This window comes from Oncorhynchus masou, chromosome 18, assembly GCF_036934945.1.
Source record: "Oncorhynchus masou masou isolate Uvic2021 chromosome 18, UVic_Omas_1.1, whole genome shotgun sequence".
NCBI lineage: Eukaryota > Metazoa > Chordata > Actinopteri > Salmoniformes > Salmonidae > Oncorhynchus > Oncorhynchus masou.
The window spans coordinates 22,064,617-22,190,515 of record NC_088229.1 but is presented as its reverse complement, the minus strand read 5'-3'; the positions used below and the strand labels follow the sequence as shown (position 1 = coordinate 22,190,515).

At 45.5% G+C, this 125,899-nt stretch overlaps 8 protein-coding genes across 19 annotated transcripts in view; 2 read left to right on the top strand and 6 right to left on the bottom strand.

Annotated features, from left to right (window-relative positions):
* sema3ga (sema domain, immunoglobulin domain (Ig), short basic domain, secreted, (semaphorin) 3Ga) overlaps positions 1–650 on the bottom strand; it is a 15,751-nt gene extending 15,101 nt beyond the window's left edge. Inside the window, exon 1 of one of the 2 annotated variants that reach the window (XM_064922598.1) lies at positions 256–650. The gene's annotated coding sequence lies outside the window, so the exon portion shown is untranslated. The remainder of the gene's footprint in view (positions 1–255) is intronic. The other variant, XM_064922597.1, reaches the window with a different exon arrangement.
* Positions 651–5,641: 4,991 nt separating this feature from the next.
* LOC135504227 (testis-specific Y-encoded-like protein 4) lies at positions 5,642–10,884 on the bottom strand. 3 transcript variants are annotated; one of them, XM_064922594.1, is made up of 8 exons: positions 9,447–10,884; positions 9,270–9,347; positions 9,054–9,165; positions 8,729–8,883; positions 8,450–8,526; positions 8,048–8,223; positions 7,728–7,778; positions 5,642–7,248 (listed from the first exon to the last, which is right to left on the bottom strand). In XM_064922594.1, exons 1-8 carry the CDS (start codon positions 10,425–10,427, stop codon positions 7,082–7,084), a joined length of 1,797 nt encoding a protein of 598 aa, XP_064778666.1. In that variant the 5' UTR covers positions 10,428–10,884; the 3' UTR covers positions 5,642–7,081. The 3 variants fall into 3 exon arrangements, 2 of the variants coding, with proteins under 2 accessions (XP_064778666.1, XP_064778667.1); XR_010450107.1 differs by having other exon boundaries at positions 7,153–7,248; positions 7,728–7,811; XM_064922595.1 differs by lacking the exon at positions 7,728–7,778.
* Positions 10,885–13,455: 2,571 nt separating this feature from the next.
* si:ch211-167b20.8 (uncharacterized) lies at positions 13,456–33,774 on the top strand. Its single transcript, XM_064922593.1, has 4 exons — positions 13,456–14,657; positions 20,682–20,728; positions 20,979–21,064; positions 31,102–33,774. The coding sequence occupies exons 1-4, from the start codon at positions 13,810–13,812 to the stop codon at positions 32,926–32,928; spliced, it is 2,808 nt and encodes a 935-aa protein (XP_064778665.1). The 5' UTR covers positions 13,456–13,809; the 3' UTR covers positions 32,929–33,774.
* A 3,448-nt stretch (positions 33,775–37,222) lies between these two features.
* Positions 37,223–41,019, top strand: LOC135504225 (probable G-protein coupled receptor 173). The gene is made up of 2 exons (XM_064922592.1): positions 37,223–37,449; positions 38,732–41,019. Exon 2 carries the CDS (start codon positions 38,894–38,896, stop codon positions 40,094–40,096), a length of 1,203 nt encoding a protein of 400 aa, XP_064778664.1. The 5' UTR covers positions 37,223–37,449; positions 38,732–38,893; the 3' UTR covers positions 40,097–41,019.
* A 964-nt stretch (positions 41,020–41,983) lies between these two features.
* On the bottom strand, positions 41,984–48,281 carry LOC135504224 (histone-lysine N-methyltransferase SUV39H1-like). Of its 4 annotated transcripts, none has more exons than XM_064922589.1 (7): positions 48,092–48,281; positions 47,526–47,678; positions 46,790–47,122; positions 44,746–45,072; positions 44,411–44,557; positions 44,138–44,267; positions 41,984–43,893 (listed from the first exon to the last, which is right to left on the bottom strand). In XM_064922589.1, the coding sequence occupies exons 2-7, from the start codon at positions 47,622–47,624 to the stop codon at positions 43,529–43,531; spliced, it is 1,401 nt and encodes a 466-aa protein (XP_064778661.1). In that variant the 5' UTR covers positions 47,625–47,678; positions 48,092–48,281; the 3' UTR covers positions 41,984–43,528. The 4 variants fall into 4 exon arrangements, with proteins under 4 accessions (XP_064778661.1, XP_064778659.1, XP_064778663.1 ...); XM_064922587.1 differs by having other exon boundaries at positions 47,491–47,678; positions 48,092–48,279; XM_064922591.1 differs by lacking the exon at positions 47,526–47,678 and having other exon boundaries at positions 48,092–48,121.
* Positions 48,282–48,685: 404 nt separating this feature from the next.
* Positions 48,686–55,765, bottom strand: LOC135504223 (WD repeat-containing protein 13-like). Of its 4 annotated transcripts, none has more exons than XM_064922584.1 (10): positions 55,744–55,765; positions 55,157–55,251; positions 54,578–54,809; positions 54,142–54,251; positions 53,846–53,976; positions 53,441–53,748; positions 53,062–53,242; positions 52,788–52,929; positions 51,672–51,790; positions 48,686–49,559 (listed from the first exon to the last, which is right to left on the bottom strand). In XM_064922584.1, exons 2-10 carry the CDS (start codon positions 55,195–55,197, stop codon positions 49,375–49,377), a joined length of 1,449 nt encoding a protein of 482 aa, XP_064778656.1. In that variant the 5' UTR covers positions 55,198–55,251; positions 55,744–55,765; the 3' UTR covers positions 48,686–49,374. The 4 variants fall into 4 exon arrangements, with proteins under 4 accessions (XP_064778656.1, XP_064778655.1, XP_064778658.1 ...); XM_064922583.1 differs by lacking the exon at positions 55,744–55,765 and adding an exon at positions 55,562–55,737; XM_064922586.1 differs by lacking the exons at positions 54,578–54,809; positions 55,744–55,765 and adding an exon at positions 55,013–55,054 and having other exon boundaries at positions 55,157–55,203.
* Positions 55,766–59,311: 3,546 nt separating this feature from the next.
* LOC135504222 (protein-serine O-palmitoleoyltransferase porcupine-like) lies at positions 59,312–72,040 on the bottom strand. Of its 2 annotated transcripts, none has more exons than XM_064922581.1 (15): positions 71,494–72,040; positions 70,870–71,048; positions 70,476–70,668; positions 70,288–70,331; positions 66,706–66,887; positions 66,471–66,601; positions 66,298–66,318; positions 66,017–66,031; positions 65,324–65,449; positions 63,400–63,500; positions 63,081–63,157; positions 62,944–63,007; positions 62,589–62,674; positions 60,427–60,540; positions 59,312–60,285 (listed from the first exon to the last, which is right to left on the bottom strand). In XM_064922581.1, the coding sequence occupies exons 2-15, from the start codon at positions 71,006–71,008 to the stop codon at positions 60,184–60,186; spliced, it is 1,395 nt and encodes a 464-aa protein (XP_064778653.1). In that variant the 5' UTR covers positions 71,009–71,048; positions 71,494–72,040; the 3' UTR covers positions 59,312–60,183. The 2 variants fall into 2 exon arrangements, with proteins under 2 accessions (XP_064778653.1, XP_064778654.1); XM_064922582.1 differs by having other exon boundaries at positions 71,841–72,040.
* A 2,696-nt stretch (positions 72,041–74,736) lies between these two features.
* LOC135504221 (zinc finger protein 726-like) lies at positions 74,737–78,393 on the bottom strand. 2 transcript variants are annotated; one of them, XM_064922580.1, is made up of 2 exons: positions 78,267–78,393; positions 74,737–77,793 (listed from the first exon to the last, which is right to left on the bottom strand). In XM_064922580.1, the coding sequence occupies exon 2, from the start codon at positions 77,712–77,714 to the stop codon at positions 76,863–76,865; it is 852 nt and encodes a 283-aa protein (XP_064778652.1). In that variant the 5' UTR covers positions 77,715–77,793; positions 78,267–78,393; the 3' UTR covers positions 74,737–76,862. The 2 variants fall into 2 exon arrangements, with proteins under 2 accessions (XP_064778652.1, XP_064778651.1); XM_064922579.1 differs by having other exon boundaries at positions 74,737–77,737.
* Positions 78,394–125,899: the final 47,506 nt, after the last annotated feature.

Below are 125,899 nucleotides of genomic sequence, written 5' to 3'. Positions count from 1 at the left end.
AAATGTTTGAGGGGAAAAAATATAAACAGTCGACTGCGCATATTATGCAGGAATGCATTTCATGACCATGACGATCACTGGCTCCTGATAACATCGCAGTTACCTGTGAACTCACATGAAAAGACAGCGAGTAGACGCTCTCTCCATATGTAGGCTACCCCTCGTTCTTGGTAATTACTTTGGTCCCTCAACACACTGACTAAAAAAACAAACAAATACTTGTGATGTTAAGAAATAGTGTATGGAGATACTTGCCAAAGTAGCCTACCTTCTTTTTCCCCCTCTTTTAACCCGCTGGTGTAGGAGACCCGTAACTCACATAATAAGATGTTATCGCTACATTCCTTAGATGAAAAGTCCCACACGAAAACAACGAAAATGCGTTTGGAAAAGTATTTAATGCTTAAACGTCCAATAAATTATACCTCTGTATATCATAGAGAGACACCGTTTCTAACGTCTCTCTCGATTTATTTACAAAACAACATGAAAAATATAACATAGATTTCCGATCAAGGATTATAAAATGATCATCCTAACAAATGTTGTCTTACTCCCATAGCCCTCATCCACCCGAAAAGAAGTAAATAGCTTAATGTAGGTCCATATGTCCTCTCCTCGTGAGGGTCCTGTGCTGTGAAGGTCTGTGACTGCAGGTGTTTGGAGGGCTGCCCCCTCTCCTCCTCACCCTCCTCCTCCTGCTCCCTCCCTCCTACTTCTGTCATCATTACAGTACAAGGGTAAAGCTCAAATTGTCCCACTTTAAACCGACTTGATGTTGGTAGGGGAAAAAAACTTTTGTCCAATGTATATTAGGCTAAAGTAAACAGGGAATTGAAATGAACTTCAATTCTAAATTATGAAAATACATTTAATTCTAAAATGTCATTACATGGACAAAATACATTAGTGATTTAGAAATGAAAATGCCATGTCAGTCTATTATTTCAAATGGTATATTGCCCCCATAGACTTTAACTAGGCTCTTGTATTCTATACCTTGGTTGTGCATATACAGTAGGTTACATGAATACTGTAGTCATTCCGATGTCACAGTAAATTGAGGCCCCATGCTGTGTCGTGAAAGATATCTTCAGTGCTGTTCAGCTCCACATGAGAGCCAGGAGAGTCCTAAAGATTACTCAAATTCCTGATGGACCGACTCCTGGGCTCACGACAACGGTCACAAAGTAACCAGTAGGGGGCAATTTAAATAAGACATTCACTCTTTCAAACCAGCTCAAAGCCTGAAATTACTAAGCACCATTCTCTCCTCTCCACCATTGATTTTGTGGAAAGCTCTGACTGACACATCAGGCACACAGAAGATGAAAAGGCACAGGGATGTATCAAAATAAGAAAGGCTAGGATTTAACCGTTTCAGATAGTGGCATCTCTGCACTACACATTCAGAGGTGCATTTGATTTGCACATTGTTGTGTTTCACATGGAAAGAGTTGACACTTGATTTAGAAATTGACAGATCCTGTGCCAAATAGTGTGCCAAGTAACTTCTCAGCCAGGTTCCCCGTCAGTACAGTACTGAACAGGGCTGTGTTTCATTCCAGGAATATATTCCCTCCCATCTGCCCTCGTTCCCTCCCTAGGTCTGCAGTTGGATGCTGAATTTATTTACACTCTCACTCATACCCATCGTTCTGGTTGGCCTGGCTCATTGGGAAAGCAGTAGATGGAGAACTTTGGATTACTTTAGTTTAGGCTTCGGCCAAACGTTCTCTACACTGGTGTGTCCAGATTACAGTACATCCAGATTGTGAGTGAGCAGTGGGGTCTTTGTGCTATTTTCTGTCTTGCTCTGTGGGAGGCATCCTTCTCTTTCCAGCTGAGGAAATGAGTCATGAGTCAGCGCTGAGCTCAGGTTTTCGTACTACGTTCTCTGTACTCTGAGCAGCCATGGACAACACCACACTGACCGGCTCCCACTGCTTTACAGGGCACCACTAATGTGACTGATATGGTCCTCTCAATGGGTTATCGGCCCCATGCCCACTGAGTAAGATAGTGTAGATGTAGTGTTCACCGCCACCACCCTAATAGTGGGAATGACGTTTTTGCCTTCTGTTAACATCTGTGTATGTGCACAGGAAGAGTATTTTTTTAAATCATATTTTTATTGCTGTGATTTGAAAGGACACTTTTTCAATATGAGTCAAAGAAACAGTACAGTGGAAGAGCAGATGCTGCGTTCATTCATAAAACACATACTGCACAACAATTCCACATCTCAAGTGCGTTAGATAGTCTCCATTTGTAGACATCTCCTTCAAAAGGAAGAGTACACCTGCAAACATAACACATGCAATGGACATGGACGCCTGTAGTCTGTCTGTGTCTCTGGACCTCGCTATCTGACCCTCAGGTAATGTGCCATGTGATTACTGTGGAATTGAAAACCTTGTAAGACAGACAGCCCACAGAGCTTCAAACAGCACCTCTGACCCTGAGAAGAGGCAGAGACACATCAATCAAAATAACATGGACAAAACCAAAGACCTGAGAGAAAATAAAACCTATTATTATACTGATGGATGGTCTGAAAATAGATCTGATTTATTTTCTGAAGGACAATATTTTATTCACATTTTATCATTCAGGACTATCCTCATACCAACAGGAACTTTTGCTTAAAAAAAATAAAGTCAAGTGATAATAGACGATAGTGGAAGAGGTGATGTAAGTGACATGCATAAGCTTCATGCTTAAATGAAGTTGTGAAAACCTATTTGACAGGAACAGTGCATACGTGGCGCTCATACATTCCAGTCAGCACTTGTACAGTATTGGAACTGGAAGCCAGGTTATTGCAGGTTTTTACAGTGAAGGAAGGCGGTAGTTTCCCTCTGAAGCTCTGTCTGTCTGCATGTGTATGGCCAGTGGTATGCCACATGTTCACGAAGCCATAGCCAGCTATTCAGTCACCATCTGCACAGAAGACAAGACTGGCACTCTCCCTCTCTATAAAATGCAGCTGGGAAAATAGACAGCTGTTTAAGAATAATTATTTTTTTTTAAGAGAAGAAAGAAACAAGGGGTTGAAAAAATGAAGGATAGTGAAAAATGCTTGTAGGGATGAGTAAAAGTACAGTGCATCTGTCTTGGGAGTTAAATCTGTCACATTGGTGGAGGCAGAATGGATAAGCAGCTAATGCTCCCAATGCTCATTAAAGATAGATTCTCCATGGCAGGATTTGGGGGAAATAAGGGTCCAAAGGAACTGTTATTTTTCAACATGCATTAAGACCTCCACTTCATCTTACTGGTGCCACAATCCCCTCCCATTTTTACCTGTGTCTTCTACCTTACGGAGATCCACTTTGAGAAGTCAAGCTGTTGAAGTGAGAATAGCACTCACTGCATGCACTGAGCAACTCTCACTCTCCAATGTTGGTCACACCAGCGACAAGGAATATTGAGCGGTGGGTCCACATAAGCATATTCTATTTCAATCAGCTCTCTTTTCCTCTACTTCAATCTAAATGAAAATCATCAAATTATTCCTGGTAACATCTCTCTTTCTTTCTCTCTCTCCAATCATCCATCCCCAGGTGTGTTTCTTTGTTATGGGGAGACAATAGTGCCTGCATTGTAATTTATGTCTGCTCACACTGTGTGTAAACTCATTGTCTTCTAACATAAATCAGTCAGGGCAAACTAATGGAGACAGAGGATGCTTCTCTCTGTATACAACAGCCTGTGGAGTGCACAGCATATAATATACTGTAGGAGTGTGTTAAGCTTGTGTTAAGCCTGTGTGTGCACATGCATGCATGTGTGTGCAAGTGTGTGTGTGTGCACAAATGTGTCTGTGTATGTGTGCGAGAGAGAGAGAGAGCGTGTGCAAGCGTGTGAGATCATGCATCTCTCTGTGACTGGGCAGAGCAGTCATCATGCTTTCTGTGATCTCTCAGATAACAGTCATCCATCTGCTGTGCATATCTGTCAGGGCCTGGGAGGGCAGGCTGAGGCTAATCACTCCAATCATCTATCTCCCACCGCACAGTGTCTCCCACGCTCCTTCTTGCTCTCCAATCTCACTCCCTCGCTCTTCCTGTCCACACTTTCTTTTGCTCAGTTGAACTTCCCATAACTTACTTACCACAAATGAAGCATAGTACATACTATGACGGGTGGTGAAAACACACATGCCACACATGCATACACATTCTAAAGTATCTGGCATTTTTGGTTCACCATGTTGTACTAAAATGCAAAGATGACTTATGTGCCATGGATGAGCATATCCCGTCATACATCATTTTATGGTCCTCTTCAGACAAGGATCCTATAAGTGCCTGATGAGTCAGTAAAATTCCTGATGAAACCAGAGAAGTTAGACATCAAACTTACATAACAGGGAGATGTTCAGTCACATTGACTTGACACCAGTGGGAATCTAACAGAGGGTTGTCTTCGGTCTGCCACCCGTTATAAAACAAATCCGTAACACGTGCTGCTCCAACCACAAACAAGCTCCAGTCTCTGGATTACCTTGTTTTCTCTGCAATCTATGAGTCTGTTTGCCATAATTAATACTGTGGAAACCACCTCAATTAATTCACACATAAAAGCATTTGTGGTTTTGCACTAATGCCCATGAGGTGCTACAGTAATCCCCTGGGCTGAATAGAAGTGGGATGAGAGATTAAACAAGATGAGGCAGAGATATTGGGTTTGTCATTGTGTTATCATTTGATGGTGTGCGTATGCTGTATCTTCTCCCCATTGCTTTTATTAATAGTAAGTGCCCCTCCTAGTCTGCATGCCTCAGTGTGCTCTGGATCTAACAGCAGGACAGGTTTTTGCTAGTGGCACATTTATAGCTGTGCATTAAAACTGGAATCAAAGGTTTAAGTGAACCATTGCAACATTGCCGCTGTTCCTTTGTCCGGGCCTGTCCAAAAATGCCCCGCCTGAGGCTATTTGCAGAGCCAAGAGCTAACGTGAATCCGAATACTGCGTTTAGGCAGCCCAATACCATAATATTTTCCACTAATTGCTATTTTAACCAATCACATCAGATATTTTCACATCTTATCTTTTTCAGAGCTGAACTCAAAAGACCAATTAGTGAAAGCAATAACAGAATTGGGCTACCTGTATAAACACAGCCTTAAAAGTGTTATCACATTCTGACCTGTGTCATGTCAAAGCTGTGACACTGGTTGACATCCTCCATAAATGATACACTGATATTGTTGGTGTCTTCAAAGCCCTTTGCCTGTTCCTATAAGAATAGGCCAACCTAAACATAATTTACAAACAACAGTATGTCTTCACTGTCATAATATCAAAGTCAGTTGTCATCTTGAGTATAAAGCTTTCATACTGATATTCACAGTATTATACATACTATCTGGCTGACTCATCAATGGACGCAGGGATTGTTACGTTCGATACACATTAGGCCTATATTCCTGATTTAGAATACTATTTGTTATTTTCTATTTTCTTAATTGTACATCACTTTGGTTACAAAAGCAGTTTTGTGATTTTGTGAGTTTTGTGATACCATGTATCCTTGCAGTTGTATACTGCCATCTTCTGGTTTGGCAATATATTCAGTACAGGTTGTATTTACCGAACTACTAAAACTCAGACAACAAAAACCAGAAAGCAAAAATAAATAACTTGCTATTTAATTAAATTGGATTCAAAATGCAGACATTATATCTTAAAAAACAAAACACGTTTTCTTCAGAACTATAGCATACTATAAAATAATTCAGCACACAAAATATTACTTTTTGTTAATACACCTTATTTGTCAAATTCCAGATGGCTACAGGTAATGATTTAAGCTTAACAGATCCAAACTCTGCACACAAAGTTAAGTTTAAATATGTACATGCCAATGCCATCAGTCTGTGTGGAAAAGAAACAACATAAAACCACTAGCTAGCATTGTTACAGTACTTTAAGAGCTGCCCTGGGCTACAGTTCTGTTACTTTGTCGGACCACACTCGTCAATGCCTTTGAGGCAACAGTCACTGCAAATATTTGCTCTATACAGAATCTTTCAAACTGTTAAAGGTCATCATTCTGACTTTGATAGACACTTATTTATTAAAAAAACACTGATGTGACGATAACAGTTTCTAAAAGTTACACAAAAGCAAAAAATGTTGAATGCATGGATGCAACAAGCTCAAAATATTACAATTCATGTTACAAAAATGTGGGATTCCACCCAAATAACTCAATGAATGTTAAAATATACTTAAAGAATTGAAAAACATAAACATGTGTGAATATTAATTAATATGGGTGCACAGCTACACACTAAGTTTATGATAGGAAAGGCGTGAAAACACAGGAAATATTACCTATATTTACCTTATTAAAATAACACAAACTACTGTAGAGTAAACTTATTTTACACAGATACACCCAAACAATGGCAGGAGTGTGAGAAAACATTATATAGTATACGGTTTCCTTCCATGAAAACACTCACGACTAGGTCATCCCTGAGAACAAGATTTGGTTCAGTAGGAAGTGCATCCGAGATGTGTTGGGAATAATATTACAACCTCTCCAAAAATCTCCCTTTTACCTCGTCAAAGATAAGATTTACAATAGGAAAAGTCCAAGATAAATTGAGTTGAAGACGTGATCACTGATACCTGTCAGTAAAATATCTAGTATTGTTTTATTGGACCATTTGCAACAAGAGATTCTACCAAATCTTGGCAGTATTAACAACATTCAATCAGGGGTCTCAAATCTCGTAGAATATTATTGTACTGGTATTATTTTCGTTTTGTGTTGAGTAGCCCTAACAATAAGAGTAAACTGAATGAATGAGTCAAGATCTAATGCATGATTAAGTTACAATCCTTCGAATTTGAGACCCCAGTAATAAAGAATCTTTACCAAAAAAACTTTTTTTTTCTTTAAATCCAACAAAGATTACAGTAAAATATACAGTCAAAACATGGTATCCTGGATTTGTTTTATTTACCCTGATTTTAAAATGCAGTCAAGCATTTAGAAATTATTAACAATAATTGATATTTTGTGCATAATAAGAAAAAAGGAAATTGGAAAGAACAAACGATCTTAGCTCTCATCCTCTTCTTCGTCCACCTCAACATCCTCCTCTTTATCTTGGTCTCTGACCTCGCGACCTCGTGATTCATCCACGTCTTCCACGTCCACCTCTTCATCCTTCTCTCCGTATGATGAGTCCTCATCCTCTCTGGCATCCTGGTCACTGTCATCAGAGCCTGGGGAATGGAGATGATCAGACCTTTTATAATGGGCTTCCCACTCTGAGCCAATGGGTTGATTAGTATGGGATATAAACAGAGGGGCTTAACACTGGATTATGGTGAAAGCCCAGGAGTAGGAATATAATTCTGTTGTGCAATTTTGTGTGAATGGTGAAAACAGTAAGTGGTGGATTGAAGTATCAGGTAACCAAAATGGATACACAAATAGACAAAGCACCCCTTAATCCAATCATCTTCCAAAATATAACTTCCAATGATTGTACAAAACAGCTCTTGCATTTAAAGTAAAAACAGTCCTTGAATTTTTTGCAGAATAGGCTGCTGAGTTGGCATTTCAAAATCAGTCTTCCTGAACCATTGAAATAAATAGACTTTCATCTAAACAATGACTTCATGTTCTGAACTGAGCTGCAAAGCCGAGCAACAGATCCAACCCTCCATAATAACATTTCTGCTCGTGGATAATGTCTTACCGTCTATTGCAACCTCTCCGTCATCATCCTCCTCTGGGCTTTCATCTGATTCTGAGGACATATTCGCTGTCTATTCAGTTTCACCTGGATTACTCATACAAGGACATCTTACTACACACGTATACACATTTCTCAGGAAGCAGAGGTAAACCAGCACACTGTGGCCCTAAAGGACTGGAATCATAGCATATGTTGTGTACATCTGTGTTGGAGCATAAAACCTGACTCATCACATTGTCTTTTCTGTAAACCAGCAGACAGTGTAGCCCTAACGGACTGGAATCATGGGCTTCTAAAGCTCTATTACAGTACTGACTAACCTGCATCTCGGCCCCCATGCTCCTCGTCCTCATCCTCATTCTCCTCTTCCCTGCTAAGACCTCGTCCAGACTTAGCCTGCTCTTCTTCATCATCATCATCCTCATCATCATCCGAGTCAGAGATCACCACACAATCCTCCCTGTTGCTGTTGTCAGCTGGCTTGGGCCCACTGGTGCTGTTGGAACCGTATGTTGTGATAGTTAGAACAATCAAAAGACCTTCCATTTCTTTTTTTTTTACACAAAATGCTTAATAATAAAGGGTTATAAAAGTGTTTGGCAGTGTTTTAGGCTACATTACAGCACATAATAAAGTGGTAATAAAATGGTAATAGTATCATGAAGATGGATAGTCCTTATTGAGCTAAGTTCCACAACAATAGGTTTTGTTGGGCTGCTTACCTGCCATTCTGCCTGGGTTCCCACAGTGGAGTCAAATAGTATCTGAGTGGGTTTCTGAAAAGGTCATCTTTCAGAATCTATAGATTCACACGGAACAAAGAGAGAAGAAGAGTGTGTTGGAATAGTGCAGTAACCGTAAATGTTATATACAGAGCCTAAAATAAAGTCAGTTGTGTGATCACCAGTGGATCTGTGCAATGCGTCTTTGCTGGATTACTCCATGCATGTTAGACTGTGCACCAGCTCTCAACCTATGCCTGGCAGTGAGCATGCCGTTACCTGTGCTATGTCGTCCCGGCCAGGACTGGCGTGGTCGCTGAACCAGCTGAAGAAGGTCTGATAGATGCCGCGTCCCGACCTCCTGGGCTCACTGTGAAGCGTCAGGTTCTGCCCGCGGTGCCACAGGATGGGGTTGGAGAAAGACACTGGAGATCCTGTGAGAGGACATATAACAGGGGAAGGATTTCATCATTATTGGCCTCATTTACACTCGATACCTGATTGCACCTCTGCATCTACACCTGTCAAAGATGTAGGGACACCTGGCCCATGTAAAATGTGGCATCCTAGCAAGATAGATATGACAACTGGATCTGTCCCTCACCTGTCATTCCAAGGTGGAGCTCCTTCACGATGATGTTGTTCTGGAAGTAAGGATTCCGTTTGAAGTGGAACCCGATTCTGTAACCAAGCTTGTTGGTCTTGAAGGATTCAATCTAAGGAGGAGACAAGAATACATTTTCATTTCAGGGGAGCAATAGAACATTTATTCAGAAGACTTTAAAGAATCATTACATTTTCGCTGTGATTATTTACTTACTTCAAGGTTGGTCATGTAACTGAGAGCGCCTTCATCTGTTTTGTCAATGTGAGCAGAGAGATGAGGGTGGTTCAATAACTGTTGAGCTTTGAGCCAAGGGAAAAATAAATGTGACATACCAACACACGGACAATCAACAACATACGTGTGTGTGTGTAGGAGTATTCAAAAGGATACTGCCGTGACCCAGAAGCCAGGGATGGCCTGTATGATGGAGCTACGCTGGTCCACGTGCGGACGGCGCTGGCGGCTCAGTTTCAGCTCTAGCCGCTGGTGGAGCCGCGCACCTTTCTTCTCCAGAGCGTCCAGCCTCATCTGTACCTGCGCCAGAAGGGCCACTGACTGTCGGATCTCCGGGGCCATCTTCACTGACACTATAGCGCACTCTCCGTCATCATCATCATTATCTGAAGGGAAAGAGGAACTCGGTGTGGATGAAGATCCGGGTATTGAGTCATCTTCCTCATCCGCATCGGGCATCTCCTCGGCATCCTCCCTGTCAACTCCACGCAGTGAGGTAGAGCTGTCTGCCGCTGCTGCCTGTGTGTGAAGACCCCTTTCAGGTTTTGATCGTTCCTTTGAGGACTCCTGGTCACCACGCTTACCTTTGTGTCCCATTCTCTCATAATGTCCAACTTTTTTTGAGGAAAATGACTTTTGTTTAACCTCTTCACCCGTAGCTGCTCCTGTGAGACTAGCAAGTGCTTCGGCGGCTGCTATAGCGGCCGAATCAGACTGGTCCAGTGAAGTTGAGGGTCGGCAATCTCCAGCACCAGCACTTCCCAGGTTTTTTACTTCCTTTGCATCGCTAGAGACTGGTGCACCCGATACAGGAGCACAGTTGACGGCGCTGACATGTGCATCAGCGCTGGATGGGTTATTGGCAGTGACAGCTGCACAAACCCCCCCCCCGGGTCCCTTTTTCAGATCTAGTCCACTCTCCTCATTTCCATTCTTCTCTTCTATGGCTGGTACTTTATCGCCATCTTCCCCATTTTTGTTTCCATGAGAATTCGATGGTAATTCACTGGACACCTCGCCGTCCACTTTGGCTAACTTACTTGGAAGAGGGGACTGGCCAGCCTGCTCGTCGGACTGACATCGTTTCTTCGGTGCGGAGTCTGCAGACTTTTTGCTGTACCTCGTTTTTTCGCTCATTTTTGCCAATTAGTCTGCTGCGCTAGCTAACGCAATAGCCTACAATTTAGTTAACTAGCCTAGAGGGTAACGTTAGTGGAAGTGTTTAAATAGCTAGATACAACTAGCTACCTTGTTCGTTGCACAAATTACTAGCTAGCTACTACGAGCGGATTTTCTATAAACAATTAGCAAGTTCCTTTTCCGCGTAAATTTAGCTAGAGGCCTACAGTACTGTAGCGCGAGCGAGCTGGCTAGCTAGCTTACCTTGCGTGTGTTATTCGTGTTACAACTAGGTCCCGTTCTCTTAAAAGCAATATATTTATTTAGCACTAATTGTGCATTATTCTATTTTTTTAAGTATTATATTGAATAATATCCTGGTTTATAATTCCATAGAGTCCTGAAATGTTTTACATTTCTCCTTTCCCTCACTATTTCTCCTGCCGCGATGTTTATTACGTTACGAGATAGGAAAACAATCCGCTGATTGGTTACAGTACGCCGCGCTGAAACATATCCACCAATCATACAAAGGAGGTATGTTTGAGTGAGTCAGCTTTACCAACAGAAGCTGCGCTGCATATTTACAGTACTAGGGAGCGCGCACGTACACGTACACTAACATTGTATGCAGTACCCCGACACTCGATCTATTTTGATAGGATGATTTTTTTTCTGGCCTACAATGTAGCCTTACCTTGATATGTGAATTGAAAAATACGTTGGGTTAGGAATCATTTTGCACTTCATTGTAGGCCTACCAGCAATTGAAACTTGCTCATTATTACCGATTATTAAAATATAGTATATGGAGAAACAATGTCAAGTTGAATGTGCTGCCTGCTCGAAAGATGAGAGGCTGATTTTCGAGGACAGAGAAAGGAAAGCAATATCAATTTCAACATCAATTTAGATCACCGGCTTCCCCTTATCATGCAAAATGCTTGCACATGGCACCTGACAAGGGAGTATAGTTACATCAATGTCATGACAACAATGTTATCACTGTAGTAACTTAGGTGTTATAACACAGGTATCGAGCAACTTGGCCCTATTTTTGTTCCAGTCCAAGTTATGGTCTCTGGTAATATTGAATATGACCAAGTTGATAGAGTCTTGTACCAATGATGTTCTCTTTAATTACATTATTGCATAGCCAACCTACTAGCTTTCCATTCATGTAGTCAGCACAACATTTGAAATAGGCCTATTATTTCTGTCTGACGATTCAACCTGAATTGCATTCAGTTGCTCAGGTGGCAGAGCAATGTGGATGGATAGCCAGGCAACTATTATTGGATCATAACAGAGACACAAAGGTAAATGGCAGCATTACTTATGCCACCTAGTGGATCAGATGGAGTAATGATCCAAAACAAGGAGTCTATGGAGTATGAGAATGATATTCATTCATTTACCATCAATAACTGAGCACAAGACAGTATATTATTTTGTACTAGGAAGGTCTACAATATGCTTGATTATCCACATAGGCCTAGCTATGATTATTTAGATCAAACATGTCATACAACCTACACACACCGGCGCTTTTATCAGGTACACCATCCCATTCACGAAAATGGTTTGCTCCCACAGTGAGTCATGTGGCCATGGCTCTATAAAGCAGGCAGACAGGCATTGAGGCATTCAGTTACTATTCGATTGAATGTTAGAAGGGGCAAAACGAGTGGCCTAAGTGACATTGAGCGTGGTATGATCGTCAGTGTCAGGCGCCGGATCCAGTATCTCAGAAATGGCAGCCCTCCTGGCCTTTCACACAAGACAGTGTCGAGGGTTTACTGAGAATGGTTTGACAAACAAGAAACATCCAGTCAACGGCAGTCCTGTGGACGAAAACAGCTCGTTGATGAAAGAGGTGGAAGGAGAATGGCAAGAATGGTGCAAGCTAACAGGTGGGCCAACAACAGACAAATGACGGCGCAGTACAACAGTGATGTGCAGAACGGCATCTTGGAACTCATCGATCCTTGTCCTGAATGGGCTATTGCAGCAGACAACTAGAAGAATCAGCTACAGTGGGAACGCGATCAACAACACTGGACAATTGAGAAGTGGAAAAACATTGCCTAGTCTGTCGAATCTCGGTTCCTGTTGTGTCCTGCTGATGGCAGTCAGGATTTGGCGTAAGCAGCATGAGTCCATGGACCCCTCCTGCCTGGTACAGGCTGGTGGCGGTGGTGTACTGGTGAAGGGAATCTTAATTGGACCTATATTGTCACAGCAAAATAATCCTGCTGTAACAGAATTTGAACGTTTAGTCCATAATGTTACTTGATCGGTGGTTAGGCTATTAGCTGGCCAAAAGTAGGCTACATGAAAAATGCAATACGTTATAACCATGTGTTAGCATGGGTTTTCAGTGAATTTATGTCAATCACAAAGCTCATCTGTATTTCAAGAAAATTCTCAGCAACAAAAGAATGATCAAATAAAAATTCCTGTAGAATTATGAAATTAAAATTCCCTACATATTATATTGTAACCTATAGCCTACCGTAGGTTATGTGCTTATTGTCGTATGTTTAAATACAACGATGTAATGGAAAATATGGCTATTTGAGGAAGCATCACATTATGATAGGCATTCCAAGAGCCCTTTAAATACACTGTAGCCCATTGTGACACAATGTGACGTTACATAATAAAAAAGAACATGATGTGACATCATGGGAATATTCCATTCACAGAGAGTAAAGGACTGAAAAATCATAATACAACAACAAAAAACATCCTGAGGTTCGATCAGAAGGGAAACCCTTCAGGTAATGTAAAGGAACTTAAAAACAAATCTAACATTGATGTACAATACTGTTGTAATTTGTAATGGCATATTACATAGCCCAATAATAAGAATAATACAGAAAAAAACATAGGATTGACCATAATATCCTTTTGCGCTGTTTAGGCGTGGTTGATTTCCGTCTAATATGATTTATGTATATTAAAGCATGTTTCCGAACAGAGTGTAGTAGCCTGGAGGTGGGCGTGTACGGTCTCGGCAAACCAAAACAGAGGGTGGAGTCGCCAGTCCAGGGTTGTACCAACTTCAATAGCAAATTTGGAGCAGGCAATACACAGCTAAAATTAGACGGTTATTCCTCTGGGAATTAGTCCTAACTAAAGTTCCAGCTAAGGTCTTCTAAACAAGGAGGACTACCCTGTACGAGCCACAAATGTTGGTATTATAGAGACTAGCACATGCTCCTCAGTGCTCCATTGCCGTCATGCTGTACAACACGTTCTGAAACTCAGGATAAGTGTCAGTTCTGTTCGTAACGCTGGGTTAAAGCTGTACAAACCCATACCACTTGATTCCATTGGATTCTATCCTCTGACCGGTGCTGTTTACAGTCGACTCGAAGGGTGAATAGCCGAGAAAATGTCTTTTTTAACCATACCATCCCAGGAGGGTCTTTTCACCAAGGTGAAGAAAGAGGGGTCATCCGGAGAAGGAGGGTGTTATGACGAAGGCCAGTGTAATTCGGATGAAGAATACGAAGACAGCGAGGAGACGAACGTGCGTCTCATCCCTAGGTGCTCTCCTATCCCAAGGAAACGCGGACGGTCCATCTATGATGAGACCGCAGAGTATCTGAAAATCAAAGATGCAATTCCCAGCAGGAGAGTGTCGTTTGCCGATACAACAGGTAGAGACCTAACCGATGTTAAGGAATTCGTCCAATTTGATTCGGATGATGAGGATGATGCCAGGTGGGAAGAAGAGGAGGCAAAATACCGACCGAAAATCCGTGAACCGACCTACCGCATAAACCCGGAGTGGACCATTCCCACTGCGGCTGCCCTGACGAAAGCAGTGCACACTAATAAAGTAGAGGTGGAGAGTGTGTCACCTATTGAAGACGAGCCCTTGGCATTTATCGTGTTTATCCGAGTGCTTAATATTTCATTTAACAAAACTGTGTCCATTCGATCAACTATGGACAGCTGGAGCACCTACTTTGATTGTCCAGCAGATTATGTCCAGGGCGACGGTGAGACTGATAAATTTTCCTTCAAGCTCTCCTTCTGCCCACCGTATCTTCACCATGGGGCTCGCATTGAGTTTGTTGTCCGTTACGAAACTCCAGATGGCGATTACTGGGCGAACAACTCGCACATGAATTACGCGGTAACTCTTCTCGTGTCCTACGAAGACGATGTAGCACAAGCTAGCCCTTTTGATATGCCAGACCTTACAAGTATCCTGAAAACTGAAAGCAGTTACAGGTAAATTCCCTTGATCATCATCCAAGCATCCTATCAATCTGTTGACGTCAAACAAAATAGACATAGGCCTACTTACTGTAGGCTATGTACAGTAGGCCTATAGCCTAAGCCTAAGGAATGCAAACATGGAAAGGAATGGAAGATAATAGCAAGCCTATAATAAGATGATAATACAATCTGCTATTACACTCACATGAATCACATTTGATAATAGTTTTGAGGGACTACTGTGGTTGCTACTACAGTGAGGGAAGTTGTCTAAGGGGTTGTGAGGAAGTCAGGGTGAATGGTCTCAGGACCACTTGTTCTAGTGCACTGTAAAAATAGAAATACTCAAAACACCATGATTGTGTGATGAAACCATGAAAAGAAGTGCATCTTTCCTGAGAGCTGTTGTTTGGAGGGTGTTTGAATGTAAACCCACCAAAGTGTACGTAAAGAGATTCTCCAGTACTTTTGTGTACTTTTTAGCCAGTAGGTCTGAAAGTACTGCTCACGAGCCAAAAGTGGCCCCGAGAATTGCGTACTACGTCACATATGAACAGATATGTGCACCACGTCACTGCTCTCTCGCTCACTCTGCTGTGTATGCATCTTGCTAGCTGTCACTGAAATGGCGAACGGCTGAAGCTCATTGGCTAGAACTTCAATTGCTAGGGGTCTGGCGCACGTGAGAGAAAATGGCGAAGAACAGCTTCCAGAAAAAACATAGCTTCCAAACTAATTGAGGTACACAGTGATTCTGCTCAGAGATTGTGCATGTATGAACTACACATTGACACATCCAGCCCAAAGCGGGAGGTTAGAAAAATATTATTTATCGCCAAAGTTCCGGAGCATGTCTTTAATAATAATTAATTCAACTAATTTCAATGATTTCTTAATTTCATTTTACCAAATAAATCATCCAACTTAATATCTTTCTCAAAATGTAAGTAGATTTATTTATGAGGATAAACGAAGATAGAGAACATTTAAGTGATTGAACTAATTAGACGTCTGGTTTTAATCTCCTTGCATTTCCTATCTTGCCAAATCTTGGATTGTGAGTAATATTTTTTATTTTTTTAACTTTATGATTATTTTACACAATGTTGTATGCACGTTTGAAGAAAGAAAAGTATACTTATATATTAGTATTAAGCAGCTTTTTTTGTCATGTGGTGTAATGGATCATGATTAAATGATATCAAAACCATCAGGCAAAATGATGATCAATAATGAGACATCCCATTCCCACATTTCCAACTTTTAATGGTAGAGGCAAATACAGTATCCTGCAATCCTTGCTTTAAAACTTCCAGCTACTGCTGGTGGATTGAGCACTGTGCTCAGCAGTGCCTGCAAAAATGGGATAAACTGGCAAATGATCAGATACATTCATCAGCTAAAATGCTCCCGAAGAAGGTATCTAATTCTGCGCTAGACAGGATGTGAAACATCATAATATTGTTTTGAAGCTTTAGAGAGAGGAATTTGAATTTGAGAGGAACAGAATTTGAAATACCAACACAGTGTTTTCAACCTTTTCTGGTAGTGCTCCCGGTCCTGGCAAGGTGTTGCACAACACTTGATTAAGTGAAGTTACAACACATCCCATGTCATGTTGCAAAACATCTCAGGATGATGTGTCTCAATACACCTGCAAAGGTGAAGGGATACTTCGGGATTTTGTCAATAAAGCCCTTCATCTACAATACTACAGAGGTAGTTTTGTGAGTCAATGCTAACTAGCATTAGACGCATTGACTGGAAGTCTATGTGTGTACTAGCATGCTAGCAGTTACTATAGACCTCCAGTCATTGCGCTAATGCTAGTTTACAATTGCACTAACGCTGCATGCAGAGACAAAAATGGTATCCACAAACTCATCTGACTGTGGGAAAGTAGATAAAGGGCTTCATTGCCAGAATCCTGAAGTATCCCTTTAAGCTTTGTCCTCCTTTGAGTGAGTGGTTGCTCAGTTATCACTAGTTTGGGGGTTACAAAGCACCTCATTTTAACAGAGTGGTTGGTTGCAGACAGTGACTTACATTGCAATATAATTGGCCTACCCAACCAGTGCAGTTACGCAAAATCAGATTGGTTTGCATCAGTGGTTTTTGTGGGACAATCTCATAATATTTCAACCAGGTTATATTTTGTGATCCAGTCTCCAGTACATTGAAGGGGGGCGGAGATGGCAGACACATGCACACACACTCTCAGAATGCCAGCAATCCAGGGGTGTATGAGCTGTGAGGGGGATCAAAATAGCTTGTACAAGGCAGGTGTCACTTTCAGCCCCGCCGTTCTATGACACTTACCCCTGACCTTTCAATGGAAAACCACAGTTGACATCAACCCAATCCGGTTTCAATGGAGTAGGTCATCTCTGATGCTCTACCTGACCCCTCCCCTTATTGCTCTTTTTGGCCTTATTCCTCCAAAGCAATCTGATCGTCTGCAGGGCTCTCCTTTTCATTGACAGGATCGTTTCATTCACAGTGTAGCCTGATAGATAGGCTAGATGGATAGATAGGAAGTGCCCTTCTCTCATAAATGACCAATTGTCTAATTCACACCTCTATTCTTAAAATGATGGTTGTCGCACTCGTATTTGGCAGTCAATTGTGCATCACAGTGTGTGCATCAACTGCCACCATGTGATCAATGGAAAACATCACCCCATCATTAAACCCCAAGGCATAATATAAAAACAGTGTATCTAGATTAGTTTTCCACTGCCTCTCAACACTTGGCATCTGTCTGCAATGGCGGTTTGCCATTGAGAAGGATGGGAACATAGGCTACTGAGTTATTGTTTGGCATCTCACACTCACAAGCATGGAACACATGATGAAACTTGTGATCCTACGTGTGAGTAGTCAGGGGTTTGGGGGTCATCTCCCCCTGAAAACCCTTAAAAAGACTGGATTCCTGGGATATTGGACATAGATGGATCCAGTCACATGGGTCTTCATTACTACTGTATGCAGCCTTGAGAGGAGAAAAGGTGGGACAAAGAAGTGGGGCATCGAAAAAGGTGTTTGGTGGGGGGCACGGAAAGCCCCCCTATTAAAAAATAGGTTCTGTAGTTAACTAAACGGAAACATTTTGAGTGAAATCTGCCATCCTATGCGGGATGTTAGGGAAGTAAGTAAGTAGCCTTGTCTGAGCAACAGCTATAGGGCAGGATTCTATCTCCTATTTCTGTAGCTTTAGGCAGCTTGATAGACAAGTACACCCCCTGGACAGGACGCTAGTCATGAAGAGAATCTCCAAAATAGCTTGCTTTATCAAGGTCATTAGGCCACAGCATCAGTTACCAATACACTTGTGGCTGTTATTTTCCACTGCCTCTGCCAGTTGTTTTGTCACAATTTGTTATATGCGATATCTTATTTCACTACCCCCTGACACTGGAGACCCTTGCTAATATCAGGTTTTCTGCCAATGTCTCTCAATTGATTTTGACTAAATGATGAAGCTAATTTCAGAAGTGACTTTTCGGGGGCCTCCCGAGTAGCACAGTGGTCTAAGGCCCTCCATCGCAGTGCTAGCTGTGCCACTACAGATTCTGGATAAGAGTCCAGGCTCTGTCGTATCCGGCCGTGACCGGGAAACCCATGGGACGGCGCACAATTGGCCGAGTGTCGTCCGGGTTAAGGGTAGGGTTTGTCCGGCAGGGATGTCCTTCTCCCATCGCGCACTAGCGACTCCTGTGGTGGGCCGGGCGCAGTGCATGCTAACACAGTCGCACGGTGTACAGTGTTTCCTCCGACACATTGGTGCTGCTGGCTTCCGGGTTAAGTGGGCATTGTGTCAAGAAGCTGTGTGGCTTGGTTGGTTTGTTTTTCGGAGGACGCACGGCTCTCGACCTTCGCCTCTCCCGAGTCCGTACGGCAGTTGCAGCGATGAGACGAGATTGTAACTACCAATTGGATACCACGAAACTGGGGAGAAAAAGGGGTAGCAGGTTAGGAGAATTTACCTGGCAGGTTAGGAGAATTTACCTGGCAGGTTTGGAGAATTAGGTTAAGATTAAGAAAATAGTTAGTTAGGGTTAACAAAAATGTAAAATTTCTCCCAGAAGCAACTTTTGACGTCACTTTGACATGAACTGCATCCCTTCTAGCCGCGATCCTCTAACTCATGTCAAACTCATTCCACAGAGGGCCAAGTGTCTGTGAGTTTTCGCTTCATCTTTGTACTTGATTGATCAATTAAAGTCCCTAATTAGTAAGGAACTCCCTTCACCTGGTTGTCTAGGTCTTTATTAACACCCCAAACTCTTCAGAGAAATGACAAGTGAATGGTAGGTCAAGGGAAAACACGAAGATCAGGAGGAAGGCGTATCCACTCGCATTTCCAAGAGTGATCATGAGGTATACGTCTTGTGCTATAGTACAAGATTATCTTGGCTTCCATCTTGTAGGCTATTACTCAACAAGTAGTGACCAACACTCCACTTCACTAATGTGTGAGATGTGAGAGTAAGGCTCTGTGAGATCCATGCTTTCTGTAGGCCTACAGTGCATTCGGAAAATATTAAGACATTTTTCCACATTTTGTTACGTTTCAGCCTTATTCTTAAATTGATTCAATTGTTTTTTCCCTCATCAATCTACATACAATACCCAATTATGACAAAGCAAAAACATTTTTTTAGACATTTTTACAAATGCATAAATAAATAAAAAATTCACATTTACGTAAGTATTCAGACCCTTTACTCAGTACTTTGTTGAAGCACCATTGGCAGTGATTATAGCCTCAAATCTTCTTGGGTAAGACGCTACAAGCTTGGCACACATGTATTGTGGGAGTTTCTCCCATTCTTCTCTGCAGATCATCTCAAGCTCTGTCAGGTTGGATGGGGATCGTTGCTGTACAGCTATTTTCAGGTCTCTCCAGAGATGTGCGATCAGGTACAAGTCCAGGCTCTGGCTGGGCCACTCAAGGACATTCAGGGACTTGTCCCAAAGCCACCCCTGCATTGTCCTGTTGGAAGATGAGGTTTTCATCAAGGATTTCTCTGTACTTTGCTCTGTTCATCTTTCCTTCAATCCTGACTAGTCTCCCAGTCCTTGCCACTGAAAAACAGCCCCACGGAATGATGCTGCCACGACCATGCTTCACCGTAGGGATGGTGCCAGGTTTCCTCCAGACGTGACACTTGGCCTTCAGGCCAAAGAGTTCAATCTTGGTTTCATCAGACCAGAGAATCTTGTTTCTCATGGTCTGAGAGTAAATTTTGGCAAACTCCAAGTTTGTCATATGGCTGTCATATGCCTTTTACTGAGGAGTGACTTCCGTCTGGCCACTCCACCGTAAAGTTCTGATTGTTGGGAGTGCTGCAGAGATGATTGTCCTTCTAGAATGTTCTCCTATCTCCACAGAAGAACGCTGGAACCCTGGCAGAGTGACCATCAGGTTCTTGGTCACCTCCATGACCAAGGCCCTTCTTCCAAACTTCTTCCATTTAAGAATTATGAAGGCCACTGTGTTCTTGGGGACCTTCAATGCTGCAGACATTTTTTGGTAGCCTCCCCAGATCTGTGACTTGATACAATCCTTTCTCGGAGCTCTACAGACAATTCCGACCTCATGGCTTGGTTTCTGCTCTGACATGCACTGTCAACTGTGGGACCTTATATAGACAGGTGTGTGCCTTTCCAAATAATGTCCAATCAATTGAATCTACTACAGGTGGACTCCAATCAAGTTGTAGAAACATCTCAAGGATGATCAATGGAAACAGGGTGCACCTCTTTATTGTTGACACATTTGCAAAAAGTTTAAAAAAAACTTTGTCATTATGGGGCATTGTGTGTAGATTGAAGAGGAAAAATAAGTCTGTAACGTATCAAAATGTTGATTAAGGGAAGGGGTCTGAACACTTTCCGAATGCACTGTATGTCTCGTGTTCTAAAAAACAGTAACATAAGATCATGCTGATCAAATGTATATTTACAATAGGATCATGAGTGTCTTCATTGCAGTGCCATTGGTTAACAGTCATGTTATGTCTTTGCTTTCAGTATGGAAGATTCTGACTACTTTGCACAGTTCCCAGAGAAGGGTGAAGGTAAAGCAGGAGTGCTGCATATGAGTATCACACAGAGTTATTACAAAGTTGTAAAAGGATGAAACAAAAGAGAGAGAGTAAGGAGACATTTTTCTATCCTTATTTTGACTCTCGCTATATTTACTGTTTCAATCATACTGTTTCCTCTCAGGCCAGTCCAATGCATACAATGTACGTACAGAGTTTTACATGAAAGTGTACATTTAGAATAATGGGTAGTGTGATTAACTGTTGACCTTTGTTTTTGAAGATGAACCGGTGACAGTGACAGTGCCAGACATGTTGAAGCCCAGTCCTCAGTGTCCAGTCATTCTTCAACCAGAGCTTGACATAGAGGTAACGGTAGAATAACTCATCAGTATTTCTTACCAGTTATCTTTGAACTTGTATTCATATATTTATACTACATTCTCTATGTTGTACATTTAATCTTGGTACATTTAGGGATGACACACTCTCGGGTTGTGAAAGTGTAGAGGAGCACTTTGTGTACAGTTAAAGGAATTCAGTTTTCTTGAACTGTTCAGTCAATTCAGCACCTGGAAAAGTTCCATTGGATATGTACATCTTAGGCCTCATATGTGTTTGGAACAGTTTGTCATCGTCAGGATGAGGATTTAATGGGGCACACACCATCAGAGGCATTGTTGTGATAACATGTTAGTACAATGTTGATACTAGTATAATAACAGGGTTACCGTACAGTTACAACTTAATATGAAGTGTAAACCGGTAGATACAGTATAACAGAACTGCTGAAATGATTTGTAAGAATGGTCATAAATATGTGCATGCCTATTTCATCAGCTAATTGAATAGAATGGCAATATGGAAATGAATGAATGTGGCACATAGCGAGCAGAGCCATAGATGTATGAATCTGTGGTTAATGCCTTCCCCTCAGCAGATCGGCTGAAATCATAAACTTCACTGTAATTTCTATGCATTCAATCTCATGTTTGGCTATCTCATTATTGAATCCCAGAGTGTGTTGGTTAGTGTTACAGTTTAAGGTTTCAGGTTAAATAACTAGACTATGTTATTTTATTCAATTATGGCTGAATCGTAACTTGAGAACTGTACTTCCAGCTAAAACTTTCACATAAATCTCCTATTGACATCAATGCATGATTTTCAGCGAAACTGCAAATTCATTAGATCTTTGGTTTCAGCCCATATTAGATTTTTCGTTCATTAGGGCATAAAATAATTATTTTAGAATTGTTCTTAATTTTACATGCGACAACAAGTAGTGGCAAATATGTTATGTTCCTAAATATGGGTGAATTGACTAATAAAGTGCAATAATTTTCAAACTAATATTTTTTTTCTCCAATGACAATTCATTTCACAGCTCATTGAAGCTTCAGCCACAATTTAGGTAACGTGCACGCTTGATGGCCACTAACTGCATGAGCTGTTTTTACTACTTGTATCCTGTGTCTTTCAGTTCTTATTAGGGTTGAATAGTGGTAACCCAGTTACCAGATTTACTGGAATTTACCACTCAAAACCACTCCCTTTTCCCAGGATAAATAACTGTGAGAAACTCTGTAAATTATAATCAAATCAAATCAAATTGTATTTGTCACATGCGCCAAATACAACAGTTGTAGATCTTACAGTGAAATGCTTACTTACAAGCCCTTAACCAACAATGCAGTCTGGGTAGCCATTTGATTAGCTGTTCAGGAGTCGTAAGGCTTGGGGGTAGTGCTTGCCATGCTGTAGCAGAGAGAACCGTCTATGTGTAGGCTGGCTGTAGTCTCTGACATTTTTTTAGGGCCTTCCTCTGACACTGCCTGGTATAGAGGTCCTGGATGGTAGGAAGCTTGGCCCCGGTGATGTACTGGGCTGTTCGCACTACCCTCTGTAGTGCCTTTCGGTCGGAGGCCGAGCAGTTGCCATACCAGGCAGTGATGCAACCCGTCCGGATGCTCTCGATGGTGCAGCTGTAAAACCATTTGAGGATCTGAGGACCCATGCCAAATCTTTTCAGTCTCCTGTGTGGGAATAGGTTTTGTCATGCCCTCTTCACGACTTTCTTGGTGTGCTTGGACCATGTTAGTTTGTTGTTGATGTAGACGCCAAGGAACTTGAAGCTCTCAACCTGTTCCACTACAGCCCCATCGATATGAATGGCGGCGTGCTCGGGCCTCCTTTTCCAGTAGTCCACAATCATCTCCTTTGTCTTGATCACATTGAGGGAGAGGTTGTTGTCCTTGCAACACACTGTCAGGTCTCTCACCTCCTCCCTATCGTTGTCAGTGATCAGGCCTACCACTGTTGTGTCATCAGCAAACTTGATGATGGTGTTGGAGTCGTGCCTGGCCGTGCAGTCATGAGTGAACAGAGAGTACAGGAGGGGACTGAGCACGCACCCCTGAGGGTCCCCGTGTTGAGGATCAGCGTGGCTGATGTGTTATTACCTACCCTTACCACCTGGGGGCGGCCCGTCAGGAAGTCCAGGATCCAGTTGCAGAGAGAGGTGTTTAGTCCCAGGGTCCTTAGCTTAGTGATGAACTTTGAGGGGACTATGGTGTTGAATGCTGAGCTGTAGTCAATGAATAGCATTCTCACATAGGTGTTCCTTTTGTCCAGGTGGGAATGGGCAGTGTGGAGTGCAATAGAGATTGCATCGTCTGTGGATCTGTTGGTGCGGTATGCAAATTGGAGTGGGTCTAGAGTTTCGGGAATAATGGTGTTGATGTGAGCCATGACCAGCCTTTCAAAGCGTTTCATGGCTACAGATGTGCTACTGGTCAGTAGTCATTTAGGCAGGTTACCTTAGTGTTCTTGGGCACAGGGACTATGGTGGTCTGCTTGAAACATGTTGGTATTACAGACAAATTATAAGAATGTATTTATAGCAACAACATGGTGTGAAATGGAACTGTTAAATGATATGCAATGCCTAAATCTGGCTACGGCCTCTGCATGATGAATCAACGTTCAGGGTCAACTCATCTTGGTAACTTTATTTATTGTGGTAGGTATGCCTACATTTGCTGCAGTATAGCCTATTTTACACTAATATAAAGACAGAATCCGTGTCTAATTTACCCATCTACATCTGGCATTGTTTTTTAATTGTAAAGATGATTATGTTTTTAATTGCAGCTCCAGAATTTAAAACAGCCTTTCACTTGAATTTTGTTGCTTTAAATCAGTGCACGAGAGAGCAGTCTCTCGCAGTCTTTCTCGCTCTCCATCAACTCCATTCATATTGCATCCAAATAGATAATTATGTTCTATATTGATATATACCCTATATATAGATTTCCTAGCCTACCTCTTTAGGTAACACATTCAATGCAGTATTTGCATTATATTTAGTTAACTAATGATGGGTTATTCATGAGAAGCGTCTAACTTATAGCCTCTGTCTCTGCGCAATATGCAAGCACCTGTGCCTTGCTGGCCTTTCCTTAAAAAACGCTCCTCAGCTCTTGGAGTCCAATGCAGGAAAAGCTAGACTAGAATAGCTTGTTGGACATACAGTGTCACGAAACAGTATGTGAACCTTTTGGAATTATCTGGATTGCTGCATAAATTGGTTATAAAATTAGATTGGATCTTCATCTAACTCACAACAACAGACAAACACATTCTGCTTAAACTAATAACACACAAATAACTGTATTTTTCTTGTCTATATTGAATACATAGTTTAAACATTCACAGTGTAGGTTGGAAAAAGTATGTAAACCCCTAGGCTAATGACTTCTCTAAAAGCTAATTGGAGTCAGGAGTCAGCCAACCTGGAGTACAATCATTGAGACGAGATTGGAGATGTTGGTTAGAGGTGCCCTGCCCTATAAAAAACACTCACAAAAATTGAGTTTGCTATTCACAAGAAGCATTGCCTGATGTGAACCATGCCTCAACAAAAGAGATCTCAGAAGACCCAAGATTAAAAATGGTTGACTTGCATAAAGCTGGAAAGGGTTACCAAAGTATCTCTAAAAGCCTTGATGTTCATCAGTCCACGGTAAGACAAATTGTCTATAAATGGAGAGTTCAGCACTGTTGCTACTCTCCCTAGAAGAGTGGCCGTCCTGCAAAGATGACTGCAAGAGCACAGTGCAGAATACTCAATGAGGTTAAGACGAATCCTAGAGTGTCAGCTAAAGACTTTAAGAAATCTCTGGAACACAATAACATCTCTGTTGACGAGTCTACGATTCGTAAAACACTAAACCAGAATGGTGCTCATGGGAGGACACCACAGAAGAATTATTGTAAAGTGGCTGTTCCACTGGATGTCAGAAGGTGAATTCACCAATTTGTAAGTCACTCTGGATAAGAGCGTCTGCTAAATGACTTAAATGTTATGTTAATGTTAAGAAGCCACTGCTGTCCAAAAAAAACATTGCTGCACATCTGAAGTTCGCAAAAGAGCATCTGGATGTTCCACAGCGCTACTGGCAAAATATTCTGTGGACAGATGAAACTACAGCTGAGTTGTTTGGAAGGAACACAACACTATGTGTGGAGAAAAAACACACAGCACACCAACATCAAAACATCATTCCAACTGTAAAGTATGGTGGAGGGAGCATCATGGTTTGAGGCTGCTTTTTTGCCTCAGGGCCTGGACAGCTTGCTATCATCCTCTGAAAAATTAATTCCCAAGTTTATCAAGACATTTTGCAGAAGAATGCAAGGATTTCTGTCCGCTAATTGGAGCTCAACAGAAGTTGGGTGATGCAACAGGACAACAACCCAAAACACAGAAGACGTTTGGTTGAGGTTATTGTTGCCAAAGTAGGGTCAACCAGTTATTAAAACCAAGGGTTCACATACTTTCCCCACCCTGCACTGTGAATGTTTACACGGTGTGTTCAATAAAGACATGGAAATGTATAATTGTTTGTGTGTTATTAAGCAGACTGTGTTTGTCTATTGTTGTGACTTAGATGAAGATCAAATGTTATGACCAATTCATGCAGAAGTCCAGGTAATTCCAAAGGGTTCACATACTGTTTCTTGCCACTACATTTGTTTTTGCATTTCTTATACCAATAGACTATTCCAAGAGGGACTCAAGCTCTTTTTTGCTGAACGTTAAATACAGCAGCCAATAGAACGGGTAGTTTGAAAGAAGAGCGAACGTGTGATGGCGGAAGGCTATGTCAATTATTTATTCAGACCCATAACCATTCAATCTTCGTGAAGAGAAGTGAAAGCCTTCTGCATCTAATTCTAGTCCTATATTTTTCAAGGATGTCATTAGAATTATGAAAATAAGGACAACGAAATGTATTAAATGTAACTGTTGAAAGTGAGGAAGGAATGAAGCAACAATAGAGAGAAAAATGAGGTAGGCTAATAACATTAGGGGGAATGCTATGAACGGTATATATATATGTCAGCTTACTAATGATACAAATAGGCCCTATTATATTTCTAAATTAAAATCAAATTCGCTAGTCTATACTTCTAACTTTGTAGGCCGAATATGCTCCACCAGAATCACATGTTGTCTTCTGCTTTAGCATGGTTTGAACGATGTGCGTAATTCCAGTCCATATAATACAGTATAATACAGTACAGTAATGCAGTTCACACTCAAAAAGACTAGCCTACTGGAGCTAGTTTAATTTATTTACCCAAGAGCCTATATAGCCAGCTACATCTATGGGCTTTTATGTTTTTCTGTCGCAGGTAATGTGCAGTAGCCAATATCATATATGTATTGGATAATGGCACAATTATTTGGGATATTTTGGGCTCGGGCTCATTAAATGTCGTTAATATCGGGCTCATTAAATGTCATTAATGTCGGGCTCATTAAATGTCGTTAATGTCGGGCTCATTAAATGTATTTAATATATGGCTCATCAGGGTCAGGTAGCATCAGGTTTTAATTTTCAAAGCTGATGAAAGCTCTAATCAAATCCAGACATATTTACAGTTGAAGTCGGAAGTTGACATACACCTTAGCCAAATACATTCAAACTCAGTTTTTCACAATTCCTGACATTTAATCCAAGTAAAAATTCCCCGTTTTAGGTCAGTTAGGAGCACCACTTTATTTTAAGATTGTGAAATGTCAGAATAATAGTAGAGATAATTATTTATTTCAGCTTTTATTTCTTTCATCACATTCCCAGTTGGTCAGAAGTTTACATACACTCAATTAGTGTTTGGTAGCATTGCTTTTAAATTGTTTAACTTGAGTCAAACGTTTTGGGTAGCCTACCACAAGCTTCCCACAATAAATTGGGTGAATTTTGGCCCATTCCTCCTGACAGAGCTGGTGTAACTGAGTCAGGTTTGTAGGCCTCCTTGCTCACACACGCTTTTTCAGTTCTGCCCACAAATTTTCTATAGGATTGAGGTCAGGGCTTTGTGATGGCCACTCCAATACCTTGACTTTGTTGTCCTTAAGCCATTTTGCCACAACTTTGGAAGTATGATTGGGGTCCTTGTCCATTTGGAAGACCCATTTGTGACCAAGCTTTAACTTCCTGACTGATGTCTTTTGATGTTGCTTCAATATATCCACATCATTTTCCATCTTCATGAGGCCATATATTTTGTGAAGTGCACCAGTCCCTCCTGCAGCAAAGCACCCCCACATTATGATGCTGCCACCCCCGTGCTTCATGGTTGGGATAGTGTTCTTCGACTTGCAAGCCTCCCCCTTTTTCCTACAAACACAACAATGGTCATTATGGCCAAACAGTTCCATTTTTGTTTCATCAGACCAGAGGACATTTCTCCAAAAGTACAATTTTTGTCCCCATGTGCAGTTGCAAACTGTAGTCTGGCTTTTTCTATGGCTGTTTTGGACCAGTGTCTTCTTCCTTGCTGAGCTGCCTTTCAGGTTATGTCAATATAGGACTCGTTTTACTGTGGATATAGATACTTTTGTTTCCTCCAGCATCTTCACAAGGTCCTTTGCTGTTGTTCTGGGATTAATTTGCACTTTTCGCACCAAAGTATGTTCATCTCTAGGAGACAGAACCCGTCTCCTTCCTGAGCGGTATGACAGCTGCATGGTCCCATGGTGTTTATACTTGTGTACTATTGTTTGTACAGATGAACGTAGTACCTTCCGGCGTTTGGAAATTGCTCCCAAGGATGAACCAGACTTGTGGAGGTCTACAATTGTTCTTTTGAGGTCTTGGCTGATTTCTTTTGATTTTCCCATGATGTCAAGCAAAGAGGCACTGAGTTTGAAGGTAGGCCTTGAAATACATCCACAGGTACACCTCCAATTGACTCAAATGATGTCAATTTGCCTATCAGTAGCTTCAAACGCCATGACATCATTTTCTGGAATTTTCCAAGCTGTTTAAAGGCACAGTCAACTTAGTGTATGTAACCTTCTGACCCACTGGAATTTTGATACAGTGAATTATAAGTGAAATAATCTGTCTGTAAACAATTGTTGGAAAAATGACTAGATGTCCTAACCGACTTGCCAAAACTATAGTTTGTTAACAAGAAATGTGTGGAGTGGTTGAAAAACTAGTTTTAATGACTCCAATGTAAATGTATTTAAACTTCCGACTTCAACTATATATGCTTTATAATGCTTTTAATGACACTTCCAGATTTGGTGGGAAATACCAGGTTACCTGGGAGAAAAGTGATTTATTCTCGGGATGGAACATTTGTAAAATACCGGGAAATTTTTCAACCCTAGTTCTTATTCACCATGTGTGCATGATTGTGCATCAGTTTGAGTGTTTGATCATTTGCCACCTATTTCTCAATAACACAAATGGCTCAGTCATGACAGACAATCTTTCTGTAGCAGTAGCCATTCCATTGTAGTATAACAGTAGCCTACCAGTGGAGGCTGCTGAGTGGATGATAATAATGGCTGGAATGGTATCAAACACATTGCTTTTATGTGTTTGATATCATTCCATTCACTCCATTCCGGCCAAGAGACTCTGTTCCAATGTCCGTCCTCCCCTCAGCAGCCTCCACCGTAGCCTACATACAATATATTTACTGATATTCTTCTAAAGAATATACATCTAAGGGTATCATGCCTTAGAAATTTGAATTTGCAAATGATCCATCGTCTTGGTATGGATGTTTCAACAAGTGTCATGTAAGTGTTTACTCAATCTAAAACATATGACGTCCATATGGTTTTATCTATACAGCCTGTATATGTGTGTGTTTGTGTTTCTTTAGAAGCCATATACAGTGCCTTGCGAAAGTATTCGGCCCCCTTGAACTTTGCGACCTTTTGCCACATTTCAGGCTTCAAACATAAAGATATAAAACTGTATTTTTTTTGTGAAGAATCAACAACAAGTGGGACACAATCATGAAGTGGAACAACATTTATTGGATAAGTCAAACTTTTTTAACAAATCAAAAAGTGAAAAATTGGGCGTGCAAAATTATTCAGCCCCCTTAAGTTAATACTTTGTAGCGCTACCTTTTGCTGCGATTACAGCTGTAAGTCGCTTGGGGTATGTCTCTATCAGTTTTGCACATCGAGAGACTGAATTTTTTTCCCATTCCTCCTTGCAAAACAGCTCAAGCTCAGTGAGGTTGGATGGAGAGCATTCGTGAACAGCAGTTTTCAGTTCTTTCCACAGATTCTCGATTGGATTCAGGTCTGGACTTTGACTTGGCCATTCTAACACCTGGATATGTTTATTTTTGAACCATTCCATTGTAGATTTTGCTTTATGTTTTGGATCATTGTCTTGTTGAAGACAAATCTCCGTCCCAGTCTCAGGTCTTTTGCAGACTTCATCAGGTTTTCTTCCAGAATGGTCCTGTATTTGGCTCCATCCATCTTCCCATCAATTTTAACCATCTTCCCTGTCCCTGCTGAAGAAAAGCAGGCCCAAACCATGATGCTTCCACCACCATGTTTGACAGTGGGTATGGTGTGTTCAGGGTGATGAGCTGCGTTGCTTTTACACCAAACATAACGTTTTGCATTGTTGCCAAAAAGTTCAATTTTGGTTTCATCTGACCAGAGCACCTTCTTCCACATGTTTGGTGCGTCTCCCAGGTGGCTTGTGGCAAACTTTAAACAACACTTTTTATGGATATCTTTAAGAAATGGCTTTCTTCTTGCCACTCTTCCATAAAGGCCAGATTTGTGCAATATACGACTGATTGTTGTCCCATGGACAGAGTCTCCCACCTCAGCTGTAGATCTCTGCAGTTCATCCAGAGTGATCATGGGCCTCTTGACTGCATCTCTGATCAGTCTTCTCCTTGTATGAGCTGAAAGTTTAGAGGGACGGCCAGGTCTTGGTAGATTTGCAGTGGTCTGATACTCCTTCCATTTCAATATTATCACTTGCACAGTGCTCCTTGGGATGTTTAAAGCTTGGGAAATCTTTTTGTATCCAAATCCGGCTTTAAACTTCTTCACAGCAGTATCTCGGACCTGCCTGGTGTGTTCCTTGTTCTTCATGATGCTCTCTGCGCTTTTAACGGACCTCTGAGACTATCACAGTGCAGGTGCATTTATAGGGAGACTTGATTACACACAGGTGGATTGTATTTATCATCATTAGTCATTTAGGTCAACATTGGATCATTCAGAGATCCTCACTGAACTTCTGGAGAGAGTTTGCTGCACTGAAAGTAAAGGGGCTGAATAATTTTGCACGCCCAATTTTTCAGTTTTGATTTGTTAAAAAAGTTTGAAATATCCAATAAATGTCGTTCCACTTCATGATTGTGTCCCACTTGTTGTTGATTCTTCACAAAAAAATACAGTTTTATATCTTTATGTTTGAAGCCTGAAATGTGGCAAAAGGTCGCAAAGTTCAAGGGGGCCGAATACTTTCGCAAGGTACTGTATGTAATGTTTCATCCTTATCATCCACTGTCCTTCTAATGAACAATTGCCATATTTTAATGTCTTTAAGATCATTAGTAGTTTTTTTTTGGGGGGAGAGTTGCACAGTCTTCCATTGAGGGTAAGTGTGATTGTTCATTTGGTACCATTTATCTTGGATGAACAGATAAACACAATTATTTTGGATTTAAGATTGATCGATAATTATTGGTTGTTGATTGCTGTCAGTGTATTTTGTCTCCTACATAAATGCATGGGTCATGTAAACATACATTTGACCTTTTATGATATGTCCTCCACAATGTTTTATAACATCAGCATGGATTCCAACCTTTCAGTATGCATTGAGTTGCTTTTCCTCTGTGGTGATATTAGTGTTCAACACAATTTGTGACTCGTCCCTGTGCCTCAAAGCTAGCCTGGTACCAGATCTACAGTATTTGTGCTGTATAGCTAACTCTTAGATTCTTTGTCATGTCAAACAACGACCTTAGCAGTTGGCTGTACAGAACAAACAGATCTGCAACCATTCTACCCAAAAGCTCATTTCTTTATTTTTGTGTTATTCCTACAGAATGCCGATGACATACCCAGTTCTCCTCTCCCAGCCAACCTAGACCTTCCATTAGCAGATGGAACACTGTCCAGTGCCACTGTATCCCTGGGTAAACAATCACCTCATGTGTTTTCCACATCCACAACACAATCCAATGAAGTAATATCCAAACCTGTAGCATCTGAAGCCAACCAACTGACCACTGAACCAGAGCCTTCACAGGAACTGGACTGTGAATTACTAAAACTGGATTGTGAAATACCCAAACTGGACTCTGAATTAGAAGAACATGTTCCACCACCACTCCACATCAGCATTGCTGAAGCATCAGATGGCAAGAAGGAGGAAAAGGGAGGAACCTTCCAGGTGGAGCCCAAAGATAGTAGTCACCCCACACCTATGCATGTTCCTTCACCTTTCCCCAGCAATATGGATGAAGTCTTAGATGGTGAGAAAGAGAAGGAGGAGGATAGTAGTCCCTCTACACACCTGCACATTCTAACACCACCCCATGTCAGCATTGCTGAAGCATCAGATGACAAGAATGAGGAAAAGGGAGGAGGAACATCCCAGGAAGAGCCCAAAGATAGTAGTTCTTCCACACCTCGGAGCTCGTCTCCAACACCTCTCCACAGCAGCATGACTGAAGCCTCAGATGTTGATGAGGAGGAAAAAGAGGAGGAGGAGGGAGGAGCCTTCACTCTGGAACACACAGAACCACACTCCGAACTTGACCCACCTCACATGGAGATCCAAGCCAACATGCCTTCTTCACTGGAAGATGTTTTATATCAGAGTGTGCTTTCTGCAACACCAAATATAGTGATGGGGAAGTTGGTGGAGGAGGAGGAGGATGTTGAGGAGGTGGAGTTCGAGGTGCCGGAGCATGGGTCAAAGGTGGAGGAGGATCCAAGGCAGGAAGCAGAGAAAGATGCCGAGGAGGAAAACGAGAAGTCCTTCAGAATTCAGGAGACAAGCACCAGCTCCTCAAGTCGCCTAGAACATCCCTCAGATTCCACCCACTGTAAGCTCAGCAGAGCTGAAGAGGGTAGCAAATCTGAGGCCTCCCCATCTCTCCCTGAAGAGTCTGATGATAAGCAGCTGACATCAATGGATGACGGCATGGCCAGAGAAGATGGAGTCCTGATGCTAGAGGCTGTTGGGCCCAAGCTAGAGAGCTTCCAGGCAGGTGGCGAAGTAGGTGTAGTTGTAGATGTAGTAGCCATCTGTCCGTGGCACCCTCCCATGGTGACCGTGACACACCTTGGGCCCACAGGAGAGGACAGAATGACCCAGAATCTGGCCAGCCACACTGCTGAGCTGCCCAATGACATCTCACAGACATCCCACCCTGTGTCTCACCAGCGCTTCAAGCGAGGGGTGGCAGCCGGCCTGAGCGAGCTGGCAGCTGTGCTCTCTGAGGACTCAGGCAACTCTAAGCAGCAGGATGACATCACTGCTAGGGAACACACCACTCCTGGGTTGGAGAGCCAGACACCTCTGGGAGTTCAGCGCAAAACAGTATCTTTTGCAGTCACAGAGAACATCTCAGAATCATCCATGACCATGACCCAAGATGGTACTAGCAGTTCAAATGAGGAAGACGCTACTTCAGCTGACGAAGAGGATGAGACTTTCCAGGTTTCCTCAGAAACAGGTCTACCAAGCAGATCATCAGAGGCTCAGATCACCAAGCCCCTAAGCCCCCAGGCTGAACCGACCCTGGACAGGACACTGATCCCATCCATCATATTCCTGAGTGTGGCCATTGGTCTCGTCGTCGGGCTTCATGAACCCAGCACCTTCCTCTTCATGGGACTATTCCTTGTCTCCCTCTGTTTCTGAGGTGTTTTGAGGGGTTCCTCCTTTTAAAACGTGTGACGTGACTTAACCCCTTTTTAAGTGCCTTTTCATGTTACCAAACAATGTTGTATTATGTGCACAATTGGTTCCTGGTGTTTTATTTTAAATGTGTGCCTGTGGAAGTGTGTATATTTGTGTTTGTTTTCACAAAAGAGAAGGGATCTTGTTTGTTAAAAGTAGCGAGAAGTTAATTGGATTTCCAGTGTTCCATGCCAAGAGTTAGTCAAAAAACTGTTTGAGTTCGTTAAAACATAGCCATGCAAAACTAAGGCCTAATTTTGTTCTTAAAGGGTTTGAGTATGATTTTGTGTATAAAACATGGAAATCCAAAGAATTGTTGAGAAGTGTGACTGTCGGCTGTTTGGAATCGGAATGTATGTTCTAGATTGGGCTGGGAGACTGAAACTGGTGAAGCAGTAGATTGTAAGGTAAACACAGGTTCCTTGGGTAAGGACAGTAGCTACAAGATAAAGTATGTTCATATGACTGCCTAATGCAAAATGTTGTCATTTGTGCTTTGAGAAGTGCCAGTCCTCACATTTTAGAATAGTGGTGTGCTGTGGTAATCCTTTTACAGTAGTCTACTGTTGCTGCTATCAGATGGTAGCTCATGCAAGTTAAAGCCTACACAGTTTCACAATTTATCTAGCCACAAATCTAGATAGACAGAAATTAGACTGACTGAGTTTTAACAACTCTTCACTGTGATGATACCTGAAAGGATGTTTGAAGTGATTTATGTGTTTGCGGTGTGTGTATGTCTGGGTATGGCGCGTTATGGTTCCCATAAAATCAGATGAATAAACTATGTGCTGGTCTTTATTTCTATCTTATCTCTTTCTTTTCTTCTTTCTTTCTTTCGCTCTGTTCTAATTAATATGATTCTAAATACTGACACACAACATCACACCTGTACTCATTTTGAGGTAAGCCATTTTCATCCACAGTCACAAGACAAATTACTAACTGATAAAAATCTACCACGCATAAAGTTGTGATACACGTTAAATACACTTTTTGATGTAGTATAAGACTATAGTTTAACAATAGTATGTTTTATCAGCCTCTAGCTCAGGGATCATGATCTAGATTCAGCCATGGGCTGATTTGTCTTGAACGGATGGTTAGGGGGCCGGAACATAATTACAAATCATTTGTAGACTGCAAATTGACTGCAATTGAAGCCCAAATAGATAGACAATTTGACTAATTCATAATCATTTAGGAAATCCAAGTGATTTTAATTGAGGAAAACTGTTCCCAAGTATTTCCACGCATGAGATCATATACAAATGTAAGCAAGGTTTGAAATTATTATGTCTTGTGTCCAACAATGAAAATTCACAAGAAAAATATATGAATATAATGTTTTGCTCAGAATAATTGGGGAACAAATTAAAATCACCAGCGGACAAAATTGAGTTGGGGATTAGCTGATTGGCCAGCTAGAACAGAGGGGAATCATAAAGTGTCTCAGGCCTGGATCAAATGGAAATATCCCCAGGCAACATGAGCTACTGATATTACTGAAAAGGTCATGCATTGCAGTGAAGTCACGGTGTCATGCTACAGAGGCCAGAGCCGCCATTATAAACTGAGATCAGTCTTTAAAGGTCGATAATTTGCCAGGGTAGCCCCCCAGCGAATGTTGTTGACTACACAGACAAAAGTGATGGCAGTCTTGTCCCTTTTTGGCTTGTTAACATACAGTATTTTTGTATAGCTATAAAATATCTAACCTTTAAGATATTTTACTCTTATAGAGGTGTTTTATAATCACTGTTGGGCTTTGTAACAGTTTCTATAACACATAGGTTGTTCAGAATTGATTATGGTCACAATTTATTTCCACTCCGAAGTCCTGATGTTTGATCTTTAACACATACTGTGCCTTCGAAAAGTACTCAGACCCCTTGACTATTTCAACATTTTTGTTACATTAAAGCCTTATTCTAAAATGTATTAAATAGTTTTTCCCCCTCATCAATCTACACACAATACCCCATAATGACAAAGAAAAAACTTATTCTTAAAAAAAAATGTTTGCACATTTATAAAATATCAAAAACTGAAATATCATATTTACATAAATATTCAGACCCTTTACTCAGTACTTTGTTGAAGCATGTTTGGCAGCGAATACAGCCAGTTAGTCTTCTTGGGTATGATGCCACAAGCTTGGCACACCTGTATTTGGGGAGTTTCTCCCATTCTTCTCTGCAGATCCTCTCAACCTCTGTCAGGTTGGATGGGGAGTGTTGCTGCACAGCTATTTTCAGATCTCTCCAGAGATGTTCAATCAGGTTCAAGTCCGGGCTCTGGCTGGGCTACTCAAGGACATTCAGAGACTTATACTGAAGCCACTCCTGCACTGTCTTGGCTGTGTGCTTGGGGTCGTTGTCCTGTTGGAAGGTGAACCTTCGGCCCAGTCTGAGGTTCTGGAGCAGGTTTTCATCAAGAATCTCTCTATAATTTGCTCCATTCATCTTTGCCTCGATCCTGACCAGTCTCCCAGTCGCAGCCGCTGAAAAACATCCCCACAGCATGATGCTGCCACCTATGCTTCATCGTAGGGATGGTGCCAGGTTTCCTCCAGATGTGACGCTTGGCATTCACGCCAAAGAGTTCAATCTTGGTTTCATCAGACCTGATTATCTTGTTTCTCATAGTCTGAGAGTCTTTAGGTGCCTTTTGGCAAACTCCAAAAAGTGGCTTCCGTCTTGCCACCCATAAATGCCTAATTGGTGGAGTGCTGCAGAGATGGTTGGCCTTCTGGAAGGTTCTCCCATCTCCACAGAGGAACTCTAGAGCTCTGTCAGAGTGACCATCGGGTTCTTGGTCCCCTCCCTGACCAAGGCCTTTTCCCCCCGATTTCTCAGTTTGCTGGGCTGCAGAAATGTTTTGGTAGCCTTCCCCAGATCTGTGCCTCAACTCAATCCTGTCTCTGAGCTCTACAGACAATTCCTTCGACGTCATGACTTTGTTTTTACTCTAACATGCACTGTCACTGTGGGACCTTATTTAGACAGGTGTAAGCCTTTCCAAATCATGTCCAATCAATTGAATTTCCCACAGGTGGACTCCAATCATGTTGTAGAAACATCTCAAGGATGATCAATGGGAACAGGATGAACCTGAGCTCAATTTCAAGTCTCGTAGCAGAGGGTCTGAATACTTATGTAAATAAGGTATTAATGTTTTGTACTTTTAATACATTTGCAAAAATGTCTAAAAAGCTCAATTTCGAGCCTCATAGCAAAAGGTCTGATTTCTTATGAAAATAATGTATTGCTGTTTTTTGTTTGTAATACATTTGCAAAAATTCCCCAAAAAATGTTTTTGCAATGTCATTATGCTGAATTGTGTGTAGATTACTAAGGATATTGTTTTATTTAATCCATTTTAGAATAAGGCTGTAACATAACAAAAATGTGGAAAAAGTCAATGGGTCTGAATACTTTCCGAAGGCACCATACAAGGGAAAATCATGAGTTGATAGGGATTAGCCCCCCATCCAAGAAATACCAAACATGCGTTAATCACTTTTTTTTCAGGTGTTTATTTAAATGATGTTGAATTTATCGCGTTGTATTTCATAGGTTTAGTTATGACCCTGACGCTCTCTCTCTCTCTCTCTCTCTCTCTCTCTCTCTCTCTCTCTCTCTCTCTCTCTCTCTCTCTCTCTCTCTCTCTCTCTCTCTCTCTCTCTCTCCTACGAATAGAACCGACGAACTCCGCGAATAGGCGAGCAGCATCCACACAAGCAGCCATTTAATTAATTGGATTACTTTAAAATCATTCATTTAAATACTCAACCTTTTTTAGTTTGACCGTAATGCGATAGGAATTCCAATAATTATAATTTTCAATATGCCAAATCAAATGCGGTCCGCTAGAATTAGGCAGACAAATGCAATGTGGACCTTCACCTGACAAAAAAAAAAAAAACAAAAACAGACTGGCTACAAATGACGGGGTTAATAAATGCACAGCGTTCACTTCTAAATAATAAAAATAGAGATTCATCGAGGTTACTTTGAAGACGGATGGATGGAAATGCATAAACAAGGAGCGTCAAGACGTTCGTCAAGGGAAACTCGATATTTCACCGCTATGAAAATCTTAGATCTGACGATATAGAGGAAGATAGGTTGTATTGCAGGCTACATAGAAGCTAGCCGCCTACGTGCTGCAACCTTTCCTAAATTGTCTTTAGACTATATATTTACCTCGACGTGACAATACATCCGAAGATCGTACAAATTACATGGAATGATGGACACGAAAATTGGACACAACCTTTGTCTGTGTGAAACTTATGTTTAAGAGGCTCAGTGAACATTAGGCTACCTGTGGCCGAATCGTATCATCGCTCAGAGGACAAACATAGCCTATCTTGAGTGTGGTCGTTTCAATATTGACTGAAGAATGTGTTAATATCAGTGTCAGTGCCGCCTCTCTGACTGAGGTTTCCCGCATCTTTACAAACCCCAGAAATCGAAGGTAAGTTATTTTTGTATATGAATCAAATTACCAAATGGAACATAATGATCCACCTGTTTATATCTCTTTCTCATGCTGGATGCTCACGGGGCATTACTTAAAACATATAAAAAGTATTGATTAAGTGATTTGAGTTAATGCAGAAATATGTTTCTAATCAAAGCTAGTCATTAGTAGCAAGGCCTATGATTAAGATTGCATAAATCCACAGTCTTATTTGGGATGAAAGCAGTATTGCAATAATCTTCCATTTATTTAGGCCTCCCTGCAGACCCAGCTCCAACAACAGGTGCGTCCTTATCGTTATATGAGTTGCCTGGGCGCGACGCTGTTCAGTGGCAGTGGTGCTGATAAACCTGCGATCAGTCCTTTGTTTTAATTCCCGCTGGTGTGGTGCTGTCCATGGTGCTAAATGTTTGAGTGCTGGCCACAACAATGAATTCCCGAAGGTCCGTTAGTTAGATTTCTTTATTGTACCTGCGGCTTCTAGAATTAAGTTACAACATGTTTGGGTTATGGTATTCTAATGTGCAAAAATATTATCTAGTTTCCTCTTCAATGTCCTGCATGCAATGTAAACATTTCCTTGCTATATTGGTATTACGTTTAGGCCTACATTGTTCATGGCCTATGTATTCAAATATTAGGGAATCGTTTATATTCTATGAAGTCAACAGGTTAATCAATCACTCTCAGATATACTCATAGAGCCACATCTGCTTCCCAACTCCTTTTGTTCAGCTGTAGGCCCAAATGGTAACTTTATTTCCATTTTACAGTGTCTTTTTAATCACATACAATCAATTTTAAGTACCCTTTTTTGGCACACACAATTTTCACATTTAGAATGTGAATTAGTTGCTCTATTGTGGTCTGTCTTATTGTACCTGATTGATTGTCCTCTGCTCCATCCCCTATACACCGCCATGCATGCACTCAAACACCTACACTCCTGAACAAAGTATGTGAGCGGTTGTATCTTAGCAACAGGCAAGGTAATTATTGAGAGCGCCAAGGAGCGGGCATGCTGGAGAACTGCTGATTTGATCCCAGCAATAGAAAGACAGGAAGGTGGAGATATCCTCACTGTTGCCCAACACACGTTTCTGGAAGCCATGTTTTAGTTTTCTTTGTTGTTTTTATGGATCCGAATCGGTCTGACAAAGGTATGAGCCAAGGCTGCCTGTTTTACAGATGATTGCTCTGGTAAATGTATAAATATGTTAGCTATGTCCTCCTGGAGTTAGTGTCAATGCACTGTCTTCTGTTTCTTTGTTCACAGGTGCTAAATGTAATGGAGACAAATGAGCCTGTTATGTAGAATGGATCCTCACATATCCCTGTAAGAGAAGGGACAAAGGAAGAAAACCCAGGACGGACGATAGGAGGGCTGCCGTGCCATAGGCGGAAGAGTGGCGACCCCTAGAATCATAGAGTTGAAGGCATGTCTAACCAGACCCAGATCTTTGGCATAGATGGCCCAGGGAGCCTGCTGGCAGTGTTGGCCTCACAGAGGGCCAGTAGTATTAGCAGCACCAGCAGTGAAGGAATCTCAGCTGCGGCCGTGTCCACCTATGTCAAGTTGGTGTTCCTGGGCCTGATCCTCTGTGTCAGCCTAGCAGGCAACCTGCTGGTGTCTCTGCTGGTCCTCCGAGACCGGGCCCTTCACAAGGCCCCCTATTTCTTCCTGCTGGACCTTTGCCTAGCTGATGTCATCCGTTCTGCTGCCTGCTTCCCCTTCGTGCTGGTGTCTGTCCACAACAGCTCAGCATGGACCTACAGTGCCTTCAGCTGTAAGCTGGTGGCCTTCCTAGCTGTGCTCTTCTGTTTTCACGCTGCCTTCATGCTGTTCTGTGTGGCTGTGACCCGCTACCTGGCCATCGCCCACCACCGCTTCTACGCCAAACGCATGACGGTCTGGACCTGCGCTGCCATCATCTGCATGGTCTGGACTTTGGCCATTGCCATGGCGTCTCCGCCTGTCTTTGACGTGGGGACGTACAAGTTCATTCAAGACGAAGACCAGTGCATTTTTGAGCATCGCTACCTTAAGACCAATGACACTCTGGGTTTCATGCTCATGCTGGCCATTGTGGTCCTGGCCACTCATGGTTTCTACACCAAACTCCTGCTGTTTGAATACAAGCACCGCAAGATGAAGCCTGTCCAGCTAATTCCAGCCATCAGCCAGAACTGGACCTTCCACGGCCCGGGTGCCACAGGTCAGGCAGCAGCCAACTGGATAGCAGGCTTTGGCCGAGGCCCAATGCCCCCCACCCTGCTGGGCATCAGGCAGACTTTGCACAACCAGCAGCAGCAACGCCTGCTGGGCATGGAGGAGGTCAGATCTGAGAGGAGGCTAGGCAGGATGTTCTACATCATCACTCTGCTCTTCCTGGTGCTCTGGGCTCCCTACATAGTGGCCTGTTTCTGGAGGGTGTTTGTCAAGTCCTGCTCCATCCCTCATAGGTACCTCTCCATCACAGTGTGGATGAGCTTCGCCCAAGCAGGAGTCAACCCTATCTTCTGCCTCCTGCTCAATGAGGACTTGAGGAAAGTGCTGAGGGCCCATCTGCCCACCTACAGCAGGACTAGACAACACCAACAGCTGCACCGCCATGAGCTGTTTGTGTTCACCATCACATGATACTACTGTATCGTGTGATGGGATGGGGGTGTTTTGTTTGTATCATACAGAAATGCCTATCTGACCTTTTTTTGTAAAGAGAATGTTTATCAGACGCTACTATTTTTGCAAATGTATTACGACTTTGTTTCATTTGTAATGTGCAGATGATGTGTGTGTGGAGACATGTAGTATGAGAAGCAGGTTTGTAGTAATACTAGTAATGAACATTCTCAGTAGATTATCTCATTAACATGTTAAAACGGATTTTCTTTAGTTCAATAGAGGGGATTGCAACGTCACCATAAATAGCAGGATATACTGTGTACAAAACTTTTGAGTTGCACTCCCCCATATTACCCTCAGAACAGTTTCAATTCGTCAGGGCATGGACTCTACAAGGTGTCGAAAGTGTTCCACCGGTATACTGGCCAATGTTGACTCCAATCCTTTCCACAGTTGTGTCAAGTTGGCTGGATGTCCTTCGGGTGGTGGACCATTCTTGATACACACGGGAATCTGTTGACCATTAAAAAAAACAGCAGCATTGCAGTTCTTGACACATACAAACTGGTGTGCCTGGCACTTACTACCATACCCCGTTCAAAAGGCACTTCAATTGTTTTTTCTTTTACTACCATACCCCTCAATGGCACACATACACAATCGAGGTCTCAATTGTCTCAAGGCTTAAAAATCCTTCTTTAACCTGTCTCCTCCACTTCATCTACCTTGATTGAAGCGGATTTAACAAGTGATATCAATAAGGGATCATTGCTTTCACATGTATTCAACCGGTCAGTCTAGGAAAACCTGCTCTTTCCATGATATGTTTTGTACACTCAGTGTAGGTTATGATCAACTGCAGTCTAGACTGGAAATAATCTCATGTGCATTGGAACAAGATCCATTTGATTTTGTAGTTTATTTTACCATCAGGGAATGTTTGAAATTCAGTGTTAATTATTTCTGACTTGAAACCTCTACAGGATCGGCGGGTCCCCCGCGGGACGGTTGAGCTAACGTAGGCTAATGCAATTACCATAAGGTTGTAAGTAACAAGATTATTTCCCAGGACATAGACATATCTGATATTGGCAGAAAGCTTAAATTATTGTTAATCTAACGGCACTGTGTAATTTACAGTAGCTATTACAGTGAAATAATACCATGCTATTGTTTGAGGAGAGAGCACAGTTATGAACTTGAAAATGTATTAATAAACCAATTAGGCACATTTGGGCAGTCTTGATACAAAAGTTTGAAAATAAATGCAATGGTTCATTGGATCAGTCTAGAACTTTGCACGCACACACAAATCTAAATTGCAGCTGGAATAATACATTAAGGCCTTTCTCTTGTATTTCAAAAGCCATGGTGCAAACAAAATACAAAATAAGCATGTTTTTTTCTTCATATTATCTATTACCAGATCTAATGTGTTATAGTCTCCTACATTCATTTCACATTTCCACAAACATCAAAGTGTTTCCTTTCAAAAAGTATCAAGAATATGCATATCCTTGCTTCAGGTCCTGAGCTACAGGCAGTTAGATTTGGGTATGTCATTTTAGGCAAAAAAAAAAACTAAAACTGAGAAGTGAACTGGGGTTGAAGATTAGGGGCCTGGCATTCTTTTGTAATATATTCTCTTGTAGAGCATTTGAAGTGGCAGTTGTTTTTCCACTCACCAATAAAGTCTACTTTTGATGCATTTTGATCTGGCTTCTGAGTGCTGACTTCAAGTTTCAATAGGACCCATATCCTTAGCAATTAAAGAAAGAAAAACAACTTGAGCTCAACATTCAGTGGGTATAATAAAATATTAATTTAGCTAGTTTTACTCTTAAAAATAAAAAGGAAATTTATTTACAGAAAGATCTGGACCAAGATGAGTAGCATGCTCAATATACAGTGTAGCTTTGGCAACTGAATGACATCCTTTATGGAATGTCTGGTCAAATTACATGACTGGAACGCACACTGGGAAGAGTTCCCGACAATTGGAATGTGGCCTTTGTAACATATTGCAACCTCAATGAAAAAAAAGTTTGGGGTTACTTAGAAATATCCTTGTTTTTGAAAGAAATGCACATTTCGTCCATTAAAATAACATCAAATGGATCAGAAATACAGTGTAGACATGATTAATGTTGTAATTGACTATTATAACTGGAAATGGCTGATTTTTTATGGAATATCTACATAGGTGTACACAGGCCCATTATCAGCAACCATAATCTTGTATTCCAATGACACGTTGTGTTTGCTAATCCAAGTTATCATTTTGAAAGACTAATTGATCATTAGAAAACCCTTTCTCAATTATGTTAGCACAGCTGAAAACAGTTGGGCTGATTAAAGAAGCAATAAAACTGGCCTTCTTTAGACTAGTAGAGTATCTGGAGCATCAGCATTTGTGGGTTCAATTACAGGCTCAAAATGGCCAGAAACAAAGGACTTTCTTCTGAAACTAGTCTATTCTTGTTCTGAGAAATGAAGGCTATTCCATGCTAGAAATTGCCAAGAAACTTAAGATCTCGTATAACACTGTGTACGACTCCCTTCATAATCTTAATCTTTTCTTCTTATTGGCCAGTCTGAGATGTCTTTTTGTTTGCAACTATGCCTAGAAGGCCAGCATCTCAGAGTCGCCTCTTCACTGTTGACATTGATACTGGTGTTTTGCAGGTACTATTTGGTGAAGCTGCCAGTTGAGGACTTGTGAGGCATCTGTTTCTCAAACTAGACACTAATGTGCTTATCTTCTTGCTCAGTTGTGCACCGGGGCCTCCCACTTCTATTCTGGTTAGAGTCCGTTTGCGCTGTTCTGTGAAGGGAGTAGTACACAGCGCTGTACGAGAGCTCCAGTTTCTTGGCAATTTCTCGCATGGAATAGCCTTAATTTCTCAGCACAAGAATGAACTGACGAGTTTCAGAAGAAAGTCCTTTGTTTCTGGCCATTTTGAGCCTGTAATCAAACCCACAAATGCTGATGCTCCAGATACTCTACTAGTCTAAAGGAGGCCAGTTGTATGGCTTCTTTAATCAGACCAACCGCTTTCAGCTGTGCTAACATAATTGAGAAAGGGTTTTCTAATGATCAATTAGTGGACAAAAGTGATTTTCTTTCAAAAACAAGAACATTTCTAAGTGACCCCAAACTTTTGAAAGGTAGTGTACATTCAATGAGATCGGATAGCAAACAATTTAGATTTGAGTGTTATATACTAAAACCACATCTTTTTTTTTTTTTTTTTTTTTTTTTTTTTTTTTTAAACATGTAAGAAACAAATAAATGATGCCCCAAACACTAATGAATAGTTTATGATCAAATAGGGCAAAATATTCACAGACATCATAGTATACATTTAAAATGTCAGAAATAAATTTGAATTGTCATGATGACAATCCTGGAAAAGTCAAATGTATAAATGTGTCCTTGCTGCAACCCTAAAACAAGTACCCCCTGCAATTGTCTGTCCCACACTTGCACTCCATGCGCGCTCGTTTTTTGGGTGATCCAGCCATGAGAGGATCCTTTTTGGGTGATCCAATCGTGAGAGGATCCTTTTTGGGTGATCCAATCGTGAGAGGATCCTTTTTGGGTGATCCAATCGTGAGAGGATCCTTTTTGGGTGATCCAATCATGAGAGGATCCTTTTTGGGTGATCCAATCATGAGAGGATCCTTTTTGGGTGATCCAATCATGAGAGGATCCTTTTTGGGTGATCCAGTCACGAGAGAAGCCTTTTTGGGTGAAATAGTCATGCTGAAATTGGAGTCCATCTTTGTACTCTCCACATCTATTGGATCAACTAGAAAAAGAACAGAAGACAGACCAAATTATAGATTGTGTTATCTTGAAACAGGTTGCTCTATGACCTAAATGGGTGGTCCTTAGTCTTACCCTGAGTCCTTTCCATCTGCTCTATATCAGGCATATGAATTCCTACTCCATTTTGTATCCTCTCAAAAATGCAGTTCTTCACTGTATTTCCATATCTTTAATTTCAGTGATCTTAGGATCTGTGGAGATATGATATATCAGATGAAACCTACTCTGCATATTGTAGTCGAAGGTGAGCTCTTCCCCAGCGCTGATAGCACGGTTTGAGAAGAAAGCCAGACGTGGCAGTCGCTCATCCAGGTTGTCTATGAATACGTTATACACCTGCAGGTTAGGGTTGCACTGTGGGATAGAGGTAGGAAAGGTGAAGATGATTTTTTATCTATTTTTAGGACACTCAAACATAGGCTAGATTGGAATTTCTCTGTGATAAGGCTATGTACTTGTGCCTACAAACGGCAATAAATGGAACTTGAACTACTCACACTGTGGTTGATGAAGTGGGATACATTTCCATAGTGAGCAGCATCAATAGTGTACTCATCCTCCACATAGTCCAGATCAAACAGGTACGTTGCTCCCTGTCTGTCATAGACCTGACCCCGCCTCTCTGCCTCCTCTGTAGTGATGATCTGGATGGGACACAGAACAGCCAATCACAAGAGAGAACCACCCTACACTATAACACAGCCAGGATACACCAAGTCCTGAATGAGATGAAGTCTACGAGTTAGTATGTTGATGTTCGCTTGTCAAATGTTACTGATAATAGAAACCGAGCACCAAATATGTGGTCTCTATAATCAGTTGTCTTATTTACCTCTCCAACATACTCCATGACAAAGGAATGCTTTCTGATACGCTCAGAGGTCCGTACTCCCCACCCCCGCCCGTTGTCTGTTTTGAAGATGCAGAGGATATGTTGGATACCTCTCTGTACCACTCTGTTGGGGCAGTTTGGTCCACAGCGACACATATTGTTGCACTCATAGATGGGCTCCCCAGGCTTAACCTTCACCTGCCCACACTCGTTGTAGGCAAAGCCATGTCCCGACACTCCTGGGCAGCAACCACCCACAGGGTTCTCCAAACAGTTGGTGCACTCACACCCCACTGCCATCGTCATCATCGAAATGCCCTCACCCACCTAGGAAAAAAGCTTTGATTTCTATATACACTACCGGGCAAAAGTTTTAGAACACCTACTCATTCAAGGGTTTTTCTTTATTTAAAACTTTTTTCTACATTATAGAATAATAGTAAAGATATTTAAACTATAAAATAACACATATGGAATCATGGAGTAACCATAAAGTGTAAAAAAAAAATCAAAATTTATTTTAGATTCTTCAAATAGCCATCCTTTGCCTTGGTGACAGCTTTGCACACTCTTGGCATTCTCTCAACAAGCTTCACCTGGAATGCATTTCCAATAGTCTTGAAGGAGTTCCCACATATGCGGAGCACTTGTTGGCTGAATTTCCTGCACTCTGCGGTCCAACTAATCCCAAACCATCTCAGTTTGGTTCAGGACGGGGGATTGTGGAGGCCAGGTCATCTGATACAGCATGCCATCACTTTCCTTCTTGGTCAAATAGCCCTTACACAGCCCAGAGGTGTGTTGCGTCATTGTCCTGTTGAAAAACAAACGATAGTGGGACTAAGTGCAAACCAGATGGAATTGCGTATCGCTGCAGAACGCTGTGGTAGTCATGCTGGTTAAGAGTGCCTTGAATTATAAATAAATCATACAGTGTCACCAGCAAAGCACCCCCACACAATCACACCTTCTCCTCCATGCTTCATGGTGGGAACTACGCATGCGGAGATCAGTTCACCCATACGCATGCGGAGATCTGTTCACCCATACCGTGTCTCACAAAGACAAGGCAGTTGGAACAAAAAAACTCAAATTTGGACTCCAGACCAAAGAACAACATTTCCACCAGTCTAATGTCCATTGCTCATGTTTGTTGGCCCAAGCAAGTCTCTTCTTATTATTGGTGTTCTTTAGTAGTGGTGGTTTCTTTGCAGCAATTTGACCATGAAGGCCTGATTCACACAGTCTCCTCTGAACAGTAGATGTTGGATGTGTCTGTTACTTGAAATCTGTGAAGCATTTATTTGAACTGCAATTTCAGAGGCTGGTAACTAATGAACTTATCCTCTGCAGCAGAGGTAACTCTGGGTCTTCCATTCCTGTGGTGATCCTCATGAGAGCCAGTTTCATCACAGTGCTTGATGGTTTTTGTAACTGCACATGAAACGTTCAAAGTTCTTGACATTTTCCAGATTACTTTAAGACATGAATGTCAGTCAATGATGGACTGTCGTTTCTCTTTGCTTATTTGAGCTGTTCTTGTCATAATATGGACTTGGTCTTTAACCAAAAAGGGCTGTATACACCCCCTACCTTATCACAACACAACTGATTGGCTCAAACACATTAAGAAGGAAAGAAAATTTACAAATTAACTTTTAAGAAAGCACACCTGTTAATTGAAATCCATTCCACGTGACTACCTGATGAAGCTGGTTAAGAGAATGCCAAGAGTGTGCAAAGCTGTCATCAAGGCAAAGGGGGGCTATTTAAATAATCTCAAATAAACACTATTTTGGTTACTACACGATTCCATATGTGTTATTGCATAGTTTTGATGTCCTCACTATTATTCTACAATGTAGAAAATAGTAAAAAATAAATTAAAACCCTTGAATGAGTAGGTGTTCTAAAACTTTTGACCGGTAGCGTATATTTGTACTCTATTGCTGATGCATAATACCGCAGGCATAAAGAGGGCAACATCACTAGTTGAAACATGTCATTGATACAAAGTACTGGTGATATACAAGCCCTTGCACACCTTGTAGTTGTTGATGTAGGTGAAGTTATTCGGAGGGCCCTCCAAGTCCACACGGTTGCGGACCAGGATGCGTTTGGTGAGGCCTCCAACACTGTTGATCTGGGCCTCCCACCTCTGCAGGCTCTGCCTATGCCTGGCCCTCTGCTCCAGGTAAGAGGACAGCTCTGTTTCAAACCGGTTGGGGACTACAGTCTTTTTCTGTCTCTGCAGCTCCAGGAAGACATCGTCCCAGAACTGACGTAGAAGCTCCACACACCGCAGGTTTTTCCTCGGCTCCCAGGTGTTCATGTGATCTGGTTGACCCTTCCATTTAACCAAGTAGAACTCTTGCTCCTAGGAAGAAAAACAGCAGTTGAAAGGAGTCATACTGAACTCAGGCGCCCCTATGACAAGGTAGACAAAGATCACTTTAGACGTCCAATTGTACACAAGGCCAACAGAAATGTGACTTCCGGCTTTATCCCAACCCCTCCGAAAGACACACATACACATACAGGTTGGAGGTTGGAGCAGGGGAGCAGTTCTCTCTCTCTCTCAAGTACAGATGGATGCTTTCAGTGACAGCACCACATCAGTTAAGAACTGAAAAGAACAAGTTCATGTTGCCTGTGATGTCCGTCAGAGTATAGCACTGCAAGCTGGATCAATTGAATATCTAGCTACCAAAATCAATCCAAAGTTTAGCTAGAACTTGTTCTAACCTTTGGTACTCCTGTGGCATTGGCTGTCTTCCTACCAGGAACAAGTGTCCTCTTGTAGTCACATAGGTACTCCACTTCGAAGTTGTGCATTTGTTTCCTGTTGACCCCCAGATCCAAGCACACAATCCCTTCATGACGACAGAGTGCCTGCAAATGGCTCGTTGTCACTTTACATACAACTTGGCACCCTGCAGTGAGTGACAAGCCAGTTAATTAACGTTAGCTAATGTTACACAAAGAACACAACTGTGGTCGCTTCGATCAACAACTATCATAACTCCATTTAGTTATCAACATGTTCAACATTATGTGCATAACGTTAAGTAGCAAGGTTGCTAACTATTTAAAATGTGATAGCAGATATAGTCACTATTGTTTATCAATGAAAATCAAACAATCAGCATGGCATAGCTACGACCATTGATTGCGAAATAGCCACAGTAGCTGGCTAAATTCGACAAATATCTCAAACTGTGGTGCATCATCATTTCGCTAATCAACTCCGCGTTATATGGTATTTCTTTTTAAAGCATGATTGTCGTATAACCGCTATTGTTACGGAAGGAAAGTAAGCAAAATCCAACATTTTCCCTAGAATTACCTTTTAAATCTTCCTCCATGTTTACTCCACCGCCAAAATCCCAGGAAGTCTAACTAGCCAATGGTTGGATCCGATTATAGAATGACAGGCAGCTCAAATGACCAATAGACTTCTAGCGCACGTGTGGAAAAACATAAACATTTAAACTTTGCGACAGAGCAATAGTAATGGCGTCTTTTTTGTAGGCACAAACTCTGCCATGGTTCTTTGGACAAAGCCTATAGGAAAATGTAGTTTTTGTAGGGTTTTAGGATAAACGCGGAAAATAAGGTCTATGGTAAAAACAGGCGTAGAGCGCTTTAACGTGTTGTTCCATGAGATCATTTTAATCAGCGAACGTATTTTTTTGTGAATTTTGAAGCATTTATGTAATCAGAAAAAGCACAAAGGCTTCATAATGGTCAAGTTACCTGATATCTAATAGAGCAAAACGTGTAAGTGCTCCTAAACCTGTCTTAACCTCACACCTTATTTTCGTTCTTCCCAAAACCCTATTCTTTCCCCCTTTGTAATGGTTGTATGATCCAGAGGTAACACATTTCCTTTTTAACTACAAGCTGGCTAGCTCTATTGTAACACTAACACTCAACTCTGTGAGATGTACAGTGGCTACTTTATTCAGTATGTGCATATCATAAATATATTATATTTCTTTGCAACCATGACATTAAAATGACACCACAGGCACATACAAACACACAAATTCTCAAACACACAAGGTGTTCTTTGAGTTTCCATCAAGTTTTTGTTGTTGTTGGGTTAAATATATACACACACAGTAGTTATTCCAATACACACACAGTAGTTATTCCAACATGTCAGTACTGATTTCTATGATGGGTTCTTGATAGAAAGCCATGCACATCAGTAGAACAATAAACATGGGAATGATTGAAGGAAAATGGGCAACTTTAAAGGAAGGCTGTCATTTAATACTACTGTATTGCATTTTGCTATATTAATGCTTTACAATAAGTAGTTAGCACTATTACAGGTCCTACTTGACACATGCAAACCTCCCAAGACCCTCAGTGAGGAGCAGTGCTCCCTTTTACGTTGAAAACCTAGACAGGGATTCAATTAGATCGCACTTAGTTGACTATATTTAAAAAGGCTATTTTTCTGCGTTCGCGGGGACCACACTCACAGTAACCACTAAATCCCAGCCTTAAAAACACATTTATCCTTTCCCTGCCCCTTGTATTTAGCATTCTAGTGATTGGATGGTTCAAAGTGGTAGTTGCTTTTTTTGTAGTGCATGGAAGGAAGCTTTTGGTGGTTGGTCACTTCTGCTCCCGCCTCCAGATGATAACCATGCCAGTGGAGTCTGCAGAAGCCAGCAAGCTCTCGTCACAGTTGAAGCTGACATCCAGTACTGGGCCACCGTGACCCTGCAGCTTGTTGACTATGGCCTTAGTGTTGCGTTCCACATCGAAGAAGTAGACACAGGCATCCTCACTGCCAGTCACTGGGATACAGAGTGGAGAAAAGGTGTGGAAAGGAAGAGAAAAATAGGGAAGAGAGAGAATACTTGTGAAAATCAATCTTATAAACAAAGTTTCCTCTAAACTGCACGCCGGGTAGGCAAACTGTTGTGAATTTTAAACCATGTCATGTGTCTGAAGGTACAAACTCTGCCTTCCAGGTGGGCCCAGAGAGCAAATCAAGTGCACTATAGGCCTACCGCTGGGCAATCGGATGGTTCAGATTACCATGTCTGCAGTAACGTAGCAGACATAAAAGAAAGCTACAGCAAAGTTGATTCTGTGAGATTTCAAAACGTTAAAAGAGATGATTAGTGAGATACGGTCAACAAATACAGCAAAGAGCTCCTGTTTTTGTTTGTGAGTTAATTTTGAAGTTTGGCTTATAAAAGTGTTGAATACATAAAAGTATACGTTCTTCCCATTTCCACTCAGTGCTACAACAAGCAGTCCAGCAGTAACACTGGGCCAATTGTGCGTCTCCCAATTGCGGCCGGTTGTGATACAGCCTGGAGTCGTCTGTATCACCTTAAACCACTGGGCCACTCGGGAGCCCATCTTCCAAAGAATGAGTAGGAAAACGTATCTATAGGCTTGCCTTGATATTATTAGCGGCTTGGGTCTTTATTAATATAGAAGAACATTTCACTTTCTCTGTTCATGGAGTAACATGAATTTGTGCATGAGGCAGAAATAATGCAGTGCGACTCGAGTTTCCACATCAGCTGGAAGACGGTGTGCCTTTTTGGTCAATGTCAGTGGAGGAAAGGGAGAGAGGAGGGATGTTGAGAGGTGGACCCGCAGTCTGCTGCTCTCTCCCTCCACTGAGACAGACCATCAGATGCAGGCACCATCAGCCAAGTCAAATTAAAATAAAAAGCAAATTATTTAAATGTATGCTCACTCAGCTGTGCCTCACAAGTAACACAACAGCAGATCTACTTTCGGAGTGATCATATAGCCTAGCTAAAAATATGGAAATATAATTTACAAAAATGTCCCGAACAACAATGCATAAGCCACTTTCAATGCAACACATTTTATTGTAGGAATAATGCATTGGGGTAGGACTCTATTGCACTGACACGCACTACTCAGCCTGAACGGCATAAACAACTAGAGCTGCAGTAGGCCTATATGCAAATAAACCATTGCCATATATGGATCTGTGCCATTTACTTTGAACTGAACTGTGTTTATAGCATGAGCGGTCATGAGTAGATGCACTTGCTTAGAGATCAAAGCAAGAGGTGCATGGAGCCCTGTGTTCACATTTTGTTCATGTCCTTTGCTAGTTAGTGAATTATTAGCCCAGTTATAGATCATTTGTAGTCAGCAAAAGTGGAGTGATTGCTTCAAGAGAGCAGAAAACATCTTTGAAAAGCCAGTCCGGTAAAGTGGCAGTGTTGTATTTTGAGACAGGGTTGAACAAGCTAAGTAGCCAATATGCAGAGGGTAGTATAATTTGTTTGATTCTCTGTAAAAATGGTATGGGAATAATAATGCATTTTATTTTGTAAAGTGGTTTCTTGCATAAAAGAAAACATTTTCAGTCAGCTCCTTGTCTGAAGGACAAGTGGATTAACAGGTTACTGTCAAGCCCTGCATGTTTTTTCCAAGTCTCATGGAATGTAGGCCTACATTGAACACCACACAGTGGCTGCTACTGTAGTCTGAATGATAAAACAGCTATTTCCATGTTAAAATGTTATGGGATGCTTTTCCCCATAGTTTTGATGGTATACATTATGATCAAATAGCCACAGAAACCTGCATGGCCACTATTCAAACTGTAACTTAAAGTGGGAACAGCCTCAATGTTCACAGTAAACGCATGCTGGAAATTGCACAGAATTCAGCAGACCTGAAATTTGCTCAGTGCCGAAACAAATTAGAGGGAACATTGCTTTTAACTGATTGTTATGACCTGCTATAACTGAGTGAAGATGGTTACATATAGTAACTACACTATGGCTTCAGTGAATTGATGTACCGGCAACCAGTACACAATCAATGTTCTTAAGTGTGGTGCACTTTCATTTATCCCATTTATAGCAGATAGAGTGAAAGTCAGAGTAAGGCTGAAGGGCTCATACCAACACAGGCGCCCTGTCTGAAGGACATGAGAGGGCAGAAGATGCTGTGAAGGGGCTGAGAGCCATGCTTGATGGGGAAGCTCCTCTTAAGCTGCAGAGTGCCTTCATTATCCACCACTCTATAAAGACGAGAGGAACAGAGAACCAGTCAAACTCAACTCAGCATGCAATGTGCAGAGTGGATCATGCTCTCCTTGTTCAAATCAACAGCACACAGTACATGAATGATATAACATACACACATTCCAGGGCACGACACAGTTAATCAAGCTATACTGACCAAAAATATAAACGTAACATGTAAATTGTTGGTCACATGTTTTATGAACTGAAATCAAATATCCCAGAAATGTTCCATATGCACAGAAAGCTTATTACTCTCAAATGTTGTGAAGAAATTTGTTTAAATCCCTGTTAGTGAGCATGTCTTTGCCAAGATATTCACAGGCGTGGCATATCAAGAAGCTAATTAAACAGCATGATTATAAAAGTGCACCTTGTGCTGGGGACAATAAAAGGCCACTCTAAAATGTGCAGTTTTGTCACACAACACAAAGCCACAGGTGTCTCAAGTTGAGGGAGCATGCAATTGGCATGCTGACCGCAGTAATTTCCAACAGAGCTGTTGTCAGAGAATTTAATATTAATTTCTCTACCATAAGCGTCTCCAACTTCGTTTTAGAGAATTTTGCAGTACATCCAACCAGCCTCACAACCTCAAACCACGTGTAACCATGCCTGCCCAGGACCTCCACATCCGTCTTTTTCACCTGCGGGATCGTCTGATCAGCTACCCGGACTGCTGATGAAACTGAGGATTTTTATTTATATATATATTCATTCTGATTGTCTGGGCCTTGCTCCCCAGTGGGTGAGCCTATGCACTCACAGGCCCATTCATGGCTTTGCCCCTGCCCACTCATGTGAAATCTATAGATTGGGACCTAATTAAATAATTTCAATTGACTGATTTCCTTATATGAACTGTTACTCAGTAAGGTCGTTGAAATTGTTGCATGTGGCATTTATATATTTTTTGTTCAGTATATGTATACTGAACAAAAGCATTAAGGAGCTAATGGAGCACGAGTAGTTCTCTGGCTCTCTCTGACAGACCTGTAGAGTAGCAGTTTGTTGACACAGGCATTTATCAGCAGGGAGGGGTCTCGAGCCTCTCTACTGATCCAGGAGCGGGCAGATATGCTGCAGATTGGGCTGCCCTCACTCACCACAAGCCGCTTGGCTTTGGTCAGCTTCCCTATGAGTTGAAATTCAGAGTTGTCACACACACAACACTTGTCTGTCCCATACTTGTGGCCTAGCACTTTGGGTTTCATTAATACAATTATTATGAATGAATCAAAAGTAGGCATGTTTTTCCTCAGTATACCTGTGGCCATGTCAAACAGGAAGGAGAAGACGCTGCCCCTGTCGTCCCCGGCCCAAAGGATCCTCCCAGGGGCATCAAAGGACATAGACAGTACCCGTCCCGTCAGCTTACTGGAACCCCCCTTCACCTTCTTCCCAGTGGAGATGTTCACCACCTGCAGGAGGTGCTTACTGTTCCCTACCTGAACAGAAGTCAGAGTGAGCATTGGTAAAGGTCAGGAAAGCCATAAGGAAGAGAGTTTGGTCATTGTAGGGACAGCTAGCATACCACTAAGAATAAAGCAATGTATTGGCCTTGGCCATGTATTCTAAGTGATATGCTAGTGTGGATATTGTGTGGGTATGAGTTAAACTTTGTCTGAGCTTCTACTATGACTCACCACTGTGAGGTTGTTATTCATGGGCTGGAAGGTGCAGCAAAGCAGTTCGCTAGCTTCCGGGTCTCTGACCTCACGGATACACCTCCCATCCTCCGTGTTCCAAATACGCAGTGTTCCATCCTTTGATGTTGACACGATGACGTCGTTGCTAAGGGACCAAGCAAAGTCGGTGACGGGACCTGCATGACCCTTCAGGACGACCTTCACACTGGGCGGGGACGGGGACAGGATCATGATGGACAGGGTGCCGTCCAATGAGCAGCAGGCTAGGAGGTGCTTGTCATCATTAGCAAACTGCAGCCGTGGAACTAGAAAGGAGGGAACCCAACACAGTCTGAGAATAAGACACAGAAATACTCTCTCCATGCACTGATCTTGCCATCACATACTGTACTTTCCACTCACCTGCAGAGTCCACATGTTGGTCGAATATGTGGTGCATGCCAGCAAAAGCATAGTTCTCGCTCAGAGTGGTGTCCCCAGCCATGGCACGGCTAGCTTCCGCCACAGAGGTTGGCACCAAGGCACCTGGGGTCCTGCACACCCACATTATCAATCAGGGAGAATAATTTATTACAAATCGGACCATCACTCAAGGAAATTCTGTGCTAATAAAGATAAAAAACAATGCAGTGTTTCAAAAGCAGAAACTAAAATATGAATGGGGTCAGTAGGGTTGAGCAAGAGGTTCCTGGGGTTACCTCTCATCATAGACTGCCCTGTTCATCTGGGCCTGAAGCTGGTAGGAGCCTCTGCTCACAGATCGACGGTGACCACGAGCCCCCTGAGCACGGGGGTCCTCCTCAAAATCCTGTCAAGAAAGAGGGAAGTAGAGAAGGAGAAATAGGTAGATAGAAAACCATAAGTAGTGAGTGAGGAACTTGCTGTCCATATAAAAAACAAATAATCTTAGCCAGAGACAAAAGTAGGCCTATATGAACTCACCAACTCTTTGAAATCCATCTATTCCTCCCAACTAAAGTGGTCAGTTTAGTGTGCCTACTACGCATCCTTATTAGTGTCAGTTACGCCATCTGTCTGCCTCCAACCATCTCAACTGACCTAATGTGTATTGACAATAGCCTATTGTCTTTGTCTGCCTCTCTCTTTCCCTCTGCTCCTTGCTCTCAGTCTAACCTCCATGCGGTCCAGTGTGGTGCGGGAGCTGCGCACACTGCTGGCCCTGAAGCTGCTCTGCTCAGACAGGGGCCCGTAGCGCAGGGCTAGCAGCTGGCTGCGCAGCCTCAGGTAATGCCTGCGCAGCCCCGGCTCAAAGCCACACTTGGCATTTTCCCTGAGTAGCTGGCTGCGCCGCCGGATGTATTGCGTGCGGAACTGTGGGAACGTAGGCGTGCGGTATGCATTGTACCTGTGAAAGGGATCGGGGGAAGTGAGAGAGACAAACAATTCCTTAGATTATTTTTTGCCTGGACAGCAGACTGCTGTATAAGCTCTACATAACATGGAGTCATTCATTATTCAAGTATCACTTTTTACTAATACAAACAGCAGTTAAATTACAATCAAGGTGCTTGGCAAGCCTGGTTTAACCAGACTGACTTCTGCACTCACCATTGTTTCAGCAGCGGTCAGTCTGATTTATCCAGGCTAGCCCTAGACAGCAATCAACGCAAGATGTGTATCAGTAAACGTATTTGTATCAGTACTGAGGCCACCAGGCAATGCCATGCCACCAGTTTATTGAATGAGTCTTACCTTGCGTCCACTGCCAACACCTGCTGCCAAACTGCAGCCATTCCGCAAACAGTCAAGGTAGAGGGGAAGCCACGGCCAGGGCAGATGTCAGCTATCTATAAACACATAAACATCATACCTATATAAATGGTAGGGGAGTAGGCTACACGATGGCTAATAATTTTCGCCTCCAGAGTCCAGACGGTCGAGTTATTGGCTGGTACAGAACACTGCCAGCTAGATCAACATTAATCAAGCGATAAATGTCTCAAAGACAGTGACAAAGAAAGCCTGCATTGGGCAGTGTAGTGTGTTCAGAGGGTCGCTAGTTACTAAGTCATAGTCAGCTAGCTAGCAACAGACGCCATCATCAGATGGAGCCTGCTAGCTTTGACAGTGAGAAAGAAAACGGCGTTAACTAGCTACCTTGCTAGCCATGTCTTTGAGACATAATTGGACGCCCAGCTCTCAAATGTTACTTAGCAAACTGATTTTGTTTAATTCTCTAAATGCAATTCAAACCACATCATTTTCCATTACGTGTGTAAATAAAGACGTCGAATAAAACGTCAGCAACAGCTTATCTACCCACCAACCGACCAACCTACCTTCCTATCTTCCTTCCTTAGCTTCTTGCCATCGATGTCATTGGTCAAACTGTTGAATCATATGACACTATTGATCCCGCCCACGTGTGCAGCTACGCTGACTTGGTACAACATGTTTGATGCAGCTTTATGTTTAAACCTAATCAATATGATTTACAAATCAAATAATATGTACGTGCACCAAAGATGTACGCAGAGTTTGTACAGTCTTTGATGAGCCAGGAAACTATGGCAACTATGGCGTATTCCTAAAGAAATACACTGTCCCTAATAATGATAAACAACGACAATGAACTGTTGCAATGTAATGACGCTCTGTTGGAAACAATCTTGCCAATGTTCACTCATATTAATAATTTAACGAAACACGGTTGAGGACATCAACTGCCTGGTTTGAATGTAGTTGCAACATTTAGAAACTTTTAGAAATCACATTTGGAAATAAAACAATATATCAAGGCAATCATCAGCTTTGAAAACGTCTTGCAAGATAGGCAAGAGAGATTATGCCAACTCATACCTTACACAACTCACACACGCGCACATGCACATGTACGCGCGTATCCACACACACATATAGTCTATGATGAAAACTCTTTATTGTTGTTGTACTTGAGAACAATTAGATCTACAGCGCATTGTCCATACAATGATGGGATTATGAGTTTGGGTCGCACGTTCAGACGTTTCGCCTGCGCTCATCAAAGGCCAGAAGGACCGTGTCCCTCTCGCGCAGCTGACGGGGCTCTTTGACTGTTCACCGCGCTTTTCCCGGAAAGGGCTCTGGTGACTGGACCATTCAGGAGCCGGAGCAATAAATGAGCGCGTTGGACGCCTCATAAACACTGAGTTTTGTAAAAAAAGACACAGACTATGGAGCGCAGCCAAAATGCCAGGAACAAAAGGTATTATTTGTAAAGTTAAATTTTATGATTTGGTTAGCCTATATATTTTTTTATTATAGCCTATTTTTATATATAAAATAAATATCATATATAAATGCTTTTCTCGGGGTAGTGTATAATGTAGTGAATTCATGCCTATGCTATATTGTGTGTCTTTTTATTCTATTCAGTTAAAAGCTGAATATGGGACTATCCATCTAGTTGGGCTAAGACAATGTATCTCAGTGCAAGAGGTGCCACTACAGTACCTGGTTCAAATCCAGGCTGCATCACATCTGGCTGTGATTGGGAAGCCCATAGGGTGGTGCACCCTAAGCATTTGTTCTTAACTGACTTGCCTAGTTAAATAAAGGTAAAATAGTGTGTTATTTGTACCCAGTCTCCTCTACAGTCATACATTGACTATAATATTGACTATATGAACATTACAGTGGAGGCTGAGGGGAATCTGTTTGTTGTATTTAATGCCATTACCACGAGCCCATCCTCCCCAGTTAAGGTGGAAAATAAAATGCACCATCCCTTTTCCTGGATCATGGGGAGTTATTTTTAAAGACTAATACATCAACATTCTTTCATCGTTTGTAGGCAACAAATCTGACAAGAAATCATCTACCAAGGTAAGAACAAGAACTTCTCATTCATTGTAGATTAAAACATTCAAGTTTGAGTTTGTCTAAGTTATTTCCCCCCAATGAATCTCCTCAGCAACCTCAGAGTCCTAAGGAGCAACCAAAGAAAGTTGATCAGAAACGAGATAACAACAAGCAAGGAGGTAAGCATTAGAGTAATCGAGGATTGAGGTTAGGAGGATGATGGTCTAAAACAGCCTCATGTATATGAGTTGTCATTTTCTAAGTTTAAGTCAACTCAATCCAGTCCTTGCTCTCCAAATGATTGAGAGCTGGACCAAGTCAATTACAGTCAGCCATTTCTTCCCACCCAATGCTACAGTATGTGATAAGCAGGGTCTCGTCTACTTTGCATGTTGTGTGTCTGCAATGAAGGTATCTTTCGGTGTTCCATCCCCTCTTAGGACAGCCGAAGGGAGAGAAGCAATCATTTCCAGGTATTTGTAAGATGGCTCTGGAGACTCTGCTGGGATTCTGCCATCACAAGCATGGGGGTCCTCGGGGTAGACAAGGCTGAAGAACCTCCCTTGGACCTGCAGACAGGCCATCGCTACACAACTTTTTATTTTCCCTTATTTTACTAGGCAAGTTAGTTAAGAACAAATTCTTATTTTCAATGACGGCCTAGGAACAGTGGGTTACCTGCCTGTTCAGGGGCAGAATGACAGATTTGTACCTTGTCAGCTCTGAACTCTGGTTATTCCAATGCTCCAACCACTAGGCTACCCTGCCACCCACCTCTTCTCACAAGGGCAGAAAGTGACCCACATTTCCTTCCATCAGTGGTCCACTGGGTAACCCTGGATTGTAGGAAGCTTTGAAATGGATGGTCGCAAGGTCAAACTCAGCCAATGATCTGAGCTTCCTGAGAAACTGAGACCTTCATCTACCCAATTGTTCCCTCTCTTCCCACCCAAAGTTCCTTATTTTGATCAACTGTAATAGTCCAAACCATGCTTGTAAATAAGCAAATAAACTATTATTTTCTAAAACAGTCCAGAAGTTTGTTGTTACACGTTCACACAAGATATGTTTTTGAATGCTACGTAAGAACATGTCTGCTTGGCAGAAATTGTTTACTCAAGGTAGCTTCCTTTAACAGTACTTCACATAAACTTGAGCCAAAGATAAATAGTGATTCAGGTTTGATAGAAAATGTATTAAAAAGTATCACATATCTCCCTCAGTAGCTTCACACATATTGTAGGTAAAAGTTTGACAAAAACCCTTGAGATTAATATTTCACTGGGACAGTGGTGAAAGGTGGTGTGCTAAGGCTGTGCACTTGTGCCACAGATAGAACAATGAGACAGATATTTCACCAGATGTATAAAGGTGAAGCATCAGTTAGCAGTTTCCACTCACTACCAAATATGGTAGTGAGAGGAAGCCCAGCGGCCAGCAGTGGGAGAAGATGGAAGGAAATGGCCATTCTGCAAATTAAAAACATTTGATCTCAATACAGTTCTGCTACAAAAACTATAAATCAGTTGTGAACAAAGTGGACTAAGTTTTGTAGACTTTCCCATTTATCAAAGTAAAATACAATAAAATTGCTTTGTTTAGGTGTGCAAAGGCGAATTGAGTTATTGCACACTTCAGAGTACGCATTCCCTAACCGAAAGGTGCAGATGCATGCTAGAACAGGCCAATAGGATTTTGCTAGTTCGTGCTTGGCTCTGCCAACCTCCTTGCTTGCTCTGCCCACTATGACTAAATTTGTTCACATTGGAAATAGGCTGTGGTCTATCTTGGTTTAGCTATAAAAATATTTTCTTGTGCATTGCAATGCAAATGAGTTGAACCTTATATTCTACAGGAAAGCCTACTAAATTATAGTATATGTAATATCTCGTGGACAGATCTACGTAAACATAACAGATACTGTAGAATCTGTCGGTAAGGAATGGGATGTGTGGGATAACCAGCAGCAGCACGATTCAGTTTATGTGCAGTATGTTCAGGAGCAGTATGCATTCCATTAGAAATATTACATTTCCTTAAAAGCATGTTTTTAAAAAAAGAGCAGGGTATAGAAAATGACCAAAGCCTTTAGTTACTGATGCAACAAACGTCATCTTAATTTTGCATCGAAAACAGGAAGTTATGCATTTTCATAATCCGCTTTACAGCAACATGAAGAACTCTGAATGACCAAGTAAAGACTTTAGTATTCTTTCTTGACTGAACTACAATAATTTGTAAAATATATCACAGTTATAGTTATTAACAGGACAATGGAAAAACTGGCTAAAATTTGGCACCAACTGACATGATTATTTCCATAAATAAAATAAAAACTTATATTTCTACTAAAATCCACAAAAGGAAAGTTGCTGCCTAATAATTCTGTTTTGTGCTGTCATACAAACAGAAACTTTCTTCATCTCCAACCTGGGTATTATTTACATACTCTACAGATGTAATAACTAATTAGGTTGCAATAGAAAAATATATAGCATTCTAATATAGAGAAACAGGAAAACAATACTTAAAATGGCATATTCTGGAATCACTTCTGAAAACTAGTTCTGAGCAGTCCATAAAAGAGTGAATGAATGACCACTGCCATGCTGACAGGATGGGTATTGATTGAGACTCACAGTGAGATGTCAGATAGCAGATCCTGATCAGTCTTTCCAAAAGGGATGAATGCAGCAGCTCAAACAAAATGTGATTAAAAACAAAATTAATCGATTAAGGAAGAGTGGGGCATTATATTAAGAGTATCAAAAATAATTTGTCACCAGCAGGTTACAGTAAGTAGATAGCCCAATCTCTTAGGCGGTGTCCTGAGCACTGCATGTTGGTCTTGAGTAAAATAGTTTATATACTGTACAAAGGGGTGGTTCATTTCTCTCCACGTCTCTATCCCCAGCTCGCTCTCTCTCACAGACACACATTTAGAGGATGATGCGGTAGAGCACCCAGCAGCCAAACGTCACCCAGTGGCTGGCCCAGCTCAGCTCCGACCACTTCTGAATGGTGTGGTTGGCCACGTCACTCTGTAAAGGGAGAGAACGTAGACATGGGTTTGAAATGTCTAACTCAACCATAATGCTTTGTTCTAAAAGATCTGACGATGACTCAGAGTCATGTATGCATTTGAGCATCTTAGAGACTGACACCATTCAGTAAATAGTTACCTCTTCATCATCATCCATGTAGTCAACACTGGAGTTGAACAGAGAGCCCAGGTATGCCAGGTGGAAGACAGCCAGGGTGCTGAAGGCTACGTTAATGACGTACACCCACAGGACCTGTGTGGATGGGAGGAGCAGAAGAGATTGCAAACATTCTTATTGGTGATTTTTTGGCATCGGTTAAAGGAAAGGTTCACCCATTTTGAATGTTATGTTTTGTGCATCTTTGAGTGATGTTCCCTGGGTCATTTTTATTGGTGTTCAAGCAGGCAGAAATCCTTGCTGCATCCTGATAGTCGCTCTCACTACACTGGAAGTCAACAGGAATACAACTTTTAGATTGTGAAAACGTCGATCATACATGTCATATTTCAATACTGGTCGATGTCAGAAAATTGTGCAAGTTGTCCCACTTAAAAAGATGAGGCCTGTCATTTTCATCATAGGTACACTTCAACTATGACAGACAAAATTAGAAGAAAAAAAAATCCAGAAAAACACATTGTAGGATTTTTAATGAATTTGCAAATTATGGTGGAAAATAAGTATTTGGTCAATAACAAAAGTTTCTCAATACTTTGTTATATACCCTTTGTTGGCAATGACAGAGGTCAAATGTTTTTTGTGAGTCTTCACACACTGTTGCTGGTATTTTGGCCCATTCCTCCATGCAGATCTCCTCTAGAGCAGTGATGTTTTGGGGCTGTTGCTGGGCAACACGGACTTTCAACTCCCACCAAAATTTTCTATGGGGCTGAGATCTGGAGACTGGCTAGGCCACTCCAGGACCTTGAAATGCTTCTTACGAAGCCACTCCTCCGTTGCCCAGGCGGTGTGTTTGGGATCATTGTCATGCTGAAAGACTTGAAAAATGCCTTTGCTGATGGAAGGAGGTTTTCACTCAATCTCACGATACATGGCCCCATTCATTCTTTCCTTTACACAGATCAGTCATCCTGGTCCCTTTGCAGAAAAACAGCCCCAAAGCATGATGTTTCCACCCCCATGCTTCACAGTAGGTATAGTGTTCTTTGGATGCAACTCAGCATTCTTTGTCCTCCAAACATGACAAGTTGAGTTTTTACCAAAAAGTTCTATTTTGGTTTCATCTGACCATATGACATTCTCCCAATCTTCTTCTGGATCATCCAAATGCTCTCTAGCAAACTTCAGACTGGCCTGGACATGTACTGGCTTAAGCAGGGGGACACGTCTGGCACTGCAGGATTTGAGTCCCTGGCGGCGTAGTGCGTTACTGATGGTAGGCTTTGTTACTTTGGTCTCAGCTCTCTGCAGGTCATTCACTAGGTCCCCCTCGTGTGGTTCTGGGATTTTTGCTCACTGTTCTTGTGATCATTTTGACCCCACTGGGGGAGATCTTGCGTGGAGCCCCAGATCAAGGGAGATTATCAGTGGTCTTGTATGTCTTCCATTTCCTAATAATTGCTCCCACAGTTGATTTCTTCAAACCAAGCTGATTACCTATTGCAAATTCAGTCTTCCCAGCCTGGTGCAGGTCTACAATTTTGTTTCTGGTGTCCTTTTACAGCTCTTTGGTCTTGGCCATAGTGGAGTTTGGAGTGTGACTGAGGTTGTGGACAGGAAATATTTGTAATGTGTTACTTCTTGTTGACGGAATTTGTGCTAATGTTGGGTTTTGAACTAGCGCCCAATACTCCTATTTACTCGTTGCTGGAGAGAACTCCTCGTCCCAGAATGCACCGCACGGCCCATTGACGTAGCATGGGCAACGTCTCCTCAAAAGTATATCTGCCATTGCAAATGTTAGACTCCACTGTGAGGCACATCGATCTGCAGGTTGAATATGGTGCCAGGCTTTAGAAAGCATTGCCGATTTTGTAGTCGACTTGAGCTGCAACAGATTTCCACAACGATTTTCCATGTTTCTACCAACCTTATTATAACGCCAAAATTAAACATTTGTTGACAAAAAAATATTGTTTTCAGTGTTAAATAACACTGTAAATTACAGGACTGAATGGATTTGGGTATATTTTTCCTTTAAGTATAAGAGATATGTTATATATGAGATATATGTTGTATGGACCATTTGCATGGGGACAATATTGACACATCTTTTAGACTTTACACATGAACATTCCATTATGCATAAATATCACACAAATAAAATATTTAAACCATACCTTATTGTTCTTGTGAGAGCAGTTTGGCTGGCATTTCTTTGACAGAATACACGCATTAAAAATGGCTGCCAATCTCTTCCGCAAAACTGGAACAGAGGAAAATAAAATAAGTCTCCGGCAGATCAAATATAATTCACAATGATTCATCCTGTCATACATACTCAGCATTTGCTGTCTTTTGTGCCACAACGCCAAGTTAATTGATTGTTCATTAGTAATAAATCAACTCTATATATGTCACCAAAGGTTATTCTCCAGATGTAAATAGTGTTATTACTGAAAGGTAACGTGGAACTTAAATACAATTAGCAAAGGGCTATTTTTGAATAGCAGGCCATTTATTTTATAGACTTACCATGCTCAATATACGTGATGAACCCAAGAGACAGTAGCACTGCACCCAGGTGGAAGCTGAGACCCTAAAGGCCAAAGGAGACAACGTTAAGAAAATCTCTTACACACCTGCACTCACACCTGCGTGTGCATACTCACATGTAGAAGTGCACTGGCTGTGTATGTCACTAGGATGGCTGAAAAGGTTCCAAGGTTGCGAGCACTGGTAAAAACATCTGGGTGATCAGACAGAAACAGTTTTATGGGAATCAAGTTTGTATTCCGGTTCAAATGGAGTAATTGAGTTGGGATTTTCACTGCTTTACATTTAAATAGTAGAGAGGCAACTGAAGTTTTTTTAAATTTTTTTTTTAATATAATTAACAGTTATATTAATTTTGTGTATTTGGTTCAAATTAAGGTTTTTATAGGCAGAGAAACAATGCTGTAAATGTGTCCCATTTCACAGAAAGCTTACAGGTGTTGAGCCATTTGGACATGGGCAGATTCCACGAGGTGGCCACTTCCACCATAGACCTGGGAAACTCCACATGCAAGGGCCTGGCAATCGTCATATCCCTGGAGAATAAAACACATGCATTTCAGTTGGGCTGTTTGAAGGGGGAAAGAACTAGGAGGGGGCCAAATAAGGTAATTACAGTGCATTCGGGAAAAATAGAAACCTTATTTACACAAGTATTCAGTCCTTTAGCTATGAGACTCGAAATTGAGTTCAGGTGCATCTAGTTTCCATTGATCATCCTTGAGATGTTTCTACAACTTGAAATTGATTGGATGCAATTTAGAAAGGCACACACACACACACACCTGTCTATATAAGGTCCCATAGTTGACAGTGCATGTCAGAGCAAAAACCAAGCCATGAGGTTGATGGAATTGTCCGTAGAGCTCTAAGATAGGATTGTGTCGAGGCACATTTCTGCAGCATTGAAGGTCCCCAAGAACACAGTGGCCTCCATCATTCTTAAATGGAATAAGTTTGGAACCACCAAGACTCTTCCTAGAGCTGGCCACCCGGCCAAACTGAGCAATCAGGGGAGAAGGGCCATGGTCAGGGTGGTGACCAAGAACCCGATGGTCACTGACAGAGCTCCGAAGTTGCTCTGGGGAGATAGGAGAACCTTCCAGAAGGACAACTATCTCTGCAGCACTCCACCAATCAGGCCTTTACAGTAGAGTGGCCAGACAGAAGCTACTTCTCAGTAAAAAGGCACAAGACAGCCCGCTTGGAGTTTGCCAATAGGCACCTAAAGGACTCTCGGGCCATGAGAAACAAGCTTCTCTGGTCTGCTAAAACCAAGATTGAAGTCTCTGGCCTGAATGCCATGCATCACGTCCGGAGGAAACCTGGCACCATCTCTACGGTGAAGCATGGTGGTGGCAGCATCATGCTGTGGAGATGTTTTCAGCGGCAGGGACTGGGAGACTAGTCAGGATCAAGGCAAAGATGAATGGGGCAGAGTACAGAGATCCTTGAAGAAAACTTGCTCAAGAGCGCTCAGGACCTCACACTGGGGCAAGGTTCACCTTCCAACAGGACAACGACCCTAAGCACACAGCCAAGACAATGAAGGAGTGGCAACATGACAAGTCTCTGAATGTCCTTGAGTGGCCCAGCCATAGCCCAGACTTGAACCCGATCAAACATCTCTGGAGAGACCTGAAAATCTGTGCAGCAACACTCCCCATCCAACCTGACAGAGCTACAGAGGATCTGCAGAGAGAAGAATGGGAGAAACTCCCCAAATATAGGTGTGCCAAGCTTGTTATATAAATTTGCATTTTTTTTCTTCTAAAAACCGGTTTATGCTTAGTCATGTTGGGTCCTGAGAATATGAAATATTCATGTCACTGAGGGAGAGAGGGTAATGTATAACGTTTACATTATATCAGGTATCCTATTGAAATATTGAGTGCCGGGAAGCAATCACATGGCAGGCATTAATAAGGGGGGAGCCATGGATTAGTGATGGGGGGGGGGGTTATGGCCCATATCACTTAGTGTCCTGGCTAGCAGTGATACAATGTTTGTACAGATGTGTAGGAGGAGACTCAGCCTAGGCGGAAGGGTTAAATATCAGTGCTTGTGTGAAAATCTGTTTGGCTAATGCAGCTGTATTAATCCTCTGTGAAGAATAAACTTAGTTAATCTTTCATAGTGTCCGTTGAGTTTTTTTACTCTGAGAATTAGAACCCAAGAGTCATTATGGAGCATTGTGTGTAGATTAATGAGGGGAAAAAACGATTTGATCATTTTGAGAACAAGACTAACGTAACAAAATGTAAAAAAAAGTCAAGGGGTCTGAATACTTTCCAAATGCACTGTAAATCACGGCAAGTCTATGCCAATCCTAGTCACCATGATGCTTTAATGCCCTGACCATTTGAGGTTGTCTTTCTCCTCAGTGAAGCCTGCTCCAGCCAGAGTGGTGGTGGTCTCACTCAGGTAACCCACAAAGTAGTTGCTGAAGTGGAATGAGAGTGCATTCTCATAGGCCAGGAGCCACCTAGGTCAATGGAAGAAGGTTAGAAGACACCTGTCAAAATAAAAGCCTCAAATCACACTTACGGTATTTTCCTGTGCTGTATATGTTTCCACACTGAGGTTGGACTAATACTGTGAAATTGTTTTAAATATTTGATAATGCCCTGTTAGTGTAAGAGCTGTTTGGTGGGATGTAGTTTTGGCCTGCCTGGTGATGTGGTAAATAGACCAATAAGAAAGAGTGTTCCCAACCTTTCTGCCAATAACAGCTAGTTTTCTCCTCCTCACTCAAATGTTTACTTGTTCTCCCACCAGATTCCCCAACCAAACGCAATTGATGTGAGCAGAGGTGCATATGAGCACTTCTTTCCCACCTTCACACTGCACTTTTCCACCTTAAGTCCATTTTTTCTTTCTTGCTTGAGAAATTGCTCTTCGCTAGGTTTCTTTTTGAACATTTAATTGAAAACAACCATAGTAAGGTACTTAATTGTTAAGCAGAAATTATTTAATATTGAGATTAAAACTACTGCATTGGACCTTCCAATAATACAATTCTCCATGGTAATATGAATGCCATTAAACATACCTTGCCACAGAAGCTCTGCGCAGCAAACAATTGAAGGAAAATGTTAATCAGTTATCACCATTTATTTTATTTAATACATATAACTGATACACACTCACTCTTAAGTCTCATGGCATGAGTGGGCAGGACAGAGACGCGGTTGTAGGAATGATGGGGATAAAGAGGTGCAGGTGTCAGGAAGGTGGAAGAGCTGGTGAGTTAGAAATGGACATGCAACATAAAATAAATTACAGAGACAGATGGAGGATGTTGTATCGGCATTAAATCGGATAAATATTTACCTGATCGTCCGTTTTGTTTTGCTGGGGATAGAGCCAAGGCAAGGTAAGAACATTTATTTAAAGGGAGAAAAAGAAACAAATAAGAATGTGCACATTACATCAATGTCTGTGGAATCATTCTATGACCTACAGTAAATCATTAAAAGAGCAGTAAGGTTAGGTCATCCACTTACTTGCGTAGCAGCTTGTCTCCGTAGATGGGGATGAAGTAAGGGAAGAGGTAGGGAGCAACACAATTAGAGGTGATCAGACACAGCTGGCTCTTCACCCAGCTGACACACACTTTCCATATCCAGGAGAAACTCTGAGGAAGACGAGGAGAATATGTAAATACCATCCCTCTCAATATCCTTCATCTATCTTCTTCCATATCCCTCTGCTCTAGACAGGACTTAACATTGAACTTACCAGTTTGCGGCCCTCTATAGCCTCTCTGTAGCTGTTAAAGCTGATCCAGGGCCCAAATATGATAGTCCCAACAAAGTAGATATAGCCCATGAACTCCACAGGAGAAGGCACATTAGCCACCACGCCCCGATCCAGGTCAAAGGCTAGAGAAATGGCCTTCATGGCAACCACCATCTGGGAACCTGCAGATACAGAACTCAGTGAGACTTGAAATATCATTGTTAATGTTTTCATGTACAACACAGCTGTAACCTGTTAATTAATCTTTCACTGGGTTTTGGGAGATGCACAGTACTAGTCAAGTTCAGACACCTAATTCAAGGCGATTTCTTTATTTTTTTTTTTATTATTTTCTACATTGTAGGACAATAGTGAAGACATAAAAACTAAAATAATATAGTTGAAGTCAGAAGTTCACATACACTAATTAAAACTCGTTTTTCAACCACTCCACAAATTTCTTGTTAACAAACAATAGTTTTGGCAAGTCAGTTAGGACATCTACTTTGTGCATCACAAGTAATTTTTCCAACAATTTTTACAGACAGATTATTTCACTTAATCACAATTCCAGTGGGTCAGAAGTTTACATACACTAAGTTGACTGTGCCTTTAAACAGCTTGGAAAATTCCAGAAAATTATGTCATGGCTTTAGAAGCTTCTGATAGGATAATTGACATCATTTGAGTCAATTGGAGGTGTACCTGTGGATGTATTTCAAGGCCTACCTTCAAACTCAGTGCCTCTTTGCTTGACATCATGGGAAAATCAAAAGAAATCAGCCAAGACCACAGAAAAAAATTGTAGACCTCCACAAGTCTGGTTCATCCTTGGGAGCAATTTCCAAACACCGGAAGGTACTACATTCATCTGTACAAACAATAGTACGCAAGTATAAACACCATGGGACCACACAGCCATCATACCGCTCAGGAAGGAGACGCGTTCTGTCTCCTAGAGATGAATTTACTTTGCTGCAAAAATTACTAATCAATCCCAGAACAACAGCAAAGGACCTTGTGAAGATGGAGGAAACAGGTACAAAAGTATCTATATCCACAGTAAAAAGAGTCCTCTCTCGACATAACCTGAAAGGCCACTCAGCAAGGAAGGAGCCACTGTGCCAAAACCATAAAAAAGCCAAACTACCAGATCATTATTTTTTGGAGAAATGTCTTCTGGTCTCAAATAAAATAGAACTGTTTGGCCATAATGACCCTCTATGTTTGGAAGAAAAAGGGGGAAGCTTGCAAGCCGAAGAACATCATCCCTACCGTGAAGCACAGGGTTGGCAGCATCATGTTGTGGGGGTGCTTTCCTGCAGGAGGGACTGGGGCACTTCACAAAATAGATGGGATCAGGAGGATGGAAAATTATGTGGATATATTGAAGCAACATCTCAAGACATCAGTCAGGAAGTTAAAGCTTGGTCGCAAATGGGTCTTCCAAATGGACAATGACCCCAAGCATTCTTCCAAAGTTGTGGCAAAATGGCTTAAGGACAGCAAAGTCAAGGTATTGGAGTGGCCATCTCAAAGCCCTGACCTAAAACCTATAGAAAATTTGTGGACAGAACTGAAAAAGCGTGTGCGAGCAAGGAGGCCTTCAAACCTGACTCAGTTACACCAGCTCTGTCAGGAGGCATGGGCCAAAATGTATTTATTGTGTGAAGCTTGTGGAAGTCTACCCGCAACGTTTGACCCAAGTTAGACAATTTAAAAGGCAATGCTACCAAATACTAATTGAGTGTATGTAAATTTCTGACCCACTGGGCATGTGGTGAATGAAATAAAAGCTGAAATAAATCACTCTACTATTATTCTGACATTTCACATTCTTAAAATAAAAGTTGTTATCCTAACTGACCTAAGACAGGGAATTTTTACTAGGATTAAATGTCAGGAATTGTGAAAAACTGAGTTTAAATGCATTTGGCTAAGGTGTATATAAACTTCTGACTTCACCATTATGGAATATTGCAGTAACCAAAAAAGTGGTAACCAATTTGAAATAAATGTTATATTTGAGATTCTTCAAATTAGCCACCCTCTGCCTTGATGACAGCTTTCCACATTTTTGGCATTCTCTCAGCCAGCTTCACCTGAGGTAGTCATGCATTTCAATTAACAGGTGTGCCTTGTTAAAAGTTAAATTGTGGAATTTCTTTCCTTCTTAATGTGTTTGAGCCAATCAGTTATGTTGTGACACGGTAGGGGTGGAATACAGAAGCTAGCCCTATTTGGTAAAAGACCAAGTCCATATTATGGTAAGAACAGCTCAAATAAGCAAAGAGTAACGACAGTCCATCATTACTTTAAGACATGAAGGTCAGTCAATCTGGAAAATTTCAAGAACTTTGAAAGTTTCTTCAAGTGCAGTCGCAAAAACCATCAAGCGCTATGATGAAACTGGCTCTCATGAGGACCGCCACAGGAACGGAAGACCCAACTTACCTCTGCTGCAGAGGATAAGTTCATTAGAGTTACCAGCCTCAGAAATAGCAGCCTAAATAAATGCTTCACAGAGTTCAAGTAAAAGACATCTCAAAATCAACTGTTCAGAGGAGACTGCGTGGATCAGGCTTTCATGGTCAAATTGCTGCAAAGAAACCCCTACTAAAGGACACCAATAAGAAGAGACTTTCTTGGGCCAAGAAACACGAGCAATGGACATTAGACCTGCGGAAATCTGTTTTTTGGTCTGATGAGTCCAAATGTTTGATTTTTGGTTCCAACCGCCATGTCTTTGTGAGACGCAGGGTAGGTGAACGGATGTACTCTGCATGTGTGGTTCCCACCATGAAGCATGGAGGAGAAAATGTGATGGTGTGCGGGTGCTTTGCTGGTGACACGGTCTGTGATTCATTTAGAATTCAAGACACACTTAACCAGCATGGCTACCACAGCATTCTGCAGCGATACACCATCCCATCTGGTTTGCGCTAAATGGGACTATCATTTGTTTTTCAACAGGACAATGACCCAACACACCTCCAGGCTATATGACCAAGAAGGAGAGTGCTGGAGTGCTGCATCAGATGAACAGGCCTCCACAATCACCCGAAAAGCAGCCAACAAGTACTCAACATATGTGAGAACTCCAAGATGTTTGGAAAAGCATTCCTCATGAAGCTGATTGAAAGAATGCCAAGAGTGTGCAAAGCTATCATCATCAGCAAAGGGTGGCTACTTTGAAGAATATAAAAATATTTTGATTTGTTCAACACATTTTTGGTTACTTCATAGTTTGTCTTCACTATTATTCTACAATGTAGAAAAAAAGTCAAAATAAAGAAAATCCCTTGAATGAGTAGGTGTCCAAATGGTTTGACTGGTACTATATATATATCTATATATCTATATCTAGGGCTTCCTTTGTAAACTCAGCCTTAGATACAACCTTTCCATCAAATATTTTTGCCAAAGGATTAGTTGCAGGTTAATGCGTCATGAGTCTTGTCCTGTAGGCTAACTTTGTTTTTCCCTTAGATATGCCAGCTGCAGTCAAAATTGGCTATATTGTCATAATTTTTTTATAAAAAAAAAATATATATATATATTAATTACAAAGTATGAACCAACCTCTCATTTTGTGCCAGGTGGTGGTGTCCATCATATGTAGCTCTCTGGTTGGATAAGTCAACAATAGACCAATTAGAGGCTGTTTACTCCACTAGGAGCTAAAAGGACTAAGTCAAGTTGTTTATCATCAATCATCTTTGCTTAAAAAGTTGTATGTTGTTGCCTGGTAACAGAGAAGGCCTACCTACCCCATGAGCAGGTAGATGAGGATGGTGATGGAGAGGAAGGTGGCCCGGTTACTGGAGTGTCGACAGAGGAAGAGGATGAGGTAGCACAGTAGACTGAGCAGTACCACCCACACCATGTGGAGCTCAAAGAACAGGTACAGGGTGTAGAACCCTCCTGCCACAGTGCTCAGGTGTTTCACATAGGATGGGAGGCCTGACCAGGCCAACAAAACAACAACACAGAAGAGAAGAAGAGCATGTAGTTGTAGACAGTCATAAAACATGCATGTAGTTCTTCAGTACTATATAATAATTTAAAAAAAATGTAAAACGTAAATGACTCCTAATACTCATCATGTCTGCGACAATGAAATTCCGAAAGTGACGTTTCAAACAAAGGAATGTGAAATCTCACCCAGAATCCAGAGAAGTCTGCATAGAAGGCAGATGACCAGAAGCTGCCAGACCTGCTCCAGGCCCTGCTGAGCGGTGGGCAGAAGACAGCCCTCCACAAGCTCATGGAAGAACTCCTGTCGGCTGAAGGACCCCATCATGCTATTCACAGAACCTTGGAAGGTTCACTCTTCGTGCATGCTGACAAATTAAGCAGAGCAGGGTTACTGGCTAAACTATATTAACTTTTTAAATGTAAGTTCTTTAGCAGATGCTGTTAGCGACTTACAATTAATACATTAATCTTAAAATAGCTAGGGGCACAATCATATCGCAGTCGTTCCTCAGTTTAGTAGTTATCAAGTCTGTGATAGTAGGAAAAGACAAGCACAGTTTCTATTTTTTGTGTGTGTGGGGGGGGGGGGGCATCTGTGCATCAACAAAATGCATATGATATGCAGGCAGCTGTGTGCGTTCATGGACAACTACAGACAGTACCAGGCAAGCTGTTCTGCTATATCAATATATCGTACATTTAATCTATAAGTGGCCCAAATGGTCTTCTACAAACAGGCAGGTTTATGTTGTTTCCCAAGCTACAACACACAACATTAATTTGCATGCTGGTTTACAAGGCACAACTCACAAATAGCTAGCTAGCAGGCTGGCGCCATACAAATCCGTCCTAATCCGCAGTGCAGTTGTCTTCACACTGACGTCAGCTGCGGTTTGCAAAGGTCGTAGCAGTACAGTCTTCCATTATTGTGCTCACTTGATAACGATAGCTATCCGCTATTAATGAAATTCGCTGACCATGCTTTCTCACCAATCATCGACCATGATCAGATAAGAAAATACCTACAAACAGTGGTGTCTGGATTGTCAGCCGAGCTCCACACGCTACACCGCCAGAGGGAGAAAGACGCTTTTTCACGAGACTCAGCATCATTCCAGATTTGCTTATATTTTTGAGAGGAAAATGATGTGTTTTACCTCCAAACCCTTCAGTCAGTGGTTTATTTGTCCGTTTCTTCTATCTGTTTCTTCTACCACTTGACACAATGTTATGAGCTTCATGCACGGCCGGTCCAGATGTAGCGCGACACCAAGCACCAGGTCATAGCAGCAGTTGCTTTAGCAATTTATGCAGCCAGTGCTACAATACAAACGGATTAACCAATCAACTGCGTCGCTTTACATGAATCAGCCAATTATTGGAGTTGGTTGCCCCGATACAGGTAGTTAGCAAATCAACTGCAACTGTTACCAGTGGTGGCGTTGACTGTATGCCCAATCACAAAGGGTACATAAGGTGCAGGTATTATGCGACCAATGGGACATGGATTCGTAAATGCGTTCCAGGGAGCTTAGCTTTGTCTCAGACAAACCATATTGATAGATAATAGATCAATTGATTTGCAAAAAATCTAACAAAGTTGATCAAATGTACAAATTAATTGTGAGTAAAGTAATAACTCTACTGTGGCTTTGGGAGACCAGGGAATATCAAATTAGTGACAATATCTATGGTCTATGTCTATATACAGTGCATTCGGGAAGTATTCAGACCCCTTGACTTTTTACACATTTTGTTAAATTAAAGTTATTCTAAAAATGGATTCAATTCAATTGTTCCCTCAATCTACTCACAATACCCCATAATGACAAAGTGAAAAAAGTTATTTTGATTTTTTTGCAAATCTATTCTTCGGTACAAGTCTCAATGACCATGAGTGGCCCAGCCAGAGCCCAGACTGGAACCCGATCAAACATCTCTGGAGACCTGAAAATAGCTGTGCAGCTTGAGAGGATCTGTAGAGAAGAATGTGACAAGCTTGTACCATCATACCCAAGAAGACTTGAGGTTGTAATCGCTGCCAGAAGATGCTTTAACAAAGTACTGAGTAAAGGGTCTGAATACTTATGTAAATGTGATATCATTTTTTTTTTGTATACATTTGCAAAAATATATATTTTGCTTTTTCATTATGGGGTATGGTGTGTAGATTGGGGGGGGGGGGGTTAATCAATTTTAGAATAAGGCTGTAACGTAACAAAATGTGGAAAGTCAAGGGGTTTGAGTACTTTCTGAATGCACTGTAACTAAGACACTTGGGCATAAAAAAAAAATAAAAAAAATGCTAATTGGTATTTTGACCAATCAGATCAGCTCTTTAAAAGATCTGATGTGAAACGATCTGATGTGATTGGTCAAAAGACCAATTAGTGAAAAAAATATTGGAATTTGTCTGCCTTTGTAAACACAGCCTAGTTTACATTTACCACATGAATAGTACTTCAAACTCAAAATTCAGTTTAACCAATATTTATATGAGAGATAGGAGTCATTAGCTGCTGCCAAGGCAGTATCTACTCTTCCTGGGGTCCAGCAACATTAAGATAGTTATATACGATTTAAATTATTACATGACATTACATTTTATAACACCTTTCACCTCAGCCCACATATCTATGATAAAAAAATCAATGCATGTGTCTGTGTCTCTTCATTGTCCCCGCTGTTCCATAAGGTGTATTTTTATCTTTTAAAATAAAAAAAATAAAATTATACTGCTTGCAACAGTTACCTGATGTAGAATAGTTCCATGTAGCCATGGACTATGTAGTACTGTGTGCCTCCAAGTCTTTTCTGGACTTTGGGATTGTGAAGAGACCTCTGGTGACATGTCTTGTGGGGTATGCATGGGTGTTGGAGCTGTGTGTTTGTAGTAGAAATAGACAGCTAGGTGTCAGTAGTGCATATGCGATAAAACTAGGGCCTGTAGGACCTGCCTTGTTGATAGTGCTGTTAAGGCAGAGAAGAGCTTTATTATGGACAGACTTCTCCCCATCTTAGCAACTGTTGCATGAATATGTTTTGACCATGACAGTTTACAATCCAGGATTACTCCAAGCAGTTTAGTCTCCTCAACTTGCTCAATTTCCACATTATTCATTACAAGATTTGAGGTAGAGGGTTTAGTGAATGATTTGTCCCAAATACAATGCTTTAATTTTTGAAATATTTAGGACTAATTTACTTCTTGCCAGCCATTCTGAAACTGACTGCAGCTCTTTTTTAAGTGTTGCGGGGATTTCACTCACTGTAGTAGCTGACGTACATAGTGTTGAGTCATACATAGACACTCAGAGCCAGTGACAGTTCAGAATACGAATGTCATCTGTTACTAGCAAGTTAATTTTCTGAACCTCGTTTCTTAGACTGTTTATGTTAATGTAGGCTATTTTTCACACTTTTCTGGGATGCTTTATTGTATTTATTGCTTTACTGGGAGGCTTATCAGAAGTAGCTGCACACAGTGGACTTCCTACTAGGGCACACCATAAGAACATAATTACTGTATACAATAGCTGTAGGATCGAGAGGCATTCAGGGGAGTTAAGAGGGACATAAATTAGGTTACTTACATTGTGACTGCTACCGCCCCTGGGATAATGTATATTTGCTGCAGCATTACTACAACTCAGCGACACAATGGTATCGGAGCTGGGCTTGGGTCATTGATAAGTCATTGTCTCAACGCAGCCTTGAAATGCGTGGACAGAGTCCAGGAGCCAAGATGATTTGGATGTACTCTGTCATTCCCGTAGAGCATCTTCTGTTTCCAGGTGTCAAAGTTATCTATAAAAGTTATTCCAACAGAGCTATAGTAAACGTTACTCCGTCCATATCTCTGGACGATATCGAAACAGGGATCTAACTAGAGCTAGTCAAGCTCAGGACCCAGAACTAGATCCATAACAGTTGGTGATGGTAATAACCCACTTCTAGCACTGCTGATGCATATCAAATGTTATGTTTCACATAAGCACAATTTAGTGTTTACATGTTGTTGCAAGACAAGCATGATATAGAGAAGCTAGATGGGTGCCTCTTTAACCTTTTTTTAATACTGAAGATAAGTGATAGACATGTCTGCTGTAATACAGAGACGGATACAAAGTACTTTACAGTATTTATCACACCAGTATTTTATGTTAGCTGAGCCAATATTTCTATGCATGCCTACATTCACTTTAAGAGGAGTCTTGTGACATGATATAAAAAAAAAAAACACTACATGACCAAAAGTATGTGGACACCTGCTCGTCAAACATCCCATTCCAAAATCATGGGCATTAATATGGAGTTGATCCCCCTTTGCTACTATAACAGCCTCCACTCTTCTGGGAAGGCTTTCCACTAGAGGTTGGAACATTGCTGCAGGGACTTGCTTACATTCAGCCACAAGAGCATTAGTGAGGTTGGGCACTAATGTTGGGCGATTAGGCCTGGCTCGCAATCAGCATTCCAATTAATCCCAAAGGTGTTCGATGGGGTTGAGGTCAGGGCTCACCAATAGACAAACCATTTCTGTGTGGACCTCGCTTTGTACACGGGGGCATTGACATGCTGAAACAGGAAAGGGCCAACCCCAAGCTATTGCCACAAAGTTGGAAGCATAGAATCATCTAGAATATAATTGTGTGCTGTAGCGTTAAGATTTCCCCTCACTAGAACTAAAGGGCTTAGCCTGAACCATGAACAGTCCCAGACCATTATTCCTCATCCACCAAACTTTACAGTTGACACTATGCATTGGGGCAGGTAGCGTTCTCCTGGTATCCACCAAATCCAGATTTGTCCGTCTGAACGCAGATGGTGAAGCGCAATTCATCACTCCAGAGAACGCGTTTCCCCTGCTCCAGAGTCCAATGGCGGCAAGCTTAACACCACTCCAGCCGACGCTTTGCATTGCGCATGGTGATCTTATGCTTGTGTACGGTTGCTCAGCCATGTAAACCAATTTCATGAAGCTCCCGATTAACAGTTCTCATGCTGACGTTGCTTCCAGAAGTAGTTTGGAACTTGGTAGTAAGTTTCGTAACCCGAGGACCAACGATTTTATGCTCTTCAGCATGCGGCGGTCCCGTTTTGTGAGTTGTGTGATAGAAAATGTCTAGGAGCAGTTGTCACTCCTAGACATTTTCATTTCACAATAACAGCAGTTACAGTTGACTGGGAAACTCCAGCTGGGCAGAAATTTGATAAACTGACTTGTTGGAAAGGTTGCATCCTATGATGGTGCTATGTTGAAAGCTCTTCAGTAAGGCCATTCTACTGCCAATGTTTGTCTATAGAGATTGCATGGCTGTGTGCTCGATTTTACACGCTTGTCAGCAAAGGGTGTGGCTGAAGTAGCGCGATCCACATCATTCATTTATATATATAGTAAAAAGTGTTAAAAAAAATACACATTTGCAATCTACAGCCTGAGGTAGTTATGCAGAACTCAAATCAGAGACAATATATAATTTCATAGCAGTTTGACAAACTCTGGAACTTTGTTACTCCAATTCAACAGAATTATTCACCTAACACAGACTATAGATATTCCTAATTCATAATCAACAAAAAACTCAAGATTATTTACATGTACATACATTGGCGAGGGCAATTTCTGGACAATTTAATGGTTGAGAACCAGCAAGAAACACTACAGGCCTCTATGATCGTAATCTAAAAAGTGAATGAACATGATTTGTTATAGAAATTAGTTTTGAATGTGTAACAAGAGTAAGATAGTTTAACAGCAAGTCATTTAATAATGTATAGACAGTCTAATTAGCCCTTTCTTCACAATGGATCAAGTATAATTGAATGAATGAATCATAATCCAAAAAATATACATACACTAAAGTAACACCAACAAAAACATGTCACGATCTCAAAGTCAAAACCATAACATTTCAGAGGACTGTTAACCATTTTAAATGCTTGACTAAATATTTTCTAATCATTATCACTGGTGGAGAGAAAGTTCTTATTTTCTCAAACTCAATGAAGGAATAAATATCAAAATCATGATGTGATGCAAAACAAGTGTTGAGGTATAAGTCCTTTTGTGAAACAGTGCATCCACATGGGTGGAGAAGAAACAGAACAATGTTAATCTTAATTAAAAAAAAAAATCATGATCTAACTGATTATCCCATTTGTTTCATCATGCAGAATCAAAGAATAACCTCGATGTCATACGCAACCTTTTGCAATTTTTCTCCTCTAGTTAACAACACAGGCCAAAGTTCCTCTTGAGGCACAGAATGTACTTTCTCTGCTGTGCCTGGATGCTTGACTCTCCTCTTTTTCTTCTTCTTCTTCTTAGAATGATCATGTTTGGTTGAGAGATTATGGCTCTTCTTGTTAAGCTTCCTAATCTGCTTGGGTGTGAGTGTGACCTGAATGGGAGGAGTGGGTTGCATCGTGGGCATGGATTCGAAACCAGGTCGAGGCTCGAGGTCAGGTTGAGGTATGCCATTGGGGTACTCGTGACGCTGGCAGAAGAGTACACCACACTTTCGGCAGCGGTACGCCTCCTCTTTGGCATGGATGGTGTGGTGACGCTTTAGGTTGTGGTGTGTGGTGAACGAGCGCTCACACTGGTCGCAAGGAAAGGGGCGCTCCCCAGTGTGAACCCGCTGGTGCTCAGTGTAGTGGCTGCGGCTCAGGAAACGTTTCCCACACACACCACAGGGAAAGGGCCTTTCTTCGTCGTGGAACTGTTTGTGTCTCACCATCTGAGGAAAAGAGAAGAAGTTCTGGCCGCACACCTCACAGGTAAATCCTCCAACTGGGATGGCATGGTGCGAAGGTGGCAATAGCAGAGTGGGGGGCCGCTTGTATGGTTTTAGGGAAGGTTCTGGTACGATGAAAGGAGTCAACGGGACACTCCGTTTTTGTACTTTCAGGTTACCAGTAGATTCTGTTTGAAGAATAGCCATTGCAGCCTCGCGCACTTTGAAAACTGCAGCACCTGCTGCAGCCCTCTTGCCCAACCCAACGGGCCCAATTTCTTGGTCAGCCATGTCTACCTACTCCGCCAAAAACCCTGGCAAAAAAGATGAGTCCGACAACAAAAAATTAGAGGTAAAAGGACAGAAAAATCTAAAGTACAGTAAAAGAAAAAAAAAAAAGTTTGATGTTAACAATGAAACATGTGCCCATACCATATGACAAATATATGATATATATTTAGCCATTTGTAATACTGCAATGTAGCTAACTAACGGTATTAAGCCATTATTCACCTAGCTAGCTACCCAGTGTATCTTCGTACCTTCAAACAAACTTGCTGTAAACTGAAATGCGTGTCAAGTACAGAAAGACACTGCGACTGGTTGTAACTAACTATCAAGAAAGAGCGTGGATTGTAGCTAACGTTAGCTTCCTAGGATAGCTTGCTAGAATAGCTAATAACATTTGTGTTGGCTCGTTGTAGCTAATCGTTAGTTAGCAAGCAGCTAAAGCGACGAGGCAGATTTTTCAAGAGGGTTGCTGGACCATCAACATTTGCACGTCTCCAATTCATATACACATATGTTATACAAAGAAGTGGTAGTTAATTGAAAAATACTTACAGAAAATAACGTTTAACGCTATAAAGGTTTCAGATGAAATTACACAAACGACAGCAAACTATGCAACTTTCATGGCAGTGTCGAGCGCTTTTTGTATGTTAGGTGCATCACTTACACACTCCCCCAGAAACTTAAGCACCCAATTTGGTCCCCGTGTATGACTGTAATGGTTCCGTTCCTACAGTACGTATGGCTGTACTGGTTCCGTTCCTACAGTACATGCATACGTCTTTAAAAATATCGATGTGGATCTATATAACAAGTTACAATATGATGATATCTATATAACAGGTTTTGCGTAGTTTTGTTTTTACACATTAACACACCTGCAACTAGCCTAAACAGCCGATAGAGGTCATTATTGATCTGTTTCTAGACGGCTCACTATAAAAAATAGAAAATAAACGACAGGTAAATAACGACCACTTGCGCCTGTGCAGGCTAACTTGCAACCTGCTCAATTCTGCTCAGGCGTGAAAGTAAGATGTTTTAAATTACATCTGTGTGTAGACTAATATAATTGAACAAATAATTTAAGAAAAATTTGGTGCTTGATGCAGTTCTTCAAATATTTCGCCAGGTGTCACTGTTGTCTGCACAACAGTGACACCTTGGGAAAATATTTATACTCCCTATCATTTAGGATTACACAAATTGCTTAACTTTTGACCCAAATAGGCCTAGAGGAAGCACACCAATTTTTTTTTAACAAGGCATATCAGTTAAGAACAAATTCTTATTTTCAATGACGGCCTAGGAACAGTGGATTAACTGCCTGTTCAGGGGCAGAACGACAGATTTGTACCTTGTCAGCTCGGGGATTTGCACTTTCGGTTACTCGTCCAACGCTCTAACAACTAGGCCACAATAAAGTGTGTATAAACATAGACATAACCTATCACTGGGTATTTCAGATGGTATAGTCATAACCAGCACTGCACAGCACAAAACATCAGAAGGCAGTACTGTTCACACATTTGTTTGTTTGTTTGTGTGTGTGCATGCCCGAGTGTTTGCTCGAGTGTGTGTGTGTATGAGAGAGAATGATAGGAGTAGTTTAACACCACCCATCTGCACCTATGCCCCTGGGTGAGCTTCACAGTACTGTTCTGGGTGAATGCAACTGGGACTTCTGATAGACTGCACTCCAGACACAAGTGTGAAAATTGATCTATCATGCTGCTTCTGAAAGTTAAATCAATATATGTTTCATTTTATTCTCATTGTCATGCTGGGAGAAACAGCAGACCCCTACTAACACTAGTCTAGAACAAAACGGTGTCTTAAACTACTGTAACATTCTGTGTAATACATTATCTATTGAATGTGTTTGGAGACATAGCTGTGGAGATGCATAGATAATCTGCCTCTTGTAGAGTATGTTGTGTGTGTGTGTAAATATTTATTCAATTGTGTTTACATAACAATCCAAAACAGAATTTGGTTCAGTGGCTCATTCAAAAAAGGACTGTTGCGTCAGCTTGTATCTGAAGAGAAACAACTAGGCAGCATTAACCCCTCCTCCCTCTATCTCAAGGTAACACTCTTCCATCTGCCCCTTCCTCTTCTTGCCAATCTAAAAATTCCATCAATAACCATGACTCTGTTATCCTTATTTTTTGTCCTGTGATTCTATCTCCATCTCTCTATCTATCTCTTCCTTTAAAAAAACCCATCCCCATCTGTCCCTCAATACCTGTTTGGCTCAAGTATCCTGTGTTTTGAGCATGGAAAAATGTTATTTATTGTTGTGGCAAGCAATCATAGCCTAGGTGGGTGGGTGGGTGGGTGGATGGGGGGGGGTGGATGGGTGTGTGGCTGGGTGTGTGTGTTGGTAGGTGGGTGGGGGTGGTGGCTGGGTGTGCGGCTGGGTATGTGTGTGTGGGTGGGCGAGAGTGGTGGCTGTGTGTGGGTGTGGTGGCTGGTTGTGTGTGTGTGTGTGTGTGTGTGTGTGTGTGTGTGTGTGTGTGTGTGTACGAGAGAGAGGTAAAGGTAGACTATTTACATAAACAGGGGTCTGAAAGGTATTTCAAATAACCAATATTTTATCTCCATTTCCCATCTGGCCAGATGGCACCCCGACTCTGTTGTTTTATTGCGGCGTTATTCATGCCATAGTCAAGGTGATTTGCCATCTTTCTTTTCTCTTCCAAGTGTGATCATTCATACATGGTGTTTCCCTCCATTGCTCTCTCCATCTCTCAAAACAGTCTGGTCTCATATACTAAACGTAACATAGTAAATGTAAATTCGGGACACCAAACTAGTATGATATGTTAGGTTTGGTGTGGTGTGGTTACATAACAGAAGGTTACTGAAGGTAAAAAATAATGTAGGGTGGTTGGTTCGGGGTGGATGGATGAGCATATAATGTGATCATGTGAATCTCATCATGGACAACTTTAGCATTTGATCTAATTAGCAACTTTACAACTACTTACTACTTCTTAGCAACTTTACTACTACCGTGCCTTTGGTAAGTGTTCAGACCCCTTGACCTTTTCCACATTTCTGTTACGTTATAGCCTTATTCTAAAATTCATTCAAATTCATTCAATTGTTTTTTTCCCCTCATCAATCTACACTCAATACCGCATAATGACTAAGCAAAAACAGTTTTCCCCCCCCAGAGCTGTGTCTTGACACAATCCTGTCTCGGAGCTCTACTGACAATTCCTTCGACCTCAGTACTTGATTTTTGCTCTGACATGCACTGTCAACTGTGGGAACTTATATAGACAGATGTGTCCCTTTCCAAATCATGTTCAATCAATTTAATTTACTACAGGTGGACTCCAATCAAGTTGTAGAAACATGTCAAGGATGATCAATGGGAACACTGATGAACCTGAGCTCAATTTCAAGTCTCGTAGCAGATGGTTTGAATACTTATGTAAATAAGGTATTCATTTTTGTACTTTTAATACATTTGCAAAAATGTCTAAAAATCTGTTTTCGCATTGTCATTATGGGATATTGTGTGTAGATGGCTGAGGAACTGTTTTTATTTAATCCATTTTAGAATAAGGCTGTAACGTAACATGTGTGGAAAAATTCAAGGGATCTGAATAGTTTCCGAAGGCACTGTACTTAGCACGTTAGCTAACCCTAACATTAACCCTTTAACCTAACTCCTAATGTTAACCTTAACCCTAATTCATAACCTCGTTAGCCTTAGACACCTAGCTAACATTGGCAACAATAAATAGGATTTCATAACATATTGTACGTTTGCAAATTCGTAACATATTATTGTCACACCCTGATCTGTTTCACCGGCCTTTGTGATCATCTCCACCCCCTCCAGGTGTCACTTATTATCCTCGGTGTATATATCCCAGTGTTTCCTATCTCACTGTGCCAGTTCGTCTTGTTTGCCAAGTCAACCAGCGTCTATCCTTGCTCCTATTGTTTCCCCATTCTCTTTTGTTTCTAGTCCTCCTGGTTTCGACTCTTGCCTGTCCTTACTCCGAACCCACCAGCCTGACCACTCTGCCTGTTCTGTCTTCAAGCCTGCCTATTTTTTTTTTTTTACCTTTATTTAACCAGGCAAGTCAGTTAAGAACAAATTCTTATTTTCAATGACGGCCTAGGAACAGTGGGTTAACTGCCTGTTCAGGGGCAGAACGACAGATTTGTACCTTGTCAGCTCGGGGGTTTGAACTTGCAACCTTCCGGTTACTAGTCCAACGCTAGGCTACCCTGCCGCCTCCCTATTTTCTTGTATTGTTTGGATTCGGATCTGGTTACTGAACCCCTGCCTGGCCTGACCTCAAGACTGCTGGACTCAAAACAGAGTTGATGAACTCTTGCCTGTCCCTGACCTACCTTTTGCCTAACCCTTGGATTAATAAATATCGGAGTTCAATGACTATTATAGCTGGAAACTGCTGATTTTTAATGGAATATCTAAATCAGTGTACAGAGGCCCATTAGCAGCAACCATCACTCCCGTGTTCCAATGACACGTTCTGTTAGCTAACCCAAGTTTATCATTTTAAAAGGCTAATTGATCATTAGAAAACCCTTTTGCAATTATGTTAGCACAACTGGCGAATTCATTAAATAGTCCCCGCAAAAACAAGTCACAACACTAACAGTGAAGAGGCGACTCAGGGATGCTGGCCTTCTAGGCAGAGTTGAAAAAAAAGCCATATATCAGACTGGCCATAATAAAAAGAAAAGATTAAGATGGGCAAAATAACACAGACACTAGACAGAGGATCTCTGCTTAGAAGGCCAGTATCCCAGTGTCACCTCTTCACTGTTGATGTTGAGACTGGCGTTTTGCAGGTACTATTTAATGAAGCTGCCAGTTGAGGACTTGTGAGGCGTCTCTTTCTCAAACTAGACACTCTCATGTACTTGTCCTCTTGTTCAGTTGTGCACCGGGGCCTCCCACTCCTCTATCTATTCTGGTTAGAGACTGTTTGCGCTGTTCTGTGAAGGGAGTAGTACACAACGTTGTACGAGATATTCAGTTTCTTGGCAATTTCTTGCATGGAATAGCCTTCATTTCTCAGCACAAGAATAGACTGACGAGTTTCAGAAGAAAGTCCTGTGTTTCTGGCCATTTTGAACTTGTAATTGAACCCACAAATGCTGATGCTCCAGATACTCAACTAGTCTAAAGAAGGCCAGTTTTATTGCTTCTTTAATCAGAACAACAGTTTTCAGCTGTGCTAACATAATTGCAAAATGTTTGGTAGGCTAGTTGAGAACAAGTTCTCATTTACAACTGTGACCTGGCCAAGATAAAGCAAAGTAGTGCGACACAAACAACAACACGGAGTTACACATGGAATAAACAAGCGTACAGTCAATAACACAATAGAAAAAAGTCTTTATACAGTGTGTCCAAATGGCGTGAGGTGGTAAGGAAATAAATAGGCCATAGAAGCAAGTAATTACAATGTAGCAAATTAACACTGGAGTGATAGATGTGCAGATGATGATGGGCAAGTAGAAATACTGGTGTGCAAAGAGCAGAAAAGTAAATAAAAACAATATGGTGATGAGGTAGGTAGATTGGATGGGCCATTTATAGATGGGCTATGTACAGCTGCAGCGATCGGTTAGCTGCTCAGATAGCTGATGTTTAAAGTAAGTGAGGGAAATATAAGTCTCCAGCTTCAGCGATTTTTGTAGTTCGGTCCAGTCATTGGCAGCAGAGAACTGTAAGGAAAGGCGGCCAAAGGAGGTGTTGGCTTTGGGGATGACCAGTGAGATATACCTGCTGGAGTGCATGCTACGGGTGGGTGTTGTTATCGTGACCAGTGAGCTGAGATAAGGCGGAGCTTTACCTAGCAAAGACTTATAGATGACCTGGATCCAGTGGGTCTGGAGACGAATATGTAGCGAGGGCCAGCTGATTAGAGCATACAGGTCGCAGTAGTGGGTGGTATATGGGGCTTTGGTGACAAAACGGATGGCACTGGGATAGACTGCATCCAGTTTGCTGAGTAGAGTGTTGGAGGCTATTTGGTAAATGACATGGCTGAAGTCGAATATCGGTAGGATTGTCAGTTTTACTGTATGGGTATGTTTAGGGTATGTTTGGCGGCGTGAGTGAAGAAGGCTCTGTTGTGAAATAGGAAGCCAATTCTAGATTTAATTTTCAATTGGAGATGTTTAATATGAGTCTGGAAGGAGAGTTTACAGTCTAGCCAGACACCTAGGATTTTGTAGTTGTTCACATATTCTAAGTCAAACCGTCCAGAGTAGTGATGCTAGTCGGGCGGGCGGGTGTGAGCAGTGAACGGTTGAAAAGCATGTATTTAGTTTTACTAGTGTTTAAGAGCAGTTGGAGGCCACGGAAGAAGTGTCGTATGGCACTGAAGCTCGTTTGGAGGTTTGTTAACACAGTGTCCAAAGAAGGGCCAGATATATACAGAATGGTGTTGTCTGTGTAGAGGTGGATCAGGGAGTCACCCGCAGCAAGAGCGACATCATTGATGTATACAGAGAAAAGAGTCGGCCTGAGAATTGAACCCTGTGGTACCCCCAAAAAGACTGCCAGAGGTCCAGACAACAGGCCCTCCAATTTGACACACTGACCTCTGTCTGAGAAGTAGTTGGTGAACCAGGCAAGGCAGTCATTTGAGAAACCAAGGCTGTTGAGTCTGCCGATAAGAATACGGTGATTGACAGAGTGGAAAGCCTTGGCCAGGTCAATGAAGACGGTTGACGGCAGAACAATCTTTTATCGATGCCGGTTATGATATCGTTTAGCACCTTGAGCATGGCTGACGTGCACCCGTGACCAGCTCGGAAACCAGGATTGCATAGCGGAGAAGGTACGGTGGGATTCAAAATGGTCAGTGATCTGTTTATTAACTTGGCTTTTGAAGACTTTAGAAAGGCAGGGCAGGATAGATATAGGTCTATAACAGTTTGGGTCTAGAGTGTCACCCCTTTGAAGAGGGGGATGACCCCGGCAGCTTTCCAATCTTTAGGAATCTCAGACGATACGAAGGAGAGGTTGAACAGACTGGTAATAGGTGTTGAAACAATGGCGGCGGATCATTTTAGAAAGAGAGGGTCCAGGTTGTCTAGCCCAGCTGATTTGTATGTGTCCAGGTTTTGCAGCTCTTTCAGAACATCTGCAGTCTGGATTTGGGTGAAGGAGAAGGAGAAGCTGGGGAGACATGGGCAAGTAGCTGCGGGGGGTGCAGAGCTGTTGGCCGGGGTTGGGGTAGCCAGGAGGAAAGCATGGCCAGCCGTAGAGAAATGCTTATTGAAATTCTCGATTATCAGTGGTGACAGTGTTACCTAGCCTCAGTGCAGTGGGCAGCTGTGAGGAGGTGCTCTTGTTCTCCATGGACTTTACAGTGTCCCAAAACTTTTTAGAGTTAGAGCTACAGGATGCAAATTTCTGTTAAAAAAAGCTAGCCTTTGATTTTCTGTCTGACTTCGTGTATTGGTTCTTGACTTCCCTGAACAGTTGCATATCGCAGGAACTGTTCAATGCTATTGCAGTCCGCCACAGGATGTTTTTGTGCTGGTCGAGGGCAGACAGGTCTGGAGTGAACCAAGGGCTATATCTGTTCTTAGTTCTAAATTTTTTTGAAAGGCGCATGCTTATTTAAGATGGTGAGGAAATTAATTTTAAAGAATAACCAGGCCTCCTCGACTGACGGGATGAGGTCAATATTCTTCCAGGATACCCGGGCCAGGTCGATTAGAAAGGCCTGCTCGCAGAAGAGTTTTAGGGAGCGTTTGACAGTGATGACGGGTGGTCGTTTGACCGCGGACCCCATAGCGGATGCAGACAATGAGGCAGTGATCGCTGAGATCCTGATTGAAAACAGCAGAGGTGTATTTTGAGGGCAAGTTGGTCCGGATAATATCTATGAGGGTGCCCATGTTACGGATTTAGGGTTGTACCTGGTGGGTTCCTTGATAATTTGTGTGAGATCGAGGGCATCTAGCTTAGATTGTAGGACTGCCGGGGGTAAGCATATCCCAGAATGAACTCTGAAGATAGATGGGGGGCAATCAATTCACATATGGTGTCCAGGGCACAGCTGGGAAGTGAGGGGGGTCTATAACAGGTTGCAACAGTGAGAGACTTATGTCTGGAGAGATACATTTTTTAAATTTGAAGCTTGAACTGTTTGGGCATAGACCTGGAAAGTATGACAGAACTTTGCAAGCTATCTCTGCAGTAGATTGCATCTCCTCCCCCTTTGGCAGTTCTATCTTGACTGAAAATATTGTAGTTGGGGAGGGAAATCTCAGAATTTTTGGTGGCCTTCCTAAGCCAGGATTCAGACACGGCAAGGACATCAGGGTTGGCGGAGTGTGCTAAAGCAGTGAGTAAAACAAACTTAGGGAGGCGGCTTCTGATGTTAACATGCATGAAACCAAGGCTGTTTTGGTTACAGAAGTCAACTAATGAGAGTGCCTGGGGACACGCAGGACCTGGGTTAACCTCCACGTCACCTAAGGAACAGATTAGGAGTAGGGTGAGGGTACAGGTAAAGGCTATCAAAACTGTCCGTCTAGTGCGTTGGGGACAGAGAATAAAAGGAGCAGATTTTTGGGCATGGTAGAATAGATTCAGGGTATAATGTACAGACAGGGGTATGGCGGGGTGCGGTGTGTGTGAAGGGAGTGGCATGTCTGGTGGGGTGAGTGTGTGTCAGTGCTATATGTAAGTTGACTATGCAAACAATTTGGAATTTCCAAGACATTAATGTTTCTTATAAAAACAAGAATTGATGCAGTCAAGACAGACTCATATGCATAATATTAATATTAGCCCTCTTACGATGAAGAACAAGATGTGCTGCTCTGTTCTGGTCCAGCTGCAGCTTAGCTAAGTATTTCTTTGCAGCACTTGACCATATGACTGGACAGTAATCAAGATAAGTTCAAACTTGTATAAGGATACAAGGCGAGACCCAGATGCAGACATGGGAGGCAGATGGTTCGAGTCTTGATATTTGTTAAACAATCCAAAAGGGGTAGGCAAGAGAGTGGTCGTGAACAGGCAAAAGGTCAAAACCAGTTCAGGAGGTACAGAGTGGCAGGCAGGCTCGAGGTCAGGGCAAGCAGAATGGTCATGCAGGCAGGTACGGAGTCCAGAAAACAGGCACGGGTCAAAAACCGGAAGGACTAGCAAAAGAGAATAGAAGCAGGAGTACGGGAAAACCACTGGTTGACTTGAAAGGCATACAAGACGAACTGGCACAGAGAGACAGGAAACACAGGGATAAATACACCAGGGAAATAAGCGACACCAGGAGGAGGTGGAGACAATCACAAGACAGGTGAAACAGATCAGGGTGTGACAACTAGAGCCTGCAGGACTTGCTTTGTGGAGTGTGTGTGTGTGTGTGTGGTAATGTGTAAGGTAACAGGAGGGAGGACAATCATCCTCTCCATGCTATTGTTCCCTCATTGCTGCCACACTCTCCACTTGCCTGGCTGATTAAGTCAGTGTTTCTCTCTTGTGCTTTACGGTTAATTTCATCAACCTTACTCTTTCCAGTCAATGACTGAAAGGACCCCAATTTATATAACACCTCTACCTATGAGCCATCAATGACCTTTGTGCTTTTTCTCCCATTACCTGTCTGACATCCAGTCTAGAGGTGTTGTTACCTCGTTGTTATGTTAAAGTATGTTGACAGGCTGTTGTGTTTACACAGGCAGTCCCACACAGCCCACAGGCTCAGCCTCAGCCATGTCTGCCCCGCCAGGAGAGACTGAGCTGTCTGCCACGCCATCAGTCAGCCATGTGCTGAAAGGTTGAGCCACTACAATGCAATTACACATTAATTTCACCCAGGCAAGGCAGGCTTCCCTCCCCCTCCATCACTCTCCTCCATCTCCCTCCCTACCTCCTTCTCAGGCACCCCTGTCTTCCTCCACTGCACACAGAAATCCTCTCCATTTCCTCTCTCTTTCTGCCTCCTCATCCCCTTCCCCTCTGCTCCCTCTTCTCTCATTTTCCCTCTTGATTTCTTGTTACCCTCTCCCCTGTCAACTGTAGGTTCAGAGAAATCCACTTAATGCAGCATAAAGGCCAACAGTGGAAAGGAGAGGTAGAGCATGAAAGAGGAATAGAGAAGATACCAAAGGGGAGGGGAGCAATAGAAAGAAAGTCACCTGAATAAACATGAACTGCAGAGGAGGAAAGACTTGGAGAGGAACGCGTGAGGAAGAGGAGGGGTTTGATATTGCCGAGCTTTCTGGGGTCCCCTGAATGAGGAATGAAGGGTTGTATTTGGGCATGTGACGAATAACATTTGATATGATTTGCTTTGAAGCAGAGGCTGGCGCTAATGATATATTGATCTGACACAGCCTGGGGTCACATAACTCTGACTGTGGGACTGGCTGAGAGAGAGAAAGACAGATGTTTATTTTCCCTTTTGTGCTATTTGCACATAATGGACATTTGAAATGTGTGTAATGTTTACTGAATAATTGGTTTATTTTTATTGTTTATTTCACTTTTGTTTATTATCTATTTCACTTGCTTTGGCAATGTAAACATTTCCAATTCTAATAAAGCCTTTCAATGTAATTTAATTGAATTGAGAGAAAGAGAGAGACAGAGAAGTAAAGCTATCTTTAAGAAAAACAGAATGTGTAATTTAGCCTATTAAACAAACAAAAAAACGATGTTTCAAGTGAAAAATAGGCAGGTCTGATGCCGAAAAATGAAGTCAAATTCTTGCCTTCTTCACCCATATTTGATTTTTGTACCGCTTCATGGCAACAAAGTAATGAACTACTGAAAACACTACCTAGATTTAAATTGAGTTCAACTCCCACCAAGTTACTGCTAAATGTAGTTCAATTACTATTTGAAATACATGTTCACTACTCCCCAATACTGCAATTGACATCCCATCATGCTTAGGGTCATGTATAAAAATGCCCAGGTGTCTGTTATTTTGCTTACCATGGCTAGTAGAAGAGATCTGTAACTTTGAAAAAGGGGTCTCAAATGAGCATAGGAGGTTTAAAGAGTGTGTGTGTGTGTGTGTGTGTGTGTGTGTGTGTGTGTGTGTGTGTGTGTGTGTGTGTGTGTGTGTGTGTGTGTGTGTGTGTGTGTGTGTATCTTAGTCACCAGATCTCCACCCAATTGAACTCTTATGGGAGATTCTGGAGCAACGCCCTGAGGCAGCATTTTCCCCCACCATCAACAAAACACCAAGTTATGGAATATCTCATGGAAGACTGGTGTAACATCCCTCCAATAGAGGTCCAGACACTTGTAGAATCTATGTCAAGGCGCGTTGAAGCGGTTCTGAGGGCCCAACGCCCTATCAAGACAATTTATGTTGGTGTTTCCTTAATTTAGGCAGTTACCTGTATGAAGATAAGCGAGTTATACCTTTTACGCTGTCAAACATTCAAACATAGAGAGAGGGAGGTCATGACCAGATGAGCTCCCACATTTTCCTGCAGGTTTTGTGCTGCTACCATGTTGTGTTATGTTGTGTTGCTACCATGCTGTGTTGTCATGTGTTGCTGCCTTGCTATGTTGTTGTCTCAGGTCTCTCTTTATGTAGTGTTGTGTTGTCTCTCTTGTTGTGATGTGTGTTTAGTCCTATATTTATTTATTTTTTATTATTTTTAATCCCAGCCCCCATCCCTGCAGGAGGCCTTTTGCCTTTTGGTAGGTTGTCATTGTAAATAAGAATTTGTTCTTAACTGACTTGCCTATTTAAATAAAGGTTAAATAAAAAAATAAAAAAACACCCATTGGGTTGTTAACAGCCTGCTGTTTGACTGAGAGCTGAATTACTCTGGTGTTCTGTTGTCATGCTGTCAAGCGCTCCAGCTCTTATGCTACACTAACAATCTGTACTAATATTATGGACCCTCAATTTGACAGCTACTCAGTCTCCACCTCCACCATGTATTTGGCTCAAGCTAATAGTAGAGCCTTTCAAATAACAATTACATTTTGTCTGAGGCATGGTGTAGGGCTATGCTGCAGTGAATTAAAATGAGTCCATTTATGTTGCAGTGAATTGAAATGAGTTCAGGGTCCAGGTCTGTGTTCAGTATCATTAATATCAGAGCAACTCCCTGCAAGAGCTGGAGATCAGGCGTTTAGGAGGAGGAGAGTGTCTGGGGAGCACATTAAGGTGAGATCACTGTGAAGGGAGAGAGGGTGGGGGAGAGGGGATTAATGGTATTTTCTCAAGGTTCCCTCTTCATGTGTCGAGGTGTGTGTGTGTGTGTGTGGGAGAGAGAGAGAGAGAGAGAGAGAGAGAGAGAGAGAGAGAGAGAGAGAGAGAGAGAGAGAACAGCAAATGTATTCACCAGCAGAGGTATTGCCATCATATTGATTCTGGAACCCTTTGCTGAAATATAAATGAAACAAACAGATTGGAAAATACATCAGTCTACAGGGGCGATGAAGAGATAGACTCTTTAAGAGAAGATGTCATCGGAGTTCCTGAAGTCTTAGACGTGTTTATACACTTAGATGAGTCTGGGGTCACAAGGTTCTAGGTCTCCCTTGGAAATCTAATGAGCTATTCATTTAAATAGTAGCTGTAGTTCATTTCATAAAATGATCCCCTCCTATCCTCCAATTGTGTCCATAGAACCTGATGTGGTCGTACCTGTGGCTGTTTCTTAGGGTCTATGTGGTTCCGGATACTGTGAACAGGGGTCTGAGTAGGGATTAATCCAAGCATAGGAGTTAAAGACTCTTGCATGTTGTGGTCCCTCTAAGCACTTCCTTTCATTAGTCATTTCTCTCTAAGCCCTCATCCTTTTGCCTGCTACTAGTAATCTCTATCCCCACCGGAAGGAGAACTCTAAAGCTGCCACCTCCTTACTTTCCACTTTTCTCTCTCTGTCTCGTTGTTTTTTCATGCTGTGCAGTCTTTGCCCTCCACAAACATTCTCTCACCCCGCTACTTCAGTCTCCAGCTCCTGTCCACCCACCTCTCTTCCCCTCTCTCATGGTCTCACTCCCTGCCCTCTCAATTCCTCTCTCTCATGGTCTCACTCTCTGCGCTCTCAATTCCCCTCTCTCATAACTTCTCACAGTTCTTCTTCCTCTTTCTTTTCCACTTTCCTTCGCTCTCTGTGCTAAGATGCCACGAGCAGTGTTCACAGCTGGGTTCTAATTTAAGGAAATGTGGTCATATGTACTACATATTGGATATCACTCATTTAAGAAATCTGAAAAACATATTTCTCTCACCTCTCTCTCTCTCTCTCTCTCCCTCTTTCTATCTCTCTTGGAGAATCTTGATACAATCAAAAAAGGCCCGTCTATCCCTTTACCCTCATTTCCCTTGTCGACCCCCCCCCCTCCTCCCTCCAGAATCCTGTAACCACGTTACATCTGTTGTGACACAATTATTAAAATGAGATGGGAATAGGGGACTGGGAAGAGTAGTGATAAACAAGGAATGGAGAATAGTGATGGATTGGCAGTAGGGAATAGTCTCCTCTCTGTTTTGTCTCAGACTAATTCAGTGGGCCTGATAGGCACGCAACGCTATTAAGTGGAGCAAAAACATTTACATGACCCAAACAACAGTCTCTTCATTTTGCAGTGATACACATAAATAATCACATTTCTCTCTGTCTGATGCCACTCTACTGTGCTCTCTCTCACACACTATCTCTACAGTATCATCTGTCCTCTCCTCCTCTATATCAACAGTGTGACTCTGAAATAAGATCACTATCTCTGTTTCAGGGAAGTAACTGTTCTTAGACCTTTGCTAGGCCCTCTTAGAAATGAATGACATCGTACAGACTATAACCATTGAACTGAATCGGATTGAATAACTTAGCATTTTTGCACTGCTCTCATACAGAAACCTTTTTTTAAAATGTGTTCCTTGCCTGGCATGAATATATAACATTGTCCTCTTTCCCCACTTCCCATATTTACTGACTGACTGGGGCTTTGCCTGATCTTCTCTCTTAAACTATTAATCAATAATCGATCCTATTTCCCTAGACTATGAATTACTGTGAATCCTCCCATCTTCTGACCAAAGCTTCCTCTATTCAAGGTGGATTAAACCAACATACTCTGGACCCATCTAAGAGGTAGATTTCCTCTCCTTGCACTTCACCATTCATCTTGAGTCTCTCACTTCATCATTCCTCTTTTTCTCTCTCTCTGTCTTTCTCTCTATCTAGGCGGCAGGTAGCCTAGTGGGGCCAGTAACCGAAAGGTTGCTGGATTGAATCCCTGAGCTGACAAGATAAAAATCTGTCGTTCTAGCCCTGAACAAGGCAGTTAACCCACTGTTCCCCGGGTGCCGAAGACGTGGATGGTGATTATGGCAGCCCCCTGCACCTCTCTGATTCAGAGGGGTTGGGTTAAATGCGGAAGACACATTTCTGCAGAAGATGCATTCAGTTATCAGTTTAGGTATTGTCATGCCCTGATCTGTTTCAGCTGTCCTTGTGATTGTCTCCGTCCCCTCCAGTTGACGCTTATTCTCCCCAGTGTATTTATCCCTGTGTTTCCTGTTTCTCTGTGCCAGTTAGTCAAGTGAACCATCTTGTTTTTCCCGTACCCCTTTTGCTATTCTCTTTTTGATAGTCCTCCCGGTTTTGACCCCTGCCTGACTCTGGACTACTTTCCCACCTGCTTGATCTTCCTGCCTGGCCTGACCTTGATTCTGCCCGCCCTTCGGTACCTTTTGGACTCTGGTTTTGACCCTTTTGCCTGTACACAACCATTCTCTTGCCTTCCCCTGTTGGATTAATAAATATTGTAAGGCTCCAACCATCCGCCTCCTGTGTCCTCATCTGGGTCTCATCTTGTGTCATGATAGTAAGAACTGGCCATGACAGACCCAGCAGACTTGGACCAGCTTCGCCACACTGTCTCCCTGCAGGGAGCCACCATTAGGAGACATGAGGAGTTGTTACAGGACCTTTTGGAAGGGCTCAGTTCCTTGACGGAACACCACAACCATGGGTTAAAGGCTATTATGGAGCAAATCAGGGAGTTAGCTCAGAGGCTGCCTGCCACCTTTGAAAAACCTCAATCACCCAGTAATTTCTTCCCTATCTGTGGTGAGTTTGTACAGCCTATCCCGACTTCCCGTGAACCCCGCTTATCTCCTCCAGAGCTATATTCGGGACATCCTGGTACCTGCCAGGGTTTTCTTTCACAGTGCTTATTTTTGAGCAACAGCCATCTTTGTTTTCGTCAGACCGATCGAAGATAGGGTATATAATTACGCTAATGTTGGGAAGGGCGCTCTCCTGGGCTACGGCAGTTTGGGAACAACAATCTGTCATTTGCGGTCATTTGGAGGAATTCATGGCAGAGGTGAGAAGTTTTTGAGTCTCCGGTACCCAGGAGAAAGGCAGCCAGCAAACTGCTTGACTTAAGTCAAAACTCCTGTAGTGTGGCAGACTATGCGGTGGACTTTAGCACGTTGGCTGCCGAGAGTGCCTGGAATCCGGAGTCTCTTTTCGATACTGCACGGATTATCTGTGGAGGTAAAGGATGAGCTCGCTACTCGGGAACTGCCAGTGGACCTCGACTCTCTTATCGCCTTAACCATTGAAATTGATGGACGCCTAAGGGAATGCAAGAGTGAGAGGAGGTCTGGTCTCGGGTACACTCGTGCACCCGATATGGCACGTTCACCTACCATGGAATCCGGAAGTTTCCGAAGGCAGCTCTTCCGGCAGGAATCGAAGCCACCTGAGCTCTCTCGTGAATCTACGACAGGTGAGTTGGTGTTATGGGATTTATTTGAATAATGACTAAATTACGTATACATTTAACGTAGAACTATAACTAAACCGAATACTACCCTGTCACTGTATGATTGTATGAATCGTATTATAATCATAACACTGCATATAATGTGTGTAGTTTTAGTCAAGAATTAGAACAAGGACTTTCTGTTCCTTGTTAGAAACTAATGGAGCTATCGTCAGACCGGCTGGAATACTGTGTTCCTTACAGGACATTCTGTCCCAACCCAGGGAGGAGAGAGACCTTGGGCTTGAGGTAGATTGTTTAACAGGTGGCCGACAATGTGAGAAGGCTTGTGAACTATGTTGCCATTGTATCTAAGAGGAGGAGGGACATTTATGATGAAATGTGAGGTATTTAAATTAATGTACATGGTATTATGAGCAGAGCTCTCGAGAATAAACACTATTGGTTAATGTTAATGACTGGTCTCTGTTGAACCTTACAAATTCTTATAAACAGACAGAGTGTTTTAATTGAATTGGTTAATGAACACATAGGAACTAAATTCCTCTAACAGTTGGATACTCCTGAGCCTATGCAGTTGGGAAGAACTAGGCTATCAGTTTGGGAGCGCTCACCGAGGATGAATAATAACTGTTGTCTGTACTGTGGAGGGGCAGGACATTTTATAGCTACCTGTCCTATTAGGAAACCCTTGTCACTAGTGGGTGCTGTGGGGAGACCGATCTAAGTCTCTCTGAATGCTCATTGACTCTGGGGCTGATGAGTTTTATGGATGCCACTATTTCTTCGGAGCTTGGTATTCCCACTCAGCCTCTCTCTGTCCCCATGGATGCTAGGGCACTGGGCGGCCGCTCTATAGGGGAAGTCACCCATAGTACTGTGCCTGTTCAATTACGGGTTTCGGGTACCCACAGTGAGACCATACAGTTCCTCCTCATTGCATCCCCCCATGTTCCGGTTATTTTGGGATTTTCCTGGCTCCAAAAGCACAATCCTGTGATTGACTGGACCACAAGCTCCATCCTGGGTTGGAGCCCATTTTGCCATTCCCACTGCCTTAAAGCATCACAGCCTAGTCATTTTCCTCGGGAGGTTAGCAAGACTGCGGATGTCTCTGCTATCCCCACGGAGTACCATGACCTCCTGGAAGTGTTTAGCAAGGCACGTGCTACTTCCCTTCCCCCGCACCGTCCTTATGATTGTGCCATTGATCTTCTCCTATGCACTACACCACCTCTGGGTCGGTTGTACTGTCTGTCCGGACCAGAGGCCATTGCTATGAAGGAGTACATAGAAGAATCTCTTGCTCCTGCACCATCCGTCTGCATCTCCTGTTGGCGCAGGGTTTTTCTTTGTGGAGAAGAAGGACAAGATCCTGGCCCGTGCATTGACTACCGGGGACTTAACGATATCACTGTCAAAAATTGTTAACCTCTACCTCTCCTCTCCTCTGGGTTTGAACCTTTCCAGGGGGCTACCATGTTTTCCAAGTTGAACCCTCGGAATGCCTACCACCTGATTCGGATACGCGAGGGGGATGAGTGGAAGACAGCCTTCAACACAGCCAGTGGACATTATGAGTACCAGGTCTTGCCATTTGGACTCACCAACGCCAATGTCTTCCAAGCTTTGGTCAATGATGTGCTTTGAGACATGCTAAACTGGTTTGTGTTCATCTACCTGGACTACATCCTGTTTTTTTCCCGATCTGCACAAGAACACGTACTCCATGTCAGACAGGTCCTTCAGCACCACCAATTGTTTGTGAATGCTGAGAAGTGTGAGTTTCACCGCTCTTCTATCTCCTTTCTGGGATATGTCACTGCTGAGGGCAATGTTCAGATGGATCCTAGAAAGGTGAAAGCAGTGGTGGATTGGCCTCAACCAACATCCAGGGTGCAGTTGCAATGGTTTCTTGGTTTTGCAAACTTCTACCTCAGTTTCATGCAGGATTACAACACCCTGGCAGGCCCCCTCTCAGCACTCACCTCCCCCAAGGTACCGTTCAAATGGTCTCCAGCTGTCAACAAAGCCTTTATGGACCTGAAGCATCGGTTCACTACAGCACCCATCTGGACCCCTCAAGTCAATTTGTGGTGGAGGTGGATGCTTCGAATGTTAGAGTGGGGGCCATCCTGTCCCAGCGATCTTCCCAGGACCAGAAGCTTCATCCCTGTGCCTTCCTGTCCCATCGTCTCAATCCTGCTGAAAGGAACTATGATGTTGGCAACCGAGAACTCCTGGCGGTGAAGATGGCGTTGGATGAGTGGAGGCACTGGCTGGAAGGAGCAGAACAGCCATTCCTGGTCTGGACTGACCATAAAAACCTGGAAATATCTCCATTCAGCCAAGCGCCTCATCTCAAGGCAGGCCCAGTGAGCCCTCCTGTTAACCAGATTCAACTTACCATTTCCTACTGTCCAGGGTCTAAATATGTAAACGCCTGACGCTCTCTCCCACCTATACAGTTCCTCTGCCTCAACCTTGACCTCCGACACCATTCTCCCTACCTCATGCCTTGCTGCCACTGTGGATTGGGGTATTGAGAATCTGGTTCGCAAGGCGCAACGCTCCCAGCCTGGACCTGAAAGGGGCCCGGCAAACTGGCTGTTTGTCCCTAACCCAATCCGGCCCCTGGTCCTGGAATGGGCTCATTCCTCCAGGCGGACCTGTCATACAGGGTCCCGTCATACACTAGCCTTCCTTCGTCAATATTTCTGGTGGCCCACAATGGTCCCTGACGTCTCTGCCTTCGTCCCCGCATGCACTGTGTGTGCTTAAAATAAGACTCCGTGGCAAGCTCCTTCTGGCCTCCTGCAGCGACTACCGGTTCCTCATCGTCCCTGGTCTCATATATCTCTGGACTTTGTCACTGGGCTCACTCCGTCGTCTGATGGCAACACTTTCATTCTGACGGTAGACGACCGGTTCTCCAAGGCCGCCCATTTCATCCCTCTCCCCAACCTACCTTCTGCTAAGTAGACGGCCCAGTTTATGGTGCAGCATGTCTTCTGGATCCATGGACTCCCGGTAGACATGGTCTCCAATCGGGGGCCTCAGTTCTTTTCTCAGTTCTGGAAGGCATTCTGCACCCTTATTGGGTTGTCAGCCAGCCTGTCATCTGTATTCCATCCCCAAACCAATGGTCAGTCGGAGCGAGCCAACCAAGACCTGGAAACCACCCTGAGGTGCCTAGGTCTCAACTAATCCCACTACCTGGAGCCGACAGCTGGTCTGGGTGGAGTATGAATGGAACACCCTTGCCTGTTTGGCCACGGGACACTCCATTTGAGTGTTCTTTGGGGTATCAACCTCCACTCTTCCCGAAACAAAGAGGTCAGCATACCCTCGGCCCAGATGTTTGTCCGCCGCTGTCAACGTACCTGGAGAAGAGCTTGGGCAGCACTTCTCAAGACCAACTCCAGGTGTCGTCGACAAGTGGACTGTCGCCAGACAGCCCTGATCTGTTTCACCTGTCCTTGTGATTGCCTCCACCCCCTCCAGGTGTCGCGTATTCTCCCCAGTGTTTTTATCCCTGTTTCCGGTCTCTCTGTGCCAGTTCATCTTGTATGTTAGTCAAGTCAACCAGGACCTTGTGAAGATGCTGGAGGAAACAGGTACAAAAATATCTATATCTGTCACGATCGTCGTCGTAATCATACTCAGACCAAAGCGCAGCGTGGAATCGGTTCAACATCTTTTTAAATTAAGGAGAACCGAACAACAAAACAATAAAGCATAAACGATTCGTGACGTTCTGTAGAGTTCACAGGCATCAACACAAAAACAAGATCCCACAAAAACCCAGTGGGAAAAGGCTCCCTAAATATGATCCCCAATCAATACAAAAACTAGAGTACCCACCCTAGTCACACCTCGACCTAACCAAATTAGAAAATAAAAGGCTCTCTAAGGTCAGGGCATGACAATATCCACAGTAAAACGAGACCTATATCAACATAACCTGAAAGGCCGCTCAGCAAGGAAGAAGTCACTGCTCCAAAACCGCCATAAAAAAAGCCACACTACGGTTTGCAACTGCTCATGGGAACAAAGATCATACTTTTAGGAGAAATGTCCTCTGGTCTGATGAAACATAAATAGAACTGTTTGGCCATAATGACCATTGTTATGTTTGGAGGAAAAAGGGGAAGGCTTGCAAGCCGACATATACTATCCTGTTATGAACTTGAGTGAAGACCCAAACGCGGTTTTAACAGAAAACAGAGTTCTTTAATAAAAAACAGGAATGGCATATCCTCTTCCAACGTGGAACAAAAGAACGGTATAATGCAGGTTGCACCTTGCAGACTGGACAGGACAAGGTGGAAGCAGGAGACGACAGCTTGCTTCTGGCATCAAAAAACACAAACAAGAATCAGACACTGAAATAGCAGGATGGCAATCAGTGAGGTGGGGAAAGAAAAGTTATGTAGAACAGCTGGGGATGAGAGACAGAGAAGGTAACCTTGAAGAGAAAGCAGGAACATCTCAAGACATGACAGTCTCACCGAGCGCCTCCTGGCGCACTCGAGTTGCCTGGCGGCAAAGGGTCTTCCAAATCCAGCACGTCCCGAGAGGACAACCGACCCCAAGCATACTGAACCAGTTGTGGCAAAATGGCTAGATGGGTGCGCCCTAAAGGATGGGGGGGGGGAGGGACAACAAAGTCAAAGACCGGGTGGAGTGGCCATCTCGACAGGATTAATGACCTGGGAAATACGGACACCAATCCTATTGAAAAAGCTGTCTTAAGGGGAAGGTTCTGAGTGGAGAATAAAAAGCTGACCGCAACAATATCTAGGACTCTTGGTCCTACGCTTATTACACGGCCCTCACAGTCTGCGCCCTGAAAGTGCCGACCTGACCCCCCTTCCAGGTGCGCTCGCAACAAAAGCCTGAGCGGAGGGGACGCAGGACTCGGCGAGCTGAGATGAGAACAGCGGAGGCTGGTACCCGAGGCTACACTGAAAAGGGGATAGACCGGTAGCAGACGAAAGCGTGTGGGCGTACTCTGCCCAGGGCTGTTCTGACCAAGACGCAGGGTTAAACAAAGACTGCGTAAAATGCACCAACAGTCTGATTGGCCCGTTCGGCTTGAAGACTGGGGATGAAAGCAATTGAGGAAGCCCCAATCAAACGGCATCCCTCCAAAATTGAGAAACTGCGGGCCTCTGTCGGAAGACCCAAGGCTGAATTCGGAATGTTCTCGATGATCTGAAAGAAGCTTATCGAAGGAATGAAATGAGCATTCGCCTTAGAGAATCTATCGACAGCCGTAAGAATAACTGTCTTCCCCGCTGATGAAGGCAGTCCGGTGATAAAATCTAAAGCGATGTGAGACCACGGTCGACAATGGGAAGCGGTCTGAGACGGCCGGCAGGAGGAGAGTTCCCAGATTTAGTCTTCGACGCGTCACTTCCCGAGTGGGCCACCAGAAACGCTGGCGAATGGAAATGTCGTACCCCGAAGGCCGGGGTGGCCGGCTAACTTGGCAGAGTGGGCCCACTGAAGAACGGCCGGACGAGTAAATCGGGAAACAGAAGGTTCCTAGGACAAGCTCGCGGCGAGGAGTGTGATGTAAACCTGCCTCCAATTCCCCAGACAGTCATATCAGGGAGAATCCCATTTCGGGGTCGGTGGAGACCTCAGAAGAACTGAAGAGACGAGATTCAGGTTTGGTGTTTTTGATAAGAAATAACAAACTAAACGAGCGAAAAACAGAGCCCAACGAGCCTGAACGCGCATTAAGTCATCTTTGGCTGATGTACTCAAGGTTCCTATGGTCAGTCCAAACGACAAAAGGAAACGTTCCAACCACTGTCGCCATTCGCCTATGCGGATTTCAACATCATAGTTATTTGTGTAAGCGATGAGAATGGACCTTGCCGTCAGAGAGCGCTGAAATGGCTCCCACGTCTGACGCGTCAACCTCAACAACAAACTGTCTAGAGATGTCAGGTGTAACAAGAATGGTGCGGATGTAAAACGATTCTTAAGAAGATCAAAAGCTCCCTGGGCGGAAACGGACCACTAAAGCACGTGCAGAAGTAAGGGCTGTAAGGAGCAAAATGCACAGAAATTACATGAAACCACACGGTAGAAATTAGCGAAGCCCAGAAAGCGCTGCAGCTTGACACTTAGGAACGGGCCAATCAATGACAGCCTGGACCTTAGCGGGATCCATCTTAATGCCCTCAGCGGAAATAACGGAACCGAGAAAAGGGACAGAGGCGGCATGAAAAGTGCACTTCTCAGCCTTCACATAAAGACAGTTCTCCAAAAGGTGGAGGGAGTGTCGCACGTGCTGAACATGAATCGAGAGAGACGGTGAAAAAATCAGGATATCATCCATGTAAACGAAAACAAAATGTTCAGCATGTCTCTCAGGATGTGTTAATGCCTGAAAGACAGCTGGAGCCAAAGGAAGAACCCGGTATTCAAAGTGCAAACTGTTAAACGCCGTCTTCCACTCGTCCCCCTCCCTGATGCGCACGAGATGGTAGGCGTTAACCAATTTGAAAAACCTGGCAGATCTCGAAACTGAAGACATAAGAGAAGCGGATAACCTTAACTGTTATGTCATTCAGCCCTCGACCACGCATGGGCGCAACCCGTCAGAGAACCCCGCGCCGGCAGAAGGAGACAGGTACCGGCGTCAGCGAAACCGACAAATAATCCAGACCTTTTCGGGAGCCGACAGAGAGTATAATCTGCCCTTTCCCGGAAGAGATCAATACTACAGTCATGACCGGTGGGAAGTGGCCTAGTGAACACCGTGCGCAGATCGTGATACTCCTCCGGCACCCCTGTAATATTTCCTGTGAAGAAGAGACAGAGGAAACAGGAGGGATAGCAGACATTAAACAGTTACATGACAAGAAACATTCCAGGATAGGATAGTATTACTAGACCAATTAATAGAAGGGTTATGGCGCACTAGCCAGGGATGACCCAAAACAACAGGTGTAAAAGGTGAACAAAATTAAAAAAGAAATGGTTTGCTAGATTACCAGAGACAGTGAGGGTTAAAGGCAGCGTCTCACGCTGAATTTTCTACTCTAAAGCGAACAAGGCCCTGGGCTCCCCTAACTTTGTCAAGATAGAATGTCATGTTCCCGAGCCCAGGTCTCGTCCATAAAACAGCCCTCCGCCCCAGAGTCTATCAAGGCACTGCAGGAAGCAGATGAACCGGGCCAGCGGAGATGGACCGGAAGGTAATGCGTGATCCAGAAGGAGAGGCCTGAAGTTGCGCTCACCAGTAGCCCTCCTCTTACTAACTCTGGCTTTTACTGACATGAGGTGACAAAATGACCAGCGGAGCTGAGACAGAGTAATTCTCCGTTCCCCTCTCCTTGGCCGAGATGTCAGCATCCGAGCCGTTCAGTAGTGATGTGAGAGGGGAGCAACGGAGAACGTGGCTCCTTTCCACGAGCTCGGCGAGCTTATCAAATGCTCTAACGAATGTCGAAGCTGTTAAGGGTCAGACTGGAAGGAACCTCCCGGGAGAGGATCTCATCCTTAACCTCGACGTGGAGACAGAAAACCAAAGTTTCAGTCACTGGCTCAGAGAGTGCAGACAGAATAATCCGTTATGGATCTATTCCCCTGACATATGGCCTCTATTTAACGGTCAAATACATCTCCTCCTTAAAGTCCTGATACTGGTTAATACAAGAGCAGACTTTAGTATGTGTGCGCTCCTGTGTTGGGCTGGAGAGAGAACACCACATCAAAGTGAGGTGATGGCACTTCAGTGTCCCCAGAGTGGTTGATCCTGGGCAAAACATGCTGGATCGATTTATGCAGACTTGGACGGCCAGGGTCTCAACGGCATGTTGAGGTGACAATTCCTCCTCGTGTCTGTGTCCCTGGATCTGTGTGAAAAGGGTCCGTGTGGGTGGTCTGTTCTTCTGTTAGAACTTGACAGGGGAGAAAACAGAGTTCTTTAATAAAAAACAGGAATGGCATAAATCCTCTTCCAACGTAGTCAATGGAACAAAGAACGTAGGCAGGTTGCACCTGCCATGCAGACTCCGACAGGACAGGGACAACGAGCGACAGCTTGCTTCTGGCATCAAAAAACACAAACAAGAATCAGACACTGAAAGTAGCAGGAACAGAGGAAATAGAGACCTAATCAGAGGGGAAGAGAGAACAGGTGGGGAAAGAGGACGAGCTAGTTAGGGAAATGTAGAACAGCTGAGGAGAGACAGAGAAGGTAACCTAAAAAGACCAGCAGAGAGAGAGAATGAAGAGAAAGGACAGGAACAGACATAACAAGACATGACACTATCCCAACCGTGAAGCACGGGGGTGGCAGCATCATGTTGTGGAGGGGCTTTGCTGCAGGAGGGACTGGTCCACTTCACAAAATAGATGGCATCGTGAGGGAAGAAAATTATGTGGATATATTGAAGCAACATCTCAAGACATCAGTCAGGAAGTTCAAGCTTGGTTGCAAATGGGTCTTCCAAATGGACAATGACCCCAAGCATACTTCAAAGTTGTGGCAAAATGGCTTAAGGACAACAAAGTCAAGGTATTGGAGTGGCCATCTCAAAGCCCTGACATCAATCCTATTGAAAATTTGTGGGCAGAACTGAAAAAGCGTGTGCGAGCAAGGAGGCCTAGAAACCTGACTCAGTTACACCAGCTCTGTCAGGAGGAATGGGCCAAAATTCTCCCAACTTATTGTGGGAAGCGTGTGGAAGACTACCTGAAATGTTTGACCCAAGTTAAACAATTTAAAGACAATTCTACCAAATACCAATTGAGTGTATGTAAACTTCTGACCCACTGGGAATGTGATGAAAGAAATAAAAGATGAAATAAATCATTCTCTCCTATTATTCTGACATTTCACATTCTTAAAATAAAGTGCTGATCCTAAAACAGGGCATTTTTACTAGGATTAAATGTCAGGAATTGTGAAAAACTGAGTTTAAATCTAATTGGCTAAGGTGTATGTAAACTTCCGACTTCAACTGTATATGCATTTCCCAATATTAGCATTTGTGTTACATTACCTATTCAACGCTGAGACATCTGGTCTGTATGTACACACTATATTTGGTCTGTATATGTACACAAGTACTGCATGTGCAAATTCAGAAATGGTTCCATTATAGTTGGTTCCATTATGTGCATATTTGCAGAGTGTAAGGCAAAATGCACAGCAATGTCAATGCACCACACTGAACTTGCACTGCACTGGAGGGCAATAGAAAGCAGACACACATAGAGGACTGGTAAAGTGCTGACAGACATACAGAACCCAGAGGTAATGGTGACAAAATGTGGACATGGTACCAACAGACAAACTGTAGACATGCAGACTGAACAGAAACACAATGTGAGCATGGCCAGAGCAGAGTAAGAACTGAAGTCATGAGATGAACCACAGACAGAAGTCAGAGCTGCAGAACAGACAAGGCCCCATTTTCTACACCTGCCCTTTAGATAGATGAAGAGGGGTAGGATAGTGAAATGGCAAACATTAATATTTAGGATAGACAAGAATGCACAGTGATGAAATAGATCCCTCTTTTTGTTCTGTCTTGCAGAATAGGCAGTTGATATTCTAGACAGTTTTTCTATGCTGGTATTTTGACATATTTTGTCAAGATAGAGATCTTCAGCAGCCTCACGTTTTGGAGAGGGTGACGCATGAGGATAACCGAGTCTGACTGAGGTCTGAGTGTAAGTGTGTGTGTGTTCAGTAAAATGTAGGGAGCTCTGCAGCTTACTCAGACATGCTGAACTGAACTGTCTGTAAGCCTGTTGGGTCAGTTAGACAGACACAGACAGCGTGCAATCCTGTTTCAAACTGGCTCAGACAGACAGAGAGGGTCTATGGCTCTATTTACCAAATACATAGCCAGTCAATGAGTACATTTAGTATGTGTGGTCTGTATCGGACAAAGGTTTGTGATGGTATTTCAGTGTTATGGACAAATACATGCTTTGATTTATGCATTTTTATAAGAGTAAGCGCATTGAGGTGTGTGTGTGTGTGTGTGTGTGTGCGTGTGTGTGTGTGTGTTAGATTAACAGGGGAGAGGACGACAGGGGAGAGGACGACAGGAGAGAGGACGACAGGAGAGAGGAAGACAGGAGAGAGGAAGACAGGAGAGAGGACGACAGGGGAGAGGAAGACAGGAGAGAGGAAGACAGGAGAGAGGAAGACAGGAGAGAGGACGACAGGAGAGAGGAAGACAGGAGAGAGGAAGACGGGAGAGGAAGACAGTAGAGAGGACAACAGGGGAGAGGGAGACAGGGGAGAGGAAGACAGGAGAGAGGACGACAGGGGAGAGGAAGACAGGACAGAGGACGAGAGGGAGAGGAAGACAGGAGAGAGGACAGACAGGGGAGAGGGAGACAGGGGAGAGGAAGACAGGAGAGAGGAAGACAGGGAGAGGAAGACAGGAGAGAGGAAGACAGAGGGAGACAGGGGAGAGGAGACAGGAGAGAGGACGACAGGGGAGAGGAAGACAGGAGAGAGGACAGGGGAGAGGGAGACAGAGAGGACAGGAGAGAGGACGACAGGGGAGAGGAAGACAGGGGAGAGGAAGACAGGAGAGAGGAAGACAGGGGAGAGGGAGACAGGGGAGAGGACACAGGGGAGAGGGAAGACAGGAGAGAGGACGACAGGGGAGAGGAAGACAGGGGAGAGGAAGACAGGAGAGAGGACGACAGGGGAGACAGGAGAGAGGACGACAGGGAGAGGAAGACAGGAGAGAGGAGACAGGAGGAAGACAGGAGAGAGGAAGACAGGGGAGAGGAAGACAGGAGAGAGGACGACAGGGGAGAGGAAGACAGGAGAGAGGAAGACAGGGAGAGGAAGACAGGGGAGAGGAAGACAGGGAGAGGACGACAGGGAGAGGAAGACAGGAGAGAGGACAGGGGAGAGGAAGACAGGAGAGAGGAAGACAGGAGAGAGGAAGACAGGGAGAGAGGAAGACAGGAGAGAGGAGACAGGAGAGAGGAAGACAGGGGAGAGGAAGACAGGGGAGAGGAAGACAGGGAGAGGAGACAGGAGAGAGGAAGACAGGGGGAGGGAAGACATGAAGACAGGGGAGAGGACGACAGGGGAGAGGAAGACAGGGGAGAGGAAGACAGGAGAGAGGAAGACAGGGGGAGGAAGACAGGAGAGGAAGACAGGAGAGAGGAAGACAGGGGAGAGGAAGACAGGGGAGAGGAAGACAGGGGAGAGGACGACAGGAGCAGAGACAGGGAGAGGAAGACAGGGGAGAGGGAGACTGGGGAGAGGAAGACAGGAGAGAGGAAGACTGGGGAGAGGAAGACAGGGGAGAGGAAGACAGGGGAGAGGAAGACAGGAGAAAGGATGACAGGGGAGATGGAGACAGGGGAGAGGACAACAGGGGAGAGGAGACAGGAGAGAGGACGACAGGGGAGAGGGCGACAGGGGAGAGGAAGACAGGAGTGAGGACGACAGGGAAGAGGAAGACAGGAGAGAGGACGACAGGGGAGAGGGAGACAGGAGAGAGGAAGACAGGAGGGAGGAAGACAGGGGAGAGGAAGACAGGGGAGAGGAAGACAGGGGAGAGGACGACAGGGGAGTGGGAGACAGGAGAGAGGACGACAGGGGAGAGGATTACAGGAGTACAGGAGAGAGGAAGACAGGAGAGAGGACGACAGGGGAGAGGAATACAGGGGAGAGGAAGACAGGGGAGAGGACGACAGGGGAGAGGAAGACAGGAGAGAGGAAGACAGGAGAGAGGACGACAGGGGAGAGGGACAGAGAGAGGAAGACAGGAGAGAGGACGACCGGAGAGAGGGAGACTGGGGAGAGGAAGACAGGGAAGAGGACGACAGGGGAGAGGAAGACAGGAGAGAGGACAATTGGGGAGAGGACGACAGGAGTGAGGAAGACAGGAGAGAGGAAGAGAGGAGAGAGGAAGACAGGGGAGAGGAAGACAGGAGAGAGGACGACAGGGGAGAGGAAGACAGGAGAGAGGACGACAGGGGAGAGGAAGACAGGAGAGAGGAAGACAGGGGAGAGGAAGACAGGAGAGAGGACGACAGGTTTGAGGGAGACAGGATAGAGGACGACAGGTTAGAGGAAGACCGGAGAGAGGAAAACAGGGGAGAGGAAGACAGGAGAGAGGAAGGGGAGAGGAAGACAGAGAGAGGAAGACATGGGAGAGGGAGAGAGAGAGACGACAGGGAGAGGAGACAGGAGAGGATGACCAGGTAGAGGAAGACAGGAGGAGGACAGACAGGGGAAGACAGGGGAGAGGAAGACAGGGGGAGACAGGGGAGGAAGACAGGGGACAGGGGAGAGGAAGACAGGGAGAGGAAGACAGGAGAGAGGAAGACAGGAGAGAGGACGACAGGAGAGAGGAAGACAGGGGAGGGACGACAGGGGAGAGGAAGACAGGGGAGAGGAAGACAGGAGGAAGACAGGAGAGAGACAGGGGAGAGGAAGACAGGAGAGAGGAAGACAGGGGAGAGACAGGAGAGAGGGAGACAGGGGAGAGGAAGACAGGGGAGAGGAAGACAGGGAGAGGACGACAGGGAGAGACAGGGGAGAGGAAGACAGGAGAGAGGAAGACAGGGAGAGGAAGACAGGGGAGAGGAAGACAGGGGAGAGGAAGACAGGAGAGAGAGAAGACAGGAGAGAGGAGACAGGGAGAGGAAGACAGGGGAGAGGAAGACAGGAGAGAGGACGACAGGGAGGGAGACAGGAGAGAGGACGACAGGGGAGAGGAAGACAGGAGAGAGGAAGACAGGGGAGAGGAAGACAGGGGAGAGGAAGACAGGAGAGAGGAAGACAGGGGAGAGGAAGACAGGAGAGAGGAAGACAGGGAGAGGACACAGGGGAGAGGAAGACAGGAGAGAGGACGACAGGGGAGAGGAAGACAGGGAAGAGGAAGACAGGAGAGAGGAAGACATTAGAGAGGAAGACAGGGGAGAGGAAGACAGGAGAGAGGAAGACAGGAAAGAGCTGGACAGGGGAGAGGAAGACAGGAGAGAGGACGACAGGGGAGAGGAAGACAGGAGAGAGGACGACAGGGGAGAGGAAGACAGGGGAGAGGACGACAGGGGAGAGGAAGACAGGAGAGAGGACGACAGGGGAGAGGAAGACAGGGGAGAGGAAGACAGGAGAGAGACAGGGAGAGGAAGACAGGAGAGACAGGGGAGAGGAAGACAGGGAGAGGACGACAGGGGAGAGGAAGACAGGGAGAGGAAGACAGGGAGGGAGACAGGGGAGAGGACGACAGGGGAGAGGAAGACAGGAGGAGAGGAGAAGACAGGAGAGAGGAAGACAGGAGAGAGGACAGGGAGAGGAAGACAGGAGAGAGAGACAGGGAGAGAAGACAGGGGAGAGGAAGACAGGAGAGAGGGACGACAGGGGAGAGGAAGACAGGGGAGAGGAAGACAGGGGAGAGGACACAGGGGAGAGGACAGAGAGGAAGACAGGAGAGAGGAAGACAGGGAGAGAAGAGACAGGGGAGAGGAAGACAGGGAGAGGAAGACAGGGGAGAGGAGACAGGGAGAGGACGACAGGGGAGAGGACGACAGGAGAGAGGACGACAGGGGAGAGGACAGGACAGGAGAGAGGAAGACAGGAGAGAGGAAGACAGGAGAGAGGAAGACAGGGAGAGGAAGACAGGGAGAGGAGACAGGAGAGACAGGGGAGAGGAAGACAGTGAGAGGAGAGGGGAGAGGGAGACAGGAGAGAGGAGGAGAGACAGGAGAGAGGAAGACAGGAGAGAGGAAGACAGGGGAGAGGAGACAGGGAGAGGGAGACAGACAGGGAGAGGAAGACAGGAGAGAGGGGAGAGGAAGACAGGGGAGAGGAAGACAGGGAGAGGAAGACAGGGAGAGGAAGACAGGGAGAGGAAGACAGGAGAGAGGAGAGACAGGGGAGAGGAAGACAGGAGAGAGGAAGACAGGAGAGAGAGACAGGGGAGAAAGACAGGAGAGAGGAAGACAGGGGAGAGGAAGACAGGAGAGAGGAAGACAGGAGAGAGACACAGAGAGAGGGAAACAGGGGAGAGGGAAGACAGGGGAGAGGAAGACAGGAGAGAGGAAGACAGGGGAGAGGACGACAGGGGAGAGACAGGGGAGAGGAAGACAGGGGAGAGGAGACAGGAAGGGAGAGGAAGACAGGAGAGAGGAGACAGGAGAGAGGAAGACAGGAGAGAGAGACAGGGAGAGGGGAGAGAGGACGACAGGGGAGAGGAAGACAGGAGAGAGGACGACAGGGAGAGGAAGACAGGAGAGAGGAAGACAGGAGAGAGGAAGACAGGGGAGAGGAAGACAGGAGAGGACAACAGGGAGAGGAAGACAGGAGAGAGGAGACAGGGAGAGGAAGACAGGGAGAGGAAGACAGGAGAGAGGACACAGGAGAGGAAGACAGGAGGAGACAGGGAGAGAGGAAGACAGGAGAGAGACAGGGGAGAGGAATACAGGGAGAGGACGACAGGGGAGAGGAAGACAGGAGAGAGGGGGAGAGGAAGACAGGGAGAGGACGACAGGGGAGAGGAAGACAGGAGAGAGGAAGACAGGGAGAGGAAGACAGGGGAGAGGAAGACAGGGGAGAGGAAGACAGGAGAGGAAGACAGGGGAGAGGAAGACAGGGGAGAGGAAGACATTAGAGAGGAAGACAGGGGAGAGGAAGACAGGAGAGAGGAAGACAGGGGAGAGGAAGACAGGGGAGAGGACGACAGGGGAGAGGACGACAGGGGAGAGGGAGACAGGGGAGAGGAAGAGGAGAGGAAAGACAGGAGAGAGGAAGACAGGAGAGAGGACGACAGGGAGAGGAAGACAGGAGAGAGGACGACAGGGGAGAGGAAGACAGGAGAGAGGACGACAGGGGAGAGGAAGACAGGAGAGAGGACGACAGGGGAGAGGAAGACAGGAGAGAGGAAGACAGGGGAGAGGAAGACAGGAGAGAGGAAGACAGGAGAGAGGAAGACAGGGAGAGGAAGACAGGGGAGAGGAAGACAGGAGAGAGGAAGACAGGAGAGAGGAAGACAGGAGAGAGGAAGACAGGGAGAGGAAGACAGGAGGAGGACGACAGGGGAGAGGAGACAGGAGACAGGGGAGAGGAAGACAGGGGAGAGGGAGACAGGGGAGAGGAAGACAGGGGAGAGGGGGAGACAGGAGAGACAGGAGAGACAGGGGAGAGGAAGACAGGGAGAGGAAGACAGGGGAGAGGACGACAGGGGAGAGGACGACAGGGGAGAGGAAGACAGGAGGAGAGGAAGACAGAAGAGAGGACGACAGGGGAGAGGAAGACAGGGGAGAGGAAGACAGGGGAGAGGAAGACAGGAGAGAGGACGACAGGGAGAGGAGACAGGGAGAGACACAGGGGAGAGGAAGACAGGGGAGAGGAAGACAGGGAGAGGAAGACAGGGGAGAGGAAGACAGGGGAGGGAAGACAGGGGAGAGGAAGACAGGGAGAGGAAGACAGGGGAGAGGGACGACAGGGGAGAGGAAGACAGGAGAGAGGACAGGGGAGAGGAAGACAGGAGAGAGAGACAGGGAGAGAGGAAGACAGGAGAGAGGAAGACAGGGGAGAGGAAGACAGGGAGAGGACAACAGGGAGAGGAGACAGGGGAGAGGAAGACAGGGGAGAGGAAGACAGGGAGAGGAAGACAGGGGAGGAAGACAGGAGAGAGGACGACAGGGGAGAGGAAGACAGGAGAGAGGACGACAGGGGAGAGGAAGACAGGAGAGGGAGACAGGGGAGAGGAAGACAGGAGAGAGGACGACAGGGGAGAGGAGACAGGAGAGAGGACAGGGAGAGGAAGACAGGAGAGAGGAAGACAGGGGAGAGGAGAGGAGAGACACAGGGGACAGGAGGAGGAGACAGGAGAGAGGACGACAGGGGAGAGGAAGACAGGGGAGGAAGACAGGGAGAGGACGACAGGAGAGAGGAAGACAGGAGAGAGGAAGACAGGAGAGAGGAAGACAGGGGAGAGGAAGACAGGAGAGAGGACGACAGGGAGAGGAAGACAGGAGAGAGGAAGACAGGAGAGAGGAAGACAGAGAGAGGAAGACAGGGGAGAGGAGACAGGAGAGAGGAAGACAGGAGAGAGGAAGACAGGGGAGAGGAAGACAGGGGAGAGGAAGACAGGGGAGAGGAAGACAGGAGAGAGGAAGACAGGAGAGGGAAGACAGGGAGGGAGGAGGGAGAGGGGAGACAGGGGAGAGGAGACAGGGGAGAGGAAGACAGGGAGAGAGGAAGACAGGGAGAGGAAGACAGGAGAGAGGACGACAGGGGAGAGGAAGACAGGAGAGAGGACGACAGGAGAGAGGAAGACAGGGGAGAGGAAGACAGGGGAGAGGAAGACAGGAGAGAGGATGACAGGAGATAGGAAGACAGGAGAGAGGAAGACGGGAGAGAGGAAGACAGGGGAGAGGAAGACAGGAGAGAGGAAGACAGGGGAGAGGAAGACAGGGGAGAGGAAGACAGGAGAGAGGACGACAGGGGAGAGGAAGACAGGAGAGAGGACGACAGGGGAGAGGAAGACAGGGGAGAGGACGACAGGGGAGAGGAAGACAGGAGAGAGGACGACAGGGGAGAGGAAGACAGGAGAGAGGAAGACAGGAGAGAGGAAGACAGGGGAGAGGAAGACAGGGGAGAGGAAGACAGAGGAAGACAGGGGAGAGGAAGACAGGAGAGAGGAAGACAGGAGAGAGGAGACAGGAGAGAGGGAGACAGGGGAGAGGAAGACAGGGGAGAGGAAGACAGGAGAGAGGAAGACAGGGGAGAGGAGACAGGGGAGAGGAGACAGGGGAGAGGAGAGGAAGACAGGGGAGAGGAAGACAGGAGAGAGGACGACAGGGGAGAGGAAGACAGGAGAGAGGACGACAGGGGAGAGGAAGACAGGAGACAGGACGAGGAGAGAGGACGACAGGAGAGAGGAAGACAGGGGAGAGGAAGACAGGGAGAGGACAGACAGGGGGGGAGAGGAAGACAGGAGGAGAGGAAGACAGGAGAGAGGAGAGAGGGGAGGAGAGAAAGACAGGAGAGAGGAAGACAGGGGAGAGGAAGACAGGGAGAGGACAGGACAGGGGAGAGGAAGACAGGAGAGAGGACGACAGGGAGAGAGGGAGAGACAGGGGAGAGGAAGACAGGGGAGAGGACAGGGGAGAGGAAGACAGGAGAGAGGAAGACAGGGGAGAGGAGACAGGGGAGGGAAGACAGGAGAGAGGACGACAGGGGAGAGGAAGACAGGGGAGAGGAAGACAGGGGAGAGGAAGACAGGGAGAGGGGAGAGGAAGACAGGAGAGAGGACGACAGAGAGGGAAACAGGGGGAGGAAGACAGGGGAGGGTGAAGACAGGGAGAGGAAGACAGGGAGAGGAAGACAGGAGAGAGGACGACAGGGGAGAGGAAGACAGGGGAGAGGGAGGGGAGAGGAAGACAGGAGAGAGAAAGACAGGGAGAGGAAGACAGGAGAGAGGAGACAGGGGAGAGGAAGACAGGAGAGAGGACGACAGGGGAGAGGGAGACAGGAGAGAGGAAGACAGGGGAGAGGACGACAGGAGAGAGGACGACAGGGGAGAGGAAGACAGGAGAGAGGAAGACAGGAGAGAGGACGACAGGGGAGAGGAAGACAGGAGAGAGGACAACAGGGGAGAGGAAGACAGGGGAGAGGAAGACAGGGGAGAGGAAGACAGGAGAGAGGAAGACAGGGGAGAGGAAGACAGGGAGAGGAAGACAGGAGAGAGGAAGACAGGGGAGAGGAAGACAGGAGAGAGGAAGAAAAGGGAGATGAAGACAGGGGAATGGGAAACAGGAGAGAGGATGACAGGGGAGAGGGGGAGAGACAGGGGAGAGGAGACAGGGGAGAGGACGACAGGGGAGAGGAAGACAGGAGAGGAGGGGAGAGGACGACAGGGAGAGGAAGACAGGGGAGAGGACGACAGGGGAGAGGAAGACTGGAGAGAGGACGACAGGGGAGAGGAAGACAGGGGAGAGGAAGACAGGGGATAGGAAGACAGGAGAGAGGACGACAGAGGAGAGGACGACAGGGGAGAGGACGACAGGGGAGGGAAGACAGGAGAGAGGAGACAGGGGAGAGGAAGAGGGGAGAGGAAGACAGGGGACAGGAGACAGACAGGAGACAGAGAGGACGACAGGGAGAGGACGACAGGGGAGAGGACGACAGGGGAGAGGAAGACAGGAGAGAGGACGACAGCAGAGAGGAAGACAGGGGAGAGCACGACAGGAGAGAGGAAGACAGAAGAGAGGAAGACAGGGGAGAGGAAGACAGGAGAGAGGACGACAGACAGGATAGAGGATGACAGGGGAGAGGAAGACAGGGGAGAGGAAGACAGGAGAGAGGAAGACAGGGGAGAGGAAGACAGGAGAGAGGACGACAGGGGAGAGGAAGACAGGAGAGAGGACGACAGGGAGAGGAGACAGGAGGAGGACGACAGGGGAGGGAAGACAGGAGAGAGGAAAACAGGGGAGAGGAAGACAGGAGAGAGGACAGGAGACAGGAAGAGAAGAAAAGACAGGGGAGAGGAAGACAGGAGAGAGGAAGACAGGAAAGAGCTGGACAGGGGAGAGGAAGACAGGACGACAGGGGAGAGGACGACAGGGGAGAGGAAGACAGGAGGGAGACAGGAGAGAGGAAGACAGGAGAGGGAAGACAGGAGAGAGGACGACAGGGGAGAGGAAGACAGGGGAGAGAGAGAAGACAGGGGAGAGGAAGACAGGGAGAGGAAGACAGGAGAGAGGAAGACAGGAGAGAGGAAGACAGGGGAGAGGGAGACAGGGGAGGAAGACAGGAGAGAGGACGACAGGGGAGAGGACACAGGGGAGAGGACGACAGGGGAGAGGAAGACAGGAGAGAGGAAGACAGGAGAGAGGAAGACAGGAGAGGGACAGGGGAGAGGAAGACAGGAGAGAGGAGGGGAGAGGACGACAGGGGAGAGGAAGACAGGGGAGAGGAAGACAGGAGAGAGGAAGACAGACAGGAGAGGACGACAGGGGAGAGGAAGACAGGGGAGAGGACAACAGGGGACAGGGGACAGGAGAGAGGACGACAGGGGAGAGGAGACAGGGGAGAGGAAGACAGGGAGAGGAAGACAGGGGAGAGGAAGACAGGAGAGAGGAAGACAGGAGAGAGGAAGACAGGGGAGGAGACAGGGAGAGGAAGACAGGAGAGACAACAGGGGAGAGGGAGACAGGAGAGAGGAGACAGGGGAGAGACAGGAGAGAGGAAGACAGGAGAGAGGAAGACAGGGGAGAGGGAACAGGACAGGGAGAGGAAGACAGGAGAGAGACGACAGGGGAGAGGAAGACAGGGGAGAGGACGACAGGGGAGAGGAAGACAGGGGAGAGGACGAGGGAGAGGAAGACAGGAGAGAGGACGACAGGGGAGAGGGAAGACAGGAGAGAGGAAGACAGGAGAGAGGAAGACAGGAAGACAGGGGAGAGGAAGACAGGGAGAGGAAGACAGGGGAGAGGAAGACAGGAGAGAGGAAGACAGGAGAGAGGAAGACAGGGGAGAGGGAAACAGGGGGAGAGGAAGACAGGGGAGGGGAGACAGGGGAGAGGAAGACAGGAGAGAGGAAGACAGGGAGAGGACGACAGGGGAGAGGAAGACAGGGGAGAGGAGACAGGGGAGAGGAAGATTGGAGAGAGAAAGACAGGAGAGAGGAAGACAGAAGACAGGGGAGAGGAAGACAGGAGAGAGGACGACAGGGGAGAGGGAGACAGGAGAGAGGACGACAGGGGAGAGGACGACAGGAGAGAGGACGACAGGGGAGAGGACGACAGGAGAGAGGAAGACAGGAGAGAGGACGACAGGGAGAGGAAGACAGGAGAGAGGACAACAGGGGAGAGAAGACAGGGGAGAGGAAGACAGGAGAGAGGAAGACAGGGAGAGGAAGACAGGAGAGAGGACGACAGGGGAGAGGAAGACAGGAGAGAGGACGACAGGGGAGAGGGAGACAGGAGAGAGGAAGACAGGAGAGAGGAAGACAGGGGAGAGGAAGACAGGGGAGAGGAAGACAGGGGAGAGGAAGACAGGGGAGAGGAAGACAGGGGAGAGGACGACAGGGGAGAGGAAGACAGGGGAGAGGAAGACAGGGGAGAGGAAGACAGGAGAGAGGACGACAGGGGAGAGGAAGACAGGGGAGAGGAAGACAGGAGAGGACGACAGGGGAGAGGAAGACAGGGGAGAGGACGACAGGGGAGAGGAAGACAGGGAGAGGACGACAGGGGAGAGGACGACAGGGGAGAGGAAGACAGGAGAGAGGACGACAGGGGAGAGGAAGACAGGAGAGAGGACTACAGGGGAGAGGGAGACAGGGGAGAGGAAGACATTAGAGAGGAAGACAGGAGAGAGGACGACAGGGGAGAGGAAGACAGGAGAGAGGACAGGGGAGAGGAGAGGAGAGAGGAAGACAGGAGAGAGGAAGACAGGGGAGAGGGAGACAGGGAGAGGAAGACAGGAGAGAGGACAGAGGGGAGAGGACGACAGGGAGAGGAGACAGGGAGAGGACGACAGGGGAGAGGAAGACAGGGGAGAGGACGACAGGGGAGAGGACGACAGGGGAGAGGACGACAGGGGAGAGGAGACAGGAGGGAGAGAGGAAGACAGGAGAGAGGACGACAGGGGAGAGGAATACAGGGGAGAGGACGACAGGGAGAGGACGACAGGAGAGAGGACGACAGGGGAGAGGACAGAGAGGGAAGACAGGAGAGACGACAGGGGAGAGGAAGACAGGAGAGAGGACGACAGGGGAGAGGAAGACAGGGGAGAGGAAGACATTAGAGAGGAAGACAGGGAGAGGAAGACAGGAGAGAGGACGACAGGGGAGAGGAAGACAGGAGAGAGGACGACAGGGGAGAGGAGACAGGAGAGAGGAAGACAGGAGAGAGAAGACAGGGGAGAGGGAGACAGGGGAGAGGAAGACAGGAGAGAGGACGACAGGGGAGAGGAAGACAGGAGAGAGGAAGACAGGGGAGAGGACGACAGGGAGAGGAAGACAGGGGAGAGGACGACAGGGGAGAGGACGACAGGGGAGAGGACGACAGGGGAGTGGAAGACAGGAGTACAGGAGAGAGGAAGACAGAAGAGAGGACGACAGGGGAGAGGAATACAGGGGAGAGGACGACAGGGGAGAGGAAGACAGGAGAGAGTACGACAGGGCAGAGGAAGACAGGAGAGAGGACGACAGGGGAGAGGAAGACAGGGGAGAGGGAGACAGGGGAGAGGACGACAGGGGAGAGGAAGACAGGGGAGAGGAGGACAGGGGAGAGGACGACAGGGGAGAGGACGACAGGGGAGAGGACGACAGGGGAGAGGACGACAGGGGAGAGGACGACAGGGGAGAGGAAGACAGGAGAGAGGACGACAGGAGAGAGGACGACAGGAGAGAGGAAGACAGGGGAGAGGAAGACAGGAGAGAGGAAGACAGGAGAGAGGAAGACAGGGGAGAGGAAGACAGGAGAGAGGACGACAGGGGAGAGGAAGACAGGAGAGAGGACGACAGGGGAGACAGGACGACAGGGGAGAGGAAGACCGGAGAGAGGAAAACAGGGGAGAGGAAGACAGGAGAGAGCACGACAGGAGAGAGGAAGACAGAAGAGAGAAAGACAGGGGAGAGGAAGACAGGAAAGAGGAAGACAGGAAAGAGCTGGACAGGGGAGAGGAAGACAGGAGAGAGGACGACAGTAGAGAGGGAAACAGGGGAGAGGAAGACAGGAGACAGGGGAGAGAGACAGGGGAGAGGAAGACAGGAGAGAGGAAGACAGGGAGAGGAAGACAGGGGAGAGGACGACAGGGGAGAGGAAGACAGGAAGATTGGAGAGGAAAGACAGGAGAGAGGAAGACAGAAGAGGACAGGGGAGAGGAAGACAGGAGAGAGGACGACAGGGGAGAGGAAGACAGGAGAGAGGACGAGGGGAGAGGACAGGAGAGAGGACGACAGGGGAGAGGACGACAGGGGAGAGGAAGACAGGAGAGAGGACGACAGGGGAGAGGAAGACAGGAGAGAGGACAACAGGGGAGAGAGAGACAGGAGAGAGGAAGACAGGAGAGAGGAAGACAGGGGAGAGGGAGACAGGGGAGAGGAAGACAGGAGAGAGGACGAGAGGGGAGAGGACGACAGGGGAGAGGAAGACAGGGGAGAGGACGACAGGGGAGAAGGAGACAGGGGAGAGGAAGACAGGAGAGAGGAAGACATTGGAGAGGGAGACAGGGGAGAGGAAGACAGGAGAGAGGATGACAGGGGAGAGGACGACAGGGGAGAGGAAGACAGGGGAGAGGACGACAGGAGAGAGGAAGACAGGGGAGAGGACGACAGGGGAGAGGAAGACAGGGGAGAGGACAACACAGGGGAGAGGGAAGACAGGGGAGAGGGAGACAGGAGAGAGGAAGACAGGAGAGAGGAAGACAGGGGAGAGGGAGACAGGAGAGAGGAAGACAGGAGAGAGGAAGACAGAAGAGAGGAGGATAGGGGAGAGGAAGACAGTAGAGAGGACAACAGGGGAGAGGGAGACAGGAGAGAGGACGACAGGGGAGAGTGAGACAGGAGAGAGGAAGACAGGAGAGAGGAAGACAGGGGAGAGGGAGACAGGGGAGAGTGAGACAGGAGTACAGGAGAGAGGAAGACAGAAGAGAGGACGACAGGGGAGAGGAATACAGTGGAGAGGACGACAGGGAGAGGAAGACAGGGAGAGACGACAGGGCAGAGGAAGACAGGAGAGAGGACGACAGGGGAGAGGTAGACAGGAGAGAGGAAGACAGGAGAGAGGACGACAGGGGAGAGGAGACAGGAGAGAGGAAGACAGGAGAGAGGACGACAGGGGAGAGGACGACAGGGAGAGGAAGACAGGGGAGAGGAAGACAGGAGAGAGGAAGACAGGAGAGAGGAAGAGGAGAGGGAGACAGGGGAGAGGAAGACAGGAGAGAGGATGACAGGGGAGAGGACGAGGGGAGAGGAAGACAGGGAGAGGACGAGGAGAGAGGACGACAGGGGAGAGGACGACAGGGAGAGGAAGACAGGGGAGAGGACAACAGGGGAGAGGAAGACAGGAGAGAGGACGACAGGGGAGAGGGAGACAGGAGAGAGGAAGACAGGAGAGAGGAAGACAGGGGAGAGGAAGACAGGGGAGAGGAAGACAGGAGAGAGGAAGACAGAAGAGAGGAGGATAGGGGAGAGGAAGACAGTAGAGAGGACAACAGGGGAGAGGGAGACAGGAGAGAGGACGACAGGGGAGAGGGAGACAGGAGAGAGGAAGACAGGAGAGAGGAAGACAGGGGAGAGGGAGACAGGGGAGAGGGAGACAGGAGTACAGGAGAGAGGAAGACAGAAGAGAGGACGACAGGGGAGAGGAATACAGTGGAGAGGACGACAGGGGAGAGGAAGACAGGGGAGAGTACGACAGGGCAGAGGAAGACAGGAGAGAGGACGACAGGGGAGAGGTAGACAGGAGAGAGGAAGACAGGAGAGAGGACGACAGGGGAGAGGAAGACAGGGGAGAGGAAGACATTAGAGAGGAAGACAGGGGAGAGGAAGACAGGAGAGAGGACGACAGTAGAGAGGGAAACAGGGGGAGGAAGACAGGGGAGGGTGAGACAGGGGAGAGGAAGACAGGAGAGAGGAAGACAGGGGAGAGGACGACAGGGGAGAGAGGACGACAGGGGAGAGGGAGACAGGGGAGAGGAAGACAGGAGAAAGACAGGAGAGGGAAGACAGAAAAGAGGACGACAGGGGAGAGACAGGAGAGAGGACGACAGGGGAGAGGGAGACAGGAGAGAGGACGATAGGGGAGAGGACGACAGGAGAGAGGACGACAGGGGAGAGGACGACAGGAGAGAGGAAGACAGGAGAGAGGACGACAGGGGAGAGGAAGACAGGAGAGAGGACAACAGGGGAGAGAGAGACAGGGGAGAGGAAGACATTAGAGAGGAAGACAAGGGAGAGGAAGACAGGAGAGAGGACGACAGGGAAGAGGGAGACAGGAGAGAGGAAGACAGGAGAGAGGAAGACAGGGGAGAGGGAGACAGGGGAGAGGAAGACAGGAGAGAGGACGAGAGGGGAGAGGACGACAGGGGAGAAGGAGACAGGGGAGAGGACGACAGGGGAGAGGAAGACAGGGGAGAGGACGACAGGGGAGAGGACGACAGGGGAGAGGACGACAGGGGAGAGGAAGACAGGAGTACAGGAGAGAGGAAGACAGAAGAGAGGACGACAGGGGAGAGGAATACAGGGGAGAGGACGACAGGGGAGAGGAAGACAGGGGAGAGTACGACAGGGCAGAGGAAGACAGGAGAGAGGACGACAGGGGAGAGGTAGACAGGAGAGAGGAAGACAGGAGAGAGGACGACCGGAGAGAGGGAGACTGGGGAGAGGAAGACAGGGGAGAGGAAGACAGGAGAGAGGAAGACAGGAGAGAGGACGACAGGAGAGGGAAACAGGGGGAGGAAGACAGGGGAGAGGTGAGACAGGGGAGAGGAAGACAGGGGAGAGGAAGACAGGGGAGAGGACGACAGGGGAGAGGACGACAGGGGAGACAGGGAGAGGAAGACAGGAAAGACAGGAGAGAGGACAACAGGGGAGAGAGAGACAGGGGAGAAGAAGACAGGGGACGACAGGGGAGAGGACGACAGGGGAGAGGAAGACAGGAGTACAGGAGAGAGGAAGACAGAAGAGAGGACGACAGGGGAGAGGAGAGGACGACAGGGGAGAGGAAGACAGGGGAGAGACGACAGGGAGAGGAAGACAGGAGAGAGGACGACAGGGGAGAGGTAGACAGGAGAGAGGAAGACAGGAGAGAGGACGACAGGGGAGAGGTAGACAGGAGAGAGGAAGACAGGAGAGAGGACGACAGGGGAGAGGACGACAGGGGAGAGGAAGACAGGAGAGAGGAAGACAGGAGAGAGGACGACAGGAGAGAGGGAAACAGGGAGGAAGACAGGGAGGGTGAGACAGGGGAGAGGAAGACAGGAGAGAGGAAGACAGGGGAGAGGACGACAGGGGAGAGGACGACAGGGGAGAGGGAGACAGGGGAGAGGAAGATTGGAGAGAGAAAGACAGGAGAGAGGAAGACAGAAGAGAGAAAGACAGGGGAGAGGAAGACAGGAAAGAGGAAGACAGGAAAGAGCTGGACAGGGGAGAGGAAGACAGGAGAGAGGACGACAGGGGAGAGGACGACAGGGGAGAGGAAGATAGGAGAGAGGAAGACAGGAGAGAGGAAGACAGGAGAGAGGAAGACAGGAGAGAGGACGACAGGGGAGAGGAAGACAGGGGAGAGGAAGACAGGAGAGAGGAAGACAGGGGAGAGGAAGACAGGAGAGAGGAAGACAGGAGAGAGGAAGACAGGAGAGAGGACGACAGGGGAGAGGAAGACAGGAGAGAGGAAGACAGGAGAGAGGACGACAGGGGAGAGGACGACAGGGGAGAGGAAGACAGGGGAGAGGAAGACAGGAGAGAGGAAGACAGGAGAGAGGAAGACATTGGAGAGGGAGACAGGGGAGAGGAAGACAGGAGAGAGGATGACAGGGGAGAGGACGACAGGGGAGAGGAAGACAGGGGAGAGGACGACAGGAGAGAGGACGACAGGGGAGAGGACGACAGGGGAGAGGAAGACAGGGGAGAGGACAACAGGGGAGAGGGAGACAGGAGAGAGGACGACAGGGGAGAGGGAGACAGGAGAGAGGAAGACAGGAGAGAGGAAGACAGGGGAGAGGGAGACAGGAGAGAGGAAGACAGGAGAGAGGAAGACAGAAGAGAGGAGGATAGGGGAGAGGAAGACAGTAGAGAGGACAACAGGGGAGAGAGAGACAGGAGAGAGGACGACAGGGGAGAGTGAGACAGGAGAGAGGAAGACAGGAGAGAGGACAGGGAGAGGGAGACAGGGGAGAGGGAGACAGGAGTACAGGAGAGAGGAAGACAGAAGAGAGGACGACAGGGGAGAGGAATACAGTGGAGAGGACGACAGGGGAGAGGAAGACAGGGGAGAGTACGACAGGGCAGAGGAAGACAGGAGAGAGGACGACAGGGGAGAGGAAGACAGGAGAGAGGAAGACAGGAGAGAGGACGACAGGGGAGAGGAAGACAGGGGAGAGGAAGACATTAGAGAGGAAGACAGGGGAGAGGAAGACAGGAGAGAGGAAGACAGGAGAGAGGACGACAGTAGAGAGGGAAACAGGGGGGAGGAAGACAGGGGAGGGGAGACAGGGGAGAGGAAGACAGGAGAGAGGAAGACAGGGGAGAGGACGACAGGGGAGAGGACGACAGGGGAGAGGGAGACAGGGGAGAGGAAGATTGGAGAGAGAAAGACAGGAGAGAGGAAGACAGAGAGGACGACAGGGGAGAGGAAGACAGGAGAGAGGACGACAGGGGAGAGGAAGACAGGGGAGAGGAAGACAGGAGAGAGGAAGACAGGAGAGAGGACGACAGGGGAGAGGAAGACAGGAGAGAGGACAACAGGGGAGAGAGAGACAGGGGAGAGGAAGACATTAGAGAGGAAGACAGGGGAGAGGAAGACAGGAGAGAGGACGACAGGGAGAGGAAGACAGGAGAGAGGACGACAGGGGAGAGGGAGACAGGAGAGAGGAAGACAGGAGAGAGGAAGACAGGGGAGAGGACGACAGGGGAGAGGAAGACAGGAGAGAGGACGACAGGGGAGAGGACGACAGGGGAGAGGAGACAGGGGAAAGGACGACAGGGGAGAGGAAGACAGGGGAGAGGACGACAGGGGAGAGGACGACAGGGGAGAGGACGACAGGGGAGAGGAAGACAGGAGTACAGGAGAGAGGAAGACAGAAGAGAGGACGACAGGGGAGAGGAATACAGGGGAGAGGACGACAGGGGAGAGCAAGACAGGGGAGAATACGACAGGGCAGAGGAAGACAGGAGAGAGGACGACAGGGGAGAGGTAGACAGGAGAGAGGAAGACAGGAGAGAGGACAACAGGGGAGAGGAAGACAGGGGAGAGGAAGACATTAGAGAGGAAGACAGGGGAGAGGAAGACAGGAGAGAGGAAGACAGGAGAGAGGACGACAGGGAGAGGAAACAGAGGAAGACAGGGAGGGTGAGACAGGGGAGAGGAAGACAGGAGAGAGGAAGACAGGGGAGAGGACGACAGGGGAGAGGACGACAGGGGAGAGGGAGACAGGGAGAGGAAGATTGGAGAGAGAAGACAGGAGAGAGGAAGACAGAAAAGAGGACGACAGGAGAGAGGAAGACAGGAGAGAGGACGACAGGGGAGAGGACGACAGGAGAGAGGACGACAGGGGAGAGGACGACAGGAGAGAGGACGACAGGGGAGAGGACGACAGGAGAGAGGAAGACAGGAGAGAGGACGACAGGGGAGAGGAAGACAGGAGAGAGGACAACAGGGGAGAGAGAGACAGGGGAGAGGAAGACATTAGAGAGGAAGACAGGGGAGAGGAAGACATGAGAGAGGACGACAGGGAAGAGGAAGACAGGAGAGAGGACGACAGGGGAGAGGGAGACAGGAGAGAGGAAGACAGGAGAGAGGAAGACAGGGGAGAGGGAGACAGGGGAGAGGAAGACAGGAGAGAGGACGAGAGGGGAGAGAGGACGACAGGGGAGAGGGAGACAGGGGAGAGGACGACAGGGGAGAGGAAGACAGGGAGAGGAGACAGGAGAGGGACGACAGGGGAGAGGACGACAGGGGAGAGGAAGACAGGGGAGAGGACAACAGGGGAGAGGGAGACAGGAGAGGGAAGACATTGGAGACACAGGGAGAGGGAAGACAGGAGAGAGGATGACAGGGGAGAGGACGACAGGGAGAGGAAGACAGGGAGAGAGGACGACAGGAGAGAGGACGACAGGGAGAGGACGACAGGGGAGAGGAAGACAGGGAGAGGACAACAGGGGAGAGGGAGACAGGAGAGAGGACGACAGGGGAGAGGGAGACAGGAGAGAGGAAGACAGGAGAGAGGAAGACAGGGAGAGGGAGACAGGAGAGAGGAAGACAGGAGAGAGGAAGACAGAAGAGAGGAGACAGGGGAGAGGAAGACAGGGGAGAGGACGACAGGGGAGAGCAAGACAGGGAGAATACGACAGGGCAGAGGAAGACAGGAGAGAGGACGACAGGGGAGAGGTAGACAGGAGAGAGGAAGACAGGAGAGAGGACAACAGGGGAGAGGAAGACAGGGGAGAGGAAGACATTAGAGAGGAAGACAGGGGAGAGGAAGACAGGAGAGAGGGGACAGGAGAGAGGACGGAGAGAGGGAAACAGGGGGGAGGAAGACAGAGGAGGGTGAGACAGGGGAGAGGAAGACAGGAGAGAGGAAGACAGGGGAGAGGACGACAGGGGAGAGGACGACAGGGGAGAGGGAGACAGGGGAGAGGAAGATTGGAGAGAGAAAGACAGGAGAGAGGAAGACAGAAGAGAGGACGACAGGGGAGAGGAAGACAGGAGAGAGGACGACAGGGGAGAGGGAGACAGGAGAGAGGACGACAGGGGAGAGGACGACAGGAGAGAGGACGACAGGGGAGAGGACGACAGGAGAGAGGAAGACAGGGGAGAGGACGACAGGGGAGAGGAAGACAGGAGAGAGGACAACAGGGAGAGAGATGACACAGGGGAGAGGAAGACATTAGAGAGGAAGACAGGGGAGAGGAAGACAGGAGAGAGGAAGACAGGGGAGAGGAAGACAGGAGAGAGGACGACAGGGGAGAGGGAGACAGGAGAGAGGAAGACAGGAGAGAGGAAGACAGGGGAGAGGGAGACAGGGGAGAGGAAGACAGGAGAGAGGACGAGAGGGGAGAGGACGACAGGGGAGAAGGAGACAGGGGAGAGGACGACAGGGGAGAGGAAGACAGGGGAGAGGACGACAGGAGAGAGGAAGACAGGGGAGAGGACGACAGGGGAGAGGAAGACAGGGGAGAGGACAACAGGGGAGAGGGAGACAGGAGAGAGGAAGACATTGGAGAGGGAGACAGGGGAGAGGAAGACAGGAGAGAGGATGACAGGGGAGAGGACGACAGGGGAGAGGAAGACAGGGGAGAGGACGACAGGAGAGAGGACGACAGGGGAGAGGACGACAGGGGAGAGGAAGACAGGGGAGAGGACAACAGGGGAGAGGGAGACAGGAGAGAGGACGACAGGGGAGAGGGAGACAGGAGAGAGGAAGACAGGAGAGAGGAAGACAGGGGAGAGGGAGACAGGAGAGAGGAAGACAGGAGAGAGGAAGACAGAAGAGAGGAGGATAGGGGAGAGGAAGACAGGAGAGAGGACAACAGGGGAGAGAGAGACAGGGAGAGGAAGACAGGGGAGAGGAGACAGGAGAGAGGAAGACAGGAGAGAGGAAGACAGGGGAGAGGGAGACAGGGGAGAGGAGACAGGAGGGGAGAGAGGAAGACAGAAGAGAGGACGACAGGGGAGAGGAATACAGTGGAGAGGACGACAGGGGAGAGGAAGACAGGGGAGAGTACGACAGGGCAGAGGAAGACAGGAGAGAGGACGACAGGGGAGAGGTAGACAGGAGAGAGGAAGACAGGAGAGAGGACGACAGGGGAGAGGAAGACAGGGGAGAGGAAGACATTAGAGAGGAAGACAGGGGAGAGGAAGACAGGAGAGAGGAAGACAGGAGAGAGGACGACAGTAGAGAGGGAAACAGGGGGGAGGAAGACAGGGGAGGGTGAGACAGGGGAGAGGAAGACAGGAGAGAGGAAGACAGGGGAGAGGACGACAGGGGAGAGGACGACAGGGGAGAGGAAGACAGGGGAGAGGAAGATTGGAGAGAGAAAGACAGGAGAGAGGAAGACAGAAGAGAGGACGACAGGGGAGAGGAAGACAGGAGAGAGGACGACAGGGAGAGACAGGAGACAGGGGAGAGGAAGACAGGAGAGAGGACGACAGGGGAGAGGAAGACAGGAGAGAGGACAACAGGGGAGAGGGAGACAGGGGAGAGGAAGACATTAGAGAGGAAGACAGGGGAGAGGAAGACAGGAGAGAGGACGACAGGGAAGAGGAAGACAGGAGAGAGGACGACAGGGGAGAGGGAGACAGGAGAGAGGAAGACAGGAGAGAGGAAGACAGGGGAGAGGGAGACAGGGGAGAGGAAGACAGGAGAGAGGACGAGAGGGGAGAGGACGACAGGGGAGAAGGAGACAGGGGAAAGGACGACAGGGGAGAGGAAGACAGGGGAGAGGACGACAGGGGAGAGGACGACAGGGGAGAGGACGACAGGGGAGAGGAAGACAGGAGTACAGGAGAGAGGAAGACAGGAGATAGGACGACAGGGGAGAGGAATACAGGGAGAGGACGACAGGGGAGAGGAAGACAGGGGAGAGGACGACAGGGCAGAGGAAGACAGGAGAGAGGACGACAGGGGAGAGGTAGACAGGAGAGAGGAAGACAGGAGAGAGGACGACAGGGGAGAGGAAGACAGGGGAGAGGAAGACATTAGAGAGGAAGACAGGGGAGAGGAGACAGGAGAGGAAGACAGGAGAGAGGACGACAGGGAGAGGGAAACAGGGGGAGGAAGACAGGGGAGAGGAAGACAGGAGAGAGGAAGACAGGGGAGAGGAAGACAGGGGAGAGGACGACAGGGGAGAGGACGACAGGGGAGAGGGAGACAGGGGAGAGGAAGATTGGAGAGAGAAAGACAGGAGAGAGGAAGACAGAAAAGAGGACGACAGGGGAGAGGAAGACAGGAGAGAGGACGACAGGGGAGAGGGAGACAGGAGAGAGGACGATAGGGGAGAGGACGACAGGAGAGAGGACGACAGGGGAGAGGACGACAGGAGAGAGGAAGACAGGAGAGAGGACGACAGGGGAGAGGAAGACAGGAGAGAGGACAACAGGGGAGAGAGAGACAGGGGAGAGGAAGACAGGAGAGAGGAAGACAGGGGAGAGGAAGACATGAGAGAGGACGACAGGGAAGAGGAAGACAGGAGAGAGGACGACAGGGGAGAGGGAGACAGGAGAGAGGAAGACAGGAGAGAGGAAGACAGGGGAGAGGGAGACAGGGGAGAGGAAGACAGGAGAGAGGACGAGAGGGGAGAGAACGACAGGGGAGAAGGAGACAGGGGAGAGGACGACAGGGGAGAGGAAGACAGGAGAGAGGACGACAGGGGAGAGGAAGACAGGAGTACAGGAGAGAGGAAGACAGAAGAGAGGACGACAGGGGATAGGAAGACAGGGGAGAGTACGACAGGAGAGAGGACGACAGGGGAGAGGACGACAGGGGAGAGGAAGACAGGGGAGAGGAAGACAGGAGTACAGGAGAAAGGAAGACTGGAGAGAGTAGACAGGGGAGAGGAATACAGGGGAGAGGACGACAGGGAGAGGAAGACAGGGGAGAGGAAGACAGGGGAGAGGAAGACAGGAGAGAGGACGACAGGGGAGAGGAGACAGGAGAGAGGAAGACAGGAGGAGAGGACGACAGGAGAGTGGGCGACAGGGGAAAGGGAGACAGGGGAGAGGTTGACAGGAGAGAGGACGACAGGGGAGAGGACGACAGGGGAGAGGAAGACAGGAGAGAGGAAGACAGGAGAGAGGAAGACATTGGAGAGGGAGACATTGGAGAGGAAGACAGGGGAGAGGAAGACAGGGGAGAGGACGACAGGGGAGAGGAAGACAGGGGAGAGGACGACAGGAGAGAGGACGACAGGGGAGAGGACGACAGGGGAGAGGAAGACAGGGGAGAGGAAGACAGGAGTACAGGAGGGAAGACAGGTGAGAGTACGACAGGGGAGAGGAATACAGGGGAGAGGACGACAGGGGAGAGGAAGACAGGGGAGAGGAAGACAGGGGAGAGGAAGACAGGAGAGAGGAGACAGGGGAGAGGTAGGGAGAGAGGAAGACAGGAGAGAGGACGACAGGAGAGAGGGACAGGGAAAGGGAGACAGGGGAGAGGTTGACAGGAGAGAGGACGACAGGAGAGAGGGAGACTGGGGAGAGGAAGACAGGGGAGAGGAAGAGACAGGAAGACAGGAGAGAGGGCGACAGGGGAAAGGGAGACAGGGGAGAGGTTGACAGGAGAGAGGACGACAGGGGAGAGGAAGACAGGAGAGAGGACGACAGGGGAGAGCAAGACAGGGAGAGCAAGACAGGAGAGAGGAAGACAGGGGAGAGGGAGACAGGGGAGAGGAGACAGGAGAGGGACGACAGGGAGAGACAGGGAGAGGACGACCAGGGAGAGGAAGACAGGAGAGAGGACGACAGGGGAGAGGACGACGGGGGAGAGGAAGACAGGGGAGAGTACGACAGGGCAGAGGAAGACAGGAGAGAGGACAACAGGGGAGAGGAAGACAGGAGAGAGGAAGACAGGAGAGAGGACGACAGGAGAGAGTACGACAGGAGAGAGGGAGACTGGAGAGAGGAAGACAGGAGAGAGGAAGACAGGGGAGAGGAAGACAGGGGAGAGGAAGACAGGAGAGAGGACGACAGGGGAGTGGGAGACAGGAGAGAGGACGACAGGGGAGAGGTAGACAGGAGAGAGGAAGACAGGAGA

Bases quoted from the DNA above. Each gene is read 5' to 3' on its own strand.
- LOC135504227 (XM_064922594.1), bottom strand. From the start codon at position 10,427: ATGAGCGAAAAAACGAGGTACAGCAAAAAGTCTGCAGACTCCGCACCG. The intron at 9,348-9,446 runs GTATCCTTTTGA...AAAGCTCAACAG, and splicing joins CTGGCTTCTGGGTCACGGCA to TTATTGAACCACCCTCATCT. The intron at 8,884-9,053 runs GTGAGGGACAGA...GTCCTCTCACAG, and splicing joins GCTCCACCTTGGAATGACAG to GATCTCCAGTGTCTTTCTCC.
- si:ch211-167b20.8 (XM_064922593.1), top strand. From the start codon at position 13,810: ATGTCTTTTTTAACCATACCATCCCAGGAGGGTCTTTTCACCAAGGTG. The intron at 14,658-20,681 runs GTAAATTCCCTT...CTTTGCTTTCAG, and splicing joins AAAACTGAAAGCAGTTACAG to TATGGAAGATTCTGACTACT. The intron at 20,729-20,978 runs GTAAAGCAGGAG...TTGTTTTTGAAG, and splicing joins GTTCCCAGAGAAGGGTGAAG to ATGAACCGGTGACAGTGACA.
- LOC135504225 (XM_064922592.1), top strand. From the start codon at position 38,894: ATGTCTAACCAGACCCAGATCTTTGGCATAGATGGCCCAGGGAGCCTG.
- LOC135504224 (XM_064922587.1), bottom strand. The intron at 45,073-46,789 runs GTGTGCAAGGGC...CTTTTTTCCTAG, and splicing joins CCTACATCAACAACTACAAG to GTGGGTGAGGGCATTTCGAT. The intron at 44,558-44,745 runs GTAAATAAGACA...TGTCCCATCCAG, and splicing joins TCATGGAGTATGTTGGAGAG to ATCATCACTACAGAGGAGGC.
- LOC135504223 (XM_064922583.1), bottom strand. The intron at 54,252-54,577 runs GTTAGACTGAGA...CTTTCTTGACAG, and splicing joins CCACACTGGACCGCATGGAG to GATTTTGAGGAGGACCCCCG. The intron at 52,930-53,061 runs GTATACTGAGGA...TTCAACTCATAG, and splicing joins CCTGTTTGACATGGCCACAG to GGAAGCTGACCAAAGCCAAG.
- LOC135504222 (XM_064922581.1), bottom strand. From the start codon at position 71,008: ATGATGGGGTCCTTCAGCCGACAGGAGTTCTTCCATGAGCTTGTGGAG. The intron at 63,501-65,323 runs GTCAGGGCATTA...TTTATTCTCCAG, and splicing joins GAGAAAGACAACCTCAAATG to GGATATGACGATTGCCAGGC. The intron at 60,286-60,426 runs GTAACTATTTAC...CTCCCTTTACAG, and splicing joins ACATGGATGATGATGAAGAG to AGTGACGTGGCCAACCACAC.
- LOC135504221 (XM_064922580.1), bottom strand. From the start codon at position 77,714: ATGGCTGACCAAGAAATTGGGCCCGTTGGGTTGGGCAAGAGGGCTGCA.